A 101628-nucleotide genomic window follows, 5' to 3' on the forward strand; every position below is an offset into this window, starting at 1 on the left:
CCCAAAAGACATCTGCTACAAACAGAAGGGAACAGGGCCGTCCAAGGCTAATGTAACCCCCGGGCCTGAGTGGAGGTTGAGAACGAGCCAGGCAGAGTTCTGCCCAGCATAGGACAAAAGGCTGACTTCCCCTATGTGCCAGGCGCTGTATGATGTGCTTTACATGTGTGACCTTAGTTAAGGACCTCTATGTGTCCTACATGGTTCCTGCCAGCTGTCCCTGAAACTCTAGCACAGGAGAGGACCACAGAGCATGGGTCATATCACACGAGCCGCCCGCACAGGCCCCTTACAGGGTGTTCCTCAGGCAAACGCAGAATTCTCTGAAGTCTCCGAGGCTGCAAGCAGCCCAGACAACAGGAATGATGGGACCACCTTTCCGTGTTCGAGGTAACTGAATTTTTAATGATTGGTTTCTTAGTCACACCTTCATCGATTATCGATCCCATTATTAAAAAGTATACACAGTTAAATTAACCCAAATATTTCAAAGCACATTTCCAAAAGAGTGAAAATTTTGCACTGAAAGAAAAAAAAAAAAGAGACAAAGAGACTGGTGACCAAGATGTACTGTCCATGAACTTAAAGACTCTATTTATGCAGCAGATACACATGCAGGCAGGGCAGGCAGCAGCAATGAGGTACTGAAGACACTGCCTCTGTGATAAATGCCCTCAGGTAGGAGACATGACAATGAAGTAATGAGGCTGATTCCATGCAGAAGAATTGCACACCGATCTCATTATAGCCATACCTTGTGGGATGTTTATAAAATATTTCTTTCACAAGTTAAAACAGTATCTGTTACAGATGGATTTAATTTTGGTAAAATCAATGAAAAAAGTTGTATGTTAATGCAACATTTGTTGTAAAGATTCCAGAAACACATGAGTCAAAAATTCAAATTACGATTCTCACAGTAACTGTGACTGTGCTATACAACATACATAATGGAAGAAATGTTACCCACATACACCACTGTAAAAAACACGCAGTAAGCAGAAACAAGCTGAGTTATACTTGTTGTGGGAACCATCGTTTTCTAGCGAGGATATATAAAAACTGAAACCATAAATGTGTGCATTATTTTATGTACTTAATTCGAATTTTTCTTGATCCAATTTAATCAGCTTTGCATCCAAACTACATTTACCTTTCACAAACTGCAAATGGATGACTTTCATAATTTGCGAATCTGCATCATTTGGTTTCCTTTACTCACACAGGCTGCCTTTGCAGAACAGCATCAATATTCCCCGCCTCTCCCCCCAAAGGTCACCACGTGCCTGCCGGAATGCATTTCTCTACATCCCTTTCCTCCCTGAAGGACACCGTAGGGGAGGGTAAAAACACCAAAGAGACAAGAATCACATTGAGTAGCTTAGAAAGGTAAATAAGTACAACAGAAAAGAGGGCACCGGTACCGTTACCTTCCCCCTTAGCAACTTCCTAAGCAAAAATGAGACAAATAACACCACCATATAATTAGTTTCCAAAGTGATTAGTCATAACATTATCTCATCTGATCCTCACAACAGAGAGACAAAAAGAAAACACGTTTTGGTTGTTTAGCTCTTCGTGACTCCAATAGAATATATTTAAGGGTGTACTTTTATGTTAGCATTTAGAGTCTGGGCCATTTAATTGCACTTACAATATTACCCACTTACCATATGCAGAGAAGGTACCTATTATTGAAAGCAGAGTATACTTTATGCAAAAAGATCATGGTTACGAGCCAAATACTTAACATATTTTAACTTTAACTATATTCTGAAAATTCAATAATGAAACAGAAAGAGCTACACCTGCCCTTTGCAACTCCGCCTGGGCAAAATGAATCCTGTGCATTACATCCAACACTTCTTGTCCCAGTTTGGTTTTAACTAAGAAGGGCAGCTAGCACAACCTCTGAAGAGGAATCCCTTTACTTCCCAGCAGTCTTTGCCATCAGGGCTTGATTCATTACATTCAAACTGAATTACTCTGATTCAAGAACAGTCACATTTCCTCTAAGTAGCCCCACCCCACCAGGTCATGACCTGGGGTGTGCAAAGGGTGAAATGGTCACTTCTTTGTCTATTAGCACTACTATAATTGGCTATTAGAGTTTAGGTCTCCCCCCATCCCCACCCCCTCCTACGTACAGAAGGATCCACATAATCAGGTATAATTTTCCCTTCTTCATCTTTCTAGTACACCAAAGACCAATTAAAATGAAGATCCAGAGCTGGAAGGAAGCTTCAATATCACTTGTTCTAACCTGGGAGAGAACACAGTTAATCCTCTGCTTGTGAAAAGTATGACCACTTTGCATATCATTAGAGGGTAATAACTGAGTGCTAAAAGGAAAACAAAACCTAAGGATGGGGCTTATTGTGGAGAAAGAGTTGTCTTTTTAATGTTACCTACCATATACAACAGACCTTGCAATGAATAATGATTGACACATAAGTTCTTGGATAAAACATATAATCACATGATCTCACTCATTTGTAGAATATAATGAACAACATAAACTGATGAACAAAAACAGATCCAGAGACAGAGAAGCATTGATCAGACCGTCAAACCTCAGAGGGAAGGTAGGGGAGGGTGGGGGTAAGGAGGAGAGATCAACCAAAGGACTTACATGCAAGCATATAGGCCTAACCAATGGACACAGACACCAGGAGGGTGAGGGCATGAGTGGGGAGGATAGGGAGTAATGTGGGGATTAGGACACATTTGTAATAACTTAATCAATAAAAAAATTAAAAAACAAACATTTAATCCAAATAGGTATTCCATGGGACATAAATATGCAACTTTCAGGGTTTTCTCCCCTTATCTGTGAAGAAACAGTATCTGGGGCTGACAGCAAAGCATATTCTGAATACTATTTCCAGTTATTAGAAGGTATGAAGCTGGCAGGTAAATGATGGAGATAATGGACTCTTGGATCTTGTCAGAGACCAGAAAAGGGGCTATTTACTTACTGCCTTATGTGATAAGCCAGTCAGATGTAAAGGCAGGGCTATAAGGGTAAATCCTCCATACAGTCCATTCACTTTATGGGACTGTCGCAGGAAAACTATGGATCCGGCCAGTGGGCAAGGTTTACCTTAAACAGAATGAAACAACCGCTCTTTCAATAGGGAAACTGAAGCTAAAGTGGTCAATTCTAGATGATCACAGAATGAATGAATGCTTAGAAGTATAACATGGTTGTTTCTCTTGAGCAGTCAATATGACCTTTGGCAGAAATTCCCAAAGGTCTTAAGTTTTCCAGATAAACTGACAGCAAATAAGGTCCTGAAGACTGTCAGTACCATAGATTAAGAAACTAATTTTTCATATTTAATTAAAATTAAAGCTACAGAATTCCATTAGTGACTGACAGTAAAATATTCACACATTAAAGAATGAACCAAAGGACAATTTTGGGAACAAGGTAAGAGGTCCAACAATAGAACACTGTTAAATAAATTACAGTACATTCATAAAATGGGTGCTCTGCAGCCATTCCCAATGTGTTCTTGCAGAATTTCCAAGGAGAGGCAAATGGTTGATAACATATTGTGAAATGAAAAGTGAGATTACAAAATGGTTCTATACAATCTCTATTTTAGACCCGCAAAAATAAGTACATAGAAAAAAGACTGGGAGAACATACCCAAAACTACGATCAGAAATTAGCTCTGCTGGTGAGAATTTAATGTCCTCTTTTTTCTTTTCCAAATGAAAAGGAGCTAACGGGAAATTCTTTCTTTTTCAAAATGAGTCAATAAGTATATTCTGACCTCTTTGTCCCATTTTTTTAATAACACACCAAAGAAAAACATGAAAATATATTTAGCGGCATTTAACACTTGCATTTACAATTATTTTTCTTTAAGTTAAAAAACAATAGTGCACCAAATTTAGTTTCCTTATATTTTTTTGCCAATTCACACAAGCGCAATGAATTTTTAAAAAGATATGGCATAAACTTTTATCCAAGATTGTAGTCTTCCATGCAGTCCTCTTTATGCATCATCGCGCCTAGAAAATGAACTTCATGTGCTTGATTCCGTAAGTTTTGAAGAAAACCATGATGATGAGTGCCCACAATCCCAGAATAAACCCCCCAGGAGGATGCCAATCTTTCAGCTTTGGTTTCTGCAAAATAAGGATGACATAACATGGTAAATTTAACAAGAGGCAAAGAGTTCAACAATGGGTAAAGCAAATACTAACAGAAAACAGACATTTCACAAGCTGGGTTTTAAGGGGGAGTAATTTAGCCAAATTAAATGTCTTAAGATAGAAACAATGGTGAAGACTTCAAACCAGATAAATATCTCAAGGTGGCTCTTATCAACATCAGTTTCAAATGATATTTTGTTCCCCCAAAGGGGCCTTCCCTGACCACCCTACCCAACCATCTCCATTCAGACAGGTTATTCAGTAGCCTAACAGTCCTCCTTTTGAATATACATGTTCATTGGTTTGTTGGTTTTATCTGTCTCTCCTATTAGACAATAACTCTATGAGGGTCATCTTGTCATATTCCCAGCACCGACCTGCACAGTGCCTGGCACATGGGAGATACTCATACAGTACACTAAGTCAGTAGAAAACAAAAGCTACCCAATCCATTTATCCTGACACTCAACTTGTTTGGAGGCCAGTGCCTTTGGCCATGTTACTCCCTTGAGTTAGAATGCTCCTTACTCCACTGTGCCTATTCAAAACGCACTAACTCAAATGCCAGCTCCTCCAGATTTTCCCAGCTGATATATGATTTTCTTTTCATCTGTAGCTCCTTCTACTTTTACTTCTATCTATTATCAGTTATCTTTATTGCTTATCTCCCTGTAAACTTCCAGGGCTCAAATTCTGTCTGAGTCCATTTTACATTCTCTTCTCCATCCCCTCCACCTCAACACTAAGCCAAGTCTTGTATGTTTCCTTGCCCAACAAGGACAGGCAAACCAGTCTTCCTCATTTAATTGTCTTTCAACAGCTGCACTATGGCCCTGAAATTGGAGGTCTGTGAGTGACTGTGATCTCTTTATGAGTTCTACTTCATGAATTACTAGCTAAGATTGTAAGGTTGTTATGATGAGAATCATAATTTAGAATAGAGTGGAGAGAAACTGTAATCTGAACTTTGCTTCAGTCATCATGTAAACTCCATCCAACAAACGTTCACAAATCTCTTAGAAGAATCCACATCTTATGGTTTGGTTTTCCCTTATATAACCAGGACACTTAACCTCTTCACTTTTAGTAGTGCACGTTAAGAAATGTGGTGGTGTTGTCTGTGTTTTTTTATATACTTCCTCTCTTTAAAGTGTCCCCAAACCAGGCATATGGAGCATGGTAGCAGATGATCCTAGTTTAGCCTAGCAAAACCACATTGATGCCTGCATGCCAACCACTGGGAAATGTGTAACCAACTATTCTTCAGAGGCAGATCTGAGAAGATTGTTCATACCTAAGTAATCAGTGAGAGGCATCAACCTGTTCTGTTGGCAAACACCAACAGTGCTCTAAGGTGGGGGGTGGGGGGTGGGGTGAGGTTGAGGAGTAAAAATACACCCACATAGAGAAAGAAATATTCTAAAGATGCAGAGAACATATCTCTGAATAAGATTTAATAAGGAAGCAAAAGATAATTGAGAAAAATTTTAGTTGAGATGGACTTGAATAAAGACGCACAACGAAAGGAAAAGATGCACAAGGAACCAAAATATATTTTTCTTAATGTTACAGAGAGAAAAATAAAACAAGATACAAGGACAACAGGCTAGATACAAAGAGAGCTGGGTAACATAATTTTGTAACAGCAAATTAAAATCTACATTGAGGAAAAAGGTAGTGTCCTAAGGACATCATTGAGTCCTTCTTTCACTTAATTGTGAAAGACTGTGGCAAAAAAAACCAAAACCCCAATTCTCCATACTTCCCTGCGTCTACAGCCTTTGCAATACGTTGCTTTATAGCAGCTCTCATCAAGAGGTGGAATCTATCACCCAACTGGCTTGGCTCTGTGGTTGAGCATCGTCAACCTCTGAACCAAGAAATCACTGTTCAATTTCCCTGTTAGGGCACATGCCTGGGTTGTGAGCTCGATCCCCAGTTGGGGAGCATGCAGAATCATCGATGAGATCGATGATTCTCATCATTGATGTTTCTATCTCTCTATCCCTCTTCCTTCATCTCTGAAATCAATAAAAATATATATTTTTTGGAATATATCCACTGAGATGACAATGTGGAAGGAAAAACCCTAAAATTTTATTTTCATAAGAAAATTAAGTTGCTTACTTGTAACCTCGGGTTTCTGAAACAATGGTATAAATACTAGTAAGAAGAGTGTGAAGGGCAGCTAATCCAGCCCTTGTCCACCATGAACTTTGTTCAGGTCGGAGGAGGTCTGTCAAGATAATCCCCTCTGACCCTTCTAGAATAAGAAATACTCATTTGAGCTAAATTTCACAAAGTAAGAACTTCTTCAACCACCTGTCGCATCCTAACAGTGTTTACAGCCAGCCTTTGATAGAGCTGTCCAGGAAAAATACTGCTGCACTGTCTCCTGGAGGTAAATTTCACACATGTCTTTCCCATCCAACCCCCTCACTTTAAAGGAACTGCAGGGATGCTCACTTCTGGCTCTTGCCTATAGTCTTCCTGGAAACAGACCAACTCCACTTGTCACCATGCCAGGAATCGCTCTCAAGGAAATGAAGTGGGGGGATCTAGAGACTAACTCCCCTAGCTTCCCTCTATCCTTCCTCCTCCCAACTACAATCTAGGTCGGAGGCCTCGTTCCTTTCCATTTGAAGTTAGCCATTTATGTCATTCAGATGTTGCCCCCTTCTGGAGAAATGAACATCTCCCAGGATCTTGATGCACCTTACCCGTGGTAAACTTGCAAAGCAATTCATCTAATCTAGGATAATTAACAATGATTTGTTTTTAACTGTGATTTTATTTTATTTATTTATTTTTATTGTGATTTTATTTTTCATAGGAAGTTGACCATGATTTTTCCTTAACCATGACCTTTTTTCTGTGATAAGAACACCCACTATTATTAACATTTTTAACATGGCTCTGGAATTTATGGCCAATTCAGATATAACATTTAGGAAGGAGAAGTAAATTCTCATTATTTGCGGATAGTTTGATTAGTTACCAAACAACTCAAAATAAACTTATAATTATTGATATTAAAGAGCTCAGACTTAAGATAAACATATTTTAAAAACCCTCCCAATATGCCAGTAAAAACAAGTCAAAAAATAGAAAAAAATTACAGTTGCAATAGCAATAAGAAATATTAAGTAGCATGAGATATAAGGCAAACAATCTGTATTACTCTATAGAGAGGGGTAAATAGTCCTGAATATAAAAAGGAATATGATAAAGCCAATCTATAATGTTGTTCTGATGCAAAATACATCAATGAAACAGAATAGAAAGTAGGCGACCAGCCCAGTATCCAAGACTTTAGTATACAATAAAAACTATTACAAGCCAATAGGCAAGGTGTTCTAACAAAGGATTAACATTTGGAAAAAAAAAATCAGTTTTGTTTCTAACCCAACACTATAAACCAAAATAAACTTTACATGACTTAGAATTAGATGAAAAAATATTATATGGGGGGAAATTTTTTTAAATTACTTTTGTAAAGTGGCACCTACGGACACATCATAATGGGGCTGCGTTAATCGCAAAGGTGGAGAGCAGTTACAAAGGAGCTCATGTGGAGAGAAGAACAGGGGTCCAAGGGCCAGCAAGCTGGGGGGACTGTCAGGTGGGTGGCTACTCAGGAAGGAATACTTGGGAAAGCTGGCTCTTGAACGAGGTATCGAGGTATCGTAATTGGGTTGGTGAAGATGAGGGGATCACACCCAGGCAGTGGCACATGGAGCAAAGTCATGGTGATGAGAAAAGCCAGGCATTGGGAAAAGGGTGATGCCCCAGCCTGGGCTGGTGCAGGAAGGTGATAAAAGCTCCACGAGGGTAGAAACTGGCATCCTCTTTGTTCACTGCAGAAGCCAAAACCCTGGCACTTAGGAAACCCAGTTGAAAGAAGTAGCAAGTTTGAGCCATGGAGAGTCATTCTGTGAATGCCCAGCTGTGTGTTGGGATTTGAGACAATGAGAAGCCTTGAACCAGTGACTAACCACAGGTAAATGGGGTGAAGATATAAAATGTGGGAGAATATGCACAGTAAAGGAAGATATAAGTTTAAAAACAATGAATAAAAACAAGGATGAAAAGGTAAAAATATTTTTATAAAAAACTTTTGAAAAGATCTACATTTTTCAAAATGTATAAGTCAAATGAAAAGGTAAATAAATAGGATAATATGACAGAAAGGGGGTTGAATTCAGTACATGAATATTTCCCAAAAATTAATAAGAAAATATACAAAGATTTATCAATAAATGGGAAAAGAAAATTGTTGAAAAAGGAATAATTATGAGTGGCTAATGAATATTAGAAAAAAACCAGTTTTCCTGGTCACAAAAACAAATTAAAAATGATATATTATTTCTTTCTCTTTTTAAAATTAAACTAGTAAATGTTATTAAAGATGGTCTACTTTTCAGGAAAGTAATCTATTAACATGTTCAGAGGTCTTTAAAATGTTCTTACTTATTCACTTCTGGGATCTATTATACTCCTAGCTAGGATCTATATTAAGAAACTCAGAAATGGTGACAAAAATTTAACGAAAAGATTTTCTTCTCAGTGTTATTTATATAATAAAAAAACAGGAAATAGCCGAAACCGGTTTGGCTCAGTGGATAGAGCGTCGGCCTGCGGACTGAAAGGCCCCAGGTTCGATTCCGGTCAAGGGCATGTACCTGGGTTGCCGGCATATCCCCAGTAGGGGATGTGCAGGAGGCAGCTGATCGATGTTTCTCTCTCATCGATGTTTCTAACTCTCTATCTCTCTCCCTTCCTCTCTGTAAAAAATCAATAAAATATATTAAAAAAAAAAAAAAAAAAAAAAAAACAGGAAATAATCTATATCAGAGGTTCTCAACCTGTGTGTTGCGACCCCTTTGGGGGTTGAATGACCCTTTCACAGGGGTCGCCTAAGACCATCGGAAAACACATATATAATTACATATTGTTTTTGTGATTAATCACTATGCTTTAATTATGTTCAATTTGTAACAATGAAATTGGGGGTCACCACAACATGAGGAACTGTATTAAAGGGTCACGGCTTTAGGATATCAAATATTTATTTATATAAATAAAATGAGAGGTACTATACATCCACATAATTAGCCATAAAAATGTTTTCAAACAATTTTAATGACTTGAAACGATGTTTATATTGTGATAAGAAAATAAAAGCAAGATGCAAACTAAGTATAAAATATGATCTTTATTTCTATAACAGTATTCAAATGAAGAAAATATACTAAAGTTTTAATAGTATTTCTCTGGGGGAAGTAGGATTAGGGATAGTTTTAATCTATTCTCTCCATATATCTATACTTTTGAAAGTATGTTTTCTACAATGGATATGTATGTCTCTCACCATTTTGGTGGAGGAGGGGAATTTACAGAAAAAAACCTGTATTAAAAGAGCCCACCTAGAAAAATCTTCATATATTCACTTTTTCCAAATTAGGAGATGTACTGCAATAACACTGTTTAGTATTTGATATCCTACTTTAAGAAAAAGTAACATCAATAGCATGACAGCAACAAAATAAAGTGCTTTTTCAATATGTACTTAATAATATTCTTGAAGTATAACAATGCTGCTATTTTTAAGACAACTATAGGTAATATTTTAGACATTCTACAATGATTTTACTTACAAATGACAGATTGTTATAATTACTATTGCTTTTTGAGATATGTTAGCATAGGTAGCTAGATTGTAAAATAAGGGAGCAAAAGGAATCAGACATTGAAAACCCTAATAAACTGGGAAGCTGAATCCAATACTGGGCCTGCTTCACTAGGAGGCTACAGTTTCACACGCTCCCCAGGGAACCACCTATCCATTCCCTGAAGATTACTGGGGGGAGGGATAGAACAATAAAGGGAAATTCTTCTGCTGGCACATGCCCTGTTGAAGCCAAGATGGCCTAAGGCAGGGGTGGGCAAACTTTTTGACTCGAGGGCCACAATGGGTTCTTAAACTGGACTGGAGGGCCGGAACAAAAGCATGGATGGAGTGTTTGTATGAACTAATATAAATTCAAAGTAAACATCATTACATAAAAGGGTACGGTCTTTTTTTTTTTTTTAGTTTTATTCATTTCAAATGGGCCGAATCCGGCCCGCGGGCCATAGTTTGCCCACGGCTGGCCTAAGGGGAGGTGCTTCTATTAGGAGGCATGGACATTAGGAAGCAAGATGGTGACCATAAAGGCCTGTCTAGCCTGGGAAAAGCATCAAATTGGATAAGGGACACAGGACCCTGGAAGATGGAGGAAATGGACTAATTAGGAGGAGGATCCAACACAAGCCCACAAAAGATTGGGAAGTTGACTAGTTCGTTTCAAGAAGAGCCTAGACCTTCCCAACCCAAGATAATAGAATCCCAGCTTAACAAAGAGCATCCTCTCCTCTCCTCTCCCCTCCCCACCCCTCCACTTCCCTCCCCTCCCCTCCTCTCCTTTCCCTGGTAACCCATGCTCAGCACTTTCTCCCACAGCACCTATGGGGCGCTGGGGCTCAAGGAGACTGCACGGGCCTGGGCACAGAGCCAGCCAGAGTACAGCCAGGAACACAGAATGAGGTAGCTAGATAAGGACAGAGACATGGACTGAACCACTAGCACAAAATGTCTGGACACTGGCCCTATTTCTGGGCCTGATGAAGACAAGGCTGAACTCTTCCCATGGCAGGATGGATAGAGATGAGACACCAGAGCTGAAGCCAGGACCACTGCATCTTCCCCTCCCATACACAGGTCTCCCAGAATGCTTTCCTTGCAACTCCGTGAAAGGACTTCATTTTCACCAGCAACAAGCTCATATTTAAGTGTAGTTTATAACTTCATTTGTGTCCTTATTAGAGCTTCTCATAAAATGACTGTATGTAGCTAAGGTTCTCTACTGACTGCTATTAAGTACACTTTTTTTTAACCTTTCACAATAACAGTGACAATACAAAGGTGAAAACCATACTTAAACACTGCAATGTGTCATGAGCAAACACTTAAAGGCTCAAGGGCCACCTATTATATAAATGCCTAATACTTCAAATTAGATAGGTAGCTAAGCAACACTGCACTGCCACTTGGGAACAGTATTCAGTCTCTTCTTTCACGTTGCTGAGAGAACATTACTACAGAACTTTAAAATAGTTAACGGACCACAGATCTAAGAATTAACTTTATGTAAAAAGAGAAAACTAGGATTTTCATAATTGTATATATTTATCGGCAAGCAAATAAAAAATTTTCAAGGTTTCAATGGGATGCTTTTCTTAAAATATAATAAGCATATCAGTTCAGTTAGACTGTATTTTAAATAAGGTCACAATTACAATTACTTTAGAAAATAGCTGTTTTTAATTGTTTAATCGGTGATAATATGTTAGTATATCTAAACTACATCCTTTCTATAAAATATAATTTGTACTCTTCAAGTGATGTTAATGATATAAATCAAAGACATCCTATAAAACCCCTTCCTCCTGAGTATGCACAGGACTTGTGACTATGATGGGATATCGCCTGTGATTAGGTTACATAATTGAGCAAAGATGAATGGACTCTGAAGATGTAATGAAGGTCCCTAATCAGTTGGCTTTTAGTTAATCAGAAGGGAGATTATCCTGGGGGCAGGAGCTGACTTAATGAGGTGAGCCCTTTAGAGGAAGGTCTCGATATCAGAGACAGAAATCAGAGAGACAGATACACTAGGAGCAGACAAGATGCTCTGCTGTTGTGGAGTGGACCTGGGGAAGGAATGGCAAGCAGTCTGCAGGAGCTGAGGGCCTCAGTGAGTCCTACAACCATGAGTAACTGAATTCTGCCAATAACCAATAAGCTTGCTCGAGGACCCTGCGCCGCAGATGAGACTGCAATCTGGTTGACACCTAGACTGAAGCCTTGTTAGGCGGTAAGCATAGGACTAAGCTAAGCTGTGTCCAGACTCCTCAGCCATAAAAATTGAGATAACAAATGCTTTAAAATCACTAAATTTGTTTGCTATGCAGAAATAGAAAACTTGTAACGAAAGTATTCATTGCATCCGATACTTATTCCTCGGATTCCTTGGGGAGAATAACTAATTAAGATATTAACGAAATATGTTTTTAAAAAGTAAAGAGAATGAAATATTCTAGTCTAATTCTTCCCACTCTCCCAGATCAATTCTCTAAGACCCTGCTCAAATATCACCTCTAGATGAAGCCTGTTCTCATACCTCAGTAAAAATTAATTTCTGCTTCTCTGTGCACCAATGACCAACTAATGGGTGTGATTCTAATACATTCTGGTCTTATCTATTTCTACACCTTAAGAAGGTCTCAAGCTTTGAATACAATAAGGTAATCAACTTAATACTAGTTTCCTCTTGAAATAAGAAATATAAAACATTCAAATACAAATAGTAAATACACATTTACTAGTTATACTCTTGGTTTTATGACTTAAGGAAAAATAAGAATTGCACTAATCAAATAATACAATCTATTTAAGAATTCCTAGTGAGAAGTTAAAAATATTTCTTTAAAAATATGCAAAACAATTTGAAGTTTGAACTACATGAATTTATTTTTTAGTTCTTCACTAAGAGATACAGCATACATGATTAAATGTTTCAATCTCCACTTTACAGCGGCACACAGAGGTAGGCACAACTGACTGGAGTGGAGAGGTCTTTGAAATCATATGCAAATCTGATTATTTAAAGCAAGAAATACCTCCACACACATATGCTTTGATTTTTACATCTACATAAAAATGGCTACCTTAAAAACTACTATGACTTACCTTTTTTTGTAATCCATGTAGCAAGAGAAGTTTTAAGTGCATAATAACAGGCATTATTATGCTCTTTCTGCACCTTTAAGGTGTATATATATCTATTTCCTACACATGAAAGATGAACCTAAAATGTTTTCCTAATAGGTTGACAGGTGCTTTTAAAATTCAGAACTGCTATTTTATTTTAAAGCTAGAAAAATCTCTTTGTACTGTATTGTCTTACATTTTTCTCGATTTTTCATCAATAATAAATTCAGCAAATATTTTGAATGCCTACTATGTTCAAGCCATTTTAGCTAAGTGGCTCATAAATATGGTTATTCTTTCTTATAAAAGTAAAAATGTATATGAACATAGTTTGTATTTATGTTTGTATGTCATGAAAAAGACCATTCTCATTTACATTTGTATAGAAAAGTTGACAAATTCTTCTTTTTTTTTTTAAATATATTTTATTGATTTTTTTACAGAGAAGAAGGGAGAGGGATAGAGAGTTAGAAACATCGATGAGAGAGAAACATCGATCAGCTGCCTCCTGCACATCTCCCACTGGAGATGTGCCCGCAACCCAGGTACATGCCCTTGACCGGAATCGAACCTGGGACCCCTCAGTCCGCAGGCCGACGCTCTATCCACTGAGCCAAACCAGTTCCGGCCAAATTCTTCTTAAGTAAAATTAAGGTATATGTAAGTTTTATAAATTAGCAATGTTCATAAATATTGATGATGATGATAAAAAAATTATTTCAAGGTTATTTCCTTTCTCTGCAAAGAGCCAGATAGTAAATATTTTAGGCTCTGTAGGGCATACAATCTCTATACCATGTACTCAACTCTGCCTCCTAGTGTATAACTAGCCTTAAACAATATGTAAACAAATGGGCATGACTGTGTTCCAATAAAACTTTATTTACAAAATCAGGTGGCAGGCTGGATTTGATCTATGGGCCATGGTTTTCTGTGCTCTAGAAAATTGCTATTGAATGGGTTCAGATTATGACACCCCAAAATATGCCACTGATTATTTTGAACCAAAGGCACTTGAGAAATAGCACATGCAGAAAGGGTTCCTGACCTCTGCCTTTCTATCTAAAAGTAGATCATAGAATTTCCTATGAGAAAGGTGCTTCTGCTGTACCAGGAAGAGTGAACTGGTTCTGTTTTTTTCACTGCATAAGGAACTTTTTTTCCTTTTACAGATTCTCTATCTTAAAGTAGGTACAAATATGTAGCTAGTAAACTAACAAAGGAACACATCACTTGTCCCTTCCCAGGATCTAGATTCTAGAGAAAGGACCATCTCTCACTTCCAGTACTGTCTGCCTCAACCACAGAAAGTTAACATTTATTCAAACACCAACAAGCCTCTACTAAAACACACTTCTGCCCTAATATTATGATCTACACTTAACCCTTAAGGCAAATATAGTTGGAAAACCTAAGAATACATCAGAAACTATGTGATACATTTTGATATAATAGAATATAGAAAATAAAAACATCCTTTACATTGGGCACATTTATAAAATTACAATGAATTTTAAAAGACCAAAACTCAATTTATAACTTTCATCATGATATCATATCTGTTAATGACAAAAAATTCATATTCATTACAAATTATATTAACAAGTCTTTACTATTTATATAAAATATATTTTAAAAAAGAAAAATTTTATAATGTATTTTCAATGACATACCAAAAACTTTTCTGAAAGCCTTTTGTCTTAGTAACTAAGATGATAAAGTTGTAATGCAAAGGAAGTAAAGTTAATTACTACCAAGTTCTTAATATTCAAAGTAACACCACAGGTCAAATGTCTAATATTCATTAGGGATGTTTTCTTTCTAAATGTAATGAACTCTAAATTACTTTGACTTGTGAAAGAAATGTGTATTTGTCTAGTTGTTTTTAATTACTGATTGTTTACTTTAGTCATGTATAGCTAATCCTCAAGTCCACTCATACAAATTAGAGATCATCAGAGCTCTTTGACACTCATTTTTCTTACAACTTTGTAGAAATCACAATCTATTTGGCTGCCCTCCATGGTGAAGAACAGACAAAGAATTAGTACAGGAAAACAGTGAATGAGTTGTATTCCAAATGTGCTGTTTATCATCAGTTTTATGGAAATCAGAAAAGATATTTTTGAAATAAAGTTACATTGTTAGATTATGAGAATAATTCACAAGGGCCTATAAATCCTTAATGTTGCTGAACTATCTGAACTAAATATGAATCCTCAGATTAGATGACCACATAGAAGAAAGTCTTCTCTTGATTCTGAACAGGAAACTAGGTAGTCAGGAATCGGGACCAAGGGGGAGGGAGGAAAGGAAGTAGAGCCAGGAACCCAACTAATTGGGAGTTACTAAGGAACCACAACTGGGTGGGGAAGGAGGGGTGCAGAAGGGAGACATGAGCTTTAAAATGTATGAATGTTGCTAAGACAGGCAACTTGCAGATAACTAGTCAAAAGACAGTTATTAAGACGTATAATCAATCCCAAGGATGTTATTAAGACAGAATTCTTTGAAAGGACCAATCAGGAGCTAGCAAGTCATGTATCTGCCCCTAGATTAAAAAGCATATGCTTCCTCTCTTCTCTCTGGCACGCAATGGGCTCCTGATGTTCCTGTGGCGGAGGAGCACATCCCCTGTGCCCACGTGGCTTATGGCCATGTGGGACTCTACATGTAGACCAATACACTTTAACATCCAACTGTAACATGGAAAGGAAGCTCTGGACACTGGCCTGCTCCTGAAACCCTCGCTACACCTTTTCCAGGACTGGCTTCTCTTAATAAACCTTACTTCCACTAACCATTTTTGTCTATGAATCTATTCTTCAGTTTTGTGAGACAACGAACGCGGGCTCAAACATACCACAATTTGGTTTCAAATCAAATGAGCAACTATTGATAAAATTTTAAATAAGCAAAGCTAACCTTTGGCACCCTCTCCTATCCCTTTTTGTGCCATAACCCTTCAGATCTTTACCTTGTCTCAAGCCCTCATTGGGAGAGCCAAATGGTTGGGGTGGAGAAAGAAATCAAGAATAGAATTATGAAGAGGGTGACTCTCTTTACAACAGATTCTAAATAAATGGATACTCATGTGTTGACTATTGAGCTAGCTCAGTTGATATTTAGTTCTTCCAAAATATGGTTTTAATTAACCGTACATGTATTACATCTGTTGACACCTTATTCATCAAATGTCCTGGGGACCAGTTCCTTCATAAAAACTGTTACAATGCTCACAGGAGAAATGGCTCTGAACTCAGGCCTACATTAAATTCTGGCTTTGCCACTTACAAGTAGAAGATCTTAGGTAAGTTACTTAAACACCCTCTGAACCTCAATTTATCCAAGTATAAAATAGGAGTGATAACTTTTTCAATGGTACTAATTATTTCTCATGATGATTATGATTAACTGTGAAATATGATGTTTGTACCTGTTTACAGGTACACAATAAATATGAAAAGGAGTAGATGAATTTCAGAAACATTTAAGAAACAGAATAAAAAGGAATTTAAAACCAATTATATATGAACTAGAGGCCCGGTGCACGAAATTCATGCATGGGGGAGGGAGGGGCCCCTCAGCCCAGCCTGCACCCTCTTGCAATCTGGGACCCCTCAGGGGATGTCCAACTGCTAGTTTACAGGCCTAAACTGGCAGTCAGACATCTCTCTCGCAATCCAGGACACTGCATGCACCAGTGACCATACTTTTCATACAGGTGAAAGGCATCTTGCTGTTGTATGGGCAGCTACATTTTTTTGCCCTGATTATAAAAAGTAGTACATAACACGATCCTTCTGAGGTACTAGTACCATTTTCCCCATCTATGGATGGAAAAACTAAAGCAGAGAGAAGTTAAGTAATTGACTCTGTCACACAGTTATAAGTGTCAGAATCAGGGCTGACCACAAAATGTGCAAGCCAGAGTCCATGCATGTCAACGCTGCATCATCCTGTTTTTTCAGTGTTAGAGTAGCCTTGCCAGATTTTAATTTTTAAATATAAGAGACTGTTCCCAATATATAGGTAGGGTCCCTAAGCCTGGCCAGCAATCGGCCTACCTGTGGGGAGACTGGCTGGGCGATCGGGCCCCTGCTGGCACCTGCCTTGGCTGGCTGGCCTGGCACTGCCCGCTCGCCCCACCCCCCACCGACTGGTCCTTCTGCAGGTGGTTCCACCATTTGGTTGATTTGCATATTAGGGTTTTATATAGATAGATATTGAGAGAGAGAAAGGAAGGGATGAAAAGAATAAAGGTTCTCTTAAAACATAATAAGAGAACCATTAGGAAAAGGTTAAATTCTGCTTTAGACAATGTATTAAAGACCCAAGTGAAGCTATCTTATAGGCAATTAAATGTTGTTCTGCAACCCAAGAAGGAGATGAGAATATTTGGGGGCCATCAGTATGTAAGTGAAACTGAAAACCATTATGGTAGATATAAGAGTAGGAAGTGCATGTTCAATAGGAATTTGTACAAGAGAATCATAAAGATAGGTCTAGGAGGAGATCAGCAAAGGTTTTTCAAATGAAGAAATCAGAGAGATGGGTATAAAACCAGTATACAGTGGTGGTCCAAGAACAACAACAAAAAAAGAAAACAACAACGAAATGAGTTTTCAGAGAGATTAATAGAGTTCAATACTACAAAGAAGTCAAAGATTTGGATGATATGAAAATTGGGAAATTTTAGTGCACTTTGCAAGAACAGTTACAGAGCAGTTGCTGGGATACAGACTATAATAAAGTAGACTGAGGGGGAAAAAGGGAGTAAAATGAATAAAACTAGTTTATTCTTTTTATTGTGGTAAAATATACATAACATAAAATTTACCATATTAATCATTTTTAAGTGCACAGTTCAGTGCCTTTAAGTACACTCATACTGTTGTGCAACCATCACCACCATCCATCTCCAGAACTTAGTCATCATCCCCAACTGAAACTGTACCCATTAGACAAAAACTCCCCAGTCCCTCCACCCTCAGCTCCTGGTAATCATTATATTCTATTTGCTGTGTCTATGAATCTGACTAATCTAGGTGGAATCATATAATATTTGTACTTTTTGTTTGGCTTACTTGACTTAGCACAACATCGTAAAATTCAAGCACTTGTCAGCATATCCTTCCTTTTTAAGGCTGAATAATATACTGACACTATATACCACACTGTTTACCCATTTATTCACTGATATACTGTGAATAATGCTGTTGTAAACATTGGGGTACAAACATCTTTTTGAATCCCTGCTTATAATTCTTTTGGGTATGTACTCACAAGTAAAAGTGCTGGATCATATAGTAATTGTTTTAATTTTTGGAGGAACCACCACACAGTTTTCCATTGTGGCTATACCATTCTACATTCCCACTGCAAAGGGTTCCAATTTCTTCACATCCTCAGCAGCACTTATTATTTTCTGTTTTTGTTATTTTGGTAACAGCCATCCTAATGCATGTGAAGAGGTGTCTCATTGTGATTCTGATTTGCATTTCCCTATTGATTAGTAAAGTTGAGTTTCTTATCATGCGCGTACTGGCCATCTGTATATCTTCTTTGGAGAAATATCTACGATGTCCTTTGCTCATTTAATTGGGTTGTTTTTCTGGTACTGAGCTAGTCTATTTTTAAAACATCAATAAGAGAGAAAGGGGAAAGAGTGAAGCTGGAAGGGAGAGCAGGACTGAGGAAGACTTTTTAAAGCACTTTTCAGCAGTGGGGAGTATAAAGAGAGAAAAGCATAACTGATGGAACAGGTTCCTGACTATGTAAGCAAGGTTATCGCTGATACAATTCACACACGTCTTCCTTTGAGGTGGACAGAAAGACTCATAAAGATACAAATAAGTTTGAAGGTACATTGAAAATGTATTAAAGGTGTTTTTGCCTAATGACCGCAATTGTTCTCCAGACTTAGAAGGCTAAGTCTTAAGCTGAGCTTTAAAGAGGATAGAAGTGTAACAAATATCAGGAACAGCTGCTATGGAAAACTGAAGAACCTAACTAGATATATCCAGCAACATTTAACCCAGATGAAGCTGTCACTCTCTTCATTGTTGTTATTATTGTTACCGTTACCATCATCATATTTCCAATGCATGATTTGCAAAAGAAAGACTAAGGGACTTGCCCCAAATCAAGCAGTCACTAAATGGTGATTTTTGGATTCAATTCCAGTACACTGTTTGTATTACATTATGCTGCTTCCTAAGAAATGCTGTAATGAACAGAACGGTTTTAAACATAAATCTTTCTGTCATAATTGAATCCCTTCTTCTGAATAACATCCTAGAGGTAGAATTACTATTATTATTTATAAATTCACACAAATAAATGACTTCTAAGAAAGGCTGCATTAACTTACATTCCCATCAGCAATTTATGAGCATGTCCATCTCACTGCATCTTCACAAACATCAGCTCTTCTCACCTTTTAAATGTTTAGACATCTGGTGAAAACTGGTATCTGCTTTTATTTAGAACTAGAGGCCCAGCCTGTGCCCTCTCCAATCAGGGATCCCTCTCACAATCCTGGACCACTGGCTCTAATGCTCACCTGCCTGCCTGCCTGGTCACCCCTAACTGCCCCCCCCCCCTTGCCGGCCTGATTGCCCCTCACTGCCTCTGTGTGCCAGCCTGATTGCCCCTAATTGCCCACCCCTGCCAGCCTGGTTGCCCCTTACTGCCCCCCCCACCGGCCTGGTCCACCAACTGCCCCCCTCTACCAGCCATGGTCACCCCTAACTGCCTCCCCCATAGGCCTGGTTGCCCCCAACTACCCTCCCTGCCGGCCTGGTCACCCCTCATGGCCCCCCTGCCAGCCTGGTTGCCCCTCGCAGCCTGCTTGTTCAGTTGTTTGGTCATCCCTCACTAACCCCCCTGCTGGCCTGGTAATAGGCAGCCATTTTTTGAGGGCATGAGGGTTAATTTGCATATTACCTCTTTATTATATAGGATACTTAGTGACCAGTAAGGGTCACACCTTTCATTTCTAATAGAGAAATTTAATATATCAGAAACTCTGATGACAAATTTATAGGTGGACAACATTTTTCAAACTTACATAAAGCTGATGAAATAGTACTGAAATAGTTTCATTTATTCCTTCAAAAATGACATTTTGAAGTGACTGTCAGAAGTTATAATATGATAGCTGAGATTAATCTATATACATTTAAAACAACATCCCAATTGATATTTAAAAATAGCACATGGCCTTTAAGTAGTTTAATTTTAATTATCTGCCTTATAATTTGAATGAAAATAAGTGAATAATAATATTATTTTTCACTAGACTTCAGCTTTAAAGATGCTATAATTAGGGAAAGCTTTAACATTTTAAAGCAATCTTAGTCCTTGGACAGGGGAGTGATATTATCAATACCTGGAAACCCATCAAAAGGATTCAGCAACCTTTTGATGAGTTTCCAGATACCGATAATTCAATAGGCACATTTTAAAAATGGTGTCAGAGATTTTCCACTTGATAGACATTTTAGTCAACCTTTAGCCATACTGCGGTAGGCCTTACTGGAATAGAAAAACATTAAAATGCCAAAATAACTATAGTAAAACAATATAAAGAGTTATCATAAAAAAGGACAGAACTGAAAATGGTGGAAATCCATGTGCACAGCTGGAAATGCAGCATCCAAGGCATCTCAGAATGTAGAGAAGTGAGAAGAGAGTCTGTTATAAAGGGTCCCGACTTAGGATAGTTTAACTTATAAATTTTCAACTTTACAATGGGGTGAAAGTGATAGTAAGCATTCAGTAGAAACGATACTTCAAATTTTTAATGTTATCTTTTCCCAGGCTAGTGAAATGTGGTACGATACTCTCTCATGCTGCTGGGCAGCAGTAACGAGAAGATTTTGCCCAAACGCAGACTAATGTAAGTGCTCTTAGCATGTTTATGGTAGGTCAGGCTAGGCTATGATGTCTGGTAGGTTAGTTGTATTAAATGCACTTTAGACTTAACAATATTTTCAACTTATGATGTATTTATTGGGACCTAATACCACTGTAAGTCGAGAACCTAGAGACAGAAGAACTTCGCTGGAGAGAACATGGCAAAAGATCCTGGACAGAAACTGGCCACAGAACCTAGAGACAGAACCTAGCGAGAGAACCTGGCTGAAGAGCCTAGAGACAGAACCTGGCTACAGAACCTGGATAGAACATGGCAAGAGAACCTGACTAAAACCTGGTGACTGAACCTGGCTGGAGAACCTGGACAGAACCTGGCTGGAGAACCTAGCGAGGGAACATGGCTAAGAACCTGGCTGGAGAACCTGGAGAACCTGGCTGGAGAACCTAGCAAGAGAACATGGACACAGAACCTGGCTGGAGATCCTAAGTGGAACTTCGCTAGAGATCCTGACCAGAATTTGGCTAGAGATCCTGGCTAGGCTCTGCTGATCGACTGAACGCTGTCTCTGTGTCATTCCTTCTTCGCCGACTCCGTCCACACCTTTGGGGACCCCTGGATCTGCTGGGGTTGGACCCCAACATCTGGCACCCGAACAGGGACCCCTAGGTAAGCGCCCCGCACTCGGGACGGATAGGACTCCACCGTAGGAAGAGGGTGGATAGTCTTCGCCGACTCCGTCCACACCTTTGGGAACCCCTGGAACAGGGTTCCCCTAGATTGATAGGATTGGAATCAACTGGTATAAATACAGATGTAACAAGACAACAGGACACAGAACATAGACACAGAACCTACACAGAACCTAGAGACAGAAGAACTTCGCTGGAGAGAACATGGCAAAAGATCCTGGACAGAAACTGGCCACAGAACCTAGAGACAGAACCTAGCGAGAGAACCTGGCTGAAGAACCTAGAGACAGAACCTGGCTACAGAACCTGGATAGAACATGGCAAGAGAACCTGACTAGAACCTGGTGACTGAACCTGGCTGGAGAACCTGGACAGAACCTGGCTGGAGAACCTAGAGAGGGAACATGGACACAGAACCTGACTGGAGATCCTAACTGGAACTTCGCTGGAGATCCTGACCAGAATTTGGCTAGAGATCCTGGCTAGGCTCTGCTGATCAACTGAACGCTGTCTCTGTGTCATTCCTTCTTCGCCGACTCCGTCCACACCTTTGGGGACCCCTGGACCTGCTGGGGTTGGACCCCAGCAGTATCTCTGTTGTTGTTTCATTTTAGACTAAACAAAGTGTTTTTGAGTTTTTTGCTTTAACGTTTCAAGCATTTGAAAATATTTGAAAATCCTTACAAAAATTGTAGTCAATGTGTGTTTTTTTCCCTCAAGGGAAAAAGTCATTTCAGATAAATGGAAATATATTTTGTTAGAGATTATATAATTGATAGGCTTATATGTTTATCTCTTGGTGATGAATCAGTCCAAGGTACTGGAGGTGACTCATTATTCCCAGGCAGATGGCATTCTAACTCACATGGTAATCTAACATGCGGTTCTGTTATTAGACAAAGGATTATTTCCATCCAGTGTACTTGGATATTTCTTTTATTTAAGCCATACAGATAATGAATCCCATGTTAAAATTAAACTTAGTTCTGATAAAAAAAAAAAAAAGAGAGACTGGACTATACAAACAAAAGCTCTGTGGGCACATACTACAAACAATTACCTGCAGTGGTCCTCAACGTGAGGCAGTACTGCCCTCCATGGGAGGGAGGAGTTCAGAAAAGGTAAGGCATTATGTGGTACCATAATGACTAAGGACTGCCAATGGTAACCAGTGTTTGGGAGGACCAGGGATGCCAAATCTCCTATAAAACACTGACCAGTCTTGCACAGTAAAAGAACTGTTCCACTCAAATGCCAAGAATACCCCCAAAGAAAATAGTGGACATATCAGGAAACTATATGGACTAGATGTACTAGAAAAAAATTATCTCTAGGATTAAAAAGGTAAAACAAAGCATAGATGAAGCCACACTTTTCAAGATAACCTTCTGAGATTTAAGCCAGCATCTAACAGGACACTCTCCAGTACTTCTCTCCAGTAAACTAAATCTTTAATGGATACATAGCACTAACAGTGATTTTTGAGCAGCTTGTTTGATTGAAAGAGAATAGTAAGGTTACACTGTGTCATCATCATACACAGTACAGGGGTGCATTAAGAAAAAGAGATGTTGCCATCTACTAATTGTATAAAATATTAAAAGATTTGCAAGAAGCCATATGATTAAAATAGCAGGATATCCAGAGAAAGCCTGGGATATGGATAAGAACAGTGGGAAAAAAAAGTGGATAATAAACATCTGTCAAGGCACAAAGTAGTTATTGATATATAATACTTGAGTAAGTTGAAGTTGTTTAAAGCATACATGGGTTTGTACTTTTTCTTCTAGATTGATTGAGATATTACTGAATAGTCTATACCCTTTAAGCTTCTACACAGTGATCACTTAGACTTCCCTTCTCCATCAATCTGGGAATTTTACTACCATCTCACCTTGATGAATCAATCTCTTGTGTCCTGGATAATATGATTTCAGGTTTTTGGTTTCTTTTATTCAACAAATCATACCTCCAGAATTTTCTTGAGAAACGATGAATGGGAAAAACTATTTATTGAGACCTCAATATTTCCTGCATCATGATATTGGAAGGATAATTTAGCAATTAATAAAATCTTAAATTAGAAATTATTTTAAATAATTATAAGCAGTCATCACTCTACTGCTTTCTTGTTTTAAATGCTGCTGTTGAGAAGTGTGATAGCATTTTGATTCTTGTTTTTACTTATTTTTATTTTTTATTAAATTTATTGGAGTGACATCAGTTAATAAAATTATGTTTCCAGTATACAATATTATAATACATAATCTATATACACTGAGTGGCCAGATTATTATGACCACCTGACATTTGTAGGCAAATTAGTTATAATTTCGCACTGAAGTTGCTAGAGGGCCAGACCATTATAAATAGAGAAGCAGGTTGTTTACCAGGACAGTAGAAGTGATTTTTTTTCTGAAAATAAGGGTAAACAAAGTGATTTAACAGCCTTTGAACATGGGATATATTGAACGTGAGTGGCCAGATTATTATGACCCCCTGACGTTTGTAGGCAAATTAGCGGTACACTGCATCGTATGGAATATGGAAGCCGAAGGCCTGTTCAAACACCTATGCTGTCTGCAGTTACCAAGATAAAACGTCTCCAATTCGCACAGGAACACAAGGATTGGAAAGTCGAGCATTGGAAAAAAGTCATGTGGTCCGATGAATCACGTTTCCAGTTGCATCATGCAGATGGCAGAGTGAGAATTTGGCGGAAACAGCATGAAAGCATGAGTACAACCCTTCAAGCTGGTGGGGGCAGTGTTATGGTTTGGGGCATGTTTTCCTGGCATGATTTGGGCCCTTTAATTCATGTGGAACAACATCTGAATAGCACAACATACCTAAGTATCGTTGCTGATCAAGTTCATCCTATCATGTTGATGGCGTATCCCAATGGAGATGACTTCTTCCAACAACACAATGAGCCATCCCAAGGTGCTCGTATTGTACAGGAGTGATTTCAAGAACATGAGGGAGACTTTACCTTGCTTAGGTGGCCCCCACAATCACCAGATCTCAATTCAATTGAGCAGTTGTAGGACGAAGTTAAAAGAGCCATCAGGCAGCTGGTTCCACAACCATCAAATCACACAGAACTTGACAGTGCTATTCATCAGGCATGGTGTCAGATTCCTTGCATCACCTTTCAACATCTCGTGGAGTCAATGCCAAGAAGAATCACCGCAGTATTAAAGGCAAAAGGTGGCCCAACGAAGTACTGATGGGGTGGTCTTAATAATCTGGCCATTCAGTGTGTGTGTGTGTGTGTGTGTGTGTGTGTGTGTGTGTGTGTGTGTATGTATGTGTATATATCCCATGTTCAAAGGCTTTTAAATTGCATTGTTTACCCATATCTTCAGAAAAAAATCACTTCTACTGTCGTGGTAAACAACCTGCTTCCCTATTTATAATGGTCTGGCCCTCTAGCAACTTCAGCGCGAAATTATAGCTAATTTGCCTACAAACGTCAGGTGGTCATAATAATCTGGCCACTCAGTGTATTTTGCACTGTGTGCTCATCACTCAAAGTTTAGTCTCCTTCCATTACCATATATACTTGTTTTACATTCCTCGTATAGCTAGACAAGTTGAGCATCTTTTCATGTACTTGTTGGCCACTTATATGTCTTCTTGGAAAAGTGTTTGTTCATGTCTCTGCCCACTTTTAAACTGGAGTGTTCTTTTGTTGTTGAGTTGTGTAAGTTCATTATATATAATGGAAACTGGCCCCTTATCAGAGGTATTTGCAAGTATCTTCTCTCATTTGGTTGGTTGTCTTTTTGTTTTGTTGATGGTTTCTTTTGCTGTGCAGTGCATTATAGTTTAATGTATCCCATTCATTTATTTTTGCTTGTATTCCCCTTCCCTTTGGGGTAAAATTCATAAAGCCCTGTCAGACACCAAGGTCCATAAATGTAGTACCTATGTTCTCTTCTATGTATTTAATTGTATCAGGTCTTAAAGATAATGGATTATCTTTAATCCATTTTGAGTTACTTTTTTTTTGTACAGTGTCAAATAGTAGTCTAGTTTCATTCTTTTGCATGTGACTTTCCAATTTGCCCAGCACCATTTACTGAAGAGGCTTTCTTTTCTCCATTGTATGGGTTTTTTTTGGGTCCTTTGTTGAAAATTAATTACTCATATACATGTGGGTTTATTTCTGAGTTCTCAGTTTTGTTCCATTGGTCTGTGTGTCTGTTTTGATTATTGTTTTGATTATTGTTTTGATTATTGTAGCTGTAGCATGATTCTTATTCTTTTGATTGTAGCCCTTTTTTTTCATTCTGGAACATTTTAGTGCCTTTGTATTTTTTACTCTTCTAAAATTTCAAAATGATATTCCGTGGCATTGGGTCTATTTGTTTTAAAGTATATTTAGTAAACCAGTAAATTCTGGAAAAACTTAGTGTATTATTTAGAATAGCCTCCCTTCATTTATTTTTGCCCCCTTTTTCTACTATTTTTGTTAGTCAGGTGCTGAATTTCATCAATTATTGTCTAAAACTGTGAAGGATCTGAAGTGTTATCTTGCTTCCAAGGTAACAAGTTGGCCTGGAAGTTTCACAGATACTGGCAGAACACATGAGACTCCTGGGTTAGAGACAAAGAAATGTATTACGCACAGCGGCCTGAGCTTCCTGTCTGTGCCAATTCTCCTTGCCCTCCCAGTCCCATGGGGACAATGTAGTGGCAGGACTAGGTAGAAGCTATGCATACAGTAGGTTTTTTGTAACAGACAAAGAATCCCCAGATTAGGAAATTCTGAATATTTTTTGAGGCCACAAAAAATCTGTCCAACCTTTGCCCTGGAGGAAAACATTATCTTTATTATACCACACAGTAAGCAAATCTGCCCTTTGTTCCTGGGGGAGTCACTATTTCCATCTGCACCCGGGACCACGGGGCATGTGGCTTGTCCCTCTCCCAGGCCACAGGTGCAGGTGTAGCCACTGGCACCTGGGACCACGGGGTAGGCAGCTTGTCCCTCTCCCGGGCTGCAGCCTGGCTAATCCCCATTCCTCTCTTGGGAGCTCAATTGTGCCTGGCTGGTCCCCATTCCTCTCTTGGGAGCTCAATTGTGCCTGGCTGGTCCCCATTCCTCTCTCCCCAGTGATGAGTGCCTGAGCAGTTCCAGCGCGAGGGTGTGATGACCATTTACATAATAGCTCTTTATTATATAGGATGCTGCAAGATGCCTTCTAAGAAGATAAAAATAATTGAAATATTTACCCAGGTATACAAGTATCTTATTCCTAGCATCCCTGCCAGAAATGGATGATTTTTAACTTTAAAAATATCTTTACTGCAATATAATTCACATACCTTAAGTTCACCCTTTAAGTGTACAACTCAAAGGTTTTAGTATATTCACCAAGCTATGCAATGATCACCATTATCTAGGTTTAGAACATTTTTATCACTCCAAAAGAACAGAAAGTCTGTATCCATTTAGAAGTCAGTCATTTTTTCCCTAACATTAAAAAAAAAAAAAACCACACACACACACACACACACACACAAAAAAAAAAAAAAAAAAAAACTTCTTTCCACTCTAACTAGAATCAATAATTTGGGAAAAATCATACTTTTATATTAAGTTCCCCATATCATCAAATAATTTAGTATACCTTTCTGTTTATGAAACATATTATGTTCCCAAGATTATTACATGGGTCCTTTGGTTTACTTATCACATTTACTCCTAAGTATTTTATTGTTCTTTTCATTGTTGTGAAAGAAAATGTTTCCCATTTTCATTCTGTGTGCTTATTGCAAAAAAGAGAAGCTATCAGTTTTACCTATCTTGTATCTGGCTACCTGGTTAATTCTATTATTTACAACTTGGGTCTCATGGGTTTCCTAGATGTACAATCATATTTGCTAGGACCCCTAAAAAATAGTACACAATTTGGCAATATAAAATAGCAATAAGAAGAATCTTGCCTAAGTCCTGCTAATAAAATGCAGTTTGAGTAACAAGATATTAATTACTTAATTGACCAAGACCCATTTCTCTCCTATTTCTTACGTTGCTCCTCACGTTACAGCTTCCGCCCCTGCTCCTCCTTTCTAGCAGTTTCTAAACTGCTACCAATGAAAGGCCCTGGCTTCTGGCTCCTGGGTAGTGGAAAAAGAAGTGCTCCTGACTCTCAGGGTACCATTAAAAATACCTATCAATCCATTCAGATGCATGCATACATGGTACAAGGAAAGATGCTGAAAGGAATATCAAGAATGTCCAGAAAGGCAATCGAGTAGGAGATAGAAAACGTGAATAAATAACATTACTTCAAATAGAAATGACACATTTGCTCCAAAATATGAATAAAGCATGTGTCAAGATTAGAGGAAAATAGTTACTATAGTATAAAAATAGTTTCAAGTAGAGGTTAGATATATGCTATAATAATACTATCATTTACATATGCTACAGATTAAAAAGCTTTTATGGGATTGGCTGAACCTAATTATCACATGCTTTTAGGGGGAGAAGTTGCTGTCAAATAATCCACTTATAAGTGAATTTCTAGCAACATAATTCATGTTTCTTAACAACCACTTGGACAGACAATGGTAACAGTCCCAAAGTTGTAGTATTGACAGTAAAGGGAAGTAGCAAAAGGAATAGATAAGAGTCTGGTTTAACAGTGACCTTTCCTGATTACCCCTTGAGAATAGAAGTAATTTTATTCAATAAAAATAAAAGAAAATGAATCCCTATGATGAAAATTTCTTAAAAAATCAGAATTTTTATTAATTCGAACACTATAGAATTATAACTATAATGTTCATAATTTAGTGCTTAAATTAATACAGCTTTTTATACTGCAAAAATTATGATAAAAGTTCTCATCAGGGTCAAAAATTTTCATCTTTGAATTCAAACAGTCTATAATAGCTGTTACATAAACCATAATTTATTGGATCTTTTCTGCTATAAAAATATGACTGACATTTCATCTGATCAACCAACCATCTTAAAGGTTAATTCTTGCTTTCTGTTTCAGATTTTACTGTAGGTGAACTGGTCTGAGCAGCATCTATTTACCTATTCTGAGCAAACCACAAACTGTGTCATTGCTCACTCTTACTGTTAAGAACATATTGACTTGCTCCTGCTCTGCTGTTTAATTCATTTATGCTGAGATTCAGGCATGAAGACAGAATTTTAAATGTGACATTTGCAGGCTGTTAGGTCACTTAGGCTCTGACAACTCTAGGGAATTCCTGACATATAAACGAACCTGATTACCAAGCACAGGTAGGCTTCCCCAAAGGGGCAAATTTCTGACCATTTTTTGTAATGTCTCACAGAATTTTAATATTAAATTTTAATGTCAATGTAAAGTTCTCTATAGCCAACATTTTAAAAAGCCTGTTTCTTTTAATAAGTTCAAATTAGCACTCTTCTAATCAACCTATATCAGCTAAATAAAAATTCTTATGATTAACAAAGACATATAGAAAGACTTATAATAATAACATTCATTAAAATTCTGAAAATTTCTGACCTCCAAGGGATTTTAATATTTTCTATTATCTACAGATTCTGGAAATTCTGATAAGTCTAAAGGCCATAACTCTTGTCAACAGACCATTTCAAATTCTTAGATTCTAATCCAGCAAGGAAGACTTTAAATGCTGTCAAAATCACAGTACAAAATGTAAGTTTACTTATCACACTGCCTTTTCTAAAATTACAGTTATGTAGAAGAGATGAGAGGAATTATAATTGGAAATGAAAAAACTGCCCACATGACATCTAAAATTACACTTCCCAAGAGTTGATAATGGGGTGGTACAGAAAAAGTAGGGAAATACTGTTTTCTCATTTTAACTAGTCAAAAAATTACACCAAATTATATTTTTTCAACTCTTTTCCCTTGTCAGTAAGTAATAAGTACTATATACAATGGTTTAAATGAAAGTTTCCCGAATTAAGTCTTATTGTTAAGTAATGCACAAAAGATAATTATGATTTTACCCTGTATTTTACATAAGTAAGAATTTTACTGTTACACAGCAAGCAGCCATTTAATACTGTACTTTAAATGAGACTCCCAAATGTAATAGGTGGAATCTAAACACGGATAGACGGCCTGGAATGCCTTCAGCAATAGCACATTGATTCTGAAAAACCTAACAAAAGCAATTACTTTTCAGAGATTAAAAAACTTGTTTCTTTAAAAAGAATAAACTGGAAGCAAACCTGGTGTATTATCTGAGCTACTGGAAGTTGTTCAGCATATTTCAGGGGTTCTATTAGTTCCTCATCCATCCAGTCTTCCTTATCTCTGGAAAAAAGGAATTAAAAGACACAAAGTGAAGGTAAATATTATTTTTAAATATGTCAAGTATTTAAATATGTCAAATATAAAATATATTAAAATATAGTTAATATTTTTGAAATAATCAGTATTTCCCAAAAATCTATGAAAAACCACCTAATGGTAATTTTAAAATTATACAAGTATAAATACATTCACATTGCATTTAATTACTATGTAATAAGAGTAGCTAACATCACCTAACAGTCTCAGATCCTGTCTTTCACTCTAAGACTTAAAAATGTCTAAGAACTCTCTGCTTGTAGGGTGTACTTGTTTTCATACTAAAGGCCTTCAAAACCTGTGCTCCAACCATGTTCAAGCCTCATCACTAGCGAGTCCTTCTGTCTGTACAAATCTGTTCTTTCATTCATATCCAACCACTGCCGGCCACCCACCAATAGGCCTTGCAGTTCCTAGACTCTGATTTTCTCCACTATTTCTTGTTTGGACCAACACCAATTCCTTCTTTATTTACTCTTCTTTCAAACATAATAATTTATTTGGACCCATCTAGGTACAATTTTTACCTCCTTAAAGACAAAAACCATGTCTTATTCTTCTTTGTAGTATATCCAATGTTTACCATATAATAGAAAACAAATATGTGCTGAACGAAAATATGAATAAAATAAAGACAATAATAACTCTATGACAGATTATTTTGTATGGAAATCTTTTCTTTAATATCTACATTTACAATAAGATACAAAGTTGACAAAATACATATCTAATGCAGTATAAAATAGTGAAGTGGAGAATAGGAATAAAAACCAAATCTCCCCAAATGAAGAGAATTAGAAAAGGTATTTTAAAGTAACTATTGATCTTTTTCAAAATAGCAAATAAACATATTTCAAAACAATAAGACTTCAACATATTTAAAGTTCCTTTTACCTTTTTTCTTTGCAAATTACACATCAACTTATCAACTTAAAAATTAAATTTTAAAAATCAAAACCTTGAATTATCTTGAAAAATAATCGAACAAGAGTGGACCAAGTCTCTAAGGCTAATGAGAAATCTGGAATCTCTCTCAAGAACCCCTTTGCTGTACATCTGAAACTAACACAGAATTATGTTGAATGTAAATTGTAATTAAAAAAAAAAATTAAAAAAGACATATAAGGACAAAATTTTGGATATGGTTTCAGAGTTTAAAGAACTTAACTATGTAAAAAATCTGAATATATGTGGCATAATTAGCATAAAGATAATTAATTTGGGGGAACTTCAAAGTCTCACTAATGATGAAAAAATTAGTCTCAAACAATGTTTTATAGAAACAGAAAGTAGAGTAATGGCTGCCTGGAGCAAAGGAGGGGAGACTAGGGAGTTATTATTTAACTAGTGGCCCAGTGTACGAATTTGTGCACACTGAAAGGAAATTAGAAGAAATATTTTAATATCGCTATTAGCCCTTTCTCTATAATAGAAGTGCCAACCAAATTCACGATCGACAATGACAGATGGAAACACACAAGTGTGATTGGCGGCAGTAAGTGCTTTATATGTATCGCACATGTGCAAGTCAACTTAGCTTTTTATAGATATAGAATAAACTTGCTTAATTAGACCTGCTTTCTGATTTAGCCAAATGAAGCACACTGTCTCTTTCAGGTCAGCAACACAGCAGTAAATATCAACATGAAGCAGATTATTATTGTAGACCACGCAGGGAGAACAAAGGGTAAAATATTTAACTGCAGCAGTGTTCGACTATATTCTGCGCAGTGAAGAAACCTGAAGTCATTTTCAAGGTCCACCATTCCTTACTTCTTTTCAGTCGGGTCAAGTTTCTAAAATTTCTAAATCTCCGTTTTCTGGCTAATGAAAAGAAAATAGGATTCCACCGAATCTCTACCTACCTACTCCGGGACTCCTGTGAGGATCAAATGAGATGAGGCATGGGAAAACGCTTCACAGACATTTGGTTAAAGTGTGAAATGTTTCCACCTGGCTATAAAGCAAGTCATGTTCCTGGCTGAAGGAACTCCAAGGAGGCTAGTTGCTAGGGAGAGGAAGCCCGGCATTGCTACGTGATGTCATTACTCAGTACCCACAGTGACTGTTTCTGGGCTGGGCTGGGCTGTGGGCCGCATTTTGCGCCTTGGGGTCTTGGCAGCGTTGGCTGTGATTTGGTGAGCTGTTGCTCCAGGGTGGTGGCGGGGCCTGTGTCCCACTTGGGGGAAGCCAAGTGTTGCTTTGTGGACGCCAGGTCTGCGGTGCCATTTCTCTGTGTGTCATGGCAGCTCGTGCATTGAGCGTCTGTCCCTGGTGGTTAGTGCACATCACAACAACCAATTGGATGGTCAGACACTTAGCATATTAGCCTTATATATACATAGACTAGAGGCCCGGAGCACAAAATTCATGCACAGGTATGGTCCCTAGGCCTGGCCTGCGATCAGGGCCATCTTCCCTAGCTGCCTGCAGCCAGCCCTAGCCCCCGCAGCAGGTTCCTCTTTCACCATCGGGTAATTGGTGCCTGACGGCCAGGGTAAGGGACCGAGTGGTCAGCGGTTCCTGCCCGCTTGCTGCCCCCACCCCTGCAGCGGGAGGCCATCAGGCAATCAGAGCCTGTCAGCCAGAGAAATGGACCAAAAGGTGGTCAGTGCACCTCATAGTGACTGGTCCAGCACTCATTCTGCTGTTACGGTCAATTTGCATATTACCCTTTTATTATATAGGATAGAGGACTGGTGCATGGGTGACTGGCTGGCCTGCCCAGAAGGGGCCCCAGATCGGGGTGGAGGGTCCCCGCTGGTGGGAGGGGCCAGCTGGGGCAAGGGGCCGCCGGTGGTTTGGAGGCCGGCCATGCTCCCATAAGGGTGGGGGTCCCCGCTGGGGAGTGGGTCTGGTCTGGGAGAGTGGCCGCCAGGGGTTTGCAGGCTGGCCATGCCCCCGATTGGGGTTAGGGTCCCTGCTGGGGGGTGGGGCCAGCCTGGGCTTGGGGCAGCTGAGGGTTTGCAGGCTGGCCACGGCACAGATTGGAGTGAGGGTCCCCACTGGGGGGTGGGGCTGCCTGGGTGAGGGGCCGCAGGCAGCTTGCAGGCCAGCCATGCCCCTGGTTTTGTCAGGAAGAATATCTGGAAAACGTCCGGTCTATCCGGTATAATTAGCATATTACCATTTTATTAGTATAGACAGGAGGCCCGGTGCACAAAAATTTGTGCACTCGGGGGGAATGGGGGGGTCCCTCAGCCCAGCCTGTGCCCTCTCGCAGTCTGGGACCCCACGGGAGATAACGACCTGCTGGCTTAGGCCTGCTCCTGGGTGGCAGAGGGCAGGCCCAATCCCTAGGTGCAGCCCCTGGTCAGGCTCAGAGCAGGGCCAATTGGGGAGTTGGGGCGCTGCCCCCTGTCATGCAGAGAGCAGGGCGGATTGGGAGGTTGCGATGCCACCCTCAGTCACTCTCAGGGTAGGGCCGATTGGGGGGTTGGGGCACCGCCCCCTGTCACACTCAAGGCAGGGTCGATGGGGAGGTTGCGGCGCCACCCCCTGTCACGCACAGAGCAGGGCCAATCAGGGGGTTGGGGCGCTGCCCCCTGTCAAGCACAGAGCAGGGCCCATCAGGGGGTTGGGGAGCTCCCCCCTGTCATGCACAGAGCAGGGCCGATAGGGGAGTTGGGGCACCGCCCCTGTCACACACAGAGCAGGGCGGATCAGGGGGTTGGGGTGCCGCCACTGGCACACTCAGGGCAGGGCCGATGGGGAGGTTATGGCTCTACCCCATCACACACACAGCAGGGCCGTGGGGGGAGGGGGGGTTGGGCGCCGCACCCTGTCACACACAGAGCCGCAGGGCGATCAGGGGGTTGGAGAGCTCCCCCCATCAGGCACAGAGCAGGGCCAATCAGGGGGTTGGGGCGCCTTCCCCTGTCACGAACAGAGCAGGGCGGATAGGGAGGTTGTGGCCCCGCCCCCGTCACACACAGAGCCGCAGGGCGATCAGGGGGTTTGGGCGCTGCCCCCTGTCATGCTGATCCCGGTGCCGGGAGGCCTCGCGGCTCCGCTGATCCCAATGCTGGGAGACATATTACCCTTTTACTATATAGGGTAGAGGCCTGGTGCACGGGTGGGGGCCAGCTGGTTTGCCCTGAAGGGTGTCCTGGATCAGGGTGGGGGTCCCCACTGGGGTGCCTGGCCAGCCTGGGTGAGGGGATGATGGCTGTTTGCAGCTGGTCACACACCCTTCAGGGTGGGGGTCCCCACTGGGGTGCCTGGCCAGTCTGGGTAAGGGGCTGAGGGCTGTTTTCAGGCTGGCGGGTGACTGAAGCTCCCAACCGCTCCTTTTTTTCTTTTTTTCTTTTTTTATTATGGGCCAGCTTTAGCTCTGGCTCCAGCTCTTAGGCCTCCACTGATGAAAGAAGGTTTCTGGCCTTTACCTTCTGTATTTGAAACAATGTTGCGATCCTGCTGGCTGAAGCCTGGGACGAAAGAAGGTTTCTGTGGTTTTGTTTAGCTTCTATATTTGGAACAGTTGCTTAGAGTTGAGGCTCAGAGGCGGGCAGCGGCAGACGGGGAACATTGGAGTCCTCCGTCACTGAAGCAAGCAAGCCTCATGTTCGCTTTAAGTTGCCTGGCTGCCGGCCGCCATCATGGCTGGCAGTTAATTTGCATATCGCCCTGATTAGCCAATGGGAAGGGTAGCGGTCGTACGCTAATTACCATGTTTCTCTTTTATTAGATAGGATGGTTAGAGTTTCAATATTGAAAGGTTAAAAAAAGTTCTGGAGATGGATGGTGGTGATATCTACATAATAATGTTAATGTACATAATGCCACTGAAATGTACACTTAAAATGATTAGAATGATAAATTTTGTTATGTATATGTTATGACTGAATTGTGCCCTCCTCAAATTTGTAGGTTGAAGCCCTAATCTTGAGTACCTCAGAATGTGACTGTATTTGGAGAAAGGGTCTTTAAAGAGGTCATTAAGGTTAAAATGAGTCATTATGGTTGGGCCGAAATCCTATCTAATAAAAGAGAAGCATGGTAATTAGCCATACGTCCGCTACCCTTCCCATTGGCTAATCAGGGCGATATGAAAATTAACTGCCAGCCAAGATGGCGGCCGACAGCCAGGCAGCTTGAAGCTAACATGAGGCTTGCTTGCTTCAGTGATGGAGGACTCCAACGTTCCCCACCTGCCTTGCTAGCCTCTGAGCTTGCAGTTTGAAACACTGTTACAAATATAGAAGCTAAAGAAAACCCCAGAAACCTGCTTTCAGCTAGCCGGGATCTCAGAGCTGGAGTTGAAACAGTGTTTCGATTATAGAACCCAAACAAACCAGATACCTGCTTTCAGCAGCGGAGGCCTAAGAGCTGGAGCCAAGCCTCAGAGCTAAAGCTGGCCCAGAATAAAAAAGAAAAAAGAAAAAAGGAGCGGTTGGGAGCTTCAGTCACCCCCCGCCTGAAAACAGCCCTCAGCCCCTCACCCAGACTGGCCAGGCACCCCAGTGGGGACCCCCACCCTGAAGGGTGTGTGACCAGCTGCAAACAGCCATCATCCCCTCATCCAGGCTGGCCAGGCACCCCAGTGGGGACCCCCACCCTGATCCAGGACACCCTTCAGGGCAAACCAGCTGGCCCCCGCCCATGCACCAGGCCTCTATCCTATATAGTAAAAGGGTAATATGCCTCCCAGCACTGGGATCAGTGGAGCCGCGAGGCCTCCCGGCACCGGGATCAGCGTGACAGGGGGCAGCGACCAAACCCCTTGATTGCCCTGCGGCTCTGTGTGTCACAGGGGGCGGGGCCACAACCTCTCTATCGGCCCTGCTCTGTTCGTGACAGGGAAGGCGCCCCAACCCCCTGATCGGCCCTGCTCTGTGCCTGATGGGGGGAGCTCCCCAACCCCGATCGCCCTGCGGCTCTGTGTGTGACAGGGTGCGGCACCCCAACCCCCTGATCGGCCCTGGTCTGTGTGTGACAGGGTGCAGCACCCCAACCCCCCCACCCCCCGCCATGGGCCCTGCTGTGTGTGTGACGGGGTAGAGCCATAACCTCCCCATTGGCCCTGCCCTGAGTATGCGAGTGGCGGCTCCCCAACCCCCTGATCGGCCCTACTCTGTGGGTGATAGAAGGCGGCACCCCAACCCCCCCCCACGGGCCCTGCTCTGTGTGTGATGGGGTAGAGCCATAACCTCCCCATAGGCCCTGCCCTGAGCGTGACAGTGGCGGCGCCCCAAGCCCCTGATCCACCCTGCTCTGTGTGTGACAGGGGGCAGTGCCCCAACTCCCCTATCGGCCCTACTCTGTGAGTGACAGGGGGAGCTCCTCAACCACCTGATTGGCTCTGCTCTGTGCGTGACAGGGGGGAGCCCCCAACCCCCTGATGGGCCCTGCTCTGTGTGTGACAGAGGGGAGCTCCCCAACCCCCTGATTGACCCTGCTCTGTGCGTGACAGGGTACGGAGCCCCAACCCCCTGATGGGCCCTGCTCTGTGAGTCACAGGGGGAGCGCCCCAACCCCCTGATTGGCCCTGCTCTGTGTGTGACAGGGGGTGGCACCACAACCTCCCCATCGACCCTGCCTTGAGTGTGACAAGGGGCGGTGCCCCAACCCCCCAATCGGCCCTACCCTGAGAGTGACTGAGGGTGGCATCGCAACCTCCCGATCCGCCCTGCTCTGTGCATGACGGGGGCAGCGCCCCAACTCCCCAATTGGCCCTGCTCTGAGCCTGACCAGGGGCTGCACCTAGGGATTGGGCCTGCCCTCTGCCACCCGGGAGCAGGCCTAAGCCAGCAAGTCGTTATCTCCCGAGGGGTCCCAGACTGCGAGAGGGCACAGGCCGGGCTGAGGGACCCCCCCGCCCCCTGCGAGCGCACAAATTTTTGTGCACTGGGCTTCTAGTCCAATATAATAGTGTCCTTATATGAAGAGGAGACTAGAACAGAGACAGGTAAAGACCACATGAAGACACTGGGGTACTAGGCCATCTATAAATCAAGGAGAGGCCTTAGAAGAAACCAGTTCTGCCAACACCCTGATCTTGGATTTCTAGCCTCCAGAATTATGAGGACATAAAACTCTGTTGTTTAAGCTACCATCTGTAATACTTTGTTATGACAGCCCTAGAAAAGTACTACAGCAAGCAAGTCAAACTCATAGCCCACAGGCTGCATGTGGACCACAATGAATATTTTTGCAGCCCAGCCAATATAAACGGTATGGAAGAAACATTTTAATAAAACTTTTGTAACTTAATTTTTACAATACCCTGTTATACACAGTCTATATATATAAAGCCTAATATGCTAAGTGTTGAACATTTGACCATTCGACCATTCGCTTTGACATGCACTGACTACCAGGGGGCAGACGCTCCGACCAGTAGGTTAGCTTGCTCCTGGGGTCCAGCTGATCTGGGCTGGGTAAGGCAGGCTGGACATGCCTGGAACCCTCCCGCAGTTCCTCCTCAGCCCCGATCTTGCACTGGTGGGGTCCCTCGGCCTGGCCTGCACCCTCTCACAATCCAGGATCCCAACGGGGGATTTCAGAGAGCTGGTTTCAGCCCGAACCCTGCAGGCCAGGCCAAGGGACCCCACTGGTGCATAAATCTGTGCCTCACGCCAGTTTCAGCCTGATCCCCGCAGGCCCAGCCGAGGGACCCCTTCCCCCCCCCCCCCCCAGTGCATGAATCTGTGCACTGGTCCACTAGTTATTTATAACAAACTGCAACATTCGCTAATGACTGATTACCATAATCATGTTGCATTCGTTTCCCTTACATGCCTTACACGCAGGTGCACCATTTCTCTCCACTAATACTAGCAGCGAATATTTTAGCAGCCGATTGCCATGTCATTAGTCTTGGACTGACTTGTTTGGTGTGCGCAACAGAAAATATTTTGCTTTCGGAGGACAAGAAAAATAGGTTTATTTGTGTTACACTTATTAATTTGTGCAATTATTCAAAGTCTGGTAAGGTAATATTCAAGAAAAAATATTAATTTTTATTAAAATGCTTGACTATTTTATGTTAAAATTACTCATTTATTTCAGCCCTTTGTATTCAGCATGTCTCTATCAAAATAAACCTACGTTTCTATTAAAATTGAAGATTTAGTTTTTGCAGCCCACATAAACTTAAACCTTGTTTATTTGGCCCGCATTAGCTTTTGAGTTTGACATGCGTGTACTACAGTATAGTATATTTTACCACAATAAAATAAAAAATTCATTGACAAAAGCAGACATTATTTTAAAACATTTCACAATGTATATTTTAAAAGTCTATCTACATTTTTAGGTATATAAAACACATACCAAGCAACAAATGGAAAATAGATAGAGTATCATCAAAATTTAAAAGTTTTATGCTTCAAAGGACACTAACAAGAAAGTAAAAAACAAAACAGAAAGAGAGAAAAGTTTTGCAAATCATGTATTTGAAAAAGGATCTGTACCAAGCACATATAAATAACTATTATAACTGCAATAATAAAAAGCTAAATAATCCAATTATAATTTTTTCCTTCCTCATGAAGGATATTTCTAAGTGAAAGTTACATATTTGCTTGTTTCCTTTTTGCTGTGTGGCTGGGATGGAGAAGAATAGAATGACTAGCCAGTACAGTTTGGTGCCAGTGCCTTGACTCCTGTTAAGGCACCAGCAGCTTCCATGTGTGTCCACTAAAAAAAATAAAGATAAAATCATTGACGTAGTTCTAAGAGTACATACAAGTATGAAAAAGATACCGTTGGTTGTTTATTCCAAAAATCAAAGTAATATGTATAAGGTGAAGTACTTTTCACTCACAAAATTCTGTCAATATAGAAAATGGATATCTAGCAATTTGAATCACATTTTTTAAATGCCAAGTCGCTGTTATGAAACATTCCGAACATATTTCTATATTTTGTTTGTTGTTGTAGATATGACAATTCACATCTAAACACCTAAGCATGCATCAATCAGATAAATTTGAAAGTTTTCTTAGGAACTGCAGGACATTTTTTAAAAATTATGCAAAGTATAATTCACAAATAATCTTGATTATCACTAGACTTAGGAGTTTCTTACTTATTCAATGTTTCACAATAAATTAATATTATTTCTCATTTTTAATTTCTTAAAAATGTTTGTGCACCATTTTCTTCCTTTATATGTTGCTAGAAGTATGATGCCAAGCTAATATTCTTTCCATTTTAATTATTTTCATTTTAAAATTTATTTTACATTTTAAAATTAGTTATTACATTTTTGGCTTGGAGACTCAAGTGATTTTTTTTTCCTTTTATTTTAAGGCCTAATGCTAAGATAGAGGATATAGCTAAAAGTTAGCTGTTCTAGAACCATTCTCCCACACACATAGGAATATTTCAATATGGAAATTCAGATGTACTATTTCTAAAAAGTTTTTTCATTATAATTTGAAATATGTTTCTGCTCATTTCTCATTTGTTCTTCCAGTTCAAGTTCTCAAAATAAATATATTGAATTTTCTCTATCACTTTCTCTCTGGTCCTTTTATCTCTCTTATTTCAGGTTCATTTTCTTGACTCTTTTTCATTTCTATTCTTTATGTCTTTTACTGAACTTTTGGTAATATCTATCATCCCTCGAGTACCTTGTAATTTAGTTTTCATTTCTGAAATGAATTTTGTCTTTTTTTCATCAATTTTTTTCTAGAGTTCAGTCAGCACCTGTTTCATACATCTTCCTGTTTGTCCATTTCAATAGTGAGTATTGGAGTGTCTGATTTATGGTGTCATTTCATAATGCAATTGCTACGTTATTCATGTTTGGGTTTGGTATTTCTGTTTTCCTATTTTTGGGGGGGGCGGTTTCTTTCTCTCTCTCCCTCTCTCTCTCTCTCTCTCTCTCTCTCTCTCTCTATTTGTACAGATGCTTCCTTCTTTTTCTGTTGAAGATTATTTGTGATTTTTTTCCAGGACCAACAATAGCAACTTATTTCATGATGGCAGAAAGAAGGGAGATAAGTTGGCTTGTTAGGTTTCTCAGTTCAAGAGTACCCTTCTTGCCCTGGCCAATGTGGGTCAGTGGTTAGAGTTTCAGCCCAGGCACTGAAGGGTCTCAGGTTCAATTCCCAGTCAAGGGCACATACCTGGGTTGCAGGTTTGCTCCCCACCACTAGTTGGGGCATGTGCAGGAGAAAACCAATCAATGTGTCTCTCTCACATTGATGTTTCTCTCTCCCTGTCTCTCTCATCTTTTCCTCCTCCTCCTTCCACTCTCTCTGAAAAAGCAATGCGAAAAAAAAATCCTCAGTTGAGGATTAACAAACAACAAACAACAGTACCCTCCTTTGTGACAATACTAGAGTGCAGTTGCATTAATAAATGGTATTTTTTGTGATGGTGGTGGGAACAATTTGCTTTTTTTTTTGGTCATTTTATATTATTTCCTTTTAAACTCAACTTCAGCTGCTTCCCTCTTTCCCTTCACCACTGGGCCTCTAAGGACGAACCGCTACCTCTGAAAGGTACCTTCCATTCTCTCAGAATTAGTGCTTTCCCAAGACTGTCACCTAAGGTCCCCCGTACTTTCTAAGCCCCATCTCTCAAGTCCTCAAACCAGGTCTCTGATCAAGTAGTCCAATGCTTACAGTATAATTCAGAAACTGAGAAAGCTACAAATGTCAATTTCAATTTACATATGGCTGCCATCCTTAGGGAACCTGAATTTTCTCTCACAAAATGGTAGTTTTCTTTCCTTAAAGCCATTCATTATTGCTTTCATTTCACATTTTGAGTCCCTCCAAAAAGGGAAAACTGTTTGTATTATTACTTTTCAAGATCCTTCACTAAGAAGATATACTTAAATCCTATCAAATAAAAGAGAAACATGGTAATTGGCGTATGACCGCTACCCTCCCATTGGCTAGTCAGGGCAATATGCAAACTAACTGCCAGCCAAGATGGCGGCCAGCAGCCAGGCAGCTTGAAACTAACATGGGACTTGCTTGCTTCAGTGACGGAGGACTCCAATGTTCCCCGCCTGCCGCTGGAGGCCTCTGAGCTGCAACTCTAAGCAACTATGTAACAAATATAGAAGCTAAACAAAACCCCAGAAACCTGCTTTAGTCGGCCAGGCTTCAGCCAGAAGGATCGCAACATTGTAAGCAAAGTCCAGAAACCTACTTTCAGCAGGGGAGGCCTAAGAGCTGGAGCCAAGCCTCAAAGCTAAAGCTGGCCCAGAATTTAAAAAAAAAAAAAAAAAAACAGAAGAAAAGGAGTGGTTGGGAGCTTCAGTCACCCCCAGCCTGAAAACAGCCCTCAGCCCCTCACCCAGACAGGCCAGGCACCCCAGTGTGGACCCCCACCCTGAAGGGTGTGTGACCAGCTGCAAACAGCCATCATCCCCTCACCCAGGCTGGCCAGGCACCCCAGTGGGGACCCCCACCCTGAAGGATGTGTGACCAGCTGTAAACAGCCATCATCCCCTCACCCAGGCTGGCCAGGCACCCCAGTGGGGACCCCCACCCTTATCCAGGACACCCTTCAGGGCAAACCAGCCGGGACCCACCAGTGAACCAGGCCTCTACCCTATATAGTAAAAGGGTAATATGCCTCCCAGCACCGGGATCAGCGGAGCCGAGAGGCCTCCCGGCACCAGGATCAGCGTGACAGGGGGCAGTGCCCAAACCCCCTGTGGCTCTGTGTGTCACAGGGGGCAGGACCACAACCTCCCTATCCACCCTGCTCTGTTCGTGACAGGAGAAGGCGCCCCAAACCCCTGATCAGCCCTGCTCTGTGCCTGATAGAGGGGAGCTCCCCAAACCCCTGATCGCCCTGCGGCTCTGTGTGTGACAAGGTGCGGCGCCCCAACCCCCTGATCGACCCTGCTGTGTGTGTGACAGGGTGCGGCGCCCCAGCCCCTGCCCCCACGGGCCCTGCTCTATGTGTGACAGGGTAGAGCCATAACCTCCCCATCGGCCCTGCCCTGAGTATGACAGTGGCGGCGCCTCAACCCCCTGATTGGCCCTGCTCTGTGGGCGATAGAGGGCGGCGCCCCAACCCCCTGATGGGCCCTGCTCTGTGCGTGACGGGGCAGTGCCCCAACCCCCTCATTGGCCCTGCTCTGTGCGTGACAGGGTACGGAGCTCCAACACCCCTGATGGGCCCTACCCTGAGAGTGACTTAGGGTGGCATCGCAACCTCCCAATCTGCCCTGCTCTGTGCATGACAGGGGGTGGCGCCCCAACTCCCCAATCGGCCGTGCTCTGAGCCCGACCAGGGGCTGCACCTAGGGATTGGGCCTGCCCTCTGCCACCCGGGAGCAGGCCTAAGCCAGCAGGTCGTTATCTCCTGAGGGGTCCCAGGCTGTGAGAGGCACAGGCCGGGCTGAGGGACACCCCTCCCCCCCAAGTGCACAAATTTTTGTGCACCGGGCCTCTAGTATTTTGATAAGGGACCAATTTCTGCATGGAAAAAGCTGAGTATCCTTTTTTTGTACTTTTCTACTTTTAACTGTGTTTTTGTATGAAACAGCAATAAACGAAATGTATTCATACTATGAAAGGATTTTCAATCTAATATACCATCTCAGGTCAAAATGCAATAGAAATATTGTCAAAAATCCTCTGCATAAGTACGTAAAATACTGCTGGCAAAATTCTGAAACCTAGGAAGTTAGTCTTTACAAACCCTCATCTCTTTTGTGTTCTTTTACTTTTATAAATGCCCGGTTTCCTCAAAAATCTTCCTCCTGTGCTATATAAGCACTCCTGAAATTACATTGTGAAATTACTTACTGTGCCCATATCTCAGGCCATCTCTGATTCAGAAACAGGTGAACTTTTTATTCTATATTGCGACAGGGATATTACATTATCATGTGTAAAATGACATAGCTTACTGTGTGCAGAAGGCCAAAACATCTTTTCAAACACTAAAATACATAACCAAAAAAGGAAGAGGAAAACAGAGACACTGTACTGTGCCAAATACAAACTAAAAATTACGATCAATAAATAAGTCAAGACACATAATTTAGTGTAGTTCAAAATCATCAAGAAATTATTTAAACATATCAAAAACAAACACAGGAAGCTAGCCAAAGTTAGTACAACCTCACAAGCATCACCACTCAAAAGAATTATTTAAAACTACATAAAGAAACCAAATTAATTTTATTTAATCTTGTTGGGGGAAAAACAGGATAGAAAAATCTCCACTCCTAAATGGCATTTTTAAAAAATGCCTAAGCATTCATATAAGTGACAACACATATTGTTGTACAAGATATACTTGACAAACCTGGGACCCTATGACATTCTTGAAAGTTTAAAGACACTCTAAGGGAGAAGAGAATTCAATTTTATTGGTCAATAGAGACAAACACAAAATGCTCTTATAATTCCAGACAGGTCCCAAAAGTCACTGAAGATTATTGTAGTGAAGATGTGTTTTATAGCAATGAGACAACAATCTAATGCATCATCTTCCTTGAAATGAGATCTCCTCCTAAACTCACAGCATAACCATTCTTCTAATTATCGATTAAAAACCTGTGAGAGAGGGTATTAAAAGATAACTCTGAAGAAACAAAAGGAAGATGAGCCAGGAGAAAGACATAGTTTGACACAGACAATAGAAAGTAAGTCCCAAGAGAACTAAGGGTACATTAATTTACAGCCCAGTTGTTGAAACGCATCTAATTTACTGTCAGCTTGCAGTGTGGTATAAAAATGCACGAACTGGTTAAAAAGAATAGCTCCCAAGCAACTCAGTAAAGCAGATATAACAAAATTCCAGAAAACAAGCTCTAGTTCTCATGAAGGAACTTTAGAAGTAACCTCTTAACTGGTAGAAGTTGTAGTCAGGCTTTCCAAAAGTTCATAATACCAGTTAACTTATATAACATATGGAATTATCTTTGTAGAATCAAAGGCAATCCTATATAATAAAAGGCCAGCAACCATAATGGCTTAACGACTGGAACAACCGATCGACCAGTCACCATGAGGTGCCTTGACCACCTCTCAGTCCCTCTCCTCAGCCTGCAGTCTCCGATCACTGGATGATCAATGGGGAACCATGGGGGAACCGGGGTGGTGGTGAGGCGGGACTGGGGACTGGTGAATGGGCGGAAGGCAGAGACCTCTTGGTCCCTCCTCCTGGCCCGCAGGCTCCGATCATGGCGAATGGGGAACCATGGGGAACCGGGGTGGGTGGCGGCGAGGTGAGACTGGGGACTGGCAAGCAGGCGGAAGGCAGACCTCTTGGTCACTCCTCTTGGCCCTCAGGCTCCAATCGCTGGATGGCGAATGGGGAACCGGGGTGAGCAGCAGCAGGGCGGGACTGGGGACTGGCAAGCAGGCAAAAGATGGCCTGATCGCAGGCTAGGCCTAAGGACCCTACCTGCGCAAGATTTCGTGTGCTGGGCCTCTAGTTCTAAAATAACAATGGTGAGAAGTGGTCCGAGAAAAACCTGTCAAAATTATCGAGCCCTTACTCTGTGCTAAGCACTCTACTAGGAATGTACAACTAAAGTTGTATACCAGTATGTATTGTTCTAGTCATTTTACTTTGCTTTTACATACATATCTCCGTATGCAGGAAAAAAATATTTAGAATATCCATAGCGTCATTAGTAAATTATATTCTATATGTGTAATTCAACCACTTACTTTTCTCACTTAATATTGTTTTTGAGATCCAAGCATGTCAATATGATTATCAATTATAGTTCACTACTGTTAATAGCTACACAGGGTATATGAAAATGCTCCATTTTATTTAGACATTCCAATATTGGTGGGCATTTGCCTCCAATTATTTATTATTAGAAATAATGCAATAAGTATCCTTCCAAGCTACTTCATCTACATGTACAAGTAATGTTCTATAAAGGTGTAAACTATAGCCCACAGGCCAAATCTGGCCTATAACCTGTTTTTACATACCCAGTGAGCTAAGAATGGTTTTTGTATTGTTTAATGACTGAAAAATAAATCCAAAAGAGAATAGTATTTTATGCCAAATGAGACATATAACATTCAAGTTTTAGTGTTTATAAATAAACTTGCATTTGAACACAGCCATTCATTTGTTAATGTATTATCTATGACAGCTTTTTCAATACAACAGAGTATTTGCAAGGAAACTATATGACCTGCAATGGCTAAACTATTTACTATATGGCCCTTTACAGAAAGTTTGCCAACCCCTGTGTTAGAGTAAGTATTTAGATGTGCACTTGCTGGGTCATAACTTATGAACATTTTAAATTTTGCTAGAAACAACCAAAATGCTATCCAAAGGGGCTATATGAATTTACACTGCCATGAGAAACGTGTCAAGTTCCCATTTCCATCCATCACCACCACTTAATTTTCTATAAAAAATTATACTTCATTATTTCAGTTTCTATTTCCCCTTTTAAAAACAGATTTATATGATCACTAAACATGAGTCTTTCCTCTTTTCCAAACTATATTTCCTTTGGTCATTTTTCTATTGTGTTGTTGTTTAACCAATGTGTTGAGTTACTTATGGACAGAAATATTTTGACATACATATTGCAAATAATTTCACCTAGATTGTCCTTCTCTTTTAACACTTTTTCCCTTTTTTCTAGCTATGTATATTTTAATTTTGTTGCAGTAAACTTTATCAATCTTTTATTTACTATGCGTTGGGTAGCATGACATCTTTTCCTACTATTTCTCTACTCTCATTAAGTTTAATAATTATTAAATGATAGATTCTTAGGTTTACTATTATATGGTCTATAACAAAAACAGGAAAAGCTTGCATATTCCTGATTCTTATACCTCCTATTCTATCCCTTGTCTTCATGCATTAGTTAGGATTTCTTGTGCAATGATGAATAGATGGAAATGTATCCTTATCTTGTCTGACTTTAATTGAGAAGCTTCTACAAATTCACCCTAAAGTATAGTTTGCTACCTGGCTTTAGATACATGACCTTTATTAAGTCAAGGCATCTCCCTTTTACCCCTAGTTTGCTAAGTCATGTTGCTTTTTTAATCATTAATGACTGACGAATTTTAAAAATGCTTTCTCTGCATCTACTGAAACAATTACAAAATATTTCTCATTTAATGTAATGATCTATTTTCAAATCCTAAATAATTCCTGCAATTTTAAGATAACTTCTATTGGTCATTTTATTTTGTGAAGTATTTTTATTTATGTATTACTAGATTTGAATTTTATTTAAGACTAGAGGCCCAGTGCACAAATTCATGCACTAGTGGGGTTCCTTGGCCTGGCCTGTGGCATCGAGCTGAACCTGGCTCTCTGACTTCCCCCGATGGGTCCCAGATTGCAAGAGGGTGAAGGCCAGGTGGAGGGACCCCACCAGTGCAGGATCAGAGCCGGGGAGGGACGCAGGAGGTTGGCCAGCCGGGGAGGGACCATGGGAGGGCTCCAAGGCGTGTCTGGCCCATCTCACTCAGTCCCAATTGGCTGGACCCAAGCAGTAAGCCAGCCTACCAGTCGGAGCATCTGCCCCCTGGTGGTCAGTGCACGTCATAGCGAGCAGTTGAGCAGCCTTAGCATATCATTAGCATATTACACTTTGATTGGTTGCATGGCTGACCAGACAGCCGGACACTTAGCAAAATGAGCTTTTATTATATATATTATATAAGATTTGTATATCTGTGGTCATTAGTGAGGTTGGCTCTATATTTTTTTTCATACTGTCCTTGTCTAGTTTTGGTTTCAAAATTAACTGGTTCCATCAAATAAATTAGGTAGCACAATTTATTTATTCTATTTGTATATGTCAGCCCCACATGAGTTAGATAAATGTCACAGATAAAAATCATCTAAGCCTACTATTTGCAGTTTGTTAGGAGAGGACACTTATTTTTTACAATTGAAATATAAAGCAAGATTTTTTTTTATTTGTTGGCTTAACATTTCTTTTAATTACTTTTTTCTTTAATCCCCTCTAAGTATTACTCTAGCCACATTCCAAGTAATATCTGTGCCCATTTACTAAAGATGTTTCATGTAAACAGCACATTTGGGGGTTTGGTTTTTAATGTAGTATGATCATCCTTTTTAATACCATTTTCTCCTATACTGTTTTTTATCTTATTTCCTCTACTTTTATTTACTTAGTGGCCATTTTCAAAATGTAAAATGCATACTTACCTTACTATCTAAAGCTACTAAAACTTACTACTCGTCTTTCCCCAAAAAGGAAACCTTCAGAATACTTTAAAACTAATCATTTCCTCTCCTTACATAATACTGTTATTGAATGCTTAGTACTTTATTCTATTTTCCAAATAATTATTATCATCGCTATTATCATCATAATTACAAAGCAGGCTTAGTTTTTGCTTCAACTTACATTTTTACTAATATATGAGCACGGCATCCTTCCACTCGCACCTCTCTCCAGCTCCTTTGCTTCTTCAAAGAGTCCGCTCTTTTAGGTGTTGTTTAATTAAGGGTGTACTGATTCAAAATAATCTGCTTTTGTATGTTTGGAAATGTCCTTATTTTTTATTTATTCTTTAACGATAGTTTAACTGGGTAACCAATTTTAAGCTGACAGTTATTTTCTAAAGCCCAGCTACCCACAAATGGACCCACAGCCTTGTGTCCTGGCCCTCACACAAAGCCATTCTAACTCAAAACTCTACATTTCTCTATCAGTAATGACCACTTAGGAAGCCTTGCCTTCCATGTTTACTTCCCACATGGGTTTTAGCCCCTCATATGTTTTTCTCCAAGAGATTTCCCTAATACTGAGGAACGCGGAGCTTACTATTGAGAGGCACTGTTTAGCAATGGGCTCTTGCAAATACTTTCTGCCTCACAGATAAAAGGGCCTGCCGCGGGATAAAGCATATGATCCCCAGTAAAAGTATGCTGGGATTAAGATGCCACTGGACAAACACATCAAGGGTTAGCTCTATCAGAGGGACCCCACCATAGATCATCTTTTTATAGTAAATCTAAGCAGAACTTGCAAAGAGAGACAAAAGAGCCTGAGCTCACTGCCAACTGCTTAGGAAAGCTGCATGTTTGGAACACCAGCTGCGACTACCTAGAAACTGTGGGAAGTTAAACCTATGCAGCACCTTCCACTGAAAAAGGGGGTGCCACCACTTCTATTTCAATCTGGAAAAGCCAGAAATGCCATTCATCAAACAATATTTTTTGTCTCCACACAACTATTTTCTTGGTAGCTCAGCTATGTCTTTAAAAGTGCTTTTTTGGCAATTTATGGAGTGTCTAGGTCTTTTATAACAGAGGAGTTTTTCAGAAAAATCCAGTCAGCAACAATTCCAAAAGTGAAGTCAATTGATCGTTCTTTATTATTAACTTCAAACCACTTCTCTAACTCATTTATATTTCTTGTTCTGGAAAAATTGAAATGTTACACCTAATTCTGAATATTATAGGGTATCCTTTTATTGAGAATTGTTTCCTTCTAATGAAATTTCAACCCATGAATGTCAAAAGCCATTAAAGTCAAGTTGTGTTTTTATATCTAAGGTAAAAATAGGATTTTTCATATTCAGAGCAAACTCATTGACAACTTTATTACTGGAAGTACTCAAGGTTTTACTATGCCTAATTTTCAAAGAATTAGAAACAAAAAAAGACTACCCTTAACACTAAAATTATACGTTACATTTTAATCATTTTCTATAATTTTAGAAGATATTTTTGTACTAAAGAGAAATCATTATGAACATCAATTATTATTCACGCCTAAGTTAGAGCTTTCCCTATCACTAGATGTAAGATTTTAAATGTATGTATCATCTTTATGCAAAGCAGCAAGAGCAGTTATAACTCTTTATTACAAGGAGCAGAACTTGAGGGTGATATTTCTAAGCCAGAGATTATCTATACTCATAATTTATTTCTCACATATAGCTCATTACTATCTGTCCCAATACCGTAAAGCAAAAGTGCAAATAACTGTCCTAAACCATGCAACTTTAAATCACCTGACAGAAATCTACTCCATCTGTCAATACGTATACTTTTAGCATACATATCTTTGGTATAAAGAAATTAATGTTTAAAAAAATAGATATACTTATTTTAATACAACCCAATTTAAACTGCTCACCAAGTATCTGAATTTCTGACTGGCAATGTCTTTCAGACCAATTAAACCAGGTCCACGAAAGCGAATTCTCAGCCAGCATCCACACTTAGTAATCACGTGACAAATTCAGGTCATTTGAGATCATATATTCTGAACTCTTGTATTACTAGTATTTTAGTTTGTTTTCACTTTGAGAATTCATGCTGGAAAATATTAACATTAGAAGCTAATCCCATCAGATGAAGAACAAAGAGAGGCTCTTAATATAGAAGTTAAAATGAGGTTGATCCATCTCACTGAAAAAAGACATCCCATAACAATAGTAGCTGCATGCATCCCTTTGTGAACGTACTTTCAGAATAATATGCGACAATTTCATTAAAGTGAGAAATTTAGAATACCACTGAATCTGACAAGAACTTCGTATACATAAATTGCAAACAGAGAAAGAAGAATAATAGATTTAAACATTAATGTTTGCTTTATGAAAAAAACATAATATGTTCCCTTTCACACATAAAAATTTAATTACTACTTATATTACCAAGACATGGCCAAAAACAAATATGAATTTTTTCAGTCTCCTAATTTTTCTTTATTTTTATGAGAAAATTAATTTTAAAATAAGCATTTAAATGAAATGTCCTCTCCCTTGCAGAAATGTATCTATTGCATTTGTAATAAAATATACTTTAAATAATATTTATTATATCAATTTAATGAAAACTCATATAAATGATTTTACTTGTGGTTTTAGATACAGTTTGGCTTTATTAAAAATAATTTGTCATGAAATTTCAAATTATTGATTACCCCTAAAAAATCATAGTATTTCCAATTTACTCAATAGGTGTGCCTCAAAATTGATATTAATCATGAAGGATATCACTAGCAAAGACCTCATGGCCCTGTCATTTTTCCAGGTTCATATTTACCCTGCCCACCACAATTAAAACTGTAGATGGTTTAATGCTAACATTTTGATATCAGAATGAGTATTATAAAAGACTGATAGGTTACAATAATGAAGTAATACTTCTAAGATAATTAACAGTAAGAAAAAAAAACACAATGAAATAAGCATAATGTCCTGAAATAGAGTTTTGTGTGTGTTTTTTAATCAACTACATAAGTATGGGAAGTCCAGAATGGGAAATATGCAGCATGGGTGATAAAAATGCCAATTGAGTTATATAAATAGAGCTATAGTGCACTAAGTAAAGATGGTAGCACTCCCACTGTAACCTTTTGCATTGGAAGAGAAACGTCAGCCTGGCTGCGATGATTTTTACATGGCATTAACAAAGTATGCTCATTTTATATACATTACCCAAATCCTCACAATAACTCTGAAGGTAGAGAGTCGATCACCCTTTTCCAGATAAAATATCTGAGATTAATTAATATACCTGAAAAGATAAAGTAAGAAACTAAACTAAATTTGAACACAAGTCCATTCACTCCCATATCTCTCTACTTTATCAAATTGCCTTAAAAGTTCCCTCTAGCACTGGGAGGGACAATTTGGCAGTGCCTCACCTATAGAATACTTGAAAATCAGGTAAGAAAGCATACCATGATTTCAACAAAATGGCAATTTCTGGAATCGGATTACAGATTTATATTATAATGTAAATATCTTCTGTCCCTTGTTTCCCCACCAGCTACAATCCTAAAGTGTTATATGTAAATCAATTTTTTAAAACTTCAATTGAGATCTCCCCACTGATAAATTATATATAACTACTTTATCTTTATTACTAAGTAATCACTAATAATCTTCACATAAACATAAGATTTTTTTGAACCTTCAATTTATTATGCGAACTATTTCTAAAAATATGCCAGAAGAAAGTCAATTTTTAAAATCCAGTAGATTTACCTATTTTATAACCAAAGTTCCATATTACTAGGCTTATTAAAGCAAAACAAATTACATATAGAAAGATATTTTTACTATCTTTTTAAAACTGAATATTCAGTATCAAAAGTCATTTTCTTCTCTGTCAGTGGTGTGAAGAAACAAATATCATGATTTAGTTGGTGGTACATTCTACCTTTAACCTTCCTCATTAAAAAAATGATTGCTCCATATATACAAATATGTAATGCTACTGCCACCTTCTGGTAAAACACAACTTCCCAATTCTTCATAGTATTCCAAATGAGAAACTTGCAGATATGAAATAACTACATGCTAATACTTGATTAATAAAAGAATAATTTTTGCAAATAGCCAAAAATATATTAAAAATAGGATTCTAGCAATAATTTTCATCAGTACATGTAATATGTTCTCTAGATAATGTTGCTCACTGAGCATGTTACTGTATTTGAGGCACATAATTTAGAGCTATAAAACAAAATGAAAATTAATTCTCCTGAAATGGAGTTATTATTCACATTTTAAAGATGAGAAGACTGAGAATCAAAGAAGTCAAGTAGTTTGCTCAAGATTACACAGCTAGTAAAAGTCCAAGGCTCTGAATTCAGGTTGATTCCAATGACCCTGACTTTGATTATTATGCTGTAATATCCTCTAGAATGGCATTTAATAGGCATGAAGTTGATTTAATTCATTTAGGATGTTAAATCTTAATTTAGTGGAATAGAGCAATAATATTGTAATTAGTAAGTAGACCAAGAGAGTCACCGAACATAAAATCAAACCTTAAAGGTTCCATAGTCTACTTTTCCATATAATTCAGACCTTTATTCCCCAAATATCCCAATGGATTAAGTTTTAATGTTTTATTTTATAAATAAATACTATGTCATTTTGAGATTTTTCATAGTTCAAAAATTTCAGGTTCTGTATGTTTAGTGTTTAAATTAAAATGAACTTTGCTTTGATACAATTTAAATATTAATAAACACTCATTGGAAATTACTATCCCTAGGAAACATATTTACTAATTTACATTAAGAGAGGTTTACTTATTCAAAGGGGCATAGTACTATGTTCTTCTATACTATTTACATACACTTATTCTTAAAAGTCATAAACCAACTCAACAGATGTTTTGTTAATTATAGATAGTGAAATAAATTGCTTTAAAAAAATCTTCCCATGAAATGATCAACACATTATTTTGAAATTATAACAATAAGAACTTTATGTGTATGTAAAATGAGAAAATGGATAATATATTATCAGTTTTGGTTTTTAATGAATCAAATAATCACAACCTAATTTATGCTTTGAAAGTCTACTTTAATGAAGTCTTGAATAACTGACGAACTGAAGTGACTAACATTTATAAATAACAATATAAAATAAATGGCCCATAATACAGAATTATACTTATGAGTAAATTCATCACTTTGAAAGATAAAGTAGTATGTACAATAGTAGGGGAGAAATCCTATTAACTATTGTCTGAGCCATTTTGGTGAATCTTTGGTTCATAAAGTTTCATAATCATATCAATTTACTATAAGCAATTTTTAGTGAATAGTTTAATCACAAACTTTCATATTTCTCACAATCTACTTTACCCAACTCCAAAACAGATGTTTCTACTGATGATGTACTTTTAAATTTTTATTTCATTTCCTAGTAAACATTATAAATCATGACTAGAATTCATGTTTAATGATACATTAAATACTGTAGGTCCTTTACAATTTCATATAAATTTTGCTATCTCTACAAAAAAAGCCTGCTGGGATTTTCATTGGGATTGAGTTGATCAACAACAGAATCAATAAGGTCCAAGAATGCAGTCAATATGAAAATTAATTGTTCTATATTTGAGCAACAAATAGAAAATAAATTTTGAAGATATCACTTAAAATAGCATCAAAAATAAAAATTCTTGGAAATAAATTTAATGAAAATTGTGAAAGACATCTACACTGAAAACCATAAAACAACACAAAGAAAAATTACAGATCTAAATAAACGGAGAGATATGTCCACGAATCAGAGGACTCAATATTATGAAGGTGTCCACACTCCTCAAATCAATATACAGAATCAATCCAATCCCATCAAAATCCAAGGGCTTTTATTTTTTTTTTAGAAATTGACAAGCTGTTTTCTAAAATTTATTTGGAAACACAAAGTACCTAGAATAGTCAAAAGAACCTTGAAAAATAAAAACTGCTTTAGGAGTTAATACATCCTGATTTCAAAACTTATAAGCTAAAATAATCAAGACAGTATAAGAGTGATGTAAGCAGACCTATAGATCAATGCAACCGTAAAGTCCAGAAATAGACCCACACATATATGGTCATGTGATTTTTTTTTTTTTTACAAAGGTGTCAACACATCTTAGTAAGGAATTCAAACTTTTTTATGGTGCTAGAATAACTAGATATGCATATGGAAGAAAAATGAGCCTCAAGTCCTACCTAACAATATGCTCAAAAATTAATTCAAAGTAAATCAAAGACCTAAACATAAAAGCTAAAACTACAAAACTTCTATAAGAAAATAAAAGACAGTCCTTGTGACCTTGAGTTAAGGTTAAAAATCCTTGCACAAAGGTCATTAAGCATAAAGAAAAAATTCATAAATGAATGACATTAACATTAAGTCTACTCTTCTAAACACATTAAAAAAATAAAAGGCAAGCCAAAATACTAAGAAAAAATATCTGCAAAAATATATCTGACAAAGAATTTATATCCAAAATATTTAAAGATTTCTTATAATTTAGTAAAAAAAACCTAATTTTTAAATAAGCATAACACTTTAATAGACACTTCATGAAATATGTATGAATGACAAATTGCACATGAAATGGTGCTCAATGTCCTGTCATCAGGGATTTACAAATTAAAATCAAAATGATATATTACTACATACCTATAACTAGACTAACTAAAATTAAAAAGACAATATTAAGTGTAATTAAGGATGTGAAACAACTATTTGTAGAAATGCAAAATGGTACAATGACTATAAAAATAGTTTGGAAGTTTCTTATAAAGTTAAACTTGCACTTCCACATGATCCAGTAAACCCACTCTTAGATATTTAATTCAAGTGAAATGAAAACATGTTTAAAGTGGCTTTATTCATAATTGCCAAAAACTGAAGGGGGCGCCAAAACCGGTTTGGCTCAGTGGATAGAGCGTCGGCCTGCGGACTGAAGGGTCCCAGGTTCGATTCCGGTCAGGGGCATGTACCTGGGTTGCAGGCACATCCCCGGTGGGGGGTGTGCAGGAGGCAGCTGATCGATGTTTCTCTCTCATCGATGTTTCTAACTCTCTATCTCTCTCCCTTTCTCTCTGTAAAAAAATCAATAAAATATATATATATAAAAAAAAAAAAAACCTGAAGGGGGCAAAAACAAATATCCTTTCATTGGTGAATGGATAAACTGTATCACATGTATTGCCCAGCAATAAAAAGGAACTAACTACTGACCAACAGGTATGGATCCAAACTGCATTATGCCAGTAAAAGAAGCCAGATTCTAAAGCTTACAGAATGTATGATTCTAACTATATTACACTCTGGGAAAGTCAAAACCACGGGGACAGAAAACACCAGTGGTTTCCAGGGATATAGTGGGAGGATTGGATAAAAATAGCCATAAGGAAATTTCTTGAGGTGATGGACTGCCGTGGTGATTAAGTGTGAGCATTTGTCAAAACTCAGAACTGTATACTAAAAAAGGTGACTTTTGTAAGTAAATTATACTTCAATTTTTAAAAACTGAACAAACTACAGTTGCACACAACAACACAAGTGAATTCCAAAAACATAATATTGGCAAAAGAACCAAAACATAATTGTTTAGGTGATATAACTAAAATGAAGAGCACGACAATGAATTCCATAAAAGTTAGAATAGTGGTTAACTTTGGGGGAGATAAAAGGGTAGAGATGAGATGGGGAAAGGACACAAGGAATGGGGCAGCTTCCAGTATACCGTCACTGTTCTACTTTTTTTCAGGTGGTTACTTGAGTAGTTACTTTGTGATACTTTGTTGAGCTACATTTATATTTTACTTTCTTTTAAAAGAAAACAAGCCAAGTAACTCAGGGCAAATTATAAAAGAATAATACAAAATATATATATTTTTAGAAATATAAAGCATTCGTATCTTGGCTATACCATTTATTAGATGGTATCTTAACCTTTCTCACCCTCAGTTTACTCATCTAGAAAAAAATGTATTCTGTTTTTTTCTTGGGCAATGCCTAAAGAATTTAGACTTCCACATTTTGTAACATTAAAATGTGCCTATATTTTTACAGCAATAGGCTGGAGGTTATTTTCCCAATATAGTAAGGACACAAAACGGGTAATCTGAGTAATTCTGACATGGACTTATGACTAAATTCTAGAAAGCCCAATCTTTCAGGAGGGTAGACTGCTTATTTGTCTGCATACTTGTCAAAAATCAACCTACGTATATTCAGATGAAGAAGTTAGAATCAAATTACATAAGCCAGAATTATTATAATCAGTCCATACTTTACCTCATTTGTTCTTCCAAATAAATTAATAACACAATTAGTAAGACATATGCAAAATAAAGTGTTACTAACTATACGACTGTATCTTACTTAATATCTAAGTTTCAGAAGACATATAAAAACAATTATTTCATATAGCTATTTTGGTCAATTTTATGTACTAAGTTATTCACCACATTAGGTTTTAGTATAGTGTACTCTAGTACACAAATATGAAATATAGACAGTCTAAGTCTGAACAAATCAGTTCTGTTGTTTCCCTAATAAATGTATAAAGTAATATTTTAAAGTATAACTGACAATTTTAATAGCAGCTACTGTGTTAATATTTTTAATTTAAGATCTGAAAAAATACATACACATTCTAGCCCATAATTTCCTTAATAAAATAGTTTTCACAATATCTGATCTCTCATTAGTATACTTTTCTCAAAGCACTGGCTATCATTCACTTTTACATGTAAATATAACTACGGACAAGATAATATTTGTAACATCCATGTAGAAATTCCTGAAGCATTTTGGGAACTTAATTTTTCTAAATTAATTGGATAGTCTATACCAGTGATCATGAAACCATCTGTAAGCAATATTCTAAATAAGTTTTTTTTTTAAATAAACACTAGAGGGTGCTCTAATTCAACGGTGCCTGGTGTCTGGCTTTAATATTTAAAATTATTTTCTCAATTAAAGATGAATTAAGATACTCTTCAGCATCAAGTATTTTTGCATCCATCACAGTACATGGGGATAATTTATGAGACAAAATTCCATTCTTCCATAATATATAATGAAACAGTAGAATTCCACTGAAATCATTTTTTATTGTATAATTATTACATATTTAATATTTTGTGAGGTGAAGAGGACAGAAAATAAGTACAGAAGGAGTATAAAGATAGTCCTTGACTATAAAGGAAATGAATGCAGTGTTCATATGGTTAAGAGAAGATATATCACATCTTATAGACTTAAGTTCAAGGGAAATAAAATGAATTTGGTAAAAGACATATAGTAACTCAATTCCAAGTTTAGTTGCTAAGTATTAAGATACAGTTCAACTATTTTACAAAGGTAATTTGAAAGTATTAAACAGTAAATAAAAGTGATATGATCTGTTGTCTTAAGAAAACTGAAAAGAAAAAAATCCAAGGCCTTGAATATCCAGAATAGGAAATAATTAATAATAATATCAATTAAAATTCAATACCTAGTAAAGTATATATTTCAAGAAAGTGGATATTAACTATTTAATCCTAACAAAATATTTTGCCTTTAAAAATGTTTAGAGAAAAAAAATAAATTATATTTATAAAATTCACATATCCAAAAACAACTAATTTCCCACACACACACACACACACACACACACACATGAATGCACACTCACTGCTCACTCAAACACAATCCACTCCCCAAGAAGGAAGTACCTGGCTTATGCCTCTCTCTTCCATTCCTTTACCAAAAGCCTCCAAAACAAATCTTAAACAGTGGCACCTGTTGATGGAGGGTCACTTCACATTTATAACAGCCCCAGAGAAAATGTTCCAGATTAACAGAATACAGCACTAGAGAAAAGCCAGAGATATAACTGAACCAGGCTCACAAACCATTCAGGCTCTAGAAGCCAAAACAGATGGCAGTCAGAGAACTAATCAGATTGCTGGAGCCGGGAGAAATTCTGAACAACAAGCATTGTGTTATGGTTTGAAGTATGTATTTGGCACCTGTATTCTTTGGCACTCACTTCCCTTTTTATGTTTATCTGCCTTGCATCTGCCAGATTCCTAGGGCCCGTATTACACACGAAGGGCCCAGCTGCCAACTTCCCTATTCAATGTTACATCACTTAATACCTTCTACTTCAATTGGTGACAGCAAACACATTCATTGGAGATTAATCTTTTGAAATGTTCACATACCTGACCTTTCATGAAGGTCTTCTGAGCCATTATATACACCTCCAACAACAGAAAAGTATGGCTGTGAAACAGCCAGTTACAGGAAACATTTTAGTCTTTTTTTTTTTTTTTTTTTTTTTTTTTAGCAAATCTCAAATCATCTTACTACAAACATTATATTTCGGAGTTATGACATAATCCTAATCATGATCATAGCTTCTCACTGATATTTATAGCTTTTGCCCATAAATCTGAAATGCATAGGGCCTAAATAAAGTGAAGATTGGGTAGAAGTGTGTAATTTTACTTACAAACACCAACTTTCATTGCTTACTCTTGTTACATAAAAATTTAAAAATTGTTAAACTAGGATATTCTATTTGAATAATAATTAAGATGAATACCTGCTTTCCAGGATTCCTAAATCTGTTTGCAAACTAATAGTCTCTGTTGTAATTTCCACTTTCCGTACACTTCCAAAGAAATCGGTTATCAGGACATTTTTAGGATCCCTCTGAAAAAGATCAGTGCGATGTCCAGGAGTAGACACACATAGACTTTTCGGACATACCTGAAACTGAAAAAATATATGTAAGAATAATAAATACACATACAACTTTTATTAAGCCATAACACAATATAGTAGACTGCATTGTGTTTTTAAAGTTCTCCCAACCTAAAGAAGATACGTTTCTAAAGATAAAGGTTTCATTGTTATAGTAGTGCTTGACATTCTAAGAAAGTTATAAAGACATAAGAACAGGTGATAACAAGGGAAACTGCCAGGGTAGAGTAAAAAACATTCGAGTTTTTGAATCATATGCTACAAAGTATATTTTGAACCCTTAAATCTATAAGAATGCAAATGCAACACTATGACAAGAGAACTGGTTTTTTCTACATCTCTATCTTAGGAGGTTGCTCTGCCTGAGTGGTTTCTTTAAACGTTTTGTAATTGTGACCCTTCATTCACACTTTAAATTCAAATTAAAAATTACACGGTTGCCCTAGCTGGTTTGGCTCAGTGGATAGAGCCGCAGACTGAAGGGTCCCAGATTCGATTCCAGTCAAGGACACATGCCTAGGTTGCTGACTCTGTCCCCAGTGGGAGGCACGCAGGAGGCAGTTGATCAGTGATTCTCTCTCATCACTGATACTTCTGTCTCCCTCTCCCTTCCTCTCTGAAATCAATAAAAATATACATATTTTAAAAAATAACATGATAGCCGAAACTGGTTTGGCTCAGTGGATAGAGTGTCGGCTTGCGGACTGAAAGGTCCCAGGTTCGATTCCGGTCAAGGGCATGTACCTGGGTTGCGGACACATCCCCAGTGGGGGATGTGCAGGAGGCAGCTGATCAATGTTCCTCTCTCATCGATGTTTCTAACTCTCTATCTCTCTCCCTTCCTCTTGTAAAAAATCAATAAAATATATTTTAAAAAAAAATAAATAACATGATAGCCCAATATGTAAAAAAAAAAAAAAAAAATGAAGTCAAAGTGCTCTGGATCACAGGGAGTTCAAGCATAGCCTCCCCACTAGACATCCCCCTTGCTCTCCTGCTATGAACCTATGGAAACGATTCCATAAATCAAGTAACTTTCATAGTTTATGCATGATGAGAACAAATCCATGGCATGTGCAGACACCAGTGCTCCAAAAACTATTGTCTAAAAACACAACTTCATTGCTACACAGATCTCACAGTAATTTTTAAGTTAATCTTACTCCTGATAACTCACATCAATAGATTACCAAGGACAGACACATATTCAATCACTCAGCAAAGCATATAAAGTACTTATTACATACACTTCCTACTGTTACCTTCACAGAAGAAGCAAAAATTGGTAAGACATGGTCCTGTCCTCAAGGTTTACCCAGCACCCCCTTCATTCTGAAGCTACATGAAGGTAAGGACAGTGCCTGCCTCTTTCACTAGGGTATATAGCCAGTGCCTGGCACTTAGCAATAACTCAAGAAATATGTGAATGCATGAACAAGATGTAAATTAATAGGGGGGAAAAGAGTGAATGTCATTGAAACAACCTTTCTCAGAGACCTTGGTTAAAACACACAGTGCCAAGAAGGTGAGCAAACATATTAAGAACAGTATGCCATATATGCCAGGTCCCTTGAAACAGCAAGCATGGACCGGCTCCCGGCATTATCCAATCTAGAATTGTTTCAAGCTTTTATTATGCCTACTTTCTTTATTTCTTTTTAATTGATTTCAGAGAGGAAGGGAAAGGGAGAGAGAGAGAGAGAAACATCAATGATGAGAGGAAATCATTGATACGCTGCCTCCTGCATGCCCCCTACTGAGGATCAAGGCCACAACCCTAGCATGTGCCCTTGACCACAATCAAACCTGGGACCCTTCAGTCTGCAGGCCGATGCTCTATCCACTGAGCCAAACCAGCTAGGGCAGTTACACCTATTTTCAACAGCAACCTCTAAATAGATTTATTTAAAAAGATACAACCAGTACAGAAAAATCAGTGGAAAAAGTGAGCTAAATTCAACAAGCCATGTCAGTACACTGTATTAAAAGTTGTAGGTGCACAAAAATACGTAAGAAAAGGTCCCTCTTCTCCAAGAACTTCCCATTAAGTGAGAAAGACACTCACACCCTGTAAGTTCAAAAAAAAATAGACTATGGTAAATGATACAAAAGAGAAATAAAGCTCTGAAAAGCTTTATTTTTTTTAAGCAAATTCCAACAAGGAAGAATTTGGGAAGACTTCCTGAAGGAGGCAGGATCTGATTTTACTCCTGAAAAATAGGCAGAATTTCAATATGTGAATATAAAAAAGTACATTTCTGGGAGGAAAAAGAGCAGAGCAAATGAGTGAAAATAGAAAAGTATCTCGAGTGGATTAAGAACTTCATCATGGAGAGCAACTAAGATGGCGGCATAGGTAAACACCGGGAAATTATCGCCTCACACAACAATTGAAAATTACCGCAAAGGACTGAGCAAACATCATCCAGAACAACAGGAAGGCTGGCTGAGTGTAAATTCCACAACTAGAAGGAAAGAAAAGCACGCTGAGAGCCAGAGGCGCTGCGGAGGTGAAGTGCAGAGGTACGGCGGCGCGCGCGCGCGAGGAAAGGGGGTGGCGCCTGAGGACGCGGCTGTCTTTTTGAATCACAAACTCCCGACGGCTCTGAACTCCGGTTCCGGGAAGTCTCTGGGGACCCAGGTCTCATACGGGGAGAAGCTGGTCTGTCCGGCAGCGAGCGAACTTGAGGGCGGCTTTCCCTCAGAGGTGCTTGCAGCCGTTACCGGAACACTGAGACGCGCGACTCCGGGCGGAGAATCGGCCATGGCCGCTTTCTCCGCCCTCTGACTCCCTGAGACCCCGCCCCACCAGGCTGTGGCAGAGGCTTTTGCATGTGAATGTACCTAACTGCAGCCGAACCAGGCAGACCTGGAACTTCCAAGAGAAGGCCCAAGGCCCCGCAGCGGCTTGCATTGCTTCACAGCTGAGCCTCTTCGTGGCTCCTGCTGTGTGGCCTCAGGCAGAGGCTGAATTAGCACCTCCTTAGATCCAGGAGCCACTGTACCCAGTGGTCAGAGGGGGTTCATCCAGACTGCAACTCCTCAGATCCATAAGGGACGCACTCAGGGAGCAGACTCAGTGAGCACCAAAGCCCCACTGAAGCAAGTCTTGCCCCAGAAGGGTGTCTTCAGCACAGAAGTTCTCCCACTTTAGACACAGCTGATTCTCACAGCCAATTGGCCTGGAGGTCAATTCCTCCCAGTGATTCTACAACAACCAAGGCACCAAGAGTGCACCAAGAGTGTCCACCCCAGGTAACTGGGGAGGCTGAGCTACTGGGCCCTACAGGACACCTGGCGCACAGGGCCACTCTATCAACACAGGGAAGCTGCCAAAATGCGGAGACAAAGAAACAGGTCACAAATGGCAGAAATGGAGGAAAGCAAACGATTGGATATAGAGTTTAAGGCCACGGTTATAAGGTTTTTCAAGAATTTTATGGAAACCGCCGATAAATTTAATGAATCCCTCAATAAGTATAGGGAGACCATGGAGGACATGAAAAAGGACCAACTAGAAATTAAGCATACACTGACTGAAATAAAGAATAATTTACAGAGATCCAGCAGCAGACAAGAGGATCCCAAGAATCAAGTCAAAGATTTGAAATACAAAGAAACAAAAAATACCCAACCGAAAAAGAAAAAAGAAAAGAGATTCCAAAAATATGAAGATAGTGTAAGGAACCTCTGGGACAACTTCAAGCGTACCAACATCAGAATTATAGGGGTACCAGAAGGAGAGAGAGGGCAAGATATTGAAAACCTTTTTGAAGAAATAATGACAGAAAACTTCCCCTACCTGGTGAAAGAAATGGACTTACAAGTCCAGGAAGCACAGAGAACCCCAAACAAAAGGAATCCAAGGAGGACCACACCAAGACACATCATAATTAAAATGCCAAGAGCAAAAGATAAAGAGAGAATCTTAAAAGCAGCAAGAGAAAGACAGTCAGTTACCTACAAGGGAGTACCCATACGACTGTCAGCTGATTTCTCAACAGAAACCATGCAGGCCAGAAGAGACTGGCAAGAAATATTCAAAGTGATGAATAGCAAGAACCTGCAACCAAGATTACTTTATCCAGCAAAGCTATCATTCAGAATAGAAGGTCAGATAAAGAGCTTCACGGATAAGAAAAAGCTAAAGGAGTTCATCACCACCAAACCAGCATTATATGAAATGCTGAAAGGTATTCTTTAAGAAGAGGAAGAAGAAAAAGGAACTCTTACCATTTGCCACAGCATGGATGGAACTTGAGAGCGGATAAATACCACAGGATCTCACTCATTTGTGGAATATAATGAACAACATAAGCTGATGAACAAGGACTGATCCAGAGACGGAGAGGCATTGATTGGACTGTCGGGACTTGGAGGGAAGGTAGGGGAGGGTGGGGGTAAGGGGGAAAGATCAACCAAAGGACTTATATGCAAGCATATAGGCCTAACCAATGGACATGGACAACGGGGGGGTGAGGGCATGAGCGGGGGTGGGGGGGGTGGGGGGTAGAGGGTAACGTGGGGACAAGGACACATATGTAATATCTTAATCAATAAAAAATATATTAAAAAAAAAAAAAGAAAAGTATCTCAAGGAAGAGCAAGATAACTAGGCTAAATCTATACGTTTCTTGTAGTAAAGAAAGAGATACTACTGTAAAGGGAGATTCAAGGTGTGGTTTTACAAGGCTGCCTTCAGCATATGGCACAGTACCCTAGGAGTACACGGAATAATAGACTTCACTGATCATGTTAAGATTAGCATACCTATGTGCTATAATCAAATCAAGCAAATACTTACAAGGTCATTCATATTAGTTTGGCTAGCTGGATTAATTTCTTCCAAAAATTCTAAGACATAAAATGTGTATCTATCCATAAGGTGAACTCCAATTGCAGGATCTGGTTGATGCTACAAAAAAACCAAAACATATACAATAGCATATTATTCAGCCATGAAAAATAATAAAATAATATGGAATAAAAATAAAACAAGCCCATAGATACAGAGAACAGATTGGTGGCTGCCAAAGACATGGAGATATGTGGTGGGCCAAACAGCTGAAGGAAGTCAAAAGGTACAAACCTCCAATCATAAAATAAATAAATCATGGGTGTGTAATTTATAGCACAGCAACTTCCATTAATAATTCTGTATTGCATATTTGAACATTGCTAAAAGAGATCTTAAAAGTTCCCATTACATGAAAAAAGATTATATAACTCTGTATGGTGACAGATATTATTTACACTTATTGTGGTGATCATTTCACAATATATACAAACTAGAAGCCCGGTGCACGAATTCGGGCACCAGTGCAGTCCTTTGGCCTGGTCTGCAGGATCAGGCCGAAACCAGCTCTCTGACATCCCCCAATGGGTCCCAGATTGCGAGAAAACACAGGCCAGGCTGAGGGACCCCACTGGTGCACGATCGGGACCGGGGAGGGACGCGGGAGGTTGGCCAGCCAGGGAGAGACCGAGGGAGGGCTCCAGGGCATGTCCAGCCTGTCTCACTCAGTCCCAATTGGCCAGACCCCAGAAGCAAGCTAACCTACTGGTAGGAGCATCTGCTCCCTGGTGGTCAGTGCACATCATAGCGGCTGGTCAACCATCGACTATCTGCCCCCTAGTAGTCAGTACATGTCAGAGCGAGCAGTTGAGCGGCCTTAGCATGTCATTAGCATATTACACTTTGATTGGTTGAATGGATGACCAGATGACCGGACACTTAGCATATTAGCCTTTTATTATATAAGATATCAAATCATGTTATATTCCTAAAACCAATGTCAATTATACCTCAATTAAAAAAAAAAAAAAAAAAAAAAACGTTTTAAAAGCCAAGCAAAAAATATATGTCTAATAACATAATTATAACCAATGTTTTAAATGTAATCAAAGTTTCCTTCTAAGGTATTAAAAAAAGTCTAAGAATAAGAAGTAGCAGATATACTCATTAAGCATATAAGTGATTTGAGAAACAGCTACACATTCTAAAGACAATGCAGTTTACAAATGGGAAAAATCACCTACCGAGAGTGAATCTTCCCCCACTTGGCTGCTAGCTAAAGCCATTATGTTAGGAGAATAAAATCGCTCATACATGGATGCTCCTTGACAAGTATCAATAATAAACAGTAGCTCATTGTAGCTGAAAGAAAAGTAGTAATATCTTTGACATGAATCATGTTGTTAATCATACATTGACTAATATTTTTACAATACTTCCATAGCATAACATGTTTAAGTTATATCTTAGTCATTTCATTAGTTAAAAATTGAAACTTTTCAGAAGAATTCCCAATACAAATTTGATATTAGAAATATTAAAGGTATAATCCTGTCCAGAAAAACCACCTCAGTGGGGAGTGGTTATTGTGCCCCAACTCTTTCCCCTTCCCTTATCTGTGCCACATAATTCAGAATTCTAATGAATACTCAAGACTGAATTCAACAAACACATACTTGGTACTCATGCTGCCCTAGAAACTGACCTACATTCAGAAAAAAAAATAGAAATTTAAAAAAATACACACACACACACAAATATGATTTAGTCACCATACTCAAAGAGCTTAAAAATTTAACTGGAAGACAGATGCTAAACTGTACGATAAGTGATACAAATATTTATTGAGAGCCTACAGTGTGCCTGATACTAAGCTGGAAATACAACAGTCCCTGCCCTCATATTGCTTAGGAAAGTCAAAGTCAAAGCTCAAAGTAAGAGCACTGAGAAAGGAACAGAGAGAACTGTAAAGGCAGGTCAGGAAAAGGTGATGTCGGACATGGGCAGTGACGAGTGAGTGTTATTGTGTCCAGCAAAGAAAGAAAACGCTTGTGCTAAGGCACATACATGTGAATAAGTATAAATGTTTGGGGAAATTGGAGAATAATACTATATAGCTCAGATTTAAAGTAATTTGGATAAATGGAGGGAAATTCATTTCAAAAAGGTTAGGTTAGGTCAATCTGTAAATAAAGTATCCAATATAAAGTCTGGGTCCTATCCTATAAATTTGAAGAAGCCACCAAAGGCTTTTTTTAAGTGAAAGAATAAACATAATAAGCTATATATTTTAGAATGAGCTGCCTCACTGGTGAAAGTGAAAGTAGGGAGCAGATACGTTTTCTCAGAGGTTTATTGCAGACACTGGATCTAGGCAAATAGCTAACATTGCACCTAGAAAAGAAAGTATGTAATCTTTGTTTTTTAATTTTTTTATTGATTTCAGAAAGGTAGGGAGAGGGAGAGAGAGATAGAAACATCAATGATGACAGAGAATCACTGATTGGCTGCTTTCTGCACACCCTATACTGGGAACCGAGCCCACAACTGGGCATGTGCCCTGACCAGGAATCGAACCGTGACCTCCTGGTTCATAGGTTGATGCTCAACCATTGAGCCAAGCCGGCCAGGCAAAAGTATGTAATCTTGAACCACAATATCTAAGCAGGTGATAGAAGGTACAATTAATATAACATTTCTTCTGAGACAAACTCAGTGGAGGCCCCTGAGGATCAGAAACTTCTAAGGTTACGTGAAGCAGTACAATATTGCATCACCTGGGCATGGATCCTAGTGCTGGCACTTTCTAGTTGTGTAAAGCATGGCAAGTTACTTAATCTGTTTAGCTCAATTTAATCATTTATAAAAAGCAGGAACAATAAAAGTAGCTACTTCATGGAGCTGTTATTAAAACTTAATCACACAATGCCCAGCACCTACTATGCATTCAATAAATGTAAACTATGAATAAGATAAAACCAATAACTAGCAAAATCTTCCTCCTCAATACTTCCATATATTCTGCTTGTGCTTATAATTCAATATTTATAATATTTAATTTGTAGCGTAGTTGTGTATTCTCTTCTACTATATTTTTAACCCTTTCAAGGCAAAATAAGCATCACATTCCCCTCTGTGCCATATGTTTAAAAGGTACCCATAGGTGTTTCTTGTGGGTAACCAAGTTAAAAGCAGTGCTATGGCTATTTTTTAACTTTATTTTTATTGTTGACACTATTACAGATGTCCCCATTTTCCTCCCTTTGCCCACTCCATCCAGTCCTGCTCCCCGCTTCCTTCTGGCCATCACCACACTGTTCTATTTTAAATTCACTCAATAAGTTCATATAACAACTTTCCACTAAAGGGATGCTTAGCATTAGATTAATAACAATATATCATCGTAATGAGTCGTTACAAATTTTAGGCTAATGGTAATTTCAACATTTTTTTTCCAAATAGTAATATATTGTTATCACACGGAGGGCCAGAGAATGTGCAAAAAGTAAGATTAGGCACAAGGTGGAAAATGAATATCTGTTCATAATCCCCCTACATAATGGGGAACGTTGTTAGTGGGACTCTTAGCTCCTCGAAAAGATGGTTAAATAATAAGAGCTGTGATGTTGAAAGGTTAACTTTTTTCCATGTTCTTCAATAACTCTGAATTTTTTCTTCTAAAAATAACTCCATTCACTAGAAATAACAAACATAAATCTAAAAGAAATGATTCAAATAAATTAAAAATCTCATAAAGTAGGATCTACAGATCTACTAATCATGGAAAAATTAGGTACCAATTTATCTTGTGAAAAGTAGTTATTTGCTAATTACCGTCTTTTCTGCCACATTTGTTCAAAAGCATCTGCAAGTTCTATGTTGGTAATTTCTTCAGAATCTTGAAATTTCAAGAAACCATTGCCACCATGTCCTTATAGGAAGAGGCAAAAAGATCAAACAGACACATTTTTAAATGCAAACCACATATATCCAGATATAAATATTTATTTCTTTCATGGCAATCTTTAATATTATTTGTTATTACATACTCTAAAGTAAAAAATACTGTGAAAGTTAATTTTATACCAATTACAAAGAGAACAATGATAGACATAAAAATAGTAGATATAATATCTCTAAGAGTTTTTCTATCATTCAATTATAGAAAAGCACATTTACATTTTCTCATTGGCTCCATTATTAGGTCAGAAATGAGTTTCCAAATATGAAAATTTCTCATACACTGAGCAAACACGTGTGGTGAGCAAGAAGTAGAAGATACTAGCAAGTCTCATGGTATGCCAGCACTATTCACAGTGTATACTTGGAATGCTTTACTACTAGAAAGTGTAGTTCTCACTTAAAAAGTGATGTTTTTACAAGTATCAAATTCCACCCTGGAGAGTTGACCAGAAGATTCTGACATTTAGAATGAATTAAAGACTCAATCTGTCTGGATTCTAACAACAGCTTATCCACTTAATGACTGTTATCTTAAATCACTTAATCTTTCTATGCCTCAGTTTCTTCAGCTGTAAAGTGAGAAATATGTCAGTAAGACCTTCATTAGCATGCCTTCATAGCTACAGATTTTATAAAGGCACCTCCCACTGGGCAGCAAAATAGAAAAAGTTTTCTATTTTACTGCCTCTCTGAATATATGCAGTCCTGTGAGCTCAGAAGTGGTTAGTGGGTATGCCTTTGTGGGGGGAAAATACTACTCCTTCCCATTAGACAACTCTATGGCAGGGCACACAGCTTAGTAAGTGTAAAGATTTACTGAATTTTAGCTGCCACTCACCTCCCTACCCAAACACTTAAGTGAAGTGCACAACCCACACAACCCTATATCAATTCTAAATATCAGCACCTTCGGTTGCTGTGAGGATGAAATGAACTACACACAGTGGTTTAGAATACTACCTTAGGTATAGTAAGCCTCAGTAAATACTAGCTATTATCAGTTTTATCACCATATTATAATTAGCAACCCTCCTATCTTCTTCCATGGGTCAGCAAACTCCTTCTGTAAAGGGCCAGGTAGTAAATGTTACAGGTTTGTGGGTCATCAGGACTCTGCTATTGTAGTGTAAAAGCAGTCATAGAAAACATGTAAAACAAATGGATGCGACTATGTTCCACTAACACTTGATTTTCAAAACAGGGGGCCCTTTCCTGGACCATCGTTTACAAAATCCTATTTTAGATTACTGGAATTTCTTCCATTTCAATCAACTCAGAAAAAAAAATTGTTGTAAAACCTCTAGTTTGGTGTAACAAATAAAGCTAAGCTACAAGACTATACTTCGTCCCATTTGCCACACAGCCTTTAAAATTTCTTGTAACTTAAATAAACTAAAATTAAAATTTTCCTGACTTCATTAACTCTGCTGAGTTCATTTATAAGGTTTATAAATTGATTGCATTTTAAAAGCTGTAAATAAATGCAGAGTGATAGATAAATAAAAGGAAACTGCTAAGTAGGGGTCAGTAACAGCCTTTCTGTGACATCTAAGAATCATTCTGCACCTGTTTTATCATCAGCTTAATGGAATGTCCCTGAAAAAAATGTTTAAATGACAACAGATCAACATTCATATTTACTGAATACTACTATAAGACAGGGCACTGGTGATAAAAAGGTGAAAAATACATCATCATTGACACCTTGGAGTTCAAAATGTAATAAAGTCAATAAATATCCAGACAAAAAAGTAATCGTAACTTAAATGCTAAAATAGAAACTGCAGATTAATATGGGAGTACAAAGAAAAGAGCCTACACCAGCCATGGAGATGAGAAGTATCTTAGGGCAATACCAGGACATACCAGGACACTTCTGAGGAAGAAAGGAGGCACTGTTAATTACATTGGGACAACAGGTGTAAACTAAAACTGCTGCAAGCAATTGAAAACATAGGTCACCCTAGACTTAGAAAGGAAAATCACTGAGACTAAAACGTTAAGGAATAATCAGGTAGGCAAAGTGAACTGAGAAGACATCAATAAGCAAAGGCAATAAGCATAAGCAAACAATCTGAGAACAGAAATAGTCCAATGCTTGGAAGGGAATTAGAAAAAGTATAAGAACTAAAATTAAATAAGTAATAATATTAACTAAATTATATTAATTATATATTACATATAGTATAACTCCACAAATAATATAACTATATTATGGAGGACTTTACAACAGCACTCAATGTATAGACAAAAGACTACAGCAACTCATCCTGGGGAACTATATTAAAAATGCAGTTTCATGAGCCACACTCTGGAGCAAAACTAAATCAGGATTTTAGGAAAAGGCCTAAGTATCTGCATTTAGGTAATCCTCATACACACTAATATTTGAGACTCCATCATTGGAAACCAGAGGTTTAAGAAGAGGAGGGATAGATTTGCAATTTCTATTAAATACTTCAGTAGGACAATTAATAGGAGACAAAACTGAAGGCAAGGAGGCTAAAGCAGGATATTAAGTAAAACATAAGAAGCTTTACCAAGGTAATAGTAAAAAGAAGAGAAATAAGAAACTAAGGGACAACACAAAACGTTACACTGTTCTTAAATATTATTTCAAGTTGTTATATATTATGAGAACTATATAACAGAGGGAACTGTATAACAAATCAACTATTTTAACCAAAATATCATTTAAGTTGTTTAAATTTCTTTCCATGCAAATTTCTTATTAAAAAGAGTAGCAATATAGTCTATTATTAAATATCTAAATTCAAATTACCTGTCATATAAATAAGAATATTGCTCCTATCATCAGAAAGAAGACGTTTTGACCGAGGAGTACTAGGTGGGATCCTCCCAGTTAATACCCGTAAAAAATTCTCCACAGTTACCTGAGAGAGAGAGAGAGAGAGAGAGAGAGAGAGAGAGAGAAATCAGATAAAATAGAACATAGGGAAACCTGATTTTTTTTTACTTAAAAAAACATTCTTTCTCCTTTCTCTATGTATTACTCAATATAAATTGAAAATAAACACAAAGAAAAATAAACTAAAAATATATTAATTTAAATATGCACCTCAAAATAACTGCCTTCATTTAAAAAAAACTAACAAAAACTACTTGGAGGGGGAGAAAAGTTAATTCTAAATTTAAAACTTAAAAGCTATGCAAAGTATTGCCAAGAATTTTATAAATCTGGCTTCATAGGCAATTCTTTAGGAAGATTTAAAAAAATATATATAGAAACTTGTGAATAAATTCAGCTATATAACTATTGCAGTTAATATGGGCAACTACTTCTGTCAGTTCTAGTTCAACCATGAAAGACAGGTCCATAAATCATAAAAATAAAACCATATGGATCGGTCCATGAATAATCCCCAAGTTATGTATCTTTGATTTTTTAGTGCATTTTGTTAAATTTCACGAAGAATATCTTTAACATGTAAAAAATTCATGCCACTTTAAACCAGATTTCCCAACCTGGAATCTCTGCACCTCTGGGATTCTTTGAAAGCATATTTAAAGTCATGGAGAATGTAATGCTAATTTAAAGTTATATTATACAGATCTAAATTTAAAAAGCAGAAAAATCTTTCTAGCTTTTTTGTTTGGCTTTTCTCTAGATCATAGTGTGTGTGTGTGTGTGTGTGTGTGTGTGTAAGCTCTTTGGTTTAAATTTATCCCAGAAGACAGCAAATTTTTAAGTGTTTTAATAGGATGTCTTATTGGCTAAAAAGGAAGGAAAAATTCTGTTCTACATTTTATAATGACTAAATAAACAAATAGAAAGTCCAACATTTATATACATTTAATCATTCAACAAATATTCTTTAAAGTCTTTAAAGGGCTAAAGGTACTTGCTAGATATAAGATAGGTAATATATAAGTCATGTCCTCAAGTAGTTTACAGCCTGGAAGGACATAGATATGCTTTTAAAATTGCTTCAAAACAATTCTGGGAATACAGCACATTGTGTCTTACTTTTGGTAGACTTAGTAAAAGAAGGATTATTGAGGAAAACTTCAGCAAAGAACACTTCAAATTTTAAACATATTCACAACCTTTTTTTATTATTAATTTCAGAGAAGAAGAGAAAGGGAGAGAGAGAAACATCAATGATGAGAGAGAATCATTGATTGGCTGCCTCTGGTAGGCCCCACACTGGGGATTAAGCCCACAACCTGGGCATGTAGCCTGACAGGGAATAGAACCATGACCTCCTGGTTCATAGGTCAATGCTCAACCACTGAGTCATGCCAGCTGGGCAACAATCTATTAAACTTAAAATGACATTTCAAGAGAGAAAATATAGTATAGTGCCACTATTCAAGTTTACATTTTTATTTTTAATCATATATGCATAAAAACACTAGAAGCATATTAAAAGTGGTTACCTCTAAGAAGTAGAAATATGGGTGAGTTTTTGTTAGTCATTTTAATTTTTCCACAATTAATATATTTACTAAAAATATAAAACTTAAAATTTTTGATCAAATATGAAAAACAAATAATACATTTACTGTAAAGGAAAGTTAATATATGAAACCTCACTAAAATGCTCTCATAAAAACAAAGATAAAATTATTTTGTCCTAAATACATATTTAAAATATTCATGTTCTGATAGTTTTACTTATATATTGTTTCCTTAATATGAACTCTAGAGACAGAATTATATCAAGGCTTAAATAACTATTATGTACAAAGTTTGGAGACAAAGAGCAATACTATTTTATTCTACCACTATTTTAGAACTTAAGAGTAACAATAACTGCATTTCAAAAATGTTGCTAAATTAAAAATTTACCTCATAACTTCTATAATCTACTTCCACATCATCTCCATATACATTTAGTTCCATATTCTTGTGACTAAATACTGTAGCTGGCTTGGGATTCCTAGGGTTGCAGGCCATATCATCTGCAAGCATCAGAACAATGTGGCTAGAAAAAAAATTCCAGAAAACATATTATTTAAATAAAACCAAAAAGTTAAAAACAGATGCTTTTTCTTTATGTCATGTGGCATTGTTTTCATTCTTTCCTTCATTAAAAATAACTTGAAATCATTGATTACATTCTTAAAAGAATTATTTTTTCATATCCTTATGTAGTGTAAGTTTTAAAATAGAGAAATTAGAGCAATCTGGCATGAATTTATCTGCAGAATTTGAAGTTACTAATTTAAATTTTTTCCCAACAGAGTGTACTTTATGCCATATAGCAAGAGGAAGCTGTAGGAACCACACTGTCCTCCCCAAACATTTAAAAATAAATTAGTAATATGTGACATTCTCAGGACTTACACAGTTCATGTTAAACTATGATATTCCAAACAATTTGACTGTCAGAAGCACAAATGCTTAAATATGAAAACACGCAATCCAGAAGCAAGTGCGATCAGTGTATCACAGGATTACATCTCCTACCCAATCACTCTTCACTAGCTCCAGCTCCCCAGTACCAGCCACCATCAACTCGTGATTGGACGGCACTAGAATAGCTCCCCCCTGGCTTCCTGCTTCCATTCTCACCTTTTTACAGTCCATTCTCCTTATAGCCACCAGGGTGATCTTCCTTAAATAAGTCAAAACATTAAACTTTCTTACTTAAAACCCTCCAAGGACTCGCCACTATAATTAGAGGAAAATCAAAACTCCTTACATGGTCTAAAAAGCTCAATTAATGTGATCTCTATCTCTCTAGCTTTGTTTGGCCGCTACCATCCACCACGTTCCATCTTCTACACTGACCTTTCTGTCCTACGAATATGCCAAGCCTTTCCCATTTCAGGGGCTACCAACCAAATTTAGGCTTCTCTTCTCCCAAATCTTCATATCATTTCAACCTCAGCTTAGATATTCTATTCTCATTATGTATTTTATTTTCTACAGGTGATTTATGAATCTGAATCCCTATCATCTCCCACCACCACCCCCATTAGATTACAAACTCTCTGAGGGCAGGGCTTTATCTACCCTGGTTCACCACTGTAACCATCAGTAATACAGCCTGGTATATAGTAGGTATTCAATTAATATTCACCAAGTGAATGAAATATTTTCATTTTTGCATATACTTTCTTTAAGAGAAAATTAAAAAATTTCTCTTAAATACTTATCTTTATCTTACCATTAAAACTGCTGGACATCAATTATTAATTCTACCTTGTACTTGAGCTTCCCAAACATAAGGGAAAGATTAATTTGGCATATGCAACTAGTTTGGCAGGAGATAACAAGAAGAAAATGTTCTGCTGCATATGTTCCAAATACATTAAAGTTCAAAACTGAATCATTTTGATTTTTCTTGAAAATTGGCTAGGTTTATATTTTGAAAGGGTTCCAACTCCACCACATTCAAAGATCAGATCTTCAGCTGTTACTGATTCATATTCACAAAATGATGAAAGTTATTCCTTTTAAAATGGAAAATATATCTTACAATGTTAATTATGTAAGATGATTAGCTTATATTAAGTGATTATTAATCAGATATTTTTATTAAAAGCCACCATTAAACAATACTGAACTGACTTCCCAATCTCAGTGTGAAAATAAAAAGTATTTCTTCAGGCCATGTTTTTGGTTTAAGATTCAATATCTACTCAATGTCAGTATCATAAAAAAGTAATAATTTCAGCTTCAAATTATAAATTCAATCAATATTTTTCCTAAAATTTTTAAATCTATTTTTCAATTACAGGTGACATATAACATTATATTAGTTTCAGGTTTTCCTCCAAATGCTTTTGAGCCTCAGTATAAGCACAATAACCCTATGTTAACATAATCAATACATCATTTAAAAATCATTACGTTTGTGGATAGTAAATGGAAAACTGGACAGAAAACAGACTGAATTTCAAAGGTGTAGAAGTCCAACCACACACTCTGTTCACTGTTTCTAAAACTTAAGAAATGTTCAATTCAGAACTGTTTTCCAAGAGGAAAAAAATTCTCACTTGGTCCAAGTGTTAAATTGTTTGTATAATAATACTTACATATATACATGAAAGTTAACTCCTTAGGTTTATAGTTCTTATAAAACTATAAATAAATATAAAATTATAAATTAAACCAATAAAACTACCAAACTAATACTACTCTAAAAACATTAATTCCACTTGAAGGATGATGTTATTTTGCTAAAACTAAATGGCTACTGTTATATTTAAACGGAGAAAGAGATAACATCAGGCCTGGCTTTACAGTTCATATTTTTCTATATTTTGACATCCACACTACAATATGATTTGATGATATGAGAAGTCTGTTCACAAAAAACATGTTGTACAAAATGCAATTCATAACTTCCAGACTGTTTACTTTTCAGTAGTTATATTTAACTACGCCTTGGCCAATAAACATTCTTTGAACACCAGTTATCATGAGATCTATCTTGACTCCATAGTGTCTTTTCCTCTTGCATATCAAGTTAGCATCACAGCAGTTATTTCAGTTATTTAAGTCTTCACTGAGTGGGTATAAAATAACTGCTGGAATTAAGACCAAAACAATCTACACTGAAAACATACTACTACACACCTATAAGTAATAGGTAGTTGTTTCTTATTAAAATTAAGACAGAATCCCTCAAATATATCCAATCGATACAAGAATATGATATTCTTACAGATTGGCAATCTTATACTATCAGGTGTAATGACTCAATTTCCACACTTTAATCAAGTCCCCGCAAAAGCTACATCGCAAAACAAAGCATATGGTAATATGGCTTTCTCTTAACACAAAACCAAAAGAAAAAGTGAGCACTGAAGTTATATGAAGTTCAAAGTGGGTTTGAATACAAACAATACATAGTGGTTATTTACATAGGTAGTTTTTACATTTTTTAAAATCATGTATTCCAGTAAAAGAAAAGAATGTGAAGACAAACATATATATGCATACCTATATATACTAGAGGCTCAGTGCACGAAATTCATGCATGGGTAGGGTCCCTAGGCCTGGCCAGTGATCAGGGCCGATCAGGGCCTTCCTTCCCCTGGCTGCCAGCTGCCAGCAGGGGCCTTCCTTCGTTCCACACTGCCCCCTGGTGGTCAGCGCACATCATAGCAAGCGGTCAAACTCCTGGTCAATCAAACTCCCGTGGGGGCAATTTGCACATTAGCCTTTTATTATATAGGATGGATGGATGGAGATATATATATATATATATATATATATATATACACTTATATATACTTATATATACTTAAGTCTATTATATATATTTAAAGTAGCAAATACTTAAGTCTTAGCAATCAGTGTAAATATATATATACACACACACACATATATATACACATATATATGTATATACAGTATATATGTGTGTAAATATATATACATATATACATATATGTATATACAGTATATATATGTATGTGTATATATGTGTATAAATATATATATATATTTACACACACATATATACTGTATATACATATGTGTATATATATATGTGTGTGTGTGTATATATATATTTACACTGATTGCTAAGACTTAAGTATTTGCTACTTTAAATATATATAATAAATATCAGTGAAGCATAGTTTCTTTCCTTTTACAGATAAAATAAGAAAGTGCTAATACTGTCTTCCCTCACCACTCTTGGATATAATCTAGATAGAATACTTTGATCATGCTTATATAGATTTTAATGATCATAAATATAAAAATGAAAGTTTAAAACTTATCAAAAAAGAAACATATGTGGGAGGAAAATGGTCTAAAATAAATACTTTCCTATTATCATGTTTGCCAACATTGAAGGAACAGGTAAGCCCTGCATCAGGACTGCTAGGACTCTTTCACACCTCCCTGAAATTTTTCCTTGGCCCAATCAGGAACCAGTAACCAGTGGTTATATATGTCTATATATATGTGTCTATATATGTGTGTTTATCTATACTAATAAAAGGGTAATATGCTAATTAGACTGGACATCTTCCGGAAGTCCATCCCAACAAAGTCGCTGTGGTTGCAAAGGGTCGGAGAGAGAAAAGAGGGCCTTTGTCGCAGCTGTGAAAGGCCAGAGAGAGAGGGCCTGGCAGCCACTGCACGCCAGAAGTCCCATCTCTGCGCGCAAGCTGCACAAGAAACACCTTTTCTGACGGCTCATTGGCTAAGCTTGCGGCACACCACTCGCTTGGGTAATAAGAATCCAAGAAGGTGATCTAGAGTTTTCCACTTCACTCCTGGAGGATAAAACAGAGGTCTGCTGCTGGAAGGGCTAAGAAATGTCATATCCTGCCCTAGCCGGTTTGGCTCAGTGGATAGAGCCTCAGCCTGCGGACCACAGGGTCCCGGTTCGATTCTGGTCAAGGGCACATACCTAGGTTGAAGGCTCCTCCCTGGCTGGGGCCCGGGTCAGGGCTCATGCAGGAGACAACCAATTAATGTGTCCCTCTCACACTGATGTTTCTCTCTGTCTTTCCCTCTCTCTTCCACGCTCTCTAAAAATCAATGGAAACATATCCTCAGGTGAGGATTAAAAAAGAAAGAAAGAAAGAAATGTCATATTCTATGAAAGAGACATCTTGAAAATGCCTAAAGAAAGTTGTCATTTTTTCATGGTGAAGGGACTGGAGTCCGTGTTGATGAAAACATCTTGGTGGCTGTGAGGTGGCAGTGGCAGCAACAGCAGGGTGATGGGGCTGGCGTCTTCCCCTGATCAGCCTGTAGCCTCCTGCAGAGGAGCAGGTCTAAGCCGTTAGTAGGACATCCCTTGAGGGTTCCCAGACTGTGAGAGGGGGCAGTTGGGTTGAGGGGACCCCCCCCCACCCAGTGCATGAATTTTCATGCACTGGGCCTCTAGTGTATATACGTGTGTGTGTGTGTGTGTGTGTGTGTGTGTGTGTGTGTGTACAGATGAATAACATTTTATATCAATGAATAACATTTTATTACCATAGCCCAGTGGTTGGCAAACTGAGGCTTGTGAGCCACATGCGGCTCTTTGGCCCCTTGAGTGTGGCTCTTCCACAAAATACCAACTTCTGCGCATGGGCCATGAACTTTCAATTGCACGGTACGTGTGCCCACATGTGGTATTTTGTGGAAGAGCCACACTCAAGGGGCCAAAGAGCCGCATGTGGCTCGTGAGCCGCAGTTTATCGACCACTGCCATAGACTATTATAGTGTGAAATTTAAAAAATGATAACTTTCCATTTATGATACACTGATATTACCTTAATAAAAAATCTTCACTGAATGAAATTTAAATAAAGTACTATATTGGTCAAATGTTTCTAAACTGTTCACTTAAAATTGCTATACATTCTAAACCATGCTACTACTGTAGAGCATTTTTAGCTACCAGAGGTAGGATCACCAGGCTTATCTTCAATAACATCATCATTCCAATCTAGAACAGTAACTGAGGACCAAAGGGATCTTTGATGCTCTCCTACTAATAAATCTCAGGGTTTCTACTCAAAGGTGTCACTTTTTTTTCCCTGACATAAATTATTCAGGAATACTCTGTATATTATTGCTTCTTCAGGAATTTAATGACTGTTGGACCAAGCAAATGCAACAAATTTTGTTATATCATCATTAGCTTGATGCCAGAGTCATTCACTTTTAGGCTTTTCTTTCTCCTCGTTCATGTGTTGAGGAACCTCCAAGTTAATAAATCTCACCACTATGCACTATGAAGGTAATCATAACAAATCTAGAAGCAGCAGGTGCGAGACAATTAAGATTTTATGAATTACATTCAACTTGCCAAATGTCAAACAAATGTCATTACTAGATTATATGATGCCAGATATTTTGACCTGATATTATTAGAAATAAAATTTAAAAAACTGCATTGCTGAGACAGGAAGTCCATAGCTGCACACATGTTACATGAGGGTACAACTAGCTAGCTAAAGGCTCATATATTCAAAGTCACATCTGTTTTCGTTTAATACGATAACTAACATTTATTGAGTACTTGATATATTTTAAGCACTGTACTAATAAAATAAGCACATGACAAGCATTATATCATACATTATTTCCAAGATATAGTATTTATGCTTTAAACTTCATTACAAATACTTCTTAAATTTTAAATAAACAAATCATTTAATTTTATAGTTATAGATTTTAAGTCCATTTTTACCTTTAAAAGCTGAAAAATCTTCCCAAAATCTTTTTTAAATTACAATAAAATCTGACTAAGAATGCTTGAGGAATTGAATTATTTTTCAAAACCTAATATTAGCCTGGTGCCTCTGTCAACACCTACACTACCTCCACCCTGCAACTGACCACTGTGGACCTCCTGCCTTGTGGCTACAACCACTGCACCTATGTCACTGCCACCATGGTACCCACTGTATGATTAAGCTGCAATTTTCTATGAGTAAACATATTCCTCTTTTGTCATCACACATTTATGGAGTTTCTGAAGGACAATGAAGATTACTGCCAAGCACAGCATAACCTTTACAAGAACAAGAGAAATGTAAAAATTCATTATTAGTTCACCAGAAAGCCACGTAAGAGCAGTTCCTGTCCACAGAAGAGTTGGGTGGAAATATGCACAGCATTTTCCAGTTCTGACCCAGATGGATTAAGCCTCAGTGCACTTCCTTACTATTGTTCAATGTTACGACTGAAGATCTGCTTCTTGCTAGGAGGTTCATTTTTATTTTTTTTTAATACTTCCAACTTCAAAGCACTGAAAATTTCAAGTGGAATGTGTTGAAGTTTCTTTACATCATTTCTGTATTCACTTTTTTAAATTCTTTTGTAACTAAATTAACATGGCTTGAATGAACTGCCTCCCATGAAATCACATACAAACCCATGATATTTCTTTTTATATGCAATACAACCAATGAGACCTTAAACAAAGTTATTGAGTAACTTCGAAGTGTGGAGTTACCACAATGGTAAGAGTATGTAAAGCAATGTATGACACTATTCTTAAGGAAAAAGAAGGTACCCATGTTCTTGACTGGTTTCTGATGAAGGTGCACCACCATCCAAACCAGACTGTTGATGACTGGTTAAGTCTTATAAAAAAATCACGTTTTGTGAAGAACATGGTTGTTGTACTGATAGTCATTATGTTGCAGCCCTGGGAGACCTCCATGCTTGTTGCCCTGGCATTAATAGAAGGTAGAATGAAACATGAAGATGCAATAAAGATCATAGGACAAAAGTAGCATGAGCTTTTAACATCAAGAAGTTTATATACTTCGAGAAGTATGCTCTCAAATGAGTCTGTCCTGCAAAGGTTTCAATGGCCAATAAAACTGGGGTGTCTGATGGTATAGTTTTGAAAGTGAAACTTCTGAAATGACCTAATTTATTGTACAAACTAACCAAAAAGTTAACTTGGTGAATGAGTCTAAATAAGCTTTTATAGGAGCATTGATAAGCAGTTTTACAAGGTTAGATGCTTGACAGAACCTCTATGTTGGTGCTATGACCAACCCATTCAAACACTTAGCAAAGATTCTTGCTATTCTGTATTTAAAATATGCTTATCGTTTGTACCAGTTCACCTTTACTAAAATCATGCAATACTGAGTTAAAAGTCTTCTTAAAATCTATTTCTACTAGAGGCCCGATGCATGAAATTCGTGCAAGGGGATCGACCCTCGCAGCCCTGGTTTCGTCCAGAAGGTTATCTGGAAGGTTGTTCAGCTGTCCGGTCTAATTAGCATATTACTCTTTAATTATTATAGATTCCAGAATCTTATCAATAGGTAAGAAATTTAGACAGAGTAGATACCAAACTATCCAGTATAAAACTTGTATATATTTAGTATCATAAAACTAAAACCCTAGGAACTATGAATCCTCTAGATCTTATGTGGTTTATTTCTTCAGTCATTTCAAGCATTGAAAGCAGGGCCTATAGAGTTATTTGCTTACTCACTTTATGTCTATATCTCCCACACCCATACCAGTATATGTCAGATTTGCACAACCATTAATTTTTGTTAGATTTTTTACCAAGTCATACATTAATTATTTAATGTCTCTATATAAATCTCATTTTGTACTGTTATGGAAAACCTCCATTATGAAAACCTGTGTTGTACAGAAGTACATTTTAATGTCTCCAAACAAAAAACAAAAAAGAATAGTTTTAGAGATAATTTAATGTTTGTATTTGGGGGTGTAACTTAATAGGTAGGGCCTAAGAAAAAGCAATGGGAGATGGGGTAGCTCTTAAATATTTCTAGTATGATATTGCTTTTGTCTTGTGAAGAATATGTAGAATATGCTCTTTAGTAAATATTTTTAAAGGTAGATTCTTTCATGCTTAATCATGAAATTTTTGAAATTCTTCTTTTTCCATACCCATTAGATATTGTTTACCAGCTATTATTTTTCTTTGAAGCAATCTTTTGTCCCTTCTCTTCCCACCTCCCTTACAAAAAAGAAGTGGGTTTCTGCCTAGTGGGTTTGGCTCAGTGGTTGAGCATTGACCCCATGAACCAAGAGGTTACTGGTTTGATTTCTGGTCAGGGTATAGGCCTGGGTTTCGGGCTCGATCCCAGTAAGGGGCTTGTAGAAGGCAGCCAATCAATATTTCTCTCATTGATTTCTCTCTCCCTCCATCCCTCTCCCTTCCTCTCTCTAAAAAATGTAGTCATGCTTCCTTGCCCACAGAGCTGCAGACCCCAGGACATCCACCTCCAAGAGCACACAGCTCCCATAGTAGAAACTTGAACTTCTCTCTCCCTAGCTGCCAGCCCCCAGACACCATGGTGACACCACTCCAGCGCATGGGCCCCCCAAGCCTGCCACTCAGGCAGGCAGCTCCTGGGTGCCTCTGTGAGCCGCCACTGGGCACGCATGTACCTAACCAGAGCTCACGGTCCCACAACAGGAACTGGAACTTCCACCACCTCAGCTGCTGACCTCCGAACACCGCAGTCGGGCTGCTTCAGAGCGCAGGCCCCCCCGCCCCCCGAGACCCCCGCCCAGGCAGGCAGGTCTGGGGTGCCTGTAAGTTGCCACTGGACACACATAACCAACCAAGGACTCACAGCTCCATAAGCAGAAATGGGACTTCCCCTTCTCGGTTGCCTGCTCCTGGACCCCTAGGTGAGTTACTGAGGACTCGCTTCCCTGGAAAAGGTCACACTGTTTCAGCCACAGACTCCAAGATTTCCATATCCCCAGCTGCTGGTTCCTGGACCCCTCGTGATTCGCAGAGGGAAATCACTCTGGCCAAAGTGCCACTGTCTCAACTGCAGACTACAGGACAGCTGCCTCAAACCGTCACGAGCTCCAGGACCCTCATAGTGAGTTGCAGAGTGACACGACCCTAGCAAGAGTCACACAACACCAGCCAAAGTCACAATACCTGAGCCTCAGGCCCCGAGACCCCTTCCTCCCAGGCCGGGAACTCTGGCATCTCACAGTGAGCACACACCAGTGAGACCTCAGGCAACCCTTTCCACAAGAGCCAGAACCACGATCACATCCACAACAGTTTGCACAACGAGGTCGGGGGTAAGTCACATTGCCAGACAATCCGCGACAAGACTTCATCCACAAATGAGAAACTAACATTCAAGAATCAACTACTTCAGGAGAACCCAAATACTTCAAGTAGGGGGCTCCACTAGATCACCAAGCTCAGGAGATCTGAGAGACTGCACGACTGGGTCCCAAGATCACCAACTACATAACGCCAACCCCTAAAAAAACTGGGTAGCAAAGAAGTTGGATCTAAGACATAGAAACAATTAAAACATTACAGCAAAAAAGGGGATGCTCAAATGTCTGGATGACAAACACACACAAATCTATGAAAATTATAAGGAGCTGAATGAGAATGTCCCCAACATGAAAAGGGATCAAGAGGAAATAAAGAATGACATAGCTGCAATAAAGACCACAATGGAAGGCTTAACAGTAGATTAGAAGAAGCTGAAGACCGCATCAGCAAGATAGAAGACAAGGTAGAAAAAAACACCCAAGCAGAGCACCAACGGGAAAGGAAAAAAAAAACTTAAAAAACAGGAGGGGAGACTAAAGGAGCTCTGGGACAACGTAAAACTAAACAACATCCGCATAATTGGGTGTCAGAAGGAGAGAAAGCTGAGCAAGAAATAGAAAACCTGTTTGAAGAAATAATGACAGAAAAATTCTCTGATGTTGAAAAGAAAAAAGCCACACAAGTCCAAGAAGTATGTAAAGCCCCAAACAAGATGAACCAAAAAGACCCACACCAATATACATAATTAAATTGGCAAACAACAATGACAAAGTAAGAACCTTAAAGACTGACAGAAAGTTACCTACAAGGAATCTCCCATTAGACTATCAACTGATTTCTCAACAGAAACACATCAGGCCAGAAGGGAATGGAATGAAATATATAAAGTGATGCAAAGCAAGGGACTGAATCCAAGAATATTATACCCAGCAAGGCTATCATTTAAAATTGAAGGTGAAATCAGGAGCTTCACAGAAAAAAAAAAAGACTGAAGGAGTTTATTACCACCAAGCCAGCAATGCAAGAAATGCTAAAGGGACTGTTATAAAAAGAAGAAATAGAAAGAGAATAAGGAACATAGGCCTAAAGAATAAAAATGGCTACAAACAAGTACCTACCAATAATAACCTTAAACGTAAAGGGACTAAATGCTCCAATTAAAAGACATACGGTAGCTGAATGGATAAGAAAACATGACCCATATATTTGCTGTCTACAAGACACCCACCTCAGAATAAAGGATTCACACAGACTGATAGTGAAGAAAAAAGCTGGGGTAGCAATACTTATAGCTGACGAAATAGATCTCAAAGTGAAGGCCAATAAGATATAAGGAGGGACACTTCATAATACTAAAGGGACCAATTCAACAAGAGGATATCACTGATGAAGGAATAAGCATCTAGATTATTCAACATCCCGAAACTTTCCTATCTACTTACAAATCAATAAAGATATGTCCTCTGTGCTCCATAAAACCCTTCACCATCTTCTTAGTCTTGCAAATGGCTCTCCTTATTACCTAAACATTGAGAGCCTGGTGCAAATGCTCCTTTTACCTTTGTCATTATTTCCACTTGAGAGCACATTTCAAGTTTTTAACCATTCTAAGTATTCATATTCAAACATTATTACTTACATTTTATCTGAGGAAATACTGTTGAGAAGTGACAGAAGACAAGAATCAGAACATTCAAAGGCATGAAGTAATATTATCTTGACAATAACTACATTGAAATCTGCAAAGCACATTTACTACAGTTCTAGTCCTTTTGTTCATAAAAAATAAGGCAAAATCATGAAATAAAAATAAAATAAAATTATAAATATATAATTTAGAAAATTTTATAAATTAATTGTAATGATTTTTTTTAAATCGTCTGCCAAAGATATCCTTTTCAAAATTGATTTTTAGAGAGAGAGGAAGAGAGAGAAAGAGATGGATTGGTTGCCTCCCATACTCACCTTTTGGGCTATGGGACAATGTTCCAACTAACTGAGCCATCCGGCCAAGGATAATTGTAATGATTTTTTTAAAAGTTACTCAATTACCTCCCTGTAAAGAGTAGTCTACAAAGTTCTACACAGTGACACAAAGAAAAGAAAGATAGATGCGTAGGAAAGGACAGGACAGTGGATATTCTAAGTTTTATCGGTGGGATAGTGAAAAAAATAGAAATGGGAGTTACTAAATATTATGTAGCAGATGTCAAAACAAAAAAAAAACGAACATAGTAAATTGGAATTGACAAAGCTGTAGTTAATGACTAAAGGCTGGTTGAAAATTTTGGATTTTATGGAGAGGCAACAGAGAGTCACTGCAGATTCTTGATTGTGAGAGTAAAAGACAAAAGCAGTGTCTGAGAAAGATAATTCTAACAGCTGTCTGTAAGATGAGTTGGAAGGGAAAGACTTTAGAGACAGAATAAACAGCTACAAAGCTGTTGAAATACAGAAGCATGTATTACAGTTACAAACATGATGAAATAAAGAAGCAAGAAGTACATAAAACATGAAGTAATACTTAGACAACAATAAAAACTATGGAAAAAATAACATGGTAACAAGAGAGGCATTCCTTATATTTATTTTTTATAATACATTTTAAACTCTTTTTTTAAGTTTTAGGGGGTTTTTGTTGGTTTTGTAAATTTTTTTATTATTATTGATTTTAGAGAGGAAGGGAGAGGGAGAGAGAGATAGAAACATCAATGAGAGGAAAAACATCAACCCATCAATCAGCTGCCTCCTGCACGTCCCCTACTGGAATGGAGCCTGCATCCAGGCATGTCCCCTGACTGGGAATCGAACCACTGACCTCCATGCATGGGTCGATACTCAACTACTAAGCCACACCGACCAGGCATATTTATTAAACTAATATTAACAATTTTCACAACATCCCAACATTATATTCATCATGTAGATATATACTTTTAATTTAATAAAGTATTAAATGATCAGTGTGAATAATTACACCAACCTCTTTAGGAATGCCCTAGAATAAAAAGAAATTTTTTTAATTTTCTAATTATAAATACTACATAAATATTAACTGTTATAAATTCTTAAGGAGGGAGGAGATAGCTATGATATAACAGAAATGCTCCAGCCATACAGGCAAAAGACCTGGATTCAAGTTATATTTTCATTATTTAATGTAAATGGACCTTAGTTAAGTCATTTAATCACTCTAAGTAATCATTTTTAATATGTAAAATAGGAAAAAATACAATCTCTCAAAAAGGCCTCAAAGAATAAATGAAATAATTCATTATAAAATCTCTAACATAGTGCTGAATTATGGTGGATAATGAATGTTTGGTACAGGGTGGGTAAAAGAGGAGAAAAAAACTGGGGTCCCTTTTGGCTGATCTCATTAGAGAAAAAGCCAAAACTATTTTTAAAGAACCATAACAGCCATGCCCTTCTCCATTAGTAAGAAAAAACACACAAAAATTGCTGAAATATCTTATTAATGCTCTACCTTAGAAAATGCCCTCTTTGGTATACCATCTAATCCATATCAGCATAAAAAGCAATCATTAAAAGCTGTATTACCAATGTAATTTTAAAAACAACAATATAGGCAATTAGTAATTTTTTAATTTATAAAAAAATTTTACCAGAATCCACATTTATAATTCTAATATTTATTACTTGAGAAAGAATTTAAAACAGCAGACCAAAAATAAAAAAGTGCACTGGAGGGAACTTAAATAGTAGGAAGGTAAGGCATGAGTAAAGTTAAAGTTAACTTGTCTTAGGCAAGACTCTTATCTACTTCTATCTAATAGAAAGAAATGAATTTAAAATTCCCTCGTAAGATCATCCCACCCACAGATACTTAAAGTAGGAATTGGGAAATCTATCTTATATAATAAAAGAGAAACATGTAAATTGACCATCGCTCCGCAATGCCCACCAGCCAATCAGGAGTGAGTATGCAAATTAACCTGACAAAGATGGTGGGTTAATCTGTATACACAGGCACTGGGAGGAGAGCAGAGCAGGAGAGCCAGCAGCTTGAGGGGAAATGGCTCCCTCGGTCGCTGCGCCCCCCAAGCCGCTGGGCGGAGAGCAGAGCGGGAGAGCCAGCAGGGAGTGGAGCGGCTTGGGGAACTTGGCTCCCCAAGCCGCCAGACAGAGAGCAGAGAGGGAGAGCTGGCAGCTTGGAAGACTTGGCGGAGTGGGAGGCCGCGGGATGGAGACAGAGCAGGAAGGGAAAACCAAGAGCTCAGAGAGCACCAGGAATTCTGAGAATAGTAGGTTTGGTGGCAGCATCAGGACTGGAAGAGGAAGCCCAGTGCGTGGGGAGCGCCAGGAATGCTGGGAATCATAGTTCTGGTGGCACACGGATCTCCTAGACACTAGAGCAAAATGAGCCTGGAGCAAGTTACTGTTGCGGTGGGGGATGGAGGGAAAGCAAAGGTAAGAGACATAAGTAAAATCAGAGTCTAGGAAAAATTAAAGGGAAGATATCCTAAAACTTCCAGGAAATCTCCACCAATGAAGCAAAAGGGAAAAAAAGCCTCTATTATTATGTAAGCAACAAACCAAACTGAGTTAGGGTCTCAGACAATTCGCTCATATGATTGCAAAGACAGACAGAAACTCCCACATGGGAGAGGGCTCCCCTGAGGACTCCCAGATTGGAGAGGGTGCAGGTCGGGCTGAAGGACCCCCATGTCCCCCACTGCACGAATGTCGTGCACCGGGCCTCTAGTCTACACTAATAAAAGACAAACATGCAAATTGACCATACCTTCACTACACCTTAAGCCACGCCCACCAGCCAGCCAATCAGAGCAACTATATGCAAATTAACCCAACCAAGATGGCAGCCGGCAGGAGCAAGCAGGAGGCTTGGTTGTCCCAATGATGGAGTAAGCCAAGCTTCCTGCCTGCCTCCTGGCTCTGAGCTCCACTCAAAGCAACAAAGTTTCAATTATAGAAGGTAAATAAACCCCAGAAACCTGCTTTCAGCCAGCTGTGGCCACAGAACTGGAGTGAGCAGGAGTGCATTGCCCCTGGTGATGGAGGACACCAAGGTTCCCTCCCACCCGCCTTGGCTGGCTCTGAGCTCCTCTCAAGGCTACAAAGTTTCAATTATAGAAGGTAAATAAATCCCAGATTAAAAAAAGAAAAAAAAAAAGAAAAAAGGAGAGGCTGGGAGCTTCCGTTGCCGGGGGGTGGGGGGGGCTTGGCCAGCCTGAAAACAACCCTCAGCCCCTCACCCAGACTGGCCGGGCAACCCAGTGGGGACCCCCCACCTTAAAGCGGGTGTGGCCAGCCAGAAAACAGCCATCAGCCCCTCACCCAGGCTGGCCAAACCTCCATGGGGTGAGGGTAGCCACTGTGGGGGGGGGGACTTGACCAGCCTGCAAACAGCCATCAGCCCCTCAACCAAGCTGGCCAGGCACCCCAGTAGGGACCCCCTACCCTGAAGGGGGTGTGACCAGCCTGCAAACAGCCATCAGCCCCTCACCCAGGCTGGCCAGGCACCCCAGTGGGACCCCCACCCTGATCCGGGACACCCTTCAGAGCAAACCAGCTGGTCCCCACCCATGCACTAGGCCTCTATCCTATATAATAAAAGGGTAATATGCAAACTGACCCTAACAGTAGAACGACTGGGAATGACTGGTCACTATGACACACACTGACCACCAGTGGGCAGACGCTCAATGCAAGAGCTGCCCCCTGGTGGTCAGTGCGCTCCCACAGGGGGAGCTCTACTCAGCCACAACCCAGCCTCTCCCGCCTCCTCAGCAGCACTAAGGATGTCCGACTGAAGCTTAGGCCTGCTCCCCACTGGCAAGTGGACATCCCCCGAGGGCTCCCAGGCTGCCAGAGGGATGTCTGACTGCCAGATTGGGCCCGATCCCCCAGAGAGCGGGACTAAGCCAGCAGGTGGACATCCTCCAAGGGGTCCCAGACTACAAGAGGGCATAGGCCGGGCTGAGGGCCCCCCCCCCCCGAGAGCACAACGTTTTGTGCACTGTGCCTCTAGTATACTATCTAATAAAAGAGAAACATGGTAATTAGCGTACGACCGCTACCCTTCCCATTGGCTAAACAGGACGATATGCAAATTAACTGCCAGGCAAGATGGCGGCCGGCAGCCAGGCAGCTGGAAGCTAACATCAGGCTTGCTTGCTTCAGTGACGGAGGACTCCAACGCTCCCCGCCTGCCACTGCCGGCCTCTGAGCTGCAACTCTAAGCAACTATGTTACAAATATAGAAGCTAAACAAAACCCCAGAAACCTGCTTTAGTCGCCGGGCTTCAGCCAGCAGGATCGCAACATTGTTTCAAATACAGAAGGTAAACAAAGGCCAGAAACCTGCTTTCAGCAGCAGAGGCCTAAGAGCTGGAGGCTCAGAGCTAAAGCTGGCCAAGAATAATAAAAAAAAGAAAAAAAGGAGCAGTTGGGAGCTTCAGTCACCCGCCAGCCTGAAAAAAGCCCTCAGCCCCTCACCCAGACTGGCCAGGCACCCCAGTGGGGACCCCCACCCTGAAGGGTGTGTGACCAGCTGCAAACAGCCATCAGCCCCTCACCCAGGCTGGCCAGGCACCCCAGTGGGGACCCCCACCCTGATCCAGGACACCCTTCAGGGCAAACCAGCCGGCCCCCACCCATGCACCAGGCCTCTATCCTATATAGTAAAAGGATAATATGCCTCCCAGCACCAGGATCAGCGGAGCCGCGAGGCCTCCCGGCACCAGGATCAGCGTGACAGGGGGCAGCACCCAAACCCCCTGATCGCCCTGCAGCTCTGTGTGTGACAGGGGGCGGGGCCACAACCTCCCTGTCAGCCCTGCTCTGTTCATGACAGGGGAAGGCGCCCCAACCTCCTGATCAGCCCTGCTCTGTGCCTGATAGGGGGAGCTCCCCAACCCCCTGATCGCCCTGCGGCTCTGTGTGTGACAGGCTGCGGTGCCCCAACCCCCTGATCGGCCCTGCTCTGTGTGTGACAGGGTGCGGTGCCCCAAACCCCTGATCGGCCCTGCTCTGTGTGTGACAGGGTGCGGGGCCCCAACCCCCCCACCCCACGGGCCCTGCTCTGTGTGTGATGGGGTAGAGCCATAACCTCCCTATCAGCCCTGCCCTGAGTGTGACAGGGTGCAGCAACCCAACCCCCTGATCCGCCCTGCTCTGTGTGTGACAGGGGGCGCTGCCCCAACTCCCCTATCAGCCCTACTCTGTTAGTGCCCGGGGGGAGCTCCCCAACCCCCTGATCGACCCTGCTCTGTGCGTGACAGGGTACGGAGTCCCAAACCCCTGATTGGCCCTGCTCTGTGCGTGACAGGGGGTGGCGCCGCAACCTCCCCATCGACCGTGCCTTAAGTGTGACAGGGGGCGGTGCCCCAACCCCCCAATCGGCCCTACCCTGAGCGTGACTGAGGGTGGCATCGCAACCTCCCGATCCGCCCTGCTCTGTGCATGACAGGGGTGGTGCCCCAACTCCCCAATTGGCCCTGCTCTGAGCCCAACCAGGGGCTGCACCTAGGGATTGGGCCTGCCCTCTGCCACCCAGAAGCAGGCCTAAGCCAGCAGGTCGTTATCTCCCGAGGGGTCCCAGACTGCGAGAGGGCACAGGCTGGGCTGAGGGACCCCCGCTTCCCCCCCGAGTGCACAAATTTTTGTGCACCGGGCCTCTAGTAAATATATATATATACCCTAATATGCAAATAGACTGAACGGAAGAACAACTGAACAACCGGTTGCTATGATGTACGCTAACCACCAGGGGGCACACGCATAACATGGCAGGCATCAGCAGCAGGTGGCAGATTGCAGAACATGGCAGGCATCAGCAGCAGGTGGCAGATTGCAGAACATGGCAGGCATCGGCCACGGTGGGATGGTGGAGGTGAGTGGGGATGCCAGACCAAGGCGGGGCGCCAGTCACTGTCATCAGGGCAAGCCTCTGGTGGTTACTGAAAATTCTTTGCTCCCGCAGCCACGGTCCCACCGAGGACTCGCACCTACTGTGGGCACCCGTACCTGCTGCCGGCACTGGCCCCACTTGCACCCACTGCCGGCGCCCAGTGCCGGCCCAATCTCTCAGCGCTGTCAGCTGGTGTGAGTGGCAGCTGCCATCCCCGATCACCCCTCAGGGCCTCTCTACTTCCCCCTGCTCCTGAAGGGGCAATTGGGGCCGGCAGCTGCCTCTCGCATCTGCTGCCACCAACGGCCCCGCTTGTACCCGCTGCCAGCACTGGAGCCACCACTCGCACCAACTGCCAGCACCAGTACCAATCGCTCGGTGCCCTCAGTGGGTGCTGTGGGAAACTGTTTATTGCCTTCACTATCTGATAAGCATAGACAGAGAACTCCCGGAAACCCCCCGAAGGCTGGGTGCCTTTGAAGCCCTAGCAAAGGTCTGAGCTAGGCGCCACCTCTGTTTGTCCAGACACTGGTAGCTGAAACTACTCCCCCATTTATTATTATGTAAATCCTTGCTGATGGGCTAGTCTGCTTGTTACTAGGGGGTCACCAGCAACTGCTGGCCTGGATCGCGCCTGAGGGCTTCTCCACCTCCCCCTGCTTCTGAGGGGTGATTGGGGCAGCAACCGCCACTCAAGCCCGCTGCTGGCACCGGCCCCAATTGCTCTGCACCATCAGCGGGTGCAAGCAGGGCCAGTGCTGTCAGCATGTGGGAGCGGCGGTGGTGGTGGGAGTGGGCTGTTGCCAAATAGGGGGCTGGGGGCCACGGTGGGAGGGGCTGGGAAGGGGCATAGAGGATGAGTTGAGATCCGCCCCTGTGCCCATTGCAGCCTCACAGCCCACAGTTCCTTTCAAGGTGCACAAATTCATGCACTGGGGCCCCTAGTCTATATAATAAAAGCCTAAGCAACCCTTGTGGTGGAACGACTGGTCACTCTGATGCACACTGACCACCAGGGGGCAGATGCTCAATGCAGGAGTTTCCCCCTGGTGGTCAGTGAGCTCCCACAAGGGGAGCACCGCTCAGCCAGAAACCGGGCTCACGGCAGCGGTGGCAAGAGCCTCTCCCACCTCCACGGCAGTGCTAAGGAGCAGCAAGCCAAGCAGTAAGGAGCAGCAGGCAGGCAGGCAGTAAGGAGCAAGGGGTCCTGGACTGCGAGAGGGAGTTCCGACTGCCAGCTTAGACCCAATCCCCGGAGATCGGGCCTAAGCCGGCAGTCAGACATCCCCCGAAGGGTCCCAAACTGCAAGGACTACGAGGAGAAAGAAAATTAATACCTAGGTGCATTAGAAGGAAACTACAAAAAAAACAAAGGCAGAGAACATTTTTAAAGTAGTCAGAAGAAAACCGGCAGGCGGTCATCCCCCAAGGGGTCCCAGACTGCTAGAGGGTGCAGGCCAGGAATTTCATGTACCTGGCCTCTAGTAGTTTGATAAAATCAACTACAGAACACATTTATCTCAGTACAATTTGAGAAACAGGATTTTTAGAGAATACAAACTTGCAGTATTTATAAATATTTCCTCTCTAGCTGAGACTAACTAGGTTCCACTTAGATGGGGTCTTAAGCGTACTATTCATTCATTCATTCATTCATTCATTCATTCATTCAACTGTGCACAATATACCAAAGAATGCACTGTGAGGAATACAAACATAGTATCAGAACCAGCCTAGAATAAGTAAGATCAATACATACAAAAAGATGCCATGGTACAAATATAAATAAAGTATTATTTATGCAAGAAGGACCAAGGAAGTTTTAGAAAATGCATGGATTGAATTTGGGCATAGAAAAACTAGAAAGTAGAGATGACAGAAAGACTGGTAGAAGGACCAATATAAGGCAATGACAGAGGCCAATTCATGGACTTAGAAGAAGAAATTGACTGGATTGAAATTAAATAATCAGAAATTAAATGATTAGAATATCATATTTGGAACCAGACTGCAAAAACCTTGTGTACCACCATAAGGGATTTGAACTCTATTTTGCATACACTAGAGTTGATGAATAAGGGAACATGAAAAATGAGAGGTTTAAATTAGAAGTATTAATCTCACAAATGATTAAAATTTAGAGTAAGAAAATATAGTCCAAAAAGCTACTAGATTTAATTATAGAAATAGTTTATCAGACAGGGATCATTATAAATACTCACATCCACCCAACTTGTAGTAGAGGTAAATCTTTAAAAAAAAAGACAGACAGATCTCACCTACCCTAATACTCAAAGTTTATTCCCCAAAGTAATCATGAAATGGGAACTATCTATACTAATAAAAGTGTAATATGCTAATTAGACCAGACATCTTCTGGACAACCTTCTAGATGTCCTTCTGGACAAAGCCAAGGTGGCGGGGCCAAGGCAGAGGTGGTTAGGGGTGATCAGGCCAGCTGGGGAGAGCAGTTAGGGTGATCAGGCTGGCAGGGAAGACCAGTTAGGGAGATCAGGCCAGCAGGGGAGAGGAGTTAGGGGAATCAGGCCTGCAGAGGAGAGCAATTATGGGGATCAGGCCAGCAGGCAGGTGAGCAGTTAGGGGCCAGTGGTCCCGGATTGTGAGAGAGATGTCCGACTGCCAGTTTAGGCCTGATCCCTGTGTTGGACATGCTCCAAGGGGTCCCAGATTAGAGAGGGTAGAGGTCAGGCTGAGGGACCCCCCCCCCCCTGCCCCGTGCATGAATTTCATGCACTGGGCCTCTAGTGATTCTATATTCCCTCAGTCAATCTCAATTCCTATGTGCTTCTCACAGCTTGAGCATCACAAGTCTAGTATTAAAGATATGTAGATTTTTCATATAACATGTCCCCTAGGCCTAAGTAAACCACTTCATCAAGGACTCCACCAAAGAAGGAAGAACTGGCTGTGTTACATCTGATGAAAAACAATATTATACTGTACTTTATGTGCTATTTAAGAAACTTTCGAGGGGACTAAAAATGGTGGCAGAGTAAGTAGATGCTGCACGGACATGCTCCCAGGAACAAACTGGAATTACAACTAAAATACAGAAAAAATTCCTGAATAATCAACAGAAAACTCGCAGGAGAGAACCCTGATACCCGAGGACTGAAAGTGGAGACTGCATAGAGACTGGTAGGAGGGGCGAAGGCGTGAAAGGGCTGGTTGGGTGCCCACAGACAGCAACTGAAGACCCAGAGAGCTATCTCGGCTGTGGGGGGGTTGCCACTGAGAACTCTGGGATCTAATCCCCAAGCTGGGCCCCCCAGCAAAGAGCACCAAGACTGAGGAAGGTACCCACATAACATCTGGCTGTGAAAAGCAACTGAAAATTCAGGCACCTTCTTAAAGGGCCAATGCACAAAATTCCCTGTGGAGCCACCCACCTTGTGCTCCGGCAGAGAGAAGGTGAAGTGGACTGGAGCTGTGAGAGCAGAAGCCAGGACTGGGGACTCAGGGGATAGAGCTCAGAAGGCAGACACCCCAAGTTTCCTGGGCTGAGTCATTCCCTCACACAGCTGAGGACATCTTTCCCACATAGACATTTGTCTTGCCTGCGGGGAAGACAGTTGACACACCCTATTGGAAAACACCTTGCCCTGAGGCTACTTAAAAGATTAAAAATAACAATTAGCCTCCAGGCAGAAGCAACTGCCCCACCCTGTTGAAAAAAACTTGCCATACCAGAGGATGATTGCCTGGGGGGCAATTCAAGTCAGAATCATATCAGTCTGTAAGCAGAGGTGGTCTTTGCCTGACCTAATTTGTCAGAAACAGCCTTTAACACTGTCCTACAGTAGAGACTGAGAAATGTAGAGGATCTACCTAATATATAGTCACTAACCCAAACAGCCAAAATGAGGAGACAAAAAAACAACCCCCAATGAAAGAAACTTTCAAAAATAATTTTGGCTCAATTTTTGCTTCACATACTAACTTTAAAACTAATCCCAGCTTAATAATGCCTTATCACTTCCTCATCTTAAGCATATTAAACATTTTAAAGGTAATGAAATAGCAACTTATTCCAAAACAATTATTTGAGGGCCAAAATTTCCTTAAAATAGTAAAATGTTTCAGGAAGCTCAAACCACGCAAATAATAACAAAAATCTTGGAGAAAATATGGCACAAAGTGCAAGATACCTGCCCTCCACGAAGGGCATAAAACAATAACAGGCTGGAGGGCAATTGTGAAGATCATATGAGCATGTGTTTTTATTTTTCACTCATAACCACTGAAATCCCTTTTCCTGAGTCAATATTTTGAAATAGTATTATAAAATTATGGCAACCTATTTATTAAAATGTTTTTTATATCAGATTAACACTTGCTAAAAAGTAGACTAACACAATTTCTTTGATAAAAGTGTTTTTACTTTTAAAGTGTAAACTTGTGCTTGCTTTGCCTAACTGATAAAATATTTCCTAGTCAAGTGTTTATTTATCCAGCACTTACTGAGCATATTATGTGACAGGCCCTGTGCTAGATGTTGGAAGTACAAAGTGAAATAAAATATAATCCTTGTTCCTTCAAGGACTTCACAATCTAACTAGAGGCCCGGTGCATGAAATTCATGCACGGTAGGGTTCCTGGGCCTCACCGGCAATCAGGGCCCATCTATGGGGTGACTGGCGGGGTGATCAGGGGGCCCCTTGCTGGCATCCACCTTGGCTGGCCTGGCACCACACGCTCGCCGGCCCTGCCCCCATCACTGCCAGTCACCTCCCTCCTGCATTGAGCATCTGCCCCATGATGGTCAGTGCACGTCATAGCAACCTATTGTTCCACCAGTCATTCTGCCATTTGGTCAATTTGCATATTAGGCTTTTATATAATCCTATATAATAAATGCCTAATATGCTAAGTGTCCCGTTGTCTGGTCATCCGTTCAACCAATCAACAGGTAATATGCTAATGATATGCTAAAGCTGCTCAACCGCTTGCTATGACGTGCAATAACCACCAGGGAGCAGACAGTTGACCGGTCGACCAGTCACTATAATGGGCACTGACCACCAGGGGGAAGGCTCTCCAACCAGTAGGTTAGCTTGATGCTGGAGTCCAGCTGTTGGGGACTGAGCAAGACGGGAGGACATGCCCTGGAGTCCTCCCACGGTCCCGCCCCGGCTGGCCAACCTCCCACGTCCCTCCCCGGCCCCGATCATGCACTGATGGGGTCCCTCAGCCTGACCTGCACCCTCTCGCAATCTGGGACCCCTCGGGGGATGTCAGAGAGCTGGTTTCAGCCCGATCCCACAGGCCAGGCCGAGGAACCTCACTGGTGCACGAATTCATGCACCTGGCTTCTACTATAGGGTAAGGGAAACATACTAGATTAGTATAATCATATTATAATCAAAGTATACACAGGATACCATAGAAGCAAAAAAGGGAATAAGGAACTGCTAACAATGCCATATAGTTTTTCTTGCCCCACCAACCTCCATGGAGCATTAACAAGGGCACTTCATCTATGCTGACAATTTCACATCCTTCCAAGGGCTCTAAATTAAGAGCTAGAGACTAAGAAGCTGGGACAGTGAAGGTTGGATTTTGGCAGCAGGCAGCAGTACCAACATTAAGTTTCCAAAGGCAATGGTAGTAGCTATGCACTACCTAAGTCTAGACTTCAGCAATTCATAGCTGCATTGTTGTCACTGGACTGGTTTTATGTCATTGTTTTTAGAAATGTCTTCTCTGCTACCTAGTCTTGCTTGTTTCTGATTATTTACAGCTACAGCCTTCCCATCAATTTGGGAAACATACTAATCAATATGCTTTCCATAAATTCCTTTTCTACTTCAACCAGTCAGAATTGTCTTCTGTTGTCTGCAATCAAAACCCCACACTGAGGCATTTAATGATTAAATAAATTTTACTTTATCTCAATTTTTACATTAGTATTGACTGATGTTTTATATAATATTCCATTATGGTTGTAAGTAAGTTATACATGGTGGTATGTTCTAACAACAATAAAAAAAAAAAAAACTTCAAATTTCCTTATCTTTTTAAAAAACAACACAAAAATGCAAATGTAATAATCATCTACGAGTGATTTTTACTAAAGTTCAGAGTTACTCTTTATTATGAATTCTTACCTGTCAGGAATGCCTAGCCTCTTCACACTTCTATAAACAGAAAGTGTATTTGCAACATGTCGATAATTAAACCAGAATCGGGATGTACACACCTAAAGTATTAAAACCAATATGTTATTTTTATGAATCAAAATAAGCCACAAAGGTACAGAATTATTTTTCTTTAGGTAGGATATAGAGATGCCTAAAGAAAGAGTATATCATAATTCAGGCTTAGAAACAGCAAAGCACATAAAGAATTGTCAATAAAACCAATCTCTCTAGAGCAGTGGTTCTCAACCTTCCTAATGCCGCGACCCTTTAATACAGTTCCTCATGTTGTGGTGACCCCAACCATAAAATTATTTTCGTTGCTACTTCATAACTGTAATTTTGCTACTGTTATGAATCGTAATGTAAATATCTGATATGCAGGATGTATGTTCATTGTTCCAAACTGAACATAATTAAAGCATAGTGATTAATCACAAAAACGATATGTAATTATATATGTGTTTTCCGATGGTCTTAGGCGGCCCCTGTGAGAATCGCTGCTCTAGAGAGAGGTCTTTTATAACTAGCATTAAATAAAAAGGCCACTCAGCTTAAGAGAAAAAAAAAATCAATCAAATAGTGAACCAACTTAGTTACCCTCAATTTCTGTGACTCTAGAAAGTTCCTGTTTCTAAAAGATTCAATTCTTTAAAATCAAAGACAGTGCACATAATCCCTTCACAGAATTGGGTTATATAATATTTCTTTTACTCTAGATTTCTTCCTAATTTTAGTTGTGAAAATTATAAAATAGACACTAAAACATAACATACAAAACAGTTTTATCTGTACATAAGAGAATATGTTTGGTATAAAGCTGTTAAACTGAACAGAAAACTAGAAATAATGCAAACTAGTTTTACATTTAAAAACTTTACTTGGCCGAAACCGGTTTGGCTCAGTGGATAGAGCCTCGGCCTGCAGACTGAAAGGTCCCAGGTTCGATTCCGGTCAAGGGCATGTACCTGGGTTGCGGGCACATCTTCAGTAGGAGATGTGCAGGAGGCAGCTAATCGATGTTTCTCTCTCATCGATGTTTCTAACTCTCTATCTCTCTCCCTTCCTCTCTGTAAAAAATCAATAAAATATATTAAAAAAAAAAAAAAAACTTTACTTGTAGAATGCTTTGCAATTATTTTTATATATTGATATAAAAAACACAAGTTTTAAAGGGACACAAATTGGCATGTTAAAAAAGGATTCCTAAAAATGATATCAAAAGAACTAGAAAAATCTAATGCCATATCTCAAAAGTCAGGTCTCTTGAGAATGCATTCCAAAAGAGATAACAGAGGTTGGGGTCAGGTAGTAATATACCTACCCATCAAGCACCCTTCTACCTCCTACCACATGCCTCTGCTAATAGTGTAAATACAATAGGTTTGAGGCTAGCATAAATGTTCTTGCCCTGCAAACAGAAAGGAACTACAAGTTCTTTTTATTAAAATAAATGTTCAACTTAGAATCCAATAAGAAAAAAACTAAAATTTTTTACTACATAAAAAAGTAAAACGTCATACGTGAAAAATAGCATAAAATCCTAACTGAAATGAAAAACTTGAAACAATCATCACACAATAACCCGATTTTGAAAAATAGACAAAGGATGAGAGCAAGCATTTCATAACAAGAGTATTAAAAATGGACAATAAAACTCTTAAAGATGCTCAACTTCTATCATAATTTAAAAAACACAAATCAAAGTGATAGGTATCCAAAAAGTCTGGCAATTCATAGTACTGGCAAAAGTGCAGGGAAATGAATACTCATATTCTACTGACTAAACTAAAATAAACATAAACTAAACTAAATCTTCTAAAAGGGTAACATGCAATATACATCAAGTTTGAAAATGTACTTATCTTTTGATTTAGCTCATATCAGTATGCAAAAATATGTATTCAAGGATTTCCACTATAACACTGCCTGTATTAGCAAAAATCAAAACCAAAAAGCTAGAAACAAAATCACTACCCATCAGGAGCAAAGAATCTACAGGTTCCCTAACTTGAGCAGAAATAGTATAATGTATATCTGAACCAATTGGTAATATGATACAATAAATTTTATTTTCAAAATTTTGATTCACACAAAATTTCTTAGACACATATCTAAGTGAATAGAATGGTATACCTTCATATAACTTACTTACCAAAACAGCCCAGTTGTTTGTGTGGCCACTTCTAAAGAACTGCTCTGCTTGTTCCTATCAGTCAAATAATAGCAAAAAGATTAGAAGAAAGCCACATTTCCCAAAGTAAAGACTGGTAAAGGACAGTCAAGATCCATGGAGTTTTTACAGTTATAATAACAATAAATTATCATTATGTAAGTTTATAAAGATGCTAGTTTTTGACCTATGAAGGACCAATAGAGTTTTATTTTTCTGTTAGGGGGCATTATTTTAGGGAGGGGCTGTTTGTTTTTAGCCCAGTCATCTCTTCCTTATATGCTTCTAGTTTTCCATTCAGTCTTCCAATTGTGAATGACTTATTTCATATCTTGATTCTAAACATAACAATTAATAACCTTCCTGTTGAAATTTCATTCAATATTCATTCGTACTCTGCGCTGGGTGCTTCCAATTACTTCATTTGAACTTACCAATATATTTTATTGAGCACATTCTCTGGCATGCTGTCATGTATCACTTCACTAATCTGTTAAAGTGAATCTGAATTATATTTGCTGGCATGGAACATTAAAAACTTCAGCATCCAGATACCTAATGAACATGATTTTTATTATATACTACAAGAATAATGAATATAAACCATAATGACCTCAGAGCTGCTCCCAAGCAGTATTACTAGTCCAGTCAAACTGCCTGGATCCAAATCTGGGTCCTATTACTTATTATTTGTATAAACTTAGGAAAGCTGTTTAACTTCTCTGCACCTCCGTTTCCCCATCTATAAAAATGTTATTACCTGGCTCACAGAATATAGGAATGGTGACTGGAACCTAGTAATTATATAACTTATGATAGCTGTTTTAATTTTCAACTGGCAAGAAAATTTCAGGGAGAATGAAATGTTTTTAAAAAATCACTCAAATGTGCCCTAACCGGTTTGGCTCAGTGGATAGAGCGTTGGCCTGCGGACTGAAAGGTTCCAGATTCGATTCCGGTCCAGGGCATGTACCTTGGTTGCGGGCACATCCCCAGTTGGGGGTGTGCAGAAGGCAGCTGATCGATGTTTCTCTCTCATCGATGTTTCTAACTCTCTATCCCTCTCCCTTCTTCTCTGTAAAAAATCAATAAAATATATTTTTAAAAAAAAATCACTCAAATGTGTGTGTGTGCATACACAGACATACACACATATTTATTTTTAACCATTCTCAACAGCTACCTAGATGCTTTAAAAAAGCAATGTGTGATGGTGCATAAAGCACTGGTTTAGGGATTCGCAGATCTGAGTTTTATAGCCCAGGTCATATCCCTCACCTGCGAGACTGGGGTAAGTCATTCAGCTCTTTAGATTTGATTTTCCTCAAGCAGAAAATGAGAGCTGAATGTCCTTTCCAGTTCCAAAATTCTTGGATCATTAGGACTTTAGGGGGCATTGGGACTTTAGGAAAAAAGTTGAGATAGCAAAACTCTTTTGTGATTTTTCAGACAATATAGCCATTGCAAAGTTACTCATTCATTTTACATATGATTAGTGGAGCACCAGTTATGTGCCAGATACTATGTAATATAAAGTGATATAAAAATCATTGCAGAGCATGCTGCTTTCTCTCAAGAATCCGAGTTCAATACAGAAGACAAGCATGTACATTACACTACAATGTCATTAATTCATTCATTCATTCACTCATCACTTCGTTGGGCGCCATGTGCCAGTCACTGTCCTGAGTGCTCAGAATACAATGTTGGGCTAAAACAATCAGAGTACTTGCCTCCAAAGAGGTTACTATCCAATTTGCTAGACATATTAAGCAGATGATAACCTATAAATTCTACCAAGGTAAGATACACAGTATCATGAAAGAGTATAAGAGGGGGAAATGACCTAATCTGGGGGGTATGGTGTGGAGAGGGAAGGTTTAGGGAAGGTTTCCCTAGAGAAGTGACATTTGGGTTAGGATCCAAAAGATGAAAAGAGGAAAGATAGCTCCAGACAAAGGAAATATGGGCCCTAATGGCAGGTGGGGCTTAAAGGTGTTGAGAAACTGAAAAAGATTAGCACAACTAAAAGTTTGAAAGAGAGAGAGAACTAGGGGTGTGGGTAGGGGCCAAAGTATGCAGGGCTTTGTTTATGGGGTCATATAGAGATTTTGTCCTTTATCCTTAGAGCAATATTAAGGTGTACATGGGTTACATGATCAGATTTGCATTTTTAAAAGTTACTCTGGCTGTAGCTTGGAGAATAGACTGAAGGGAAGAAAGAATGACTTGATGCAGACTAGTTAGGGAGCCATACTCCAAGTGAAAAATGATGGAATAATAGATAATACAAAGCATGCATGAGTTATAATCGATGAATGCTATACAAGCTTAATGTACAAATTACAATGGCAATATCAAAGGAAAGGGATAGGGAAAGGTTTTACTGCATCTCACTAAAGGGACAAAAGAATCAGGCAGTATAAAACATGGTAATGTGAAAAAGCACAGTAACAATCAAAAGGAAAAAAGAGTAATGGCATCCAAACTGAAGTGTACAAGATAATTCACTAGAGTAAAGGAGGAAAATAGAACTCCTATTCATATTCATATTCCCTCAAAAATATGCTTTATAAATGTTGAATATATAAATTAGCAGTAGTTCATGAGTATATATATATATATAGAGAGAGAGAGAGAGAGAGAAGAGAGAGAGGGAGTGCATGTTCAATATCCGTTTAAAGTTTGCAGTCCACTGATCTAAATTCAATGTACTGAGGTGATGGGCAGAATGGGTTCCAATATGAAAGCTGAAAACTAGACAGAGGCCAAAGCATGATGCTAACTTTATTCGGCATGCAGTGGGAAAGATTCAATCAGAAGGATAACCTGATCAGGTTTACATTTTATAAAGACTAACTTAGCAACTCAAAGTGAGGGGAGTTTGGAAGCCTGGGGGGAAACGAGATAAAGTAATTGCAGTAATTGCACTGGTCTCGGCAAGAAATTACCAGGCCTGCATTAAACCAGTGGTAAAAGCAACTTTAGAAGCTCAGAACACAGAACTTAGTTTTGATTAAAAAGTGCGATAAAGAGAGGTGCTTGTTGTTTAAAGCCCCAGGCTTCCCGCCTAGGAGCAGCCCCTAGGGAAATGGGGCAGAGAGAAGACACGGCTGGGACACAGACCTTCAAATGCCTGCTGACTGCACGGGCCCCTGAAGACGGTGCTAGAAGGGATCTAGACTGAAGAGAGGGGCGCGGTGTTTCTTATCAGAGTGCGGGGCACAGTGAGAGCTTTACGCGAGGCCAGAACGTCCTGCGAGCCAAAACCCAAACACCGCACCCACCCGACTCCCGGCCGCGGCGCGCGGTAGTTCAGCAGCAGGAAAGGGCTGCGCTCTGCTCGCCTTTCAGCCGCAGGGCGTGCACACCGGGCGCAGAGGATCGGGTGCTCGCCCCTCTCCCAGAATTTGATTCTTTTAATTCGTCGGTTTAAAAGGCTGCAACAGACTGAGAAAGCCCTGCCCCGTGACACTCTCCCACATCCCAGGGAGCCCAGTAAGAGGCGAAGGACTCGGGGAGGCTTCCCTCGGCTTCTGTGTATCGGACATCGGCTGGGCGCTCGCGGCCCCGACCACGCTGTCCTCCCAGGGCCCGGTCGCTCGGAGGGCCTGACTCCTACCTCGATCTGACTAGTGGCCAAGCTGCCGAAGGACAAGAGCAGCAACCCTGCCAGGGGAGCCACAGCCCGGCTACAATAGGAGGTGGCGGCCATGTTTGCCGGCTTCAGCCTCCGGCACCCGGAGGGGGCGGAGCGAGTGCCGTAAAGCAGCGCGGCGGGCTTGCGTGTTTTCTGCGACACCCGCCTCCTCTCCAGGTGGCCGGATTGTCATCTGTCCCCAGATCTGGAGTTTCCCAGGTTTTCTGGGTGAAGATAGAGGGAATCGAACCTTTATCGTTATTGCATTTTCAATTTGGACATTGTAAAATAAGTATACGGGTTTGAAATACAAGTGTGAAAGGTGAGAAAGACAAACCTGTGATCCCACAAGCTCTCAGAAGCTAATTCCTTTTTTGCGTAGTGCTGCCAATTCTCTGAATATATGAAGCTGGATGTGGTTGGAAGAGCAAGCACGTAAGCACAAAAAGATGATTAATTGGATCTTATGCAAATAGAAAGATAGGTGGGTGCTGCAACACGTTTGAGGCCTATTACTTATTGAAAGTATGAACATGTAGGAAGTAGTTACGTTTTTGTTTCTTCAGTAATTGTGGAGCTAAATCATCTAAAAGACAGTCTGAGAACTTAATAAGGTCGTGTATATTTATTCAATGATGCTCACTATATGCATTCAATTTTAAATTCTGTTTTTCAAATAGCACGACATAAACATGTGTTTATGCTGTCTCAA

At 39.5% G+C, this 101628-nt stretch overlaps 1 protein-coding gene across 2 annotated transcripts; it reads right to left on the minus strand.

The window, feature by feature from the left end:
- Window positions 1-384: 384 nt before the first annotated feature.
- PIGK (phosphatidylinositol glycan anchor biosynthesis class K) lies at window positions 385-101023 on the minus strand. Of its 2 annotated transcripts, XM_036349917.1 has the most exons (11): window positions 100899-101023; window positions 97259-97312; window positions 95074-95165; window positions 71393-71528; window positions 69362-69473; window positions 66451-66547; window positions 63861-63978; window positions 62626-62736; window positions 57661-57833; window positions 29772-29856; window positions 385-4140 (listed from the first exon to the last, which is right to left on the minus strand). In XM_036349917.1, exons 1-11 carry the CDS (start codon window positions 100989-100991, stop codon window positions 4024-4026), a joined length of 1188 nt encoding a protein of 395 aa, XP_036205810.1. In that variant the 5' UTR covers window positions 100992-101023; the 3' UTR covers window positions 385-4023. The 2 variants fall into 2 exon arrangements, with proteins under 2 accessions (XP_036205810.1, XP_036205811.1); XM_036349918.1 differs by lacking the exons at window positions 385-4140; window positions 29772-29856 and adding an exon at window positions 38034-38532.
- Window positions 101024-101628: the final 605 nt, after the last annotated feature.

This window comes from Myotis myotis, unplaced genomic scaffold, assembly GCF_014108235.1.
Source record: "Myotis myotis isolate mMyoMyo1 unplaced genomic scaffold, mMyoMyo1.p scaffold_m19_p_2, whole genome shotgun sequence".
Classification (NCBI taxonomy): Eukaryota; Metazoa; Chordata; class Mammalia; order Chiroptera; family Vespertilionidae; genus Myotis; species Myotis myotis.

Bases quoted from the DNA above. Each gene is read 5' to 3' on its own strand.
- PIGK (XM_036349917.1), bottom strand. From the start codon at position 100,991: ATGGCCGCCACCTCCTATTGTAGCCGGGCTGTGGCTCCCCTGGCAGGG. The intron at 95,166-97,258 runs GTAAGTAAGTTA...TTAATACTTTAG, and splicing joins CAAACAACTGGGCTGTTTTG to GTGTGTACATCCCGATTCTG. The intron at 66,548-69,361 runs GTAATTTGAATT...TCTTCCTATAAG, and splicing joins TATTCTTATTTATATGACAG to GACATGGTGGCAATGGTTTC.